The sequence below is a fragment of the Sorex fumeus genome, unplaced genomic scaffold (assembly GCF_029834395.1).
Source record: "Sorex fumeus unplaced genomic scaffold, SorFum_2.1 ptg000061l, whole genome shotgun sequence".
NCBI lineage: Eukaryota > Metazoa > Chordata > Mammalia > Eulipotyphla > Soricidae > Sorex > Sorex fumeus.
In genome coordinates, this window is record NW_026606118.1 from 43,985,399 (window position 1) to 44,107,294 (window position 121,896).

A 121,896-nucleotide genomic window follows, 5' to 3' on the forward strand; every position below is an offset into this window, starting at 1 on the left:
ATCTCGTAATAGCTGCAGTCCACAGTTCCTCCCTCCACTTGCCCTGGCCTGATGAACAGGGAGGAGGTGGATTGGGTGGGTCAACCAGGATGCGGAGATTTTGCTTCCAAACTCCCGCATGAGATGAGAACATTAGTCATGGAGCACTGTGAGTAATAAATAAGAGTCTAGAGTCTCTTGGGTGTTTACTTGTGAAAGGTGGTAGGCGACTGCAGTCATTTTTGAAGCTCCTTGATGGTTGAGTTTTAAATTTAATTTCTTTTACCCAGAATAATCATAACTCCAATCTGATCAGTGAACAAAGACCCAAGAATCTATTCAAACACTTGCAGTGATCTCTGGAATTCTGGTCCCCTTCCCTGGGTGCTGGCGCTTGAAGCAGGGCCTGGGGAATTAGAGTTGTTTGTTTCAAATTTGATTGGGGTGGCTAAGAGATGAAGAAATGACATCCACAGGGAATCATTTTTAGGAAACGGTACTTTTCGTTGTACAATGTTAAATAATAAAGAAAATCACAGAGGAGCAGGTCACTTAAATCCCCATCTTAATCTCTACCAAACCAACCCCACTTAATTTTTTTAAAAAATAGACAAATTATATGGTGGGCAGGAGGGGACCCTGAGACAGTGGTGGAGGGAAGTAGACTCTGGTGGAGGGGGTGGTGTTGGAATATTGTGTGCAAGAAACCCTATCATAAGCAGCCTTGTAAATCACAGTGCTTCCTATCAAAAAAATTTTCTTTTGGTTTTTGGGCCATACCCAGCAGTGCTCAGGACTTACTCCTGGCTCTGAACTCAGGGATCACTCCTGGTGGGCTTTGGGGATCATATGGGATACTGGGGATCAAACCTCGGTTGACTGCATGCAAGGCAAATGCCCTAACTGCGTACTAGTATTCTGGCCCAAACAAATTAAAATGGTTTAAATAGACAAAATTGCTGGAGTGATAGCACAGCGGGTAGGGCGTCTGCCTTGCACGCAGCCAACATGGCCGACCCGAGTTCGAGTTCGATTCCTCCGCCGAGTTCGATTCCTCCACCCCTCTTGGAGAGTCCGGCAAGCTACCGAGAGTATTCGATATGCCAGACACAGTAACAACAAAGTCTCCAATGGAGACGTTACTGGGCCCACTCGAGCAAATCGACGATCAACGGGAGGGCCTTTACTTTACTTTTACTTTAAATAGACAAAATAAATATGAACCATCAAAGGAAGCGAACTTTACAAGCTTCCAGGCAATATTCCAATAGGATCACATTTTTAAATGTGGGTATCAGGAATAAACCGAGTCCTTCTAATGAATGGAATCTAAATTTCTGCCAGAGTTCCGGAGAAAGGCACAGAAGGGATTAAGGTGCATCCTAATCATCACTTAGCTGAGGGGAAAGAGACCTACTAACAGGCAAGTCATCTGGACTGACCCCCTTGGACTGGGCAAGTCATGGGAAAGGCTTGGAAGCAGCTGCGGGGCGCTCGCTCCCCTCCTGGAAGAAAGTTTTCTCCTGGAAAGAATGAAAAATCCTTTCTCTGGCATGTCAGCAACACCATAGACTGTCACCCCATAGACTGTATTGAGGGCTTAAAGAACATAAAAGGCAGAGAGAGCATGATGCTCCTTGTTAATTTATTACTGTTCTCAACAATGACCCTTCCTTCCTTCCTTCCTTCCTTCCTTCCTTCCTTCCTTCCTTCCTTCCTTCCTTCCTTCCCTTCCCTTCCCTTCCCTTCCCCTCCCTTCTTTCTTTCTTTCTTTCTTTCTTTCTTTCTTTCTTTCTTTCTTTCTTTCTTTCTCCTTCCTTCCTTCCTTCCTTCCTTCCTTCCTTCCTTTCTTTCTTTCTTTCTCTTTCTTTCACTCTCTTCCTCTTTCTCTTTCACTCTTTCACTTTCTTCCTTTCTCTTTCACTCACTTTCTTTCCTTCTTTCTCTCTTTCTTTCTCCCTTTCTTCCTTCTATCCTTTCTTTCTTTCTTTCTTTCTCTCTTTCTTTCATCACCATGAGATACACAGTTACAAAATTGTTCATGATTGGGTTTCAGTCATAGAATATTCCAATACCCATCCCTTCACCAGAGTATATTTCTCATCATCAACATCCCTAGTTTCCCTCCCCCCACCACCCATATCCTCCATCCTTCACCCCAACCTGCCTCTATGACAGGCACCTTCCACCTCCTCTTTCTCTTCCTTCTTTCTCCTCTCTCTCTCTCTCCTCCCCCTCTCTCCTTCTGAGCTTTATGGTTTGCAATACAAACCATAGGTTATCATGTATCAATCTTTACCTGCTTTCAGCACTCAATTCTTGTCCAGAATGATCATTTTCAACTACCATTTTCATACCTTTTCTATCCCAAGAGCCTTCTCACCCAGCACATGAGGCAGACTTCCAACTCGGACCAATCCTCCTGGTCCTTGTTTCCACTGTCCTTGAGTATTAGTATCATACTATTGATTAAATATATATATATATATCCCACAAATGAGTGCAATCATCTATGTCTGTCCTTCGCCTTTGGACTCATTTCACTCAGCATCATACTCCCCATGTCATTCATTTATAAGAAAATTTCATGACTTTGTTTTTCCTGGTGGCTGCATAATATTCAACAATGATATTTTCTTTCGGTCACAACCCCATGTACTTGGGTAACTGTGCAGTGCTGGGGGTCAAACTGAGAGTCCCACAGGCACAAAAGCCCTTTAAACCATCTCCTTGACCCTTAATAATAACTATTAAAAAATTAAAGCATAGAAAATGAAGACCAAAGCAGAAAGGTGAGAAGAGAAATAAAAAACAAGAGGAAATAATTTAATTTTATTTTTGACCATTGATAGGAAAGAGAAAGCAATGAAACAGTTAGGAAAGAGGCATTTGAAAAGGAAGCAAAAGCTTCCAGGACCGGAGCCAAATCCAGAAGTTGTCTATGAATGAGGAACGCCAAGGAGATGGGTACACGAGATTAAGGAGAAAAAAAGGAAAGAAGACTGTGAAGCATTGCCGGGGTTGTGATGAAGAGTGGGTTGTCACTAGATGTATTCTTCCTATAAAGAATATAAAAAGAATTCCTTCTAAATTATCTCATTGAGCAGTATCTTGGGTCTGAACCACGTGTCAAAGATCTCATTAAGGTGATATAAGTAGCCATTGACTTATCAAAGCCTCATTAAGTATCTAATATGTGCTAGGTCTGAGATTCTTTGATTATTTTATTTAGCTACCCTTGGGTGTATTCAATAATTAATATATGTACCATTAAATGAATGCCTAGTGACATTTTGGAAATGGATTGTTGCACTTCCTTAGTGCTTTCTAATTTCTATTGAAATAAAGTCTAGAAATTATCCCCAAATGTAAGGTAAAGTTACTGTCTGATATTCAAAGCATATTAAGACATTAGCACCCTGAGTGATTTTTATTTTATTTATTACTTAAATTTTATATATTTTCTGCAGTGCTGGGAATGAACCCAGGTTTCAGGCATGAAAGCAAGTACTGTGCCATTAAGCCATATGGCAGCCACTAGATCCTTTTTCTCATATTGCCTCTAGCCCTGGCTTGGTAAGTTGCTAAAGCAAAACTTAACTTTCTAGGAATTAAAAAAAATAATCAAACAAGTGCAAAGGCACACACGTTCTAAGACTATGTCATACCCCAGTTCCATCTCTGACCTAAGCCAGATATTGAGGTAATATTAAGGTACTAGGTACTAAGGGAGCAGAGAAGGGGGGCGGGGAGGGAGGATGAGCACTGTCCATACAGGAGAAACGGTCAGTAATATGTGAAAGTGGCTCTAGAAAGTGAAACAAGAATGATGGTTTTACTTATCCAATGAAAGGGCAAGTATTATACAGTTGGCAAGAAAGGAAGAAAAGAAAACGCAAGCAGTTTATAACACAGCTGACCGTTCACTTGATCATCCCCCCTCGCCATGGGCAACTCGGCTTCCTTTGGATCTCCTGTCCCCTTGTTTGCTTTATAGTCCAACTCTTGCCCATGTTGCATTTTGTTCTTTAGCTGTCACTGTCACTGTCCTCCTGTTGTTCACAATTTGCTTGAGCGGGCCCAGTAACGTCTCCACTGTGACAATTGTTACTGCGTTTGGCATATTGAATACATCATGGGTAGCTTGCCAGGCTTTGCCATGCAGGCGAGACACTCTCGGTAGCTTGCCAGGCTCTCCAAGAGGGGTGGAGGAATCGAACTCGGGTCGGCCATGTTGGCTGCATGCAAGGCAAATGCCCTACCCACTGTGCGATCGCTCCAGCCCTTGTTCTTCAAAACTAAAATTATTGGTAGATGATGTCAAATAAAAAGCTGCGTTATCATTTCCCCAGAAGGATAGGGGGAACATTGGCAACCTGGAAAATCAGGTATTTAATCACTGGATTCATGAGTGATACCAGGAATTTAATCACTACTGATTACTGATCAGTGTTCAGAGAACAGCAATGAAAAGAGAAGAATGTCATCTCAGGACAGATTTCTGTCACAAGTTTAGAGCAAGATGGAATCTCATATCCCTTCATTTTCTATAGTAATAAGAAAAATGCCCAAGCCCTGTATTGGATGATTTACAAACTTAAGGACAAATCTCATATGAAAAATCAGGAAATCTGGCAGCAGTAATAAGAGTTCTTGGAGTCACATGATCTGAGTTTGAGAGAAACATCTGCCTTTATTATCTCTGTGACTTCCTCTAGTGTTTCCAGGCTTAGTTCTCCCTTCTGAATACACAACATATCCTAAGGTTAACTTGCTCAGCTCACATGTGAAATGTGCTTTTGAAAACCGTAAAGTAGTATGCTTCAGTGTGGTGACAGGTACAGAAGACAGGTGAAGATTAGGGCAGGGATGGGTGGACTGGCAGCGTTTGCTCCTGATTTCCACCTGTAGCTGTGTGAGCTCATCAGTGTATGGTGAGGTGGCATGCCCTGCAGTCACTCCTCCTAGCTGTGAACCTCGACTCTGCCCCAGGACAGTTGTATGAAGCTGATGTGGTACTGTTGATTCAGTTTTCTCGTCTGTAATAAGGACTCATAATAGAAGTTACATGGAAATATTATAGTCAGAATTAATAGGGTTGATAGATGTAGATTAGGAAGTAAATGCGGTTGCCTGAGGCATACGCCAAACCACGCTGGCAAATTAGCTCAAGAGTTTTTGAAGATAGGCGATTTTTTGTGGCTATCTCTCTCTTGGTGTTCCTCGCACATTCATGGAGGTGCTGAACCAGTCGATCGTATTCCTCGTCAATGTTGTCAACAATGGCATCTTCCCATGTTGCCGCAATAGTACCAAAGAGTTCCCAGTTGGTGGTCATTCTGGGAGTTCTCTTTTTGAACTTTGCAGCCCTTTCTCCCCGCTCTGTGAAGTAGAATTTTGCACGAAGGAGACGGTGGTCCGATCCCATTCGAAATTTTGGGACAACAGCGACATCAATCAGGCAAAACCGTCGATTGAATATGATGTGGTCTATTTCGTTGTGGAATCGTCCACCGGGAGACTCCCATGTCCATCGTTTAGATTCTGCCTTCTGGAACTGTGAGTTACCATGAATGGTCTTGGTCGACATGATGAACTCAGACAGTCTCTCACCCTGTTCGTTCCATTCTAGGCCATGGGTCCCGATGTGAAGTTCTTCAGCTGATCTTCTCGGTCCTATTTTGGCATTAAAATCACCCACAATGATCTTGTAGAAGGTGTGGTCTTCTTTATAGAACTTCTCTAGCTCCATGTAGAACTTCTCGATTTCTCTTTCATCATAATGAGATGTTGGTGCGTAGACAACGAAGATAGAAACTGCAGGCAGTGAGCCACATCTATTCAAATGTAAACGTCCGATTCGGGTTGTTAGGCATTTGAATGAATCAATGCTCTTGTCCAAGTTTGTCTTGACAAGGACACCGACGCCTCCAACACCTCTTTTATCGCATGTTCCGAGGAACAATTCTTCTCCAGTGTCGGACACTACTTCCACTACCCAGCCATCGCCACACTCCAGGACGCTTTCCGGACACATCATAAGACACTAAATACCCATCTTCCGGAATTGTCGTACCGTATTTGATAGGGTTCAAATATGGTAACACCTACAAGGGTGATTAGAGGTTGCCCCAAAAGCCTCTATCCCTCTCGGAAAGACTGGCAAGCTACCGAGAATGTTCCGCCCGCACGGAAGAGCCTGGCAAGCTATCCGCTGTGTATTCGATTTGCCAAAACCAGTAACTACAACTGGTCTCATTCACCTGATCCTGAAGGCTTCACCGACATGGCAGCACTGAGAAGGATGAGAAAGGAGAGGCCGACAAAATCTCAAGGTCGACATAGGCTGCCACAACGAAGGAAGACAAAAATGATCGTCTGTACTTTCAATGCACGTACTCTAGCATCAGATGCATCCATCGAGGACCTGATGGTACAAGCGCGAATGATCAAGTATGACATCATTGGTCTGACCGAGACAAAAAGGCACTTCTTTATTAAAGGAGAAAAATCATGTCTACTTCTTAAGGCTGTTTAGGGATCAATGAAATAATAGTTCAGCCTCTAGCACAAATGCCCAGGGCATAACAAACACAATCCCACTTCCACTGGCCCTGTGGTTTCCTTTCTATGGCAGTCCAAGTCAACTATGCTTCTTCCCTTCCCTTTCACTGACAGGCTGAGGAAGAAGCACCAAATCCATCCTTGTACCACACCGAAGCCTGGTGTACCAAGGATTTCTATGAAAGCATTATCCCTCCTAAGAGGAAGAGACCATTTCTGATTGATAATTTTCTCAATCCTTTACTCAATTGCCATGCGGCAAACACATGAAATGGTAAATATAAAATTGGCAGTTGAAAGTAGGTTGAATAAAAATTCTAAAGACCAAAAAGACTTTTTTCTTTTAATTTTTAATTTTTGATTGAATCACAGTGAGATACTCAATGACAAAGTTGTTTATTATTGGATTTCAGTCATATCATGTTCCAACACCCAATCCTTCACCAGTGTACATTTCCCACCACAAAATCTCCAGTCTCCATCCCACCCCCTGCCTCTATGGCAGATGATCTTCTTCTTCTTCTTCTTCTTCTTCTTCTTCTTCTTCTTCTTCTTCTTCTTCTTCTTCTTCTTCTTCTTCTTCTTCTTCTTCTTCTTCTTCTTCTCCATCCCACCCCCTGCCTCTATGGCAGATGATCTTCTTCTTCTTCTTCTTCTTCTTCTTCTTCTTCTTCTTCTTCTTCTTCTTCTTCTTCTTCTTCTTCTTCTTCTTCTTCTTCTTCTTCTTCTTCTTCTCCATCCCACCCCCTGCCTCTATGGCAGATGATCTTCTTCTTCTTCTTCTTCTTCTTCTTCTTCTTCTTCTTCTTCTTCTTCTTCTTCTTCTTCTTCCTCTTCCTCTTCCTCTTCCTCTTTCTCCTCCTCCTCCTCCTCCTCCCCCTCCCTCTCTCCCTCTTCCTCTTCCTCCTCTTCCTCTTGCTCTTCTTCCTCTTTTTCTTCCTCTTCCTCTTTCTCCTCTTCCTCTTCCTCTCCCTCTCCTTCTCCCTCTCCCTCTTTCTCTTCTTCCCCTTCCTCTTCTTCCTCTTTTTCTTCCTCTTCCTCTTCCTCTCTCTCCTTTTGGGCATTATGATTTGCAATTAGGTACACATGTGTACCTAGGTCGAGAAGTCAACATGACTAATGACCTGGCACCCGAGCTGCGCAGGAGGAAGAGAGCAGCTTGGAAGGCCTTCAAGAGCGTTAAGGACGAAGAACCTGCGGCTCCAGGCACATCTCTTTGATTCCACTGTTCTTCCTGCATTAACATATGCCTCAGAGACCTGGGCCCTATGCAAACAGGATGAGAAAGCTATTCAGGTCTCCCAAAGAAGAATTGAAAGAGCTGTGCTTGGAATATCACCTTTCACTCAAATGAGAGAAAGAATCCGGAGTTCTGACATCCGTCTACGATCAAGAATCAGGGACGCTGTCTCATTTGCCAAGGTGCCGAAAATCAGATGGGCTGGTCACGTAATGAGATTTAAAGACGACCGCTGGACTAGAGCTGTTACCGACTGGATTCCACGGGATGTCAAAAGACCGCGTGGCCGCCCACCTACCAGATGGTCAGACTTCTTCATCAAGATCATGAATGATCGGTTTGAGGCTCTTCATGTTCCTAGAGCGAACAGATGCCATTGGGCTACACTAGCACGCGACAGGGACAAATGGAGATGTTACTGGCACCCGTGGGAGCAAATCGATGACTAAGGGAAGTTAAGTGATTAAGTAACTTGCAATAAAGATACGGAAGGGTTATCATGTAGATCAAAAAAGATTTGTGAAACAAGACCCTAGTTTCACTTTAGTCCTTATCCAGAGGGCAGTTTCCCCTGAAGGACCTATCCTTCCCTTTGGCTGTCTCTAGGTCCTAGAATTCTATAAAGTTCTTCTCATTATCAGCCCTTTCTCAGATACCACTAAGATTGCAAGTTAGTGTTCTCTGTTATTGCAGTACACTGAGTACACTTGACTCGTAGGTGTGCCTCCTGGTCTTCAGGTGGGGGGATTGACAAGTGAGTACATGTGTGCTTTTGTTTTCAATTACATAATGCTCCAAGGCCAGTATATGAGAGATAGGAGTAGGTGTGAGGAAAACAAGTTTATTCATGTGACAGGAAACTGAGAAGATTGCAGACTTACTGCCCCTCCACATCTTACTCTGAGACTGGGATTTGGGGCTTAGATAGGAGATAAAAGGGTAATGGGGCCATGGGTAGTGAAGAGGGGTCCAGTCATCTGACTGGCATCAGTGGTTGAAGATAGTCTACTGTAAAAGTTCTGAAATAGCAACCTCTACCTTTGGGAAGCTTCATGTCACCCCTGAGTCGTTGTCTCGAGCTGAGGGTCATTGTTCTCTCCCACTCCCTGTCAGTGACAGACTCCTGTCTACATACAATCATGAAAACATCCCTTTGCATTAAGAAACAGACAAGGCAGGGGCCAAAGAGATAGTACAGGAATTAAGACATGTGTTTTTCCTGTGATATACCAGTTAGATCCCCGCATGACATATGGTGCCCTGAGCACTACCAGGAGTGAACTCTGAGCACAGAATGAGGAGTAAGCACTGCCAGGTGTGGTTCAAAAACACAAAGAGAAAACAAAAGAAGGCCAAAGCCAAGGAGAGTGAGAGGTTGCCAGAAGTATCTATGTGAGAGCAAGATGGGTTCTCTAAGCTTGCTCATTTATTGTTTTTCTACCTGGTATTTGGTTGGCTTGCTCTATTTTAGTTAGTTTTTTTTTTGAGGGGCAGGGGGTGAGGGGTGGGCAACAGTCAGCAGAGCTCAGTAGTTACTCATTGCTCTGCACTCAGGGATCACTCCTGACGGGGCTCAGTGGACCATATGTGATGACACAATTAAATCAGGGATTGGCCACATGTAAGGCAAGTGTTCTATCCACTTGTTCTATCTCATTTCAACCCGTTCTTAGCATTCTACTGGCCCAGGAGCTCTGGTTGCAGAACTCTGAAGAAAGAAGCCACAAATAAGAAAAGGTACAAGTTTTCTTGATTTTAGTTCTCTTGGAATATTTTCTGAGCAAGTGACAATTGTGACCAAAATTTTGGGTTTTGGGGGGCACAGGATGGGGATGGGATGGTGAGTGGGGATATTGGGCTATACCCAGCAGTGCTCAAGAGGATACTTGGAGCTCTGTGTTGGGGTACCTCCAGTAGGTGCTTGGAGGAACATGTGGTAAACCACAGACAAAAGTGTTTTTGTTTCAAAAATTAGGTGCATCCTTCTATAAACTTTCTCTCTAGTCCAACCTGGTCAAACAAGATGCGCAAGACAGTGGGGGATCTGTTGTCAAAGCCCCTGGCTTTAGCTTTTCCCCCATACTAATCCTATTCTATAGCTCCTTCTGTGCCTCATTTTCTAGTGTACTTAAAGGGAATTAAGAGCATTTGTTTCCCGAAGCCGATCACAGCATTCAAAAAGCTACAAGTCTTCAGGAACAAAAATTTTCTAAAGCCTCAGCCCACAATTCTCAATTATTGGGTTCTTGATCCTTATTTTGGAGAGTTTCAGGCCCATTGAGGATCAAAGGGCTGCTGAGTGAAAAATAAGCCAGCCCAGGGCTTGAGAGGTAGTGCAGTGGGTAGGGTGCTTACCTTGTATGTGGCCAACACAAGTTCCGGGAACCCTATATAGTCTCCTGAGTCTCACCGGAGTGATCCCTGAGCGCAGAGCCAGGAGTAAATCCCTGAGCATAACCAGATGTAACCCCAACCCCGCAAAAAATAAGCTGTTGTCTCATTGCTGTTCACCAATTTCTCTCTTAGTTCTGGAATGATGATCCATGAGAGCTTTCCAAGACAGAACTGAGTTTATTTTAATTTTAATTTTCCTTTAAAAACAGAAACAAATTGTGTAATTTTGCATTAATGAAAAATGCAATTCTCTTTGAATGATGATCATTTTAACTCGATGCAGTTTGCTTTTTGTTTTGTTTAGCTTTTTGACAGAAATGCAGGGATATTAGACCAGGGTCTTGCCTGCACCTCAGTTTTTGAGTAAATAAACAGTGAGATGGTAATTGAGAGCTGTATCAGCTAGGACACACCTGACACACGCATGGGGGCATTCTCAAAGGAGAGCACTGCATTGGGTTTTGGGGCGAGAACTTCCTATACAGTGAGCTAACTAACAGGGAGAAACTGTGTAAGGGGTCGTATGAGTGACATGACGGGGTGGTGCTAAAGTTGCACATGCGTATAAGGCCTGCATATTGCCACTTAATGCCTCTTTTGCAAACCACAACACCCAACAGGAGAGAGAGAACAAAGGGGAATGCCCTGCCACAAAGTCAGGGTGGGATGGGGGGATGGGGGGTGGGAGGGATACTGGGATCCGTGGTGGTAGGAAATGGGCACTGGTGGAGGGTTGGGTATTTGATGATTGTATAATTGAAACCCAAGCACAGAATTTGTAAGTCTACAACTGTACCTCATGGTGTCTCACTAATAAAAAAATAAATAAAAACAAAAAACAAACAAACACTATCCTCCAGTTGTTCATCGATTTGCTCAAGCGGGCCCAGTAATGTCTCCATTGTGAGACTTCTTGTTACTGTGTTTGGCATATTGAATACTCTCGGTAGCTTGCCAAGCTCTCCGAGACGGGCGAAGGAATCGAACCCGGCTCGGCCGGGCTGGCTGTGCGCAAGGCAAACACCCTACCGCTGTGCTATAAATAAAAAGTATGCAGCTAGGAGCTGTGTATACTAAGTATTTGGGGTTTCATTAGGAGAAAAGTGAGACAAGGTCTGGGTTCTATTTAACTGAGTGTGCTCCACCAACTTGTTTTCCAGTCTTTATCAGAAATTTGGTAACCCCAAGGCTATCTAGGTTGGGGGCTCAAGGCCCCTCTGTTTTCCCATAGACATAAAAGGTCTTTTTGTTACTGTTTTTGATCCACACCTCTGATGCCCAGGAATAACATCTGGGTCTGTGATCAGGAATCACTTCTGGCAGTCTTTGGGGGACCATGTGGGATGCCAGGAACCAAAACTGGATTGGCTATGTGCAAGGCCAGCACCCCATCCACTGTACCATCTCTTCAGCCATTTTTGTTTCTTATAGTAGATGCATCCTCACCTTCCCATCCACAAGATAATAATCATATAATCAACAGGAGTTTGCTCAGTAACCACAGACTTTACTTGTTTCTCCTGGTCGTAATAGAGAAAATGAGCTTGAAGGAACTCTGGGGAAGTTTCTTTACCACCCTAAATTAGGGCTGACGCCTGGCTTGGATATGTAGGCCATGCAGTCTACCAACTGTTGCTGAATATTCTCGATGTTCTCACGACCTCGCACATGCCTTCAGAAGAGGTAGCGACACCTTCTTAACAGATCTGGTGTTGATTTATTGGCTCATGCAACCCAAGAAGTTCCTAGAGCTGGGGAAGTGTGCCCTGCTTCTGACAATGGCCTCCCCTCTAATTTTTTTTTTTTTTTGCTTTTTGGGTCACACCTGGCGATGCACAGGGGTAATTCCTGGCTTTGCACTCAGGAATTACTCCTGATTACTTGGGGGAGGGAACCATATGGGATGCTGGGAATCAAACCCGGGTTGGCTGCGTGCAAGGTAAACATCCTACCTACTGTACTATTGCTCCAGCCCCCTCCCCTCTAAATCTTAAACTTGACAACGTGTGTTCTGTGGTGACAAAGCCTAAGTCCAAAGTTGGGACAATAATGGCAGACCCATATCACACACTCTGTTTTACCCTCTGCAGCTCTTCTTTGATCTCTGAGATCAGCAAATTAGTCAACTATCACCCCGTGGATTTGTCCTTTCCTTGATCCTTTTTATTATGTACCTTTCAGAAGTGGTCTAGCCAAGCCCCCTAAAAAGATTCCCAGCTTATGTCCCCATTTCAAAAGCCCAGCAGGCTGAGCCCCCTGGTTGCTAAGCTAAACAGCTGTGCCTGGGAGGGTCTAGACGCCAACCATGGCTTCATTCTGCCCCACAGTTCCTAGAAGTGGCCTAGCACTCCTGTTATACCAATTTCATATTAATTTGGCCCAGCAACACATACGTTCTTAACTGCGACCTCCTAAAATCCTAGAATTATCACACTACTCTCTTCCTGGAATAGACTTGCAAAGTTTTATTATTTTTATATGATTGGCTAAGAACATGTGATTTTATTACAAATTATTACAGATATTTTTTGTCCTTTCTAGTGATTGACTTAGTAAAACAATTTATATATAATTTACTTTCCCCCCCAGATTAGATACATGTCTCCTGCTCGTCCCTTCCCAGGATTAATCTGTAGCAGGCAGAATTTTCCCAACTGATGCACCCAGATGAAGTGTCCTCTGAGAATGCTAGACAGGTATATCTCTGGAGGTCTCCACTGTGTCAACCTGACTGAAAGAGAAAGCCTCAGTTTACCCTTGCCAGCTTCTGCTAGCAGTCCACTTTTGGCTGACCCATCCGACATTTTTGACTCCCTGCAAATGCTTGAGCTTTTTCTTATAAACAAGGAGCTAACAATTGTCCATCATAGACTTCTGTCCCAGGGCTTAGGCTCACAAGGAATTCCCTGCATTCTCTGTGATACTTTGTAGATTGATAAGAAATGCAAAGGACCATAAGGCTGGAGCAATAGTATAGCGGGTATATGCCTTGCACACAGCTGACCCGGGTTCGATTCCCAGCATCCCATATGACCTACTGAGCACTGCCAGGAGTAATTTCTGAGTGCAAAGCCAGGAGTGATCCCCGTGCAATGCAGGATGTGACCCAAAAGGGAAAAGGAAAAAAAAGAAAGAAAAGAAATGCAAAGGACCTTTAAAAAGGCCTACACAAAACCCTACTTTTAACTTAGTTCTACACTAAGTTCCTCCCACTTGGGGAGCTCCTTTTCTTTTCTCTTCTACTTCCCAATAAAATTTTCTACTTTCCAACTCTGAGTTTGAGAATCTTTATTTAATATTTTCATTCTTGAAAATATTGAAGAACCTGGGAATTGCGAATGAACTCAGAGACTAGCCGCCATCACTTCTGCCTCCCCCGCATCATGACCAGGGGATTCTCTTTGAATAAACTGACTTTACTCTCCCTGAATGGTCTCGCTCCTGGTACATTCATTTACCACCCCATGGCCTGAACCTAGTAGGGTCTAGGTTTGAGCCCCTCCTCCAAACCCTTCACTTTCCAGGTTAAAAGCTAACTGGACTTAAAAATATGCCTGTCAAGGCTGGAGCAATAGCACAGCGGGTAGGGCATTTGCCTCGCATGCAGCCAACCCAGGTTTGATTCCCAGCATCCCATATGGTCCCCTGAGCACCGCCAGGGGTGATTCCTGAGTGCAGAGCCAGGAGTAACCCCTGTGCATCGCTAGGTGTGACCCAAAAAGAATAATATATGCCTGTCAAGAGGGCAGGCTGGTGGGGTGGGAGGAGGATGGCGTGGGATGAAACCTGGGAACATTGGAGGAGGGAAGCTGATCCTGGTGGTAGGATTGGTGCTGAAACATTGTATTTCTTTTCAGAGATTATCTTTTGACTGGGAATCTGGGTGGCAGTGATGTAGGCAAGTAGATAGGGAAAGGCCCTTTGCAATGGAAGAAGAGTTCTAGGAATGACCCAACTTGTGGATATAGAAAACAAAGGCCTGATAAGACCATCTGCAGACCCTCAGGATATAGGTCTCCCCATGAAATTCCTCTTTTTGGACCTCCCTGGTAACCTCCTTAGCAACGGACTTTTACCTGGAAAGAGGCCTCACGTGGGGACAGGCTGGAGAAACCCTATAAAGGCCACCTTGAACAAAGGAAGTGTGCGCATATGCTGCTGGAGTCCATGTGCTGCTTGCGCCCACGTGGCTGAGCACATGTGGTGCCCGAGCACATGTGTCGCCCGCATCTCCCCTCTTGAGATGTGTACTTTCATGCTTTCGTGTCTAACTTTACTCTCTCACTCTCTCTCCCTCCCTCCATACCTAAAAATCCTCCAAATAAAATCTATTTGTTTCACTGCTTGTCTACTCCTGAAATTCCTTTCTGCAAGGCGAGACAAGAACCCAGCAACCCTGGGTCCCGAGTGGCAGAGGCGGGTGGGGAGAAAGTGACCATCTTTCTCCTTCCCGCTTCACATAAGTCACCCGTGGGGCCCACCGACATCAGCAGGAAAGAGTTTACAAACCTTTCCTTCTCTCACTAACCCTGAGTTGCCTCCACTGTCCTCAAAACTTATTTTTGTTTTTGGCTGATATTTAAGGTGATTTGGCCCAGATTGTAAAACAAGTTTACACCTTGGAGGACAGAGAAGATGGTTTTCTGATTATTTGAGTCAGCCAGGCCAGGGATTTAAAAGAAACCTTCCACATGGGCCAGAGGGAAGAAGAATCATTAAGGCACTTGCTTGGCCTCTGTCTGAACCCCCCCCCCTCCTTGTTCCATCATGGCACTCCATATAGTCCCCCAAGCACAGCCAGTGTGACTCCTAAGCACAGAGGCAGGGGTAAGCCCTGAGCATAGCTGGGTGTGACCCCCAAACAGCAATGTCAACAACAGCAAATGAGAACCAAGAATCTTTCACTGTCAGTGGTAACGAGTCCAGCCTGAGCGTCCTGCCAACTGCATTCCACACTGCATGAGCTTGAAGCGACTTCACAGAGCAACAAGAAGGACCAGAGCCAATGTCCACCTAAACAGAAAAATTTTATGCTCTTAATGTGCTCTTCCTCACCCCTAGAATGGTTGATCCCTCCGGAAAACAGAGCTCCTGCAAAAGAATGCATTTTCTGGTTCAGCCAGGAAGCTAGAAATTAGCATTAAGAGAAGCTCATCAAAGACAAATGCTTTGATAACTTAAATGGTTACTTTAATGCAAATTTATCTATTGAGACTGGCTTCCTGCTCCAAGTGGAAATAAGTTGGAACCCCACTTGGGCGGTAGGAGGGCCCTGTGAAAGAAAGGCGCTCATCAGAACTCCCTCTGTACTGATTCCACTACTTTATGGAAAACTGAAGCTCTTTCTGAAAGCTTTGATATTTCATTTTAGTCTGTCTCAGGGATGGAGGGATGCAGGGCCAGCGCCCTGCGGTACATCTGGTCTTTGTGTTTGTCCGAGAAAGTATTCAAGGACAAGATGAGAGATCTTTTAGTAGGACTGTCAAAGTGTTTTGTAGTTCGTCCTTTTTCTTTCCCTAGAAATTTTAGAAGGACTCTCTAGGGTTAGATAAAGCGTAAACAGACTGGCCTGAGACTTACAGTTTGGAGAGTGTGACAAGTTTTCTCTGGGAGAAGCTGGCCCATCGCATTTCATTGGTTCTGACTGGGCCAAAGCAGAAGTTTAAGAACATTTTTGCACTGATTTAGACCCCGACAGTGCCAGCCAGTGGTGAAAGTAGAACTTTCTAGACCTCTAGCTTTCTCTTCATCACAATCCTATAACACAAACCCACAATGATGATGCTCCACCATTTCCAGCATGTGCGATGTATGTTCATTGTGTTCCTCAATTGCACATGTTGACAGTTCTCTCTGATTAATATGTATGCATTTTATGAAAAATGTCTGCAACATAAATATGTTGTTGAATCACTGTCTCTGCTGGGTGTAAAAGAAGTACCTGGACTTCATCTCCTTCCAGCCCTGGTGGGTATCCTTTCCTATCTCAGATGTAAAACAGTAAAGCTTCAAAGTAAGATACCAGTAAAACATGCTGTCCTTTTCTATGTAGTTGTTCCTTCACTTTTTTGAGGAGACTAGAATTCACTTGAGACATGGGTGCAGGTGCTCTTGAGGGAGAGAGTCACACACTGGATTTTGGAATGAGGGTTTCCTAATCACTTGATCGCTTGATCTCTTGACATTCTGTTACTCATCGATTTGCTTGAGAGGGTGCCAGTAATGTCTCCATTCGTCCGTGTTGCGTGCCAGTGTAGCCCTTGGCCTCTGCATGTTCCAGGAACATGAAGAGCCTCAAACCGATCATTCAAGGTCTTGACGAAGAAGTCTGACCATGTTGTAGGTGGGCAGCCACGCGATCTTTTGAGGTCCCGTGGAATCCAGTCGGTAATGGCTCTAGTCCAGCAGTCATCTCCAAATCTCATTATGTGCCCAGCCCATCTGACTTTAGACTCCTTAGCAAATGAGACAGCATCTCTGATTCTTGATCGTCAATGGAGGTCGGAACTCCGGATTCTTTTTCTCACTTGAGTGAAGCATTATACTCCAAGCATAGCTCTTTTGATTCCTCTCTGAGAGACCCGAATAGCGTTCTCATCCTGTTTTCATTGGACCCAGGTCTCTGAGGCATATGCTAATGCAGGAAGAACAGTGGAATCGAAGAGATGTGTCTGGAATCAGAGGTTTTTCATCCTCTTAGCTATTTTTTCGACGCTCTTGAAGGCGTTCCAAGCTGCTCTCTTCCTTCTGCGCAACTCAGGTGCCAGGTCATTTGTCATGTTGACTTCTCGACCTAGGTAAACATAACTGTTGCATTTGGAGATGTTCATTCCATTGAGAGCGAATGGAACATCAGGAACAAGACCATTTCTCATAAACATTGTCTTCATGAGATTCAACTGTAGTACGACCTTTCCACACTCACGGTCGAAGTCGGCCAGTATTTGTGCTGCTTGGCTAATGTTTGGTGTTATTAGAATGATGTCATCAGTGAAACGGAGGTTGGTGTAGTTGCCAACTGTCTATCTTCACTCCCATTCCTTCCCATTCCAGTCATCTCATGACATTCTCGAAGGTGGCACTGAAAAATTTCGGTGAAATGGTATCACCCTGCCGAACCCTTCTCTTGACATGGATAATCACTTTCTTGTAGAATGGTGAGATCCTGGTAGTGAATCCGTTATACAGCTCACGGAAGATCCTGATGTATTGAGCTTGAACACTGTTTGGCTAGGGCTTTGATGACCACTTCAGTCTCAACAGAATCAAAGGCCTTCTTTAAATCAATGAACTTAGACAGAATGGCATCTTGAACTCCCGAGAAACCTCAATGAGCTTGGTTATCGTATGGATATGATTGATAGTGCTGAATCCTTTTCGGAACCCAGCTTGCTTGCATGGTTGTCCTTCATCTAGTGTTCTGCCAATCCTATTCATGATGACTCGAGTGAACAGCTTGTAGACGACAGACAACAGGCAGATCGGGCAATAGTTGCCAATGTCGTGGATGTCTCCCTTCTTGTAGAGTAGTACAGTTCTGCTGGTTTTCCATTGGGACAGAACCTTGCATTCAGAGAGATAGAGTGTGAAGAGCCAAGCCAGTGTATTGATGAGTACTGACGGCAGATTCTTCAGGTGTTCGGGTCTGACCTTGTCTGCGTCGGGTGCTGTTCGCTTCTTTACTGATTACGAAATGGCGTGTCAGATTTCGGAGGGTTTCCTAATGAGTGACATAATTAATAGGATGATTATGCATGAGGGATTGGGCATAAACAGTACAATTGGGGTGTTGCATAAATTATGTACAAAGGAGTCAGAGCAATAGTTACAGTGAGAAAGGTGTTTGCCTTGCATGCAGCTGATCCGAGTTCAATCCCTGGCATTCCATTAGCATCCCATATGGTTCTCCAGCCTTGCCAAGAGTGAAGAAGCAGGAGTAAGCACTGAGAACTGCTGAGTATGGCCCAATTTCCCTCTCCCCTCAAAAAACAAACCCAAAATAAAGTTGTGCATAAGGATGGGATGTTTGCTTATACATCATATATGTCATTAGCATCTAATTATGCTAATGCATGGGGTGAACACTAACATTTCACCATCTCCACAAGGCAGTGGTCAATTGCATTTGAGGTCAAACTGCATCAGAGTGTGGACTGGAGTGTTTCAGAGTGATCCCCAGTTTCCATCAGGAGGAAGGAATTGTTCTTTCCAGGAAAAGAAAAGTCAGTCTCAATGTCAACCCAGGTTTTCCAGTCTGCTGCTTCCCCTCACAGAAAAGAATTCCAGAATGAGACTAAGAGTAAAGTAAAATAGCTTCAACAGAGAGTAAAAGAAGGAAGAGAGAGGGAGTGGGGAAGAGAGTAACCGGAATTTGGGAAAGAACTTGAGCTTCTCCAGGGGGAAGACAACTGAAAATACCCCATAAAGTGAAGAAAAAGACTTACACATCCCAGATTAAGATGCTGCTAATTCCAGAACAGGGATGCACTCAGCTTTGCATAGGTTTTAGATCCATTAAACCAGCTTTCATAGGTTTCATAGCTTTGCATAGGTTTTTATACCTATAAAACCAGCTTTGCCTAGGTTTTATAGCTTTGCATAGGTTTTTATACCTACATAACCAGCTTTGCATTAGTTTTATACTTATAAAATCATTGCATTGGCTTTATAGCTTAGAGTTTTCTATGTAGTCTATTACTGCGGCACTGTCCATGGGGGGAAAGTTTTGAATTTTGGGTGGTCTTCTCCCAGTGCTCACAATCTTTTTTTGTCCTGGGGCAACTCCTTTCTTAAGCGGGCCCCATCTTTTTTTGGTGGTACCAGCACCAATTAGAGTCTGATCAGGCCTCAGTTTCTGCATCTCCAAAAGGAGTCTGGCCTTCATCCCTATGTGCTCGTTAAGGGCTGGTGACAGGGCAGTTTCTCTAGTGCTTCTGAGAAACCCATTGTCAGCAGGTCCTCTTAATACCTGCCTACTTCTAAAGGGATCGGAGAGATAGTTGGGGCAGGGCAGGGGTGGGGATCCGCCAGGGATAAATACAGCACTTGCTCTGCACAAGGCCAACTGGTTCCGATTCTTGACACTACATCTAGTTGCCTATGTCCTGCCAGAAGCGATGCCTGAGCACAGATTCAGGAACAAATCCTGAGCACTGGCAGGTGTGGCCACCAAACAAAACAAAATGAAAGAGCACAGGACAATCAATCTTTCACAGGCTACTTGCTTATTCCTAAGGAAGTTAATGCTTTAGTTATTGCTAGCTGAAATTTGTCTTTGCTTTTCCCCCCTCTTTTTTCTCTAGAAAATTTTATCCTCTCACACTTCTGGAAGGAGTAAGCACTAACTAGCCCTAACTGCTTTCAATTTGGCCTTGCCCTAACTATGTGAGGGACCACAAGAGATCTTACCTGGTGGACCCTGAATCCCACGAATGCTTGACTCCTCTCATAGGTCAGACTGCCAGGTAGACTTTTGCTCAAATAAATTCTCAAAAAAAAAAAAACCACCTATGTCTCATTTTATCTCTTAAATAGAGAATCTGGATGAAGATTTCTACTTTTTTTCCTTTTGGACATCCTTAACATTTTTAACCATTTCTGCCCAGACAAATTTTCTGCTTTCTAATTCAGTTCTTTAGGTCAGCTTTAAAACTCAAAAGGAGATTTAGAAACAAACAACAAAAAACCCTTTCTGGAACAGAGGGAAGGGCTTGGAGATAAAGTCCAAGAGAATCTACATTTGGGCACTATTCTTCATCACTGTCCTCGAGAGCCTCAACCCTGAGGAAGGAGAAAGAACCTGGGCAGAGTGAAGTCAGACCTCACCGTGAGCTGCCATTGACTCTCTCACATGAGGTCCTCCTCTGGCAAAATGCCACAGAAGATAGCAACAATAGAGAACTAGGAATGAAACTAAGTTCTACCCCAACACTGAGTGCATACAGATTTTCTTGCATGCACAGATCTTGGAGCACAGAGGAGGGTCCCGGAAGGTGGTGCTGTGATCATGTGTATATTTCTAGGAGGACTATGCAAGGGTGCACAGGAACTTTTCTGATGCCCTGCTAGGTTTTTCTCAGGCTGGTTGATCAATCCAATAAACATCAAGAGAGACTAGTAGGAGAAAAGAACAGCTTTAATTATATGACATGGGTGAATCCATTTGGATGTCAACTCTTATGAAAATCTATGTAAATGAAGTTCTAATGCAAATGCAGTAAAACTCTAATCCTGAACTATGGAATGGGGTAGGACCATGGGGCTTCAAGGAGAGAAGTCTGTAATGATGCTTGCCCTGTCACATAGGTAGGCTTATCCAGTGAAGGTGATTTCTAGAAATAACCCTAAATCTAGTTTCATCCTAGGCAGTTAATGGAATAATAAGAGGTTTGTCTTTTTAAAAAAATTTAATTGAGATTCCACAGTTTACAATACTATTAATAATGGTTACTTATGCTCACAATTCCAGCACCACACTGGTCGCCAGGATACTCAACTCTTCCACAAGGACTTCAACCCCTTTCCCTCTCACCACCCCCAATTAATGTTGCCTTTGGCCCTTCATTGCTACCTTGATCCATTTCCCTAAATTTCATGTGAGAGAGGTCACTCTGTATCTCTCCCTTTCCTTCTTAATGATTTCACCCAGAATGCTACCCTCTTGTTCCATCCATTTTGCTGTGAATGCATGGTTTTCCCTTTCTTATTGCTGCATAGTATTCCATTCGGCCTATATACCACAACTTCTTGATCTATTCATCTGTAGTTGGACATTTGGGTTGTTTCAATATCTTGACTATTGTACTAAGTGCAGTGGCAAACATAGAAGTGCATAAATCCCTTTGGGATTTTTTGTTTGTTTGTTGCAAATATCCTTTTGAATCAATGCTTTTGTTTTGGGGGAGGATAGATCTCCATATTCCTTTCCATAGAGGTTGAACCAGATGGCAATCCCATCAATAGTGGATGAGGATTTCTTTCACACCACAACTCAGCAAGCACTATTTCCAGACTTTTTTGTATATGCCATTATCTCAAGCGTGAGATGATAAGAAAAATGGAACAAGGAAGGCTGGTAGATGAGCTTACATGGCAGCAGTAGTGAGACACTTCTGGAATTAGAGGGAAGTGAGGAGAGGTAGCCTAGCCCAACTCCAAGAATGAAGCCTGTTGGCCTTCTGTATATCTTCTTTGGGAAATTGTCTATTCTGCTCCTTGCTCCATTTATGGTAGAGTCACTGAATTTCTTTTGTTTGGTGAGTTTATTGAGTGTTTTGTAAATCTTGGATTACCAACCCTTTATCAGAAGTATTATGTGGAAAAAGTTTTCTCCTTATAGAATATAGGGTATCTTCTTTTAAAGGGTTGTCTTAAGTCTTCAGGGCCTTAATGAACCTTAGCTCAAATTACCTCACATGCCAAAGTGCCACATCTTCAGAAAACCTCTTCTGAACATCCTAATTAGGTCTTTCCTTCAGCGATAACAGTTTGTAAACCACTTTCAAAGCAATAATTTCATTTGATTCTGTTCTACAAAGCCTCATGTGCAGAAGAATTACTTGCTGAGCTACCAGACTCCAACTTGCTAAAGGGAATACAGAAAGTCAAATTTAGCAAATTTTGTGGACAGCCTAATTTATGCTTTTTCTGTCTCTCAAACAGATGTAATAATAAGTTTATGTTCTTTTACTGATTGCACTAAGGAGGGGTTTGCAAGGGCCCAAGAGTTTCCCAGAATACTCCTAGGCTCCCCAGAATGGGAGAGATCAGGAAAAGTTTGGAGAGCAGAATGAGTAAGACTCCTATATCCAATTCAGAAAATTTTCTACTTTGTGTTTTGATTTACTCAATGCAATGCCATATAAAGGAAGGATCTACAAGGCTGGGAAGGAAATCATTGGTATTTCTAAGAAAGGAGAAGGGGGGAAAGGCAGAACTGTGTCTTACTAATTTTTGAACTCTCAGCTTCTAGTCCTTAGATGCTCAGTGGCTGCTTTTAGACAAAATTGTTGGAGGGGTAAAGTGGGAGCTTGATCATTTTTGTTGTTGAACCTTGGGCCAGGGGACAATGCATAGAATAGAAATGAATGTCAAATGAAAATTATCAGATTAACACCTTTTGAAAAATATTTGCAAAATTCAATTAATTAATACTATGCTAGATTGGTCATGTGATGCCAAGTGAAAATGGGGAATTTTTCCTCTCTCTCCATCGTAGCAATATGGTCTTTTAAAAAAAATTGACCGATAAGGTCTTATTTTTATACCCATAAATGGAGTGTAAGAAGAGAGGGAGTTTTTGGTCAGGAAGGGGAGCTGGAAGACCCTCTTTGGAGTAACTGCAGCTGTCACAAACGGGGAAAACTGGGGGAGACCAGGACTAATTTGAGGATCTAGGCAGGTTGGGATCTTTTATTGACACAAGTTGTCTGTCTTTCCTTCTTTTTCTTAAAAAAATTGAATAATGGCAAATTAAAAAATCACAAAAATATTACTATACTGTTGTAACACCAATCCTGTCTACCCTCCACCAATCCCCCCCACCCACACACACACATACACGTTTTCCTCCCGATATCCCCTCTCCAGCCTGTAGCAGGCCCTTTTCCCTCCCCCACTGTCCTAGTGTTCCCTTCCCCAACTCTTCCCCTTCATCCTGGCTTCAGTGCCTACCTTCCTACTGAAGACCAGTTCTGCTGCTTTTCTTTTTTATTGCTACTGGGCATTTGATATTTCCCTACGAGGTTTCTTTCTATCCCTCATATGAGAGACCATTCTGAGTCTGTTTCTCTCTGGCTGATTTCATTCAACACAATCCTCTCTAGATCCCATCTACACTGCAGCAAATTGCATGACCTCATCTTTTCTTAAGATTGCATAGTATTCCGTTGTGTATATGTACCATAGTTTCTTTATCCTGCCATCTATTCGTGAGCATTTGGTTCCATAGTTTGGCTATTGTAGAGTGCTGCAGTGAATGTACGAGTGCAGATGCCTTTTCTGATTCGACACAAGCCATCTTTATATTTACTGTTTTCTGCTTATTGGAAGTGGAAGCCCCCATCTCTAGAGCACTGTCATAATGGCAGGGAGATGGCTGGTTAAGGCATTCAGCCCCATTCCCTGTGCTTCTAAGCTTCCAGGGGGAAACTCCTCCCTCACAAACTGAACCTGTAATATGTCTGTGCCTGCCTGCTTTCCACGGAGTTGGGCCAGCTAAAGGCTGGTGTGGAAGAACCAGAGAACCAGGTAACACACCAGCCTATCTTATTTGAACACCTTTCTACGCCAGTTTTGGACTGTGGTAATTATACCTTTGGTAGTGAAACTGGCTTTCAAGAAACAGAGCCGAGAGCCAGAGAAAGTTCAGCAGGCTGAGAGTACGCTGAATTTGACCAGACCCACTCTCCTGAGCAATGCTGGTTGTGGTCCAAAATTAAAACCAAAAATAAAAAAAAATTGAGAGCTCATTTCACCCTTTATTTATTTATTTTTAAATTTTTATTAGTGAAACACCATGAGGTACAGTTGTAGACTTACGAATTTTTGTGCTTGGGTTTCAGTTATACAATGATCGGATACCCATCCCTCCACCAGTGCCCATTCTCCACACCCACTGATCCCAGTACCCTCCCACCCCCCAGCCCCCATCCCACCCTTGGTTTCACCCTTTAAAGCCAGTAACCTCTTCTGAGTAGGGATGGTTGTTCTAATCTTATCCACACAGCTTCAGATGAGGACAGTTGAACTTCTGGTTTTGGGGCTGGAGCAATAGCACAGTGGGTAGGGCGTTTGCCTTGCATGCAGCCAACCCAGGTTCGATTCCCAGTATCCCATATGGTCCCCCGAGCACTGCCAGGAATACTTTCTCAGTGCAGAGCCAAGAGGAACACCTGTGCATGCTGGGGGTGACCCAAAAAGCAAAAAAAAAAAAAGAAGAAAAGAAAAGAAAGAAAGAAAGAAAGAAAGAAAGAAAGAAAGAAAGAAAGAAAGAAAAAAAAAGAAACCTCTGGTTTAGATTTGTAGCTAAGATGGCAAGCCGGCCAATGAGGAGATTTATTCATGAGCCTACAATCACTGTTTGTGGTCTATAACTGGACAGGCAATTTTGCTTTGAGGAAGTGAGTTTGCCATCTTCCAACCTGCCAGCCTGCTGCTGGCAAAGCTTCTGGCACCCTCTTCTGTCCTGGGCTATACATCGGCTCTGGACCTCTGTTCTGATGGCAACTTTTTCCCCTAGATCTGGTCAGCCCCAAAGCTCTACCCGGCCCCCACGAGCACCAGCACCAGGCATTTACCTCACAGTTGTAACTCTGCTTGGCAGCCTCTTGTTTTTGCTTTGTTGTGCTTTGGGGAAGCCATACCCACTGATGCTCCAAGTTACTTCCTCTTGCCTCTGCATTCAAGAATCAATAATCACTCCTGAAACGTACACTGGTGGAAGGATGGGTGTCTCACATTATATGACTGAAACTCATGAAAGCTTTGTAACTGTATCTCACGGTGATTAAAAAAAATCATTTCTGGTGTTGCTTGGGAGACTATTGGATTACTATCCTAAGCATTTTAGGTTAACAGTGGGTTGTCCTTTCTTTTCCTGCAGGGAGCTTAGGTTAATTGAATTGTACCCGCCACAGTGCTCCCAGGCACACCCAAGTCCATCAGGGCACTCCCAATCCTGTGTTTATCTTTAACCTTTCCTTTGGATTCTTCTTTCCTTATTAGTCACAAATATCTCCAAATCAGACATGGTAACTTGTAAAGTCTAACCTTTTGATGACTCTAAATTTTGTCTATTTAAGTGAAATATTGTTTTTCTCTTTCCTTTATGTCCTTTGCATAGTTTTATTTCAGTTTTTTAACACAGGAAGACAGTTAATGATATGCTTTTGTAACATGGGAGTTAATTGACTCCAAATAATATTTACTCCTGGGCGTCTATTATATTTACTTGACTGAAGCCTCAGTTGCCTTTAGATTGACCTTAGTTCTTAACACCCCAAAAGGTGGGTCCTACCAAGGGACTTGGATGGACCCAGGGCAAGCCATCAGCTACCCTGGCTTTGAGAAGGACAACCTAAGCACCATAAGAATTATGATAAATTAAGAGTCATGGAACAAACTCCGTCATGACCCCCAAATAAGTAACCGAATAAGGACCCTATTGGGATTAGCAAAAACTAACCTGGCCTGAAGACTGTAGTCTGGGATATATAGTGATAAATCCCCAGGAAAAGCCACCCTTTACGTTTAATCTAGGGTATAGATAAAAGCCTTTATCTCTTACTGTGTTCATATAAAATGACTGGAAATATTATTAAGAAGTAGATTTAATATGATTGTTTAAATGGACTACCAGCTAAGGAAAGGACAAAGCAGTAAGCCCTTAGATGGAATTCTACCCTTGGGCGGATCTCCTAGTAGGAATCTAGAGTGCTGGGGTCCCTAGGATGGTCCTTGGGTGGATCTCCTAGAAGAACTTCCCCTGAAGGAAGGGCTTTACATCTGTTCATTGTTTATATTAATGTTGAGCCACACTGATGTGTAATTGCTACCCCCCAACCTTCACGATTTCTCTATCATTAACACAGAGAGATTTAACAAATGGCCGCTGATTATTAACCAACCACTAGTTACCAGTGTATGGCCTCTGTTCCTTCGTCCACTAGCCGAGGGGACAGTCATTGGCCCCAAATGCACTAGGAGACCCCTGGTCACTGTGGGACAGTGACTCTGACAATGACAGGGGACCATATGAAATGCTAGGGATCGAACCTGGGTCAGCTACAAGCCAGGCAAGTGCTCAAACCACTGTGCTATCTTTCTTGGCATCCTCTTACAGAGCCTCTGCTTCCTAGTTGGACTTCCGGTTCCTGGGTCTAAGACTCAGTCCCTTTGGCCTAGGAATAGTAGAACTTCATGCAGTGGATCCTCCCTGGGTTCACCCCATCTTCCCTGGTTTCAGCTCCCCAGAAATATCCCTGTAACCAGACTGAATATAAATTTTTCCCACTTGGCTTGTTGCTCGAGATCTGCGCTGTTGACCGGTCTCAATATGAAACTCAAAGGCTGACCCAGCTGCATTCTTAGCTCATTTCTTCACTTGCTTCTTATTCTCTGACCAAGAATGTGAGTTTAGACTCTCCTTTCTAGAACTGATGCAAGCACCCCCTAACCACCCACCAGGCTCGGCAGAGGGGAGGCTGCCCTGAGAGTGTCTCTTCACAGGCTTCCCTGATCCCAGTTTTCAAGGCTGGGAGGCCACCAGGAGACCTTCTTGAGTGGGAATGAGTTCGTCTGCTTCCTTTGCTTCTCTCAAATATTTGCCAAAAAATGATCTTGGAACCAGAAACTTTTGGGTTTTCCTAAGCAAACCCAGAAGAGCCCATAGTTCAATCCAGAGATGCTTCATGCCGTAGGTCCTCTCATCTCGCTCCTCCCTCCTTTCAGTCAGCTCAACCAAGACCATCTCTCACAATCACCTTGAATCTACATCTCACTGGAAGAAACACGAATGTGTGCTTAATTGGGGCTCTGCCAAGACAATTTTCATTTAGAAAAATTGTGCCAAACTGTTTATCTTTTGATCACAGGATCACTATCCACCCAAGTCTTGATCATCAAGGAATGTGACATTGCTCAGAGATAGAAGTGATTTCTCTGGTTGGAAATATTTCTTATGTAATATTGTTATATATTTATCAGATGTGATCTCAGAATTAAAGTTAATGCTGAGAAATGTTTTTAATGCCAAAATGGCCCTGAGGATGTTTGGTGCAAAAAACATGTTAAATTCTCAATGCCAAACTTCATATGGTTTTAATAAAAATAAATGGCAAGGACAGTGGTGCATGACTAGTGTGAAGAAAGAAGGGCCCATTACACACAGAACAGAGCTGAATGACCTGGGGCATGAAATGAGATTAAATAGAGATATACCCAGCTGGCATTGGGGAAACGCAGGGGGAACAAGGTTGGATGAATCGCAACTTTAGAGATCGGAGGTGGCAGAAATAATTCAAATCCTCAAGCTAAGAGAATTTATTAATTCAGATAACTGAGAAAGAAGAGTGACAGAAATGGCCTCAGGCACAACTGAATTCAAGAAACAAAGCAAAGGCATTAGTAGCCTCCAACTCTTATCAGTCTCTTTTGTGCTGGTCATGTTCTCTCTCTCTACAGATACTCTGAGCACCAGCACAAAAGAAAGTCAGCACAGAAAACATCAGCACAGCTAACATCAGCTTTTAAAATTTTTATTTAATATTCTTTTGGGGGGTCACACCTGGCGATGCTCAGGGGTCACTCCTGGCTCTGCACTCAGGAATTACCCCTGGCGGTGCTCAGGGACCATAGGGCTGCTGGGAATCGAACCCGGGTTGGCCGCATGCAAGGCAAACACCCTACCCACTGTACTATCACTCCATCCCCCACTAACATCAGCTTTAAGCCTTGAAAGATGGATTGACATGCGAGGGACCAGGGGTTGGAGATTTAGTAGATAAATTATGAGAGGTGGGTCTGGGTGTTGTGTTCATTTATTGAGTTAATCGCTGTTGCTAAAGATAGAATGATAGAAATTGTCTGGGTCTGAACCATAAGCTGATACACTGGGCAAGGGAATCTGATCCCATAATTCAGCCCTGCCCCCATTCCACTTAGCTAGAGAGAGTGGGAAGTAGCTGTCCAGTGGCATGTTCTCGAAAGGTCTCGTAACTCCTTGGCCAAAAGGCAAAGGCAGATGCATGTGGAAACTGCAGTTGCTGAGGACAAGGAAACAAGATAGACCTGACTGGGGCAGTTTATGCAGAAAGTCCCTAGAATCTCAAGCTGTGGGCTTTGATATAATTGCCCTCTTCAGCTGCCGTCTTGGGGAAAGGGGCAGATAGGGAGTTGGTTTTCTGAATCCTTTGGCAAATGTACGAGGTCACCCTGCAGACAGGGGTCCAACCCAAGTAACCGCGGAGAATCCAGATCTCTAAATCAAAGACGAGGTGAGTTTCTCGAGCTTCAGGGCTGAAATGGAGGGTGAGGTGGGGTGGGCTACGGGATGCAGCTGGGATGTGGATATAGAGATTTGTGGATCGGGTTGAAGCTCAACTACCCAGGAAGAACAGACCTGGCACTTCTGTTTCCAGCCTCTCCTTTCCTTACACCTCTCAGTGGGATACTGATACCCTCACCCACCCTCCAACCCTGCATCCTGGGAGTGGCAGGGAAGCCACCACAAGAAGAGCAATATAGCACTGTCCTCCCATTGTTCATCGATTTGCTCGAGCGGGCACCAGTAACATCTCCATTTTGAGACTTGTTGTTACTGTTTTTGGTATATTGGATACGCTATGGTAGCTTGCCAGGCTCTGATGTGCAGGAGGGATATTCTCAGTAGCTTGCCGGGCTCTCCAAGAGGGACAGAGGAATCGAACTCAGGTTGGCTGAGTGCAAGGCAAACGCCCGACCTGCTGTGCTATCGCAACAAGAAGAGCAAATAATAGAATTTATAACCACCAGGTAGAGGGTCACGTGTTGAGCGCTCAAAGTACATCCTTTGAAAGTACCCATGCTATCAGAGACTCACTCTTTCGGATCAGGCCCCAGGACCCCTGCCTGCAAGTCCCCATCAGCGGTCACCAGGGCTCTTCCTTTCAGCACCAGCACCTCCTTTTCCCCAGAACTGAGGCCTGATTTAAAGCAGCTTTTTTCTTTAGGAAGAAAGAGGTTAGGTCAAAGGTTTTATGAACATTTGACAGACCCTGGGTGGGGACTCCCCCAGCTGGCTTTGGGAAGCCCAGAAAGGGCTTTGCACCTCCCAGGAGGTCCTTGGGACCCTCAGACAGCACACAGAAGGCACGTTTTCCCTCACTGCCCCCCGCAGCGCCACCAAGGACAGTGTAGACAGCTTAGCTTGGAAAATACCTAAGAGGGTTTTCAAATTAGGTAACAAGCCCTACAGACCTGAAGTATGTGTGTGTGTGTGTGTGTGTGTGTGTGTGTGTGTGTGTGTGTGTGTGTGTGTAAGTGCGTGAGTACAGGGAGGAGGGAGATATATGGCACCAATACAAGACTTTTGCTGGTAATTATTAAAATATTCTGTTCATTTCAGCAGCCAGAGAAATTGTACAGTGTGTAGGGCAATTGCTTTACACACAGCAGACCCGAGTTCAATCCCCAGCATCCCATACGGTCCCCTGAGCCCCACCAGGAGTAATTCCTAAGCACAGAGCCAGGAGTAGTCTCTGAGCATTGCTAGGTGTGTCCCAAAAACAAAAAAAAATTTTAAAAATTACATTATATATAGGTCTGGAGTGATAGCACAGTGGGTAGGGCGTTTGTCTTGCACGTGGCCAACCCGGGTTGATTCCTCTGTCCCTCTTGAAGAGCCTGGCAAGCTCCCCGTGGTGTATTTGATATGCTAAAAACAGCAACAACAAGTCTCACAATGGAGACGTTACTGGTGCCCGCTCAAGCAAATTGATGAATCCTGAGCTCCTGTCAGCCTGTTTGGTACAGAGGTTTCTGGCCCTGAAACACAAGCCAGCATCCAAGGCAACACCTTACGCCAATTCTCTGCAACCTTCAGTTATAATGAGACTATTCCATCAATACGAGGATGAAGGACTATGTAGTCTAACCTATAGTGATAATAGAAGAGCATCAAACCTAACGAAGTGACAAGAATTCACTCCAACAGATGGACAGAGTCACAATGTAAGTCAGCTTCCAGAGGACAGCAAGGGCCAAGCATGTTGACGGGAATGAGAACAGAAGGAGAACTTCAAAGGAGATATGAGCAAGGTCCAAATGGGAATCAGAGAACCAGAGAAGTCAGCTGTTAAATGAAAAGCAGAAAGTCGAAGGATGAAAACAAAACAAAACAAAACAAAAAACAGGAAGGACACAGCTGAATGCTTCAGTGAACTGAAAGAATAGTGCAAAGTAACCAAAACGATTAACAAGAAAAAAGGACTCTTATTTAAAAAAATTTCCCCACTCCTTCCTCCCAGTATCCCTCTCTGCACAACCAAAAAACAACAACTAAAAATGTCTAAATGCCCACCTACACCCCAGTGTTCTGACTGAACTCTCTTGGGGCCCCTGTGTAGGATTTTCTTTCCTTTGTTGTCGTCGTGATGCTCAGGGTCACAAACTGGGTTGGGTGCTTGCACGTTCTTGGTTGTGTGCCCAAGTGGCTCGGGTAAGGGGGGAGGGAGGGAGAGAGCATCCACCTTTCTGCTCGACCTGCCTTGCTACAAGAGAAATACCTGTGTCAAGAATGGAATTCGACCTTCTTTGCTACAAGAGAAATACCTGTGTCAAGAATGGAATTCGGGACCTGGTGGGTGCAACACATGGACGCTCGGAGCTCTCTCCAACCCAGAAGGTGTGTTTCTTACCCTCATCGCTATGGACAGTTGAGACAGCCTGACTGTGGCGGGCTGACCTGTGCACTCCAGGGTGTTCAGCAGCATCTCTGGTCTTGACCCACTGGGTGCCAGTAGCAACACCTCCAGCAGATACAACTAAACATGTCTCCAGATACAGCCCAATGGCCCCTCAGGAAGGTGAAATTTACCCCCAGTTGAGAACCCCAGGGAAAAAGGCCAACACCAAAAAGCAATTAACAGAGGCTGATTCCTCAAAAGGAAAAGGCAAGTCGGGTTGGGGGTGGCCATGCAGGGGACAGCATCCTCTCCTGGAGAAATGCACCTTCCTCAGAAGGAGACCACATGGGCAAGACTCTGGAGGAACCCCCACAGAGGGCATATTTCAGAACATTCTTAGTACCTGCTGTGAGCACATCTGGGTGCAGTGGGCTGTCCTCCTGGTGGCTGTCCCCATGCCTGACCCACCCCCTGTCAGGGAGAAGCCTTTGCCCTCTAGGGCCCCTTTGGTTGGGCCAGCATCCCTGTCCTAGCAAAGTCAGGGTTCTCTTCACCCACCTCTGAGTTCTAGCAGGAGAAACACCTGGTTCACAGAGGAAGGGGTAGGGGACAGCAGGAAGGACAGGAAGAGAAAGGAAGGAGGAAGTGGCCCTCTAGGGATGCGAAGCCTCGTGTGATCACAGGCTGCCCTTGGGTCTCTGAAGGAGTAGAGCTGGCTGCGAACCACCACCCTCTCACTCTGGGAATGTCCTTGCCCGGCGGAGGACAGTGTCCAGGGCCTGTGCAGGAGGCAACTCAACCATGTCTCAGCCTCAGTCCCCCAGCAAGACCGCCACATGCGGTTTCACCCATTGTGGTTGTGAAGCAGACAGGTGGGAGTCTAGTGTGAGCTCTGAACAGAGAAATGCCCCAAGGACGTGCATCCAGCCCTGCTGTTCCCCCCACCCCCAGCCCCATTGAGGGATCTGTCCTGAAAGCCAGTTTGCCTTTGCCTAGACTGAAAGTGAGCCTGACTTGGTGGAGGCAGAGGAGGACAGAAAAGCACCCTTCCCTGGATAAAGATTAGCTCCCAGTGCTCGAGAGAAGCATGTGACTTAAGGAGAGAATAATGTCCCCTTAAGCAGCCAGATAGATGAGCGTTAAGGAGAGAGAAGCAACTCACTGAGTGCTGAGCACTGTATCACACAGAAGGTTAACTGTTGGCCTCCAAGGGCTTCCCCCATAGGCCCAGAAAAAAGTCTAGGGCCGGGGCTGGAGCGATAGCAGGTAGGGCATTTGCCTTGCACGCGGCTGACCTGAGTTCGATTCCCAGCATCCCATATGGTCCCCTGAGCACCGCCGGGAGTAATTCCTGAGTGCAAAGCCAGGAGTAACCCCTGTGCATTGTTGGGTGTGACCCCCAAAAAAAGAAAAAAAAAGAAAAGTCTAGAGCCTAAGCCAGTTGGATGCCCCAGAAGGTCCAAGGGCCCCACTGTCTCAGCATCTTTATAAGAGAAACTCAGACAAACACCTACTCCGCAAGTGAGTGTGAGACCAAAGGGATGAATCTATGAGATGTCCAGAAAGCAAGGGCAGTGGGTGGAGACCTTGCCTTGCACACGGCCAACTCCAGTTCCATCCCCAGAACTCATATGTTCCCCCTGAGAGATCCCTGAGCACAGAGCCAGAAGTAATCCCTGAGCACTGTGGAGAGTGACTGAAACAAACCAAAAAACAATCTTCAAGAAAGATGGACCCTGAAGCTTGCTGAGAATGTCAACTGCTGTGGCCCAGTCCCAGCTGCTCTGCTTATGACTCTCGTGGCAAAGTCAAGCCTGTGTGGTAGGAGTTGCCGTGTTTAATTAACAATCAGAAAATAAGATGAGAGATCCTAACCCTGGGCAGAAAAGGATGCAAACAGTTTACAAACAGGCCTGGGCCTCCTCCCGACCAGACGGCCCTATCCTAGGAATGACAGGATGGGTGTTGCTTTGAGGGAAAGCCACCCAGGGTTATGCCAACCCTCTCCCAACTGAACAAAAGACTCCTGTGGGCTCCTTGCCAACCCCCAAGCCAGCCTGGCCCCCTGGGAGCAACTGGGGGCAAGAGCTGAGCCTGGTCTGCGCACCAGCCAGGGCAAATGAGCCAGAACCCAGCTTCCCCTTGTCCCTCCTGTTAGATATGATCATAAACAAGGCCTTGACAGCTCTCTGCACCACACGCTGAGAGGCAGCTTGCCAAGATGGTTGCAGCAAGTACGGGAAGCCCCAGCCACCCCACACGGGGATTGCAGCATCCCACGGCTGAGACCAACACTGGAGCACGAATCTGTACGTGGGTGTGAATCTACAGAGGAGTTGGTTGTGCCTTGGCCCATGGGAAACTGAAGTTATGGTACTAAATTCCTAGGCTTCAAGTAGCTTTGTGGCTTCAGCCCTTGCTCCCCTGAGTTTCTCTTGCCATCAGATGACAAAACTTACTCAAGAGCCTGTAGTGAGAGAAGTGGAGAGAGGCCCCGAGATCTGTATTAACCAGTGTTTTTCTTTCTTCAAGTTATAATTTATTTATTTTATTTATTTTTTGATTTCTATTAGTGAAACACCATGAGGTACAGTTGTAGACTTACAATTTTTTGTGCTTGGGTTTCAATTGTTATAATTTATTTTTAAACTACAGTTTGGGTAATGTGGTTACAATGGCATTCACGGTTGCGATATTTTGCGATATGTTCATATACCACGATATGTTCATGGTACAAAGTTAAGCATCCCTGTCCACCACTGCCCCACGCCTGACCACCAAGGTGCTCCTGATCCTCCACCACTGTCCCCATGTCATCTCTAGTCTACCTCACAATACTCAGCACCGCCACCCTGGTTTCCCCTCACCCCTAGCACTGCTTGGCAATTTCAGTTCTGTAATTCAAGGCCAAGAGATTGTCAACATTCAGTGCGGTCCCTTCCCTTGTCTTCTTTTGCTATATACTATGGATAAGAAACATCATCCAGGATTTGTTCTCTAACTTATTTCACTGGTCCCATCCAAGTTGCAGCAAACTGCAAAGTTTTGTCTTTTTCACAGCAGTGTAATATTCCATCAGGTATCTTCAACCACAGCTGCTTCATCCATTAGCCAATCTATCATTTCTACTCTTATATATCACTTGTATGGATTTCTGACTGTGAGGAAGTCCCCCCGCCTCCCCATGACTGACCAGATCCTAGAGCTGGTAAGCAGCTGGTAGGCACCATGTGCCTTTCATACCCAAACCAACTGATGCAGAGCTGTGCTCCAGGCACTTCTCCCTCAGCAACTCAAACACTTTCTTTCTGCCCTGATCACCACAGGACCATGTAGCAAACAACTTCTATATCCCAGAGCCCCCCGCAGAGGTCCAGACATGCCAATTATTAGCCTCTTTGCTCTGCCTTACTCATCCCTTCCATAAGAACTACATTAAAGGTTCTTGCCTTGGCTGTCTCTGCCTCATGTGGCCCCTTGTGGTCTGGTATGCACCTTCCTCTGGGAACTGTGAGTGTAGCCATGTTTCCAATGACAGCCATCTCCTGGTCTGTCTGCCTCACTCAACCTGTAGAATAAAGACACCTGCATTTTAAAGCTACACTGCAGGGTATTGAAGTGATAATACAGTGGGTAGGGTGCTTGCCTTGCAGGCAGGTTTGATCCGTAGCCTTCCATATGGTCCCTCAAGGATCTCCAGGAGTGACTCTTTTTTTTTTAATAATTTATTTGCCAAACACAGTAACAGTTACCAAACTTTGATATTAGCATAAGAAAATACTGGAATTGCTGTGCAAACACAAAAAGGATGGCAGCAATCTATTTCTCCCACCTCCCACGTTCAGTAGTTTCCCCCACTCCAGGGAGGTGGATGGCGATGGGCAGGAGAAGGAAGGAAACCTTATGTCCAGGAAGGTTGATCTTAGTTGCAGTTTATTACACGGAAGAGATGTATGTCATGGAGGCCCCAGGATCTCTCAAGCAAGTGCTCCCCTGTTCTCTCAGACCCTCTAGTAGAGAGCCCCGAAATCTCCTCATATAGATCATGGTATCTCTAAAGTGTGCAATACAGTGATGTCATCAAAGTAGTTACAGAAAGAACATTGAGGCAGCAAAACATACATTGTTTCTTTACATCTGCAGGCCTGTAATTTTGGTCTCCAGAATGGCTAGAGCTGGGAATCTACATCCCAAAGATCAGGCCTGGCTAGCACCTAAGATCTGCATATCTAAGACCTGCTAGGTTTCTGTGAGAAAAGGGAAACTGCCTCTTACAAATTTTTTCATAAAAGTTAGCTGAGGCTTGTAAGATAAGTTCTTGTTTTCTCTAAACTCTTATTTCACTTCAGTTTTAGGCTCTAATTCCGAAGCTCTTCCTGGACAGTAAAGATTCTTAAATTCCAAAGAATTACAACTGTTAATAACCATTAATGTTCTTCCAATAAGAAATTTAGATTGAGAATTCTGCTTTCTCTGTAGGTAACTTTCTGATAAGAAATCTTCGTTTAAACCTTGTCTAGCAAATTCCAGAAACAACTACACTTCTTAAATCCCTAAGTTGCATATCACTCACTGACTTCTCTAGAATTCCTACTTCTGATTTCAACCTGGTTCCAGCACAACCTGTTCCACACAGACAGACAGACAGACAGATACTCTCTGGCAGATACTCAGCGGGCAAGATACTCTCGGTAGCTTGCCGGGCTCTCCGAGAGGGGCGGAGGAATCGAACTCAGGTCGGCCATGTTGGCTGCGTGCAAGGCAAACACCCTACCGCTGTGCTATCGCTCCAGTCTCCTGCCCCCGTGCCTGATTGTCCTCGCTCGCCGGAACCCCTTGGAGGGGAGCGGGTTGAGCTTTCCTCCCTACCCCGACCAGGGCTCCGGCAGCCAAAGAACTCCAGGACCAGCCACCACCATGCTGAGACCACTCTCCGCACCCATGAAGGTACTGGCAGAGGGACAAAGTCACGCGGGTTCCGGGGCCGAGATCTCCAAGCCTACTCGGATTTGGGCCGAGCATCCTCCACCCAGATCCTCCAAATTCCAGTAGGCGGGGGTCACACCCACCAACTGGCCCCCTGGCGCCGTGTAATCCCATCAATGGCCAAGACTCAGAGACTATAAAAACCAACTCCCAGAACCGCGCGGCCACGAATCTTATTATGACATCTTATTATCTCATTCCTACGTTGGACAAACTGGCAGGTTACCGAATGTAGCCTGCCCACACGGCAGAGTCTGGCAAACTCCCCGTGGCGTACCCAATATGCCAAATACCAGTAACAATGATGGGTCTCATTCTCCTAAAGAGCCTTGAATATAATATAATATAATCTCAGGGCTAGGATGAAGGAGACGTTACTGGGGTCTGCTCGAGGCAATCGACGAATAACAGGATGATTTGTGATTTGATTTGTGAATAATTTATTTATTTATTGAATCACTGTGGGAAAAGTTACAAAGCTTTCAGGTTTAGGTCTCAGTCATGCAAATATCAAACACCTTTCCCTTTACCAATACTTATTTTTTACCACGAAGAACCCCAATAAAACCCCACCCTCCACCCCTCCCAATGCCTGCGAGGCAGATGAATTCTAGTTAACACTCTATCTGCTTTGATTAGATTCATTGTTTCAATAAAAGATGCACCACTATTATTTAGAGTTTACCCCCGCCCAAAATCAGACATGCTGAAAAAACATTGTGAAATGATTTGCTTTCTACAGCTGGGTTCAAGAATTAAATGTTGGTTTTAGATTTCCGCTATTTTACTTATTAACCCTGAAAGTATTTCTACTGAAAGTCAGATAATTAAGAGATTGGTTTCTGTGCTCTGGAGTCGTGGCCTTGCCAGAGAGCCGCTTGTGGGGGGCAACTGGTGACCTCGGTAGGGCGTGAAGGATGGACCGGAACGCTCCCCTTCCCATGAGGTTTTAGTCGCCCCCACACCCCAGGCTCATACCTGCTGTCCACAAGGCTCCCATGTGGCCGCCATCTTTCTTTCCAGAGGGAGGAGGGCGGAAGGGAGCAACACCCTTTCCCCTCCGGGCAGACATGATGGCCTGGATTAACGCATAGTCCGTTCACTTTTCTGCTCCAAGCTGCTGGGTTCTTCATTAAGTCCTTGTGCTTCTGGGGCTGTGGCCGTGCTGGAGAGCCGCTCGTGGGGGGGAGCAACTGGTGACCTCGGTAGGGCGTGAAGGACGGACCAGAACGCCCCCCTTCCCATGAGGTTTTAGTCGCCCCCCACACCCCCGGCTCATACCTGCTGTCCACAAGGCTCCCATGCGGCCGCCATCTTTCTTTCCAGAGAGGAGAGGGCGAATGGGGCAACACCCTTTCCCCCAGGAGTGACTCTTGAATGCAGACCCAGGAGTAAGCTTTAAGCATTACTGTATGTAGCCCCTAAACAAACAAACAAAATAAATAAATAAATAAATAAATAAATGAAATAATAAAACGACACTGCAGAGAGAAGAGGGCTCAGAGAACCAGTTTGCCCAGCCGGATATCCCCACAGAACACGGCCACCAGAGTAAGTCCAGGAAAAACCAGCAGAACCTTCCAGCCTTGGGAACCAGGAGGCAAAACTCATCATTGCTTTGAGCCTGGAGGTCACTTGTTAGTTACGGCAGCAGCTGGTCCAAGCACCACCACGATTCCTCTGGCAGCTCTGTGTTTTGTTTCCTCCCTATATTCTCCAACCCCTGTGACACAGAGTTGACTGTGGTCATAACCTCCCTCTACAGTTTCATAAAGGTCCGAAGGCAGCAATGTGGCTGTCCTCGGGCCCCCGGAACCCAGAGAAGAGAAGGCTGTTCAATCAATGCGTGCAACCGGAGGGCAAATGAGAGAGGGAACTCCTGTGTCTGGGGTCCTCACACTCTGCCATGCTCAAGGCTGCTCTGCAAACAGCCCTGCCCCCACCTCTTTTCCCTGTCTAGCTCTCTCTTCCTCTCTCTCCATTTCTCTCTCCCTCTCTGCCTCCCTCTGCTTCTCTCCCTCCTCTCTTCCTCTCTTTGCCTGTCTCTGTCTCTATCTCTCTCTGCCTCTCTTTGCCTCTCCCTCCCTCTCTCTCTCCCTCTCTCTTTGACTCTCTCTCTCTCTCTCTGACTCTCTCTCTCTCTAAAGCAGCAACTTTGGTGTCACCTACACACAGTGGTAGGGCGTTTGCCTTGCATGCAGCCAACATGGCTGACCCGAGTTCGATTCCTCCGCCCCTCTCGGAGAGCCCGGCAAGCTACCGAGAGTATCTCGCCCGCACAGCAGAGCCTGGCAAGCTCCCCGTGACGTATTCGATATGCCAAACACAGTAACAACAAAGTCTCCAATGGAGACGTTACTGGGCCCGCTCGAGCAAATCGATGAACAACGGGAGGATGGTGACAGTGACAGGGACAGTGACACCTTTCTTGGGATCCAGTTGAACACATCTTGTGTCTCCAAAGCAGTGCTCCAGTCTGCATGTCTCACGTCTTCCCAGGAAATGAGTCTGTATAGAATGGCCGCTTTGGCCATAGAGTCAAGGGTGAGGAGGATTGCTCCATATTTGGAAGCCTGCTTCATGTGCTGGGACAATTGGGATAGAAAAGGAACCAGTAAGTCAGTGATGGTTGGAGGGATTGCTTGGGATGGGAGATGTGTGCTGAAAGTAGACAAAGGACCAAATATGATGGCCTCTCAATATCTGTATTGCAAACCGTAATGCCCAAAAGTAGAGCGGGTAAGAAAGGAAGTGCCTGCCACAGAGGCAGGGGGTCGGATGGGGGATGTGGGAGGGATACTGGGGACATTGGTGGTGGGAAATGTACACTGGTGGAGAGATGGGTGTTTGATCATTGTATGACTGAAACTCAATCATGAAACTCTATAACTGCATCTCACAGTGATTCAATTGAAAAACAAAATTAAATTAAAAAAATGGCCTCCTCTAGCCGCACATGCTAGGGGAAAAGGTAGTTCAGATAGAGAAGGGAGCACCAAATAAAGAGTGTTGGGAGGATTTTCCCAGGATGGGAGATGCATGCTAAAAGTAGACTATAGGCTGAACATGATTGCCACTCAATGCCTCTTTTGAAAACCACACGACCCAAAAGAGAGAGAACAAAAGGGAATACCCTGCCACAGAGGCAGGGTGGGATGGGGAGGATGGGGGTGGGTGGGAGGGATACTGGGATCATTGGTGGTGGAGAATGGACACTGGTGGAGGGATGAGTACTCAATCATTGTATAACTGAAACCCAAGCACAAAAATTTGTAAGTCTACAACTGTAGCTCATGGTGTTTCACTAATAAAAAATTTTTAAAAAATGGCCTCCTTGGGCATCATTTGGTTGCACTTTAAAACAATCTCCTGAAGGGCCAGAAAGCACAGCAGGCATTTGCCTTGCATGTGGCCATCCAAGTTTTAATCCCCAGCAAACATATGATTCCCCCAAGCCCCACCAGGAATGATCCTCGAGCACAGAGCTAGGAGTAAATTCTGAGCACAGTCAGGTGTGTTCCAAAACCAAACTAATAAGCAGAAAAACCTCTCCATGATCATCTTGTTCTTTCTCCATATTTCCTCTCAGGGAAACCCCTACTCATTCCATGTACCTTGTGTGAACCTCTCTGCCATCCCCAGGCTGATTAGGGGCTGTTCCTCGTGCCCCAATCCTGAGTTCTTCCTAAGCTTCATGCCGTCTGTGTGTCTGCCTCTTACTCTGGCTTCTCAGGCCTGGATGGCAGCCCTGGGGACCCGCCCAGCCCGGGTGCATGTTTGCCTGTAAATAGTGGTATGGAACGCGACCAAGAAAGCAGAAGAAATTGCTTGGAAGCTCTCATGTCCCATCATCACAGACGTGATTCTGAGAAGGAAAGTTGGTTGATGGAAAACACACTCTCAGGCCGAATCTCTGACATTCAGTACAGACCCATGCCCCAGAACCAAGCTGCTGAAAGGGCTGTGCACCCCTTCCTCCTGCCGACCCAGGCCTGTGAGTTCCCACACCAAATTAAGACAGAGATGAGCAGGCAGACTCCGTTCCCAGGGCTCGGCGTGGGTTCTTGCCACAGGTGATCTTGCTAACGCTTCACAAGGCATCCAGTTGAAGTCCTCTCTGCTCTCTCCTCGAGGGCTCTCTTCCCCTGAACGGTGAGCCCAGGGTCCACAGAATTCTAAGGATAGACATGAAATCTTAAAATCAAAAAGCCATTGGCTTTCACCTGTGGTATTTTGAAATTTACCAGTGGTTGGTTTCATCTCTCTCTTTTTTTAATTGTATGGCAAGCTGAGACGGCAGGGGTCCCCCAAGCGGAGCCCTTTGACAGAGGCGCCTCTCAGAAGGACTGTAATTAGACTATCAGCCGCTGCTGCTCTGTGCCAGTGACAGTGGATGCTTAGCAAGCAAGCCGTTCCCTGGTGAGCAGGTCCTGCAAGCTTCTTTCTCTGATTTGGCAGCTGTGTTGCAGGGGCAGCTTAAAATAACCCAAATCCGGGCCAGGCTGCACCCTAACTTGGAAGCTGGACCCACAGGGCTTCAGACCCCCCCCCCGGGGGGGCAGTTTTATCCCACCCACTCCCATTCCCACCCCCCGGAGAATCCGCAGTCATTCTGGAGCAGGGCCTCTTGGGGTTTGCTGATGAACAGAACCCTCCAGAAGATCGGGATAGCAAGGGTACACACGGCAGGGTCCTGTTGGCATTCTCCCCCTGGAAAAGGTGGTGGTCACAGGATGAATATCAACGTCTCTCCAAACACAGTACTGCCTGCTCTCTAAAGGAGACCAACAAAGCCTCCCTCCTCCCCCGCCCAGGGCCAGCTCATGCAGGGGTTGGGGGAGGGGGGTGTCTGTGGGACCTGGTAGCAAGGGAGGGACCTGAAGTGTTCGCAGGAGGACTGGGACAGGGAGAGAATGCCAGGGGCTGTCAGCCAACTGCCACGTGCAAGCACACTGAGAGAGAGGGACAGGCAAAGCTGACATCTGCCAGAGAGTAATCAGCTGCCACCGAGCACAGGGCCCCTGCTCAGAGTGCCAACGGGGTCGAGCTGTTCCCAGATGTCCTTGTGCTTAACACAAGCTCTTGACACAAAAGGGGAGCAAGGCAGGCATTGGACACGCTGGGGAGGAGCACTCACCTGGCCACCAAGGTCAGCTCTGCCCAAAGCCAACGACCCCAGCCATGGGCACTTGAAGTTAACACAGGCTGTATCAGATCCTTGCAGACTATCTGAGAGGGTCACATTCAGCCCACTTCACGGGCAAAGAAAGCGATGCACAACCAGGCAAAAGGATTGTTCCCCCTAGGGGGAGGACGCTGGCAGACAAAGGTTATATTTGTCATATTACAAATGCCGGGGCAGGCGGACTCCTCTGGGATCTCTCAAGGTGCGCACATAGCATCCACCTCAGGGCAGTGAGCACCAGAAGAAGGAGCGTTGCTACGGGTCCCCTGAAGGTTTGCAGGGCTCAATCCCATATCTCCTACTTAGCTTACCGGGCAAGGGAGGGGTGGTGAGGGAGTGAATGACACCACTGACTTTCAGGTACAGCAGAGGAGCCCGTGAACAGTCTGTTCTCCCCAATGGCCACCTGGCCTCTTGCAGTCAGTATTTGGAATCATGGTGGGATGATTTCCATGCAGGGGCTTCACAGAAGTGCAAGAAGAAGGTGCTAGAAAGAGAGTAAAGGGAGGCTTGTCTTGTAGTCGGCCAACTCCGGCTTGATCTCTGTTACCACATGTGGTCCCCTGAGTACTGGTAGGATGATCCCTGAGCAAAGAACCAGGAGTAAGCCCTAAGCACCACCCAGTGTGACCCAAAACACCTCCCATGGGGGAAAAAAAGTATAAGAGGGACACTGTCACTGTCACTGTCCTCCCGTTGTTCATCGATTTGCTCGAGCGGGCCCAGTAACATCTCCATTGGAGACGTTGTTGTTACTGTGTTTGGCATATCGAATACGTCCCAGGGAGCTTGCCAGGCTCTGCCATGTGGGCAAGATACTCTCGGTAGCTTGCCGGGCTCTGCGAGAGGGTCAGAGGAATCGAACTCGGGTCGGCCATGTTGGCTGTGTGCAAGGCAAACGCCCTACCACTGTGCTATCACTCCAGCCCAAGAGGGACACTATGTGTTGGAAATGTGATACTCAAAATGCTTCCAAGTGCCATCCATTTTAGCAATGGGGTAGGGGGCTCGGCAGTAAGGACACCAGATGAGAGACCCTCTTTAGAAGGCAGCGAGTGTTACAGCCTAACTGAGTTGCCAAACAATGAACCACAGAGCATGGAAACTTAGAGCCGTGCCCGCTCCAAAGCACGCCCAGCTCCGTCAGAGGCCCAGCCCTCAACTTCCAAAGCAGAATCCACAGTGCCACAGGAGCGAGACGAAGGCTAAGCTACACTGGGAGAACAACACTTGGACTCTGGAACTGAGTCCTGGTCACTGCTCTGGCTGGCTGTGACTTGGGGTTGTGACTTAACTTCTCTGCTTAGAGATAGAGTCAAGCTTTGTAGGGACCAAAAACTCATCCCGTTGGGTATATCCTCTTATAGAGAAAAAAAGACCATAAAATTAGAAATATAAAATCATATGGGAGGGGCTGGAGAGATAGCACAGTGGGTAGGGCATTTGCCTTGTATGCAGCGGACCTGGGTTTGATTCCCAGCATCCCATATGGTCCCCTGAGCACCGCCAGGAGTAACCCCTGAGTGCAAAGCCAGGAGTAACCCCTGTGCATCACCGAGTATGACCCAAAAAGCAAAAAAAAAAAAAATCATATAGGAAAGGAATGATTTCAAATGCAAAGGACTTTACAGTAAATCACAGATTAAAGAGCTGACAAATACTGCTAGTATGGACAACTCAGAAGCATAAATTAACGTCTTCATTAATAAGCACAGTTCTGTAATACTGTTCGCCCATATTTAAGAGCTCTGATTACCTCTTCATGTGATAATTTTGTAAAAAGATTTTTTTAATTACAACCTGACTCAGTCTTTCCTAGGGTGTGATGGATAGGGATGTGTCCAACTCTCACAGAATACATGAAGACTCTGCCTCACACATTCAGACTCATTCTGGATAGCAGAGCATTGGTGTTCTGAAAATGCAGGAAGTAGGATGAATTCTGTCTCTTGAGGTGACTGCAAAACAAAAGAATGCAACGTGTTTATCACTGTAGACACTGTATTATCAAGGGTCTTCCTAACAGCGAGACCATGAGAGCTAACAGTTCCGCTAACGATTTTACTCCTCCCAATTTAACAGCTTGGGAGAATTCTCCGAATAGTGGCTTCCAGTTCCATAGGCATCTCCTCTCCCACTATCTCCCTCCATATGTCAAAAAAAAAAAAAACTGAAGTAGAACGTGGGAGCTGACAAGCATCTGTCAATCTCTGGTCAACCAGCATCTGAACACTAGTGTGTGTGTCATGAATCAGGCCCTGGAGCCCAGCAGGTCCTCAGCCACCCAGCATCCTTGCCTTGTATTCATAAACAGGCGTCTGCCCACCCATTGCTTTTCCAACTGTCAACTCACTGGACTGATGCTACATGTCAGTCTTAATGGACACAGGTGCTTCCAAAGCCACACGGGAATTCAGGGGCCTTAAGTGGCCACAAGCAGGAGAGGCAGTGCCCTCCCAGCCCGGCGGGTTTCTAATTCAGTCTCCAGAGTCCTGGCTCATAATGGTTCCCTGGAATCCATTCCAGGTCTTAGGGGCACAAGGCAATCTTCTGAGGTCAAGCATCATGGGGCTGGGGACGGCCATGCCATGTGACTTCTGGCTTCAAGGCAGTGTCTTGCCACCGCGAACCCCCTGGACATGTCCCTAAGCCATTGGGGAGCCTGTACAGCCCACCTAGGCTCACTGCAAACCCACTTGGGGCAGTCACTCTGCACGGAGGCGAGTCTCTTGCAAGCCTTCAGAACACAAGGGGCCTGGGCCCAGGGAGAGAACAGCATGATGCCTTGCACGTGTGCCTGCTTTGCATGCTACCAATCTGGGTTTGGTCCCTGGCACCCTATATGTTCCCCAAGCACCGACAGGAGTGATCCTTGAGTTCAGAGCCAGCAATAAGCTCTGAAAACCGCTGAATGTGATCCCCAAACAAATAAACAAACAAATAAATATAACTTCACAGGCCTGAACATTTCCCTCCCACAAATATATGAGTTCAAAGTATATGAGTCTAAATATACAGTTTTGGTTTTTTTTTTTGGGGGGGGGGGTCACACCTGGTGATGCACAGGAGTTTATTCCTGGCTCTGCACTCAGGAATTACTTCTGGCGGTGCTCAGGGGACCATATGGGATGCTGGGAATTGAACCCAGGTTAGCCACGTGCAAGGCAAACGCCCTATCCACTATGTTATCACTCCAGCCCCACAAGTCTTAATTTTGGAGAGAGGGATAGTTATTTAGGCCACATCTTGGGCTACTTCCAGCTCTGTGATGGGAGGGTCACTGTTGGTGGAGTTCAGGGGACCTTGTGATGAGTAAGAGCCCAGAACTATTTGGGTCCCCTCTGTTTCTTTCTCACAATGCTCTCCAAGAAACACTGACCCCTGGAGAGTACAGATCAATGTGGGGGGAGGGGGAGAGTAGGCAGCATCCCAGGTAACTCCCACAGTCCCTCAACACATGTAGAAGTCATTGCTAGGAAAGCTGTCAGAGCTGCAGTTCAGGGAAATCCCAGAGCTCTTCCTGAGGTTTCTAGATGGTTGAACACCATGGGAGAGTAGTTTGTCCACAAATGGCACTTTGCTTTGAGCTCATCTAGGAGAAAACAGAATGGGCTTTGGTCTATGACTTCCGGAAGTGGCTGGTTCAGAGTCTGGGGAGAACGTGCCACTCATGTCCTATGACTGCTCACACAGCCACTGACGTCAAACCAGTTTAGTCCCTGATCGTTCTGGATAGATATTTTTTAATTAGGGGGAGAGGGATAATTATTTAGATCATAACTGGCAGTGTTCAGGGCCACTCCCAGTTCTGTCCTGGGGAATAAGTGCCGATGGTGGGGCCCAGGGAACCCTACGGGTACTGGGGAGGGAATTCAGATCAGGCACAGGCAAGACAAGCACCTTGTATTATCGCTCCAGCCCTTACCAAATAAATCCTATGATCTTCTATCAGCAGGATTGGTTCCTTTTTTCCAGAGACTCAGAAGGAAGATCCATTTTCTTACTTTTTTCCAAGGCTACCCACATTCCTTGGCTTGTGACCCCTCCTGCTATGTTCAGGCTCATCACTGCACTCTGTGTCCTTTACCCATCCTCCTGCCCTCCTCCCGGCAGCCCTGGGGATGCCATGGACCCACGTGTCTGTCCAAGAAAACTGCTCCATCTCAACTCTGCCACTATTCACATCTGGAAAGTCTCTTTTGCATTGGGACGGGGCATTTGGGACAGACACTCTTCTCTCTCCCAGCATGCATGGAGTTGGAGGGAAAAGAAGGGGTGTTTTTCTTTTATCATTGATCACGCTCAACAATGGTCCACCCCGTCACATGGAGCTGCCCTTGTGATTCTCTTGGCTAAGCGGAAGAATAATCCTTTGACAAGACTCTCAGGTTTGACTCTCACGCCTGACCCTGCCTCAGACCCCCCTCCCCCTGTCCTTGGCAGATGCCTTGCATGCAAGTCACCTGCTGGAACTTCTCGGAGTGAGGATGTGAGTGGGTCCAGAGGAGCTGAGCTGCAGCTCTGACGTTCTCATCTCCCACAGCCTCCCAGCCCAGAAACAACGGAACGGGTGGTGAGCTAAAGCCAGGAAAATCAGAACTGGGTTCGCTGTGCTAGAACTACATGAAGGGATTGGAAAGGTGGCCCCAATAGGTGAGGTGTACACCCCAGTGCTCAGCCTTCTCAGCTCGTTCTGGGAGGCCAAAAAAATCCTGTGAGACAAACTACACCAAAGTTGCCTGGTTTGGGGGGCCCGTGGCAGGGGGAGGGGGAGGAATAAAGAGAAAATGAAAGGTCAGGAGACAGCTCCCAGATGAGCCCCTGCTCTGTCACGCAGCGGCCTGGGTCCCATTCCTGCCACTGATGGTGCCCCAAGCACAGGGCTGGGAGACACCCTCAAGCAGTGCCAGGTGGGGCCAACCCCCCAAAATAGAAAAAAGGAGGAAGGAAAGGAGGAAGGGAAAGGGAGAGTAAAGAAAGAAAAAGTATGGAAGTGAAAGAAGAGGAAAGAGGGAGTAGGAGAGATAGTACAGCAGGTGAGAACAGCCGGCCCAAGCCCATCCCTGGAACCAGACAGTTCCTTGAACCTCATCAGAAGCTATCCCTGAGCACAGTCCTAAGTACACCTGGGTGTGCCCCTTCAAAGACAGGGGAGGGAAGGGGAGAGGAAGGGAGGAGAGGAGAGGAGAGAAGAGGAGAGGAGAGGAGAGGAGAGGAGAGGAGAGGAGAGGAGAGGAGAGGAGAGGAGAGGAGAGGAGAGGAGAGGAGGGGAGAGGAGAGGAGAGGAGAGGAGGGAGAGGAAGGGAGGAAAGAGGGAAGAGGGGAGGGGAGGGGAGGGAAGAGGGAAGAGGGAAGAGAGGAGGGGAGAGGAAGGGAGGGGAAGGGAGATTTTAGCCTTAACTCTGGCCCATCAAACAGGAAGGAAAAAATAGAAGTTCCACAGAGCCTGTGTTCCTCCCGCCAACAGTCTGCTCCCTGCAGGCACCATCAAATGCATGTTCTTCTGGGCCAAACCCCAAGACATCTCTAATGAAAGTGCAGCGCCTCTCCGTATGTGTGTGTGTGTGTGTGTGTGTCTGTGGGGGGGGGGGGTGATATTGGGCCCCCAAAGCTGAGTCATCGGTTAGAGCACAGCTAGATTTGTTCTATTTTAATCAAACTCTAGTACATTCGTTAGAAAACCAGATCTGAGGTGACGTCATTCAGCCCTGGCGGGAAGGGCAAGGCAGAGACTCAGGAGAGATGGGAGAGAATGTCAGATTCCTAAATGTAATGCGAGAGGTTACACTGAGACAAGACCCAGGCTTCCGACTCCTGTTGCAAGGACGCATTCCCCAGAGCCCACGTTGCTTTTTCCTGCTCTTCTTCACTGATGCAGTCCATGCACTTCCTGGGTTCTGACTGGGTTCTGACCACTGGGTTCTGACCACGTGACATTTGGGCCTTCCTTCCTCAGAGTCAGGACCCCAGACTGGTCAGAACCCTGCCCACCGCCCTCCTGAGGGAAGTCTTCGTGCCTGTGTCCTCTCTGTCCCCTTGACCAATGCCCTGCATGCCAAGTACAGTGCTCTGACAGTGATGTCGCTCCTTCCTGCTGGCAATCCCCCCCACCCCCGGTAGGAGTTCAGGTCTGCCCAGCCTGTGCCCCTGCATCACAATCCCGGAAAGTAAAAAGGACTGTTGTCACCTTTCCAGATAGATAAGAAAATGGAGACCCCAGATCACATTGTGTGATTTTTAAGAAATTACAATGAAATTGTAATTAAGAAAATTGGGCAACCAGTTATGCTTAGCCAATGTCTGTGGTTGGGGTGGGGGTAGCCCGATGCCTGTAAGTGATATCGCTGTTTGGAGGAGTCAGGAGGTCGTGTTGGGTTTTAACCCAGAATCTGCAGGGATACATTATTGGCCATTGGGGTTTTTTTGGAGGGGGGGGGGAGGGAATGTGGCCTGTTGTGCTTGGTGTTAGCTCATTGTCTGGCAGGTGCGGGGTGGAACCACTGTCTCCTTGTTCTTTTTTGGGGGGAGCGGTTCATATCTGGCGATACACAGGGTTTACTCTGGCTCTGCATTTAGGCATTACTACTGGCGGTGCTCAGGGGACCATATGGGATGCTAGGAATCGAACCCAGGTCGACCGTGTGCAGGGCAAATGCCCTACCTGCTGTGTTATTGCTCCAGCCCTGCCCCTGTGTTCTTAAGCGCTGCCACTTTCACACTCAGGACAGTCTCTCCTTGGGATCATGGGAGCCATGTGGGGCCTCCATCCACCATAAGGACACTGCTGGGGACAGACTTTTGCCCAGAGGCAGAATGGTGGCCTGGCAACCCAAGGCAAATACATGAGTCTTAGAATTAGACATTTTGGAGCCACTGAAAATCACAGGAAACTTAAAAACATCCCCACTATTTTTTTTCCTTTTTGGGTCACACATGGCGATGCTCAGGTGTTACTCCTAGCTTTGCACTCAGGAATCACTCCTGGCGGTGCTTGGGGGACCATATGGGATGCTGGGAATCGAACCTGGGTTGGCCGCCTGCAAGGCAAACGCCCTACCCGCTGTGCTATTGCTCCAGCCCCGTACCCACATTTTTAAGGTTCAAATCTTAAAAAAAATCTAAGCTTACAAGATGGTCTGATGCCCCAACACACGCAATAGCAGAGCGTGTATAATAACATCATTCAACAGCACACTCAGGGCTCGGTCCAGCTCAGTTCTAGTATGAGGAGCCTGAGGGGCAGCTACAAAGGGCCGCAAAGCACCAGAATCCCTGCAAGAGCCAGAGAGGCCCAGGCTGAGCTTCAGCCTCCCACACTCCCCTCCCATGCTGCCCTCGCGTGTGTCCTCTTGGGCTGCCTTTTTATGTGAATTTCCAGATGCAGCCAAAGTGATCCATAGATCCCTGGTTACAGACGAGGAGCTGGTTTTGGTCAGAGAGACACCTGGTGGCCCTTGGGCTGAAACACACCATCCTGGTTACAGAGGATGCCTGTGCTCAGCACCCCGAGGGATGGAGGAAGCCCAGCTCAGGAGAAGAGACCTGCTCTGGCAGGGCCAATGGAGCAGGACACTCGTGACCAGAACCAGAGCTGTCGCCTGGATGATCAGTTCCTGGTCCCCAATCCGTTGATGGGGCACGGTGATGCAGAGCTTGGTTCCACCGTGGGGACCCAGAACTCCCACACAGATGGGGTGCTCATACACTGAATGGGGTCTGTCCTCTGAGCTGACAAGCATGACTCCCTCTGTGGTCCACTTCCAAAAGACATCCCTCCATGAAATCATGCTTCTGGGGTTTCCTTTAAGGGGAGTCAGATGCGGGGGAATTGTGGCCGCCTTCTTCCCTTTATTTCGGTGTTTAAATTTCTGCTTGAAGCAATCATTCTGCTTGCAGGGAAGCCGTAATAGCAGCCCTTTCCCAAATTTTCTTTTTGTTTTTGGGCCACACTTCACGGTGCTCAGAGTTCTGTGCTCAGAGATCACTCCTGGTGAGGCTCAGGGGACCAGAGGTGGTCCTGATGCTTTACCCTGTGTGGTGGGCTGGGTGCCAGGCAAGAGGGCACCCAGCCCTGCTTTTATCCCTATACTATCTATCTCCGAAGCCCCAGTCTTTCCTAAAAAAAAGTTCAATCACCGTCAATTCTTGTTTTCATCATAATCCTTGGATGATTTTACACGTTTATCCATCTTCTTGAATAAGGAAGCTTGGGATTTGGTAGCATTATTTAACATTCTCATATTCTATCCTGTAATCTCAATCATCATTGTCTTCACACAAAAGCCAACTGCAGACAAGCAGGTGTCTCCCTCTGAAATGAACCCAAACAGTAGTGTGTGTCCTGCCAAAGCTGAGCTTGAAAATGGAGTGGAGTGGTTTCATTCCGACCAGTCCTACTGTCCTCTCCAGTCCCAAGTCAGCTCTCCCACCTATCAAGGTAAGCTCAAAAGGGAAACTAAGACTCAGCACAAATGATTGCCAGAGTATTTCTTTGTATATGCAATTTTCCTTTAAAAAAAAAACAGGGCGGGGCTGGAGCAACAGCACAGCGGGTAGGGCGTTTGCCTTGCACGTAGCCCACCCAGGTTTGATTCCCAGCATCCCATATGGTCCCCTGAGCACTGCCAGGAGTAATTCCTGAGTGTAGAGTCAGGAGTAACCCCTGTGCATCACCGGGTGTCACCCAAAAGGAAAAAGGGGCTGGAGTGATAGTACAGCAGGTAGGGTGCTTGCCTTGCACATGGCCAAACTGGGTTCGATACCTGGCAACCCACATAGTCCCCGAACACCAGGAGTGATTCCTTAGTGCAGAATCAGGAGTAAGGCCCGAGCATTGTCGGGTGTGACCCCAAAACCAAAACTAACCAACAAACAAAAAACCCCAACAAAATATATAGTTAAGGAATAGAATGCAAATAAAACTTGGTTTCTGACTCAAGAATTTCATATGCATGAAAGAACTTACCTACTGAGATGATAGTAATTTTTTTCATCAATCTCATGGCATTTTTAAAAGCAGAAACAAAAACAGACACTCTAATTGAAATAATCTTTATTTTTAATTAACCTGTTTGGCTGAATCTGATCTATGCTTGATTTTCTGAAAATAAAGATCACGTTTATTAATCATTGCTCCTTGGTCAATTTGCAGAATCAGTTAGGGATTTTTTCTATGGTATGTCAGTTCCCAGGTGCTAATTGTAAAAATTAAAACTACAATTTTATATTCGTGTAAGTGATCACAAATCTTTACTAGGTCCAAAGATAGGAAACATTACATGTGGAACTACATGTGGAGAATTTGCTCCTGTGTGAAGTTTAGTAAGAATTCATTAGGGCCAGTGTGAAGTTTAGGAAGCATTCATTGCCTTGCATGCAACCAACCCAGGTTCAATCCCCAGCATCCCATATGGTGCCCTGAGCACTGCCAGGAGTGACCCCTGAGCATTGCCAGGTATGGCCCCTCTCAAAAAAAAAAGAAGCATTTATTTTCTAAGGAAGTGGCATCCCTTTCCTAGAATGCTGTCAGTCCTTCCATTCAGAACGGCACATGTGGACCAGAGCAATAATACAGCAGGTAGGACATTTGCCTTGCATGTCACCAAGCCAGATTTGATTTTTGACACCACAAATGATCCCCTGACCACTGCAAGGAGTGATCCCTGAACATAGAGCCAGAATTCAGCCCTGAATGCCACCAGGTATGGCCCTAGCCAAACCAAAAAAACAAATAAATAGAATGGGACATGGATGCAGGAAACTCCCACCCAGGCATCCAGGAAATTAGGCCTGGTCAGCACGAAGCTGGATTGTCCTCCAGAAGGCTGGAAGCACAGCAGACCCTGTGATCACACAGGAAGAGTTTGAATCAGGATGTGATGGGTGTGTGTGTGGGGGGGGGGGTGGGGAATGGAACCTCAAAGCTTGTTAAACGGGGACTCCAAGTGATAGTATAGAGGATAAGGCTTTTTTACCTTACATGTGGCCAACCCGGGTTCAATCCCCAGAACTGCGTGTGGTCCTCTGGACTTTGCCAGGAGTGATTCCTGAATGCAGAGCCAGAAGTAAGCTCTGAGCACCACTGGGTGTGGCCCCAAACCCTCTCCCAGACAAAACAAAATACCATCTTGTTAAAGGGTCCTATCACCGGTGCATCTGTGTGTACAATTTGAGTTCTAATGTGACAGTGTCAGTGATGACTTCCCAAGGTCTAGTTCCTTTTCTCTGGGGGAGGGCACTTACCAGTGAGTGCTCAGGAACCTAGGGCCCCATCAAGCCAGCAGTTCCACGCAAGGTCCAGAGGGTATGCTACTGCTCGGACCCTGTGCTGGCCATTACCTGGGCCGCTCCTGTGATGCAGGGGTCTCCAGGGACACACCTGGCAATGCTCGGGACCACATAGTATCAGGAATTGAACCCAGTTTTGTGTATCATCCAGGCCCCTAGCCTTCTCTGTTCTTTTTTGGGGGGCAGGATGGACCATACCTAGTAGGGCTTACTCCTGCCTCTGCTTTCGGGAATCACTTCTGGCGGTGCTGGGGGTGGGGTGGGGTTGTATGGGAGGCATATGGAGTGTCAAGGATCCAACCAGGGTTGACCCCATGTAAAGCAAGTGCCTTACCCCTGTACTATGTCTCTGGCCATCCTATTTCCCTTTTATGGGAAGTGGTAACCCCATGTCCCACTTCCCTTACAGAACCTCTATAATTACCAACAATACCATCTTTCACTCTACAAAGCCCCCCCCCCCCTCTATGGGCCAGAGAGGTAGTACAGCAAATAAGGCATTTGTCTTGCAGGCAGCCAGTCTGGGTTTGATCCCCAGCATCCCATATGTTCCCCCCCCACACACACACACACCGCCAGGAGTAATCTCTGAGTACTGCCAGGTGTCCTCCGACCCCCGAAAAAGTGCCTGAGTCTTAGTGGTAGATTACAATCATCCTCACCTTTAACTGCAGCTCACTTGGCCCCACACTATTCCCCCAGGGTGCCCACAAAGCCTTCCCAGCAGAGTCCAGACTTTCACCCCATTTCTTTTGGGACCAAAGACACCAAAACAGCCCTCTGGATCCAACGTGCACAGGGCTGAGAAGATTTCTCAAAGGCTGGAGCACATGCCTCGTATGTGTTGGGCCTTGAGTCTGATCCTTGGCCCTGGGTGCAGGACTCCCGCCCCCCATCCACTCTCTCAGAGACCCTGGGAGTCCTAGTGCCATTTGGCATGAGTGAGGCCACATGCCGGGCTGGAGACCTGAACCATGAGGTGTTGGGCTGAGCATCACTGAGAGTGGTCCTTAGGCCCCTGAGCACAATTCTGGAGGCTGTTCCTCAAATCATCAAGAAAGGTAAAATGAAATCTGAATGTGTGTGTTTGGAAGGTGTCAATTTTCCGACTCAAGCACAGATGCTGGTGGTAGACCCGTAGGTCCTTTGCAGAGGGAGACACTTCAAGGGGGCTCTGCCCTCAGTGCTCCCCAATCAGACCCCTGTGGCAGGCCTGGTCCTCAGGAGAGGCTCGCAAGGGGATGAGGGCTGGTGGCATCCTGTCCCTTCCGCTATCCCCAAGAGGTCAAGCAGAGCAAGTACCTGGTCCTTGTGCTAACCACGGCTTAGACCCTCCCATGGGGAGGCAGAAAGGTTGGTTTCCAGACAAGTAAACAGGTGACTCTTCCCAAGTCACCAGAGACATCTTCTGCAGCAGGAACTGTTCTTATCTGACTTCTCTTCACCACCACCACCCTTTGGAATATCTAAAAGGCTATTTTTTGTACAACTATATATTTTCAGGTCAATATAAACATGATGCTTATGGTTCTAAAAGTTCTCTTTTTAAAAAAAAATCAATACAATTAGATTCTTTAAACAATGATTAGCCAAGTGAGGAGACAAGGAACATTCCTTGAGTACAACGAATGAAGAATGAAGGGAAGACGCAAGAGGAGACAGACTCGAAATGGCTGGGAAGGAAGAGGGAAAACATTCAAACAGCAAACGCTACTGTGAGGCCCAGAACAGACAAGTCCCAGCAAAAAACACACCATAGGCAGTGCCTGGAAAGCAGCCAGCCCAGCCCAGGGAAAGGTCAGGGACCCCCGGCAGCCCACCCCCCGGCAGGGACATCTGTTCCCCTAGGAATAAGGTCACTTTGCTTGTTTATTCTTAACCAGCAAACGGATGCTCCCGGTGGCAGTAGTTAGAGCCCTGGGGTGTCCAGCCTGGTCCAGCACGTGCCCTGGCCATGAGGCCCTGGCGGGAAGTTACACATCTCAGTTCTCTTGTAAGACACAAAATGCAACAGCCACTTTGCTGGTTTGTTGGGCGGCAAAGAGGGACCCTAGGAAGAAGTGTTTATCTGGTACCCAAAAGGAGCTGCCATTCAATAACTACAACGATGATGGTCTGAGTGTGCGTAGGACCGATTCCAAGCACATACACCATCACCAACCAGATTCCCCCTTGGGTTCTGGTGGTCACCCCTCTCCGCTAAGGCACCAGCTGGTCATGCACAGGAGTCTGCCCTCTTCTCTTCCCAAGGGTCACTGTGTACCCTGCACTCCAGTAGGTAACCCAAGGCAGCAGGTCATGGGGGAAGCATCTGGAAGCGTGCAAGGAGGCGTCTGCATGTCCCATGCCTCCTCCTCTGGAAAGCTGCTCCGAGCACCAAGCACCAGGCGCAGAGCAGGCTGCATTCTGGACTCAAGTCTCAAGCTCTGAGACAAAAACCTACAGCTAAACAGCCCGAGGCAGCCATCGTGTTCCACGGAGGAGGTATGTGAGGAAGCAAAGAAGCCGCCTCTGCCTGAGAGAAAGTACAGCCAGCTCTCTGGCTGGGACCAGACAGCTGACAGGCACAAGAATGTGCACACACATGCAGGAGTTCACACACAGGAGCACACACGAGTGCATACCCAGGCAGACACAGAAGCACACATGCACACACATGCACACACATGGGCAGGTGCACAGATGAGCAAACACAAAAACACACATAAGCAGCACAGGAGATCACATACACAGGAGCACGCACATGCATACATGAGCAGATGCACAGGAGCACACACAAACACATGAACCTACATGAATATGTGCACATATGATCCCATGCGTACATGAACACACACACATACACGCGCGTGCGCACACACACACGAGTGCACTTGAGGAAGCGCTTCACAACAGCAGCGGGGACCGTGAGGGATCAGCCCTGGCCCTCGAAGATGACAGAGGATTCTCAGTGTGAAGAAATGAGAAGAAAAGCGACCGCGACAATGAAAAACCAACAGGGCGGCTTGAGGTAAGCTGTGGTCTCAGGAGCATGAGGTGCTGGGCGCCGGGGGGTAGGCCGGGCTTCAGGCTCTGCGGTGCCCTGTGCAGAGGCTGGTTCCAAGGGCATTGTCCTCCTCCGGCAGGCTCCCCGCGAGCCCCTGAGCTTTGGAGGGGGCTGGCTGAGAACATCTGGCCAATCCCCCCGGGGGGGGGGTGGGGCGCGGGCTGGACAGGGGTCCTGCGGCTGGCACCGTGGCCCGCGTGGTTAGAGCATCACCCCCCAGAGGGCCTGGTGGGCTCTCAGATGCACTGCTCCTCGTCCCTGTCGTTCAGGAGTAAGGACCACTTGTCCCCGGCGTCGTCGGCCCCGTTGCTGTGCCTGGACAGCTTGTCGGCCTTGAGGGAGGACAGCGACACCTGGCTGATGTAGCTGACCTGGTCCCAGGCCGTGGCCCTGGGGGAGTCCCGCCGCCGGTCATCCAGGCCGACGTGCACGCTGACCTGGGACGCGCTCAGTGGCCGCATGCGTCCGTGGGCCTGGGCCTCGTACCGCTCCTGGTCAGGCTTCCTGTAGCTGCAGAGCGAAAGTCCAGAGTCATTCCGAATTCTGGACACATGGACAGCTTCAGGGGGTACCTGGGGACGAGTTTTAAGTCCTCGAGGGAAAGATGACTCTGAAGCCTGGTGGGCTTCCCAGGAAAGGTTACTAAACTCCTAGGACTCAGGCAAGGTTTGGCTGATGCAGCAACTTTCTATTCCAATGCCTGGTGCAGAGGCAGCGGGTCAGTTAATTTTGAAAAGATGAATAAATGATTATTTATTAATGGGGGGGGCGATTCTTCCCAAGCGGTGTTCACAAGGTCCAGGTCCAGCATGCAGTGGGGACCTTGGCACTGATTGCACAGGCCACTTGCCATCGGGGCTCGGAGCAGCTCAGTACGGGGTCAACAGACTCCTCAGGCACAACGGGGCAAGCTGAGGTGGGAAGTGGCACCTCCCTACAGGAGCATCCAGACAGGGCCCTCTGGGGTGTAGGAGATTCAACCGGGCTGGGGAAAGTTACAAAGCTAAAAAGTACAAATCCTGGTGCTACTTGCCCAGCCAGACTAAGGTTCAAAGCTGGAGCGAGTGCTGAGGCTGGGTTCTGTGAAGGCCACTGCAGAAATGCTCAGGGGGTGTCAGCACTGCACTTGGTCATGTTCCGGGGTCCCAGCAGTGCTGAGATGGAACCCAATCAGGTGCAGGCTGGGCCTATAGTTATCTCCCTATAGTATCTCTATAGTATCTTGGCTCTGTAGTATATAGTATTTCCCTATAGTATCTCCCTGATCCATGAGGGGAAAAAAAACACAAAACAACTGTTTTTTTTCTTTTGGTTTTTGGGGCCTACTCAGCTGTGCTCAGGGCTTACTTCTAATTCCCCACTCAGGGATCACTCCTGGAAGGGCTTGAAAGATCACATATGGGGGTGTTGGGGATTAGACCCAGGTTAGCTCCGTGCAAGGCATGAGCCAATCTGCTTGCTGTACTATCACTCTGGACTCCAACATTTTTTTTTTGCTTTTTGGGTCACACCCGGTGTTGCACAGGGGTGACTCCTGGCTCTGCACTCAGGAATTACTCCTGGCAGTGCTCAGGGAACCATATGGGATGCTGGGAATCGAACCCGGGTCGGCAACGTGCAAGGCAAACGCCCTACCCACTGTGCTATCGCTCCAGACCCTCCAACATTTTTTTAAGAGGAAAACTGCCACTGAGATTCCATGCCTGTATATTCACCTCAACAAACACAGGACAGAAGAACTGGCCTGGCCTTGCCTGTGAGGATGGGGAGGGTTATTTGCATGTGGATTACTTGCATGTGGTGCTGATAAACCGTGTCATATAGATGCACGCACTTATTTCTACTTGGGACGTTCCTTCAGCCTGGGCCTTGGTTGACAGCCCCGAGACACCCCCTGAGTGTGACACACGCCTCCTTGAGACCCACAGCTATGCCCCAAGTGCAGAGGGGAGAGGACCCTGTGGGGGAACTCACCATTTGAGCTGCAGTGATGAGAGGACCACGGACACGGAGGAGGCCGCCATGGCCGCCGAGCCCATCCACGGCTGCAGCACGATGCCCACGGGCATGAAGACACCTGGCAAGGTGGGGACAGTGGCACTCACAGCCAGCCCCGGGGCCCCCCGAGAAGCCCCCCGGGGAGCTCAGGACTACAGGTGGGTGGTGAGAGTCACAGATCATCCCCAAGCTGGACAGGAGGGACGCTACAGGGAAGGGGGGTGCACTGGTGACATCAGAAGGGGCCAAGGGAAAAGGGAATCCCAGAGACCCCAGGAAGTGGTGCCAGGTGTGTGTGTTGGGGGGTCAGATGCTAGAGGGAAGGGGCAGAAATAGAGCTTCTGGCTGAGGCACGCAGGTACCCGTGAGCACGCAATGGGAACTGCGCTCCGGTTGCACAGGCCGCCTACACTCAGGGCTCGGAGCAGCTCAGCAGAGGGGCCTGGAGACCTGCTGGCACAGTGGGCCAAACTGAGGAGGGAGGTGGCATCTCTGAAGGAGCCCGTCCCTGAAGGAGCATCTAGAGAGTGCTCCATCAGGTGCAGGAGATTCAACGGTGCTGGAGGGAGAACCATCTCTGACCAGTGTCATTACTGTGCATCTGGGGGTAACCTGGCCAGGATCAATTTTTCTTTTCTTTTTCTTTTTTTTTGGGAGGGGGGTGGTTCATACAGGCTGTGCTCACGACTTACTCCTGACTCTGTGCTGGGGAATCTCTCCCGATGGTGCCTGGGGGATCAAACCTGGGTTGACCCCATGCAAAACGTGTAACTTCCCCACTGCACTGTGTGGTCCTGGGAACGATTTCTCAGCTAAGTTTCTGAAACATCCTTTGCGGTGCCTGGCAGGTAGCAGGAACCCTGCAACTGGCAATCATGGCTCTTTCCCAGACTGTGGGTCTGGCACGTGGTTCTTTATTCCACAGGGAATAAAGAGCTGGAACCTCGGCTAGCCCCCGAGGGAGAACAAGCATGGACGGCCACGTGGCTGCTTCGTTCGTTCTCAGAGACGTGGGGAACATAAAATGGACTCATTTCAAAATGCTGGTGGCCAGCAGGCCGGTGGCCCCTGTTTGGAGGGGCCCCTACCTGCCGCAATGGGGATCCCCACCAGGTTGTAGATGAGCGCCAGCACCAGGTTGAGGCGGATCCTCCAGACAGTCCTCTTGGAGAGGTGAATGCTGGCCACCACATCCAGCAGGTCGTTCTGCAGGAGAGGCAGGTGGGGTGTGTGGGGAGTGGTTGGGTCCTACCTTCCAACACCTCCCCACCTTCCCAGCATGGGTGGGACACGGCCCAACTCACTCTGATGAGGACCACGTCGGCTGCCTCGATGGCGACATCAGTGCCTGTCCCGATGGCGATGCCCACATCAGCCCGGGCCAGCGCTGGCGAGTCATTGACCCCGTCGCCCACCATGGCCACTCTCCTGCCTGTACTCTGCAGTTCCTGCACCTTGGCCACTTTGTGAGAAGGCAGCACCTCTGCAAAGACCTTGTTGATGCCAACCTAAGGGGCCACAAGAGCAGCAGAGACTTGTGAGCATGTGTACAGAGCCCAGTGAGGCCCCAGGTGGACCGTCCTCCGGGGTCAGTTTGCTGCCTGCACCCCACCTTCCAAACTCTCGTTTCTGTAGGCTGTCCAGTGACTTTTTTCCAAAACCACCACCAAGACCATCACTCGCCTGCTGAGTCTCCAATGGACGCCAATTCCATTATCTATTTCAAAAACAGCACTGTCGTTTCCGAGCTCCCTGAGAACTGGACTCGCTCCCATGCCCAAGGGCGTCGCGCAGGTCTTTGCAGACTCTGCACTGTCGCTGTTCTCATCAACCCCTGCCTTTCTGGAACTGTGCCAGCAAGGAAGGTCCGCCTCCCTTCCCCCAGCTCTCATTCCCTTTTCCATCTGACCACTCCTGCCTCAAGCTCCCTCTGGCCCAGGAGGAGTCGGCTGTGTCCTGGGCACCCCTCGAGGGAAGCAGGAAGTACATGCTCTGAGTGCGGTCCCCAGTCATGGGACCATCGACCTCTCCACGGTGCCCTCCTCGTCCTGGGAGCATGGTCATCACTTAAACGCGTGTAGTTGGGGGCCAGGAAGAGGGTCCTTGGCAAGCGCAGTATTATCAAGGTGGGGCCTGGAAATAAAAGGACCGCGGCTTTCCTTATAAAAGCGTTTCCCTTTCAAGAGCAAACAGCTCTATACAGACGTTGGTGGCGGGGAATGGAGGTGGGAGAGGTTATACTTTTGAGGAATTTGCATCGGAGGATTGCCTGACTGGAATGGCAGGTAGGTCAGCAGCGAGGCCACTCCCCGCCCCAATGCACAAACACAGGAAGGCTCTGCAGGGCTGGTGAGGTGGGTCGAGCTAGCGAAACAGTCCTTAAACAGGAAAAAAAAAAACCCACCCAGAACCTTCTTGTTTATTCAGCACTCAATAAGTCTTTTTTTTGTAGTCATTTGAACTCACCTGTCTAATTTAAAAATTAAAAAAATGAAAACAATTAAGCATATCAATGTATTTTCAAAGAAAAAATGATGAATAGTATTTTCAATTAATAATTTTGATAAAAATACAGTGACTCTAAATGTTATTTAAAAATATTTAGATTTGTGATTTATATTGTGTTTCCTAAAATAGCAGAGTGATTTGCTATCATTTCAAAAGACATTTTCTTGGACACACGTAACCTGTTTTACATTTATTTTTGTTTCCTTTCTTATTTTTTTTATTTTTACTTTGCTTTATATTTAAAAAATAATTTTTTTTTTGCTTTTTGGGTCACACCTGGAGACGCACAGGGGTTATTCCTGGCTCTGCACTCAGGAATCACCCCTGGCAGTGCTCAGGGGACCATATGGGATGCTGGGAATTGAACCTGGGTTGGCCGTGCGCAAGGCAAACGCCCTACCCGTTGTGCTATTGCTCCAGCCCCTATTTTTTTAAATTTTAAAAAGTTTTATTAATGAAACACCATGAGGTACAGGTGCAGACTTACAAATTTTTGTGCCTTGATGCTTGGGTTTTATTTCCTCTGCAAGACCTGGGGACTAGGGGAAGGAGGTCCTGGCACAAAGTGGGGTCTCTGCAGTGGCAGCAGCGGCCTCTAGGGGCGCTGCACCGCTGGGGGCCAGACCAGCGAGGGCAGCAGCGGCCTCGAGGGGGCGCTGCACCACTGGGGCCGGAGCGGCTGGGAGCGAGGCTAGGAAGCGCACCCAGCAAGTGCTGCAAGGATGCTGCGTGCTGCCTTTGGGTTGGGGTTCTCAGGCTCCTGCGAGCTCACCCCACGGGCGCACCTGGGTGGCAATGGCTCTGGCCGTCTTCCGGTTGTCGCCGGTGATGAGGACCACGTCCACGCCCATGCTCTTCAGCGTGTGCACGGCCAGCGCCGCCTCCTGCTTCACGGCATCAGCGATGGCGATCATGCCGCAGAGCACACCTGCAGCGAACAGCCGGAGGTGAGCGAGGTGAGCGTCCCGCGGGGCTGGGAAGCGGCTTCCCACGGGCAAGTCACGTGCCGGGGAGCAGCCGCCAACACGCCGAGTAATCTGGCGTGGACTGTGTCCTCTGAGAATCACACTGACTGGGGATGGGACTCTCAGAGGCCCTGGGTTGGCTCCCCAATCCCACAAGTCAGTAAGAGCAACAACCTATACCTAGATGCATACAAAATTCCTGAAGACACACACACACACACACACACACACACACACACACACATCCTCATTTTTAAGGTCTAAAAGGAACATACAAATGTCAACAGTGGCTCTCTGAGACACAGTATAAAGCGCGATACAATTTTTTTCTTTGTAACTATTGGGACTTTCTAAGTTTTCTGCAAAGAATATTATAATTTTTACAAGGTCCTATTTTGTAATAATTTAATAGACACTTGCTATTAAAATAGCAAGAGGGTTAGGATGTGTGCTTTGCCTGTACACAATTTTAGGTTGACTCCTGGTATCCAATGGAACCTCTAAGCATTGCCTGGTGCAGCCCTGGGGGCGCTGGAGCACCACTGGATACCACCCTAGTGGTCCCTAGCGTGGTGGGGCTTGAGAAATATGCATTTAATCCAATAGTCTGGCAGGCCAAGAACCCCTGAGAGAGGCCTCCAGATCCTCTGATCACTGCTCTGGGCACCCTGACCCCACTAAACAAAAAAAAATCAGAAACAAAATAAATGAGCACTGTAGCACTGTCCTCCCGTTGTTCATCCATTTGCTTGAGCGGGCCCAGTAATGTCTCCATTGTGAGACTTGTTGCTGCTGTGTTTGGCATATTGAATATGTCATGGGTAGCTTGCCAGGCTTTGCCGTACGGGTGAGATACTCTCCGTAGCTTGCCGGGTTCTCTGAGACGGGTGGAGGAATCGAATCCGGGTCTACTGGGTCAGCCTCATGCAAGGCAAATGCCCTACCTGCTGTGCTCCAGCCCAAAATGAGAAAAACAAATATTGCTTAAGAAGTGACAAACAGGGCTGGAGCGATAGCACAGCGGGTAGGGCATTTGCCTTGCACACAGCCAACCCAGGTTCGATTCCCAGCATCCCATATGGTCCCCTGTGCACCGCCAGGGGTAATTCCTGAGCACAGAGCCAGAAGTAACCCCTGTGCACCGCCAGGTGTGACCCAAAAAGGAAAAAAAAAAGAAGTGACAAACACTAAAACTGGTAGAATGCAAATTTTCTTGGTCTCTTCCTAAAAATCCGTTTTTGTAGGAAATCTTCAGACCCCATAGTAGGACTTATTTTCCAGGACTGAGATGTGCGAGAACAGAACATGGAGGGGTAGGACTCCTGCAGCAGAGCAGCCAGGCAGACGGTTTCTGCTCTGAGAGGCCAAGGGGAAGCAAATTCACTGGGATTGGGAGAAGGGTTGGTGGCAGGTGCAGGAAACGAGAGAGGAGAAGGGGCCAGAGCCACAGTACAGCGGACGGGTGCTTGTCTTGCATGCAGCTGACCAGGGTTTGATTTCTGGGCCCCTGAGCCCACCAGGAGTGATCCCTGAGTACAGAGCCTAGAGTAATCTCTGAGCATGCCAGGTGTGGTCCGAAAAACAAAAACAAAACTAGCAAACAGGACAAGTTGACAGGAGCATTCAAAACATAACAAGGTGGAGGATTATTTCCCAGAGGCACAGTTTTACTGCTGCGGGCAGACACTCACGGTAAACCAAGTGAGAAACTCCCCAAGCTGGGATGGAAAGCCTGAGATAATCTGAGTCCGGAGCCACAAACGGGCAGCTCTGTGCATGAGCAGCTCCACACAGGGGCCGAGCGGTGGGGTTGCTCATGGCTTACAGCCATTTGTAATCGTGCGTCTTGGAAAGGGACCTGTTGGTCTGTCTGCGGTGGTGAGTGAGGGGAACTGTCCACAGGGACAGGTGCAAACAGTGATGGTGTGGATGAAATTCAATTCCTGGGGGCAGGGTGTCAGAACAGAGCTGGCCTTGGGACAGCGATGGAGAGACAGGGAACGTGGCCTCCGGCTGGAGAGATAAATGAAAACAGCTTTTAGGAACACAGAATTAAAATGAGAAGAAAAAAAAAAATATATATATATATATTTCTAGAGGGGCCTCCCCACACTGTTTGGAGAAGACTCAGCCTGGCTATGAGCTTCTGACAGTTCTGTGGCCGGGCCAGCAATGTGGTACTGCTCCAGTTCTGAGGCGCTGGGAGCACCTCCAGTGAAGCCCAATGAACCCCTAGGGCTATACCTAGAGCAGCCCTGGGAGTGGGGTTTGGGGTGCAGGGATCACACGTGCAAAGCATGTGCTCCACGGCTCTGAGCTAAGTCTGCAGTCACAAGAAGACATTCAACAAAAGAGGAATCTATGTGTCTCACATCTCCGAGAACCCTCACTTCGGGAATGGGACAGGTTGGGCCGCACCTGGCAGTACTCAGGGGCTGTGTTCGGGAGTCACTCTTGGACGTGCTCAGGGGGCCATAGAGGGTGCTGGGGATCAAACCCAGGTTGGCCATGTGCGAGGCTAGAGTCTTCACATCTGAACTATCTCGCCAAACCCTCTTTGTTGCAATTGTTTTGGGGTTACACCTGGCAAAGCTCAGAGACATCTCTTGGTGCTGTTCGAAGAAATGTGTAATGCTGGGGAACGATCCCAGGTGCGCTGTGTGCAAGGAAAGCGCCCTCCTTGTGGCGCTATCTCTGCAGCTACAGCCCTCGTCTCCCATAGAGAAGGGAGGTGAGCAGAGAGGTACCGTCAATCGCCACCAGGATGGCTGTCTGGCCCTTCATCTCATGGTCTGTCATCGCGTCGCTGACGTCGCGGGAGATCGTCAGGCCATTGCGCCTCATCCATTCACGGTTTCCAATCAGCACAGAAAAGAGGTGGGGGGCCGCGTCTGTTCAAAGAACTTGGGGTTATTCCCAGGCAGCCCCATTTCACCAGGAGAGAGAACGAGAAGTCACACAGCCCTTTTCACAGCAGAACAGCCACGGACTCACCCGAACAGCCACCACAGTAACACCCACTCTGTCTCTGAGACCTGACTTAAGGATGACAGATGGCCGAGTGCCTGTGGGCGAATTTGTGGGTGAGGAGCTGGAGCGATAGTACAGTGGGTTAGGGGTTTGTCTTGCCCACAGCAGGCCCGGGTTTGATCCCTGCTATTCCATATGGTCCCCCAAGCACTGCCAGGACTAATTTCTGAGTGCAGAGCCAGGAGCAACCCCTGGGCATTGCCAGGTATGCCTCCCCCTCCCCCCAAAAAGAATACGTGGGTGAATAACACCAGGCAGGGGAAGGTGCTCGTGCTATAGGTGTGGACATCCTTCCTTCTGGGAAACATTCCCTCCCCCTCTGTGCCCTGACAATGCTTGCTCCTTCTCTACCAGGGTTGACACAGTCAGGAATCAGTCAGATCCAGCAGCAATAATGGATTACTTAGACCCATCAGGAAACCAGCCAGAGGCCAAGCTTCTCCTGAGAGGCAGGTACGTCTCACCTGCCCTTCTGCATGAGCCACTAACTCAGGTGTGTCTCACAGACCAGGTGACAGGTCCTGGCACCACATACCAGCTCACACCAGGGTTCTAAATTGATGATTTTGCTTTTACTCAAGATCCACCTACTCAAGAAAATATACTAGAGCCGGGCCATTTGGGTAGGGACTGTGCCCAGGCCTTTCTGCTGATGCTGGCAAACTAGCTTTGGAACAGGCAAAGCTGTTGTCCCACCCCCCCCCTCCCCCCACCACCAGAGCCACTTCTTGGCTTAGGAAGACCCTTCCCATCTGCTTTCCTTGACTGAGTCCAGCTCTGTAAACAGGACTCGACCCGCCACATGTGTTCTTCCTTGATCAGAAGAACAAAGGGAGAAAGTCCCTTTTCTTGTGTGTCTGCGGCACAGGAAAAGCAAGGCCCACTGGAGATAGAAGAATAAGTAGAGGAAGAGGAGAAGGAAGAGGAGGAAGAGGAGGAGGAGGAGGAGGGAGAGGGAGAGGGAGAAGGAGGAGGAGGAGGAGGAGAAGAAGAAGACACTAAAGACCAAGAAAGCAGGCAAGCAGTGCTCTGGCTTTTGGTCCATCTGTCTGCCATGAATGTCAAAATTGAGGTGAAGGTACAGAAGATCATTCCCCAGTGAGAACGCAGGTCTAGAATGCATCTGATCTGGGTTTGGCTCCTGGGACCACATGGCCCAGAGCATCACCTGGTGTGGCCCTGGAGGCACTGTGGGACCAGCAGCATCATATTCCCAAGCCTGCATGCAGTCACCAGCCCAGCCCGCTGAGAACTGCCGATGGGGCCACGATCTCCTGAGCATCATCCTGGACTCCTCCCCACAGCAACGGAGCTGGAGCTCGGCACAGTGAGAGCCAGAGCTGCTTTCTCAGGAGGCGGGCCTGTCAGCACCACCCCCGGGGCCTCCCTGGCACCCCGCCACCAGATCCAGCCCAGCCCAGCCCCCGCAAGCCACACAGGCCAGGGTACCTGTTTCTGCGGGAGCACTGCCAGGCCCGTTCAGGGAAGCCGCCCGCTCACTCTGCGGGGGCTCGCTCCGGCCCAGGATGCCCTCCACGCTGCCCACTTTGCAGCTGATTCCACAGCCCGGCACGGCTTGGAAGTCTGTGCAGTATCCAAGGGTGTCTGTCCCTAGCTCCTGAGGAAGGAAACAGAAGAGAGAGCCGAGGTGAGAGTGGGACGAGGGGGGTGGGGGCTGGGATGGAGAAGGGGCAGAGCAGTCAGGAATGCAGAGGAGAGCAGTCAGGAAGAGCGAGACCCATCAGGAACCGAGAAAGTCTTCTCGGACTCAGAATGCTGGGCAAGATTCAACAGCCCAGATTCTCTCTTTTCTGGTGGAGGGCCTGTTGGGTCACACTGCTGGTGCTCAGGGCTTACTCCTGGCTCTACACTCAGGGATCACTCCTAGCGGACTTGAGGGGCTATATGAGACGCTGGGGATTGAACTCAGGGCCAGACATGGGCAATGCAAACATCCTACCCACTGTATGATGGCTCCACCGACAAGCCCTCTCGTGGGTTACTCTGCACATGAATGCCTGGCCATCTAGAATGGAGATAGGGATCATCAGCTAATGGAAGTGAAGATGGGGTGTGAAAGTGTCAAAAAGAAGGAAGTCACTGGCTGAGAGCCCTACCAGGAGCCTACGGAGCTGTGCTGCTCGCTCAGCAATACAGGAGTTCCTCGGACCATGGCTGGTGGTATCTGGGGTCCTCGCCCCACTGGTAGCTCCTTGGGGGGCATGCAGGGCCAGGAACAAAGTCAGAGTGTCACACACCCAAGGTGTGCTCCAGCTCTTGGCGCTCCCTAATCCCCCAAAGACAAGGATGGGACAGTCCACGGTAGCAGGGCTGTCCTGAGCTCCGAGTTGGTCTACAGACACAACAAGAGTGAACAGAGCAGGAAGGAAGGATCGTTTGGGGGACGGTCATTCTTCCTGAGCAATCATGCCCTATGTGAGTGAGCTATGACATGGCTGTGAGACCCTAAACTAAAAACAAGACAGGAAATGGGATTTCTCCCCTGACCCGCAAGCTGTCGACTCGGTTTTGGGGCTCCCATGTGCCCCTCCAAATGACTGACAGCCGCACTTGCTCAGGCACATTCTCGGGGGTGTGGAGGAGCCGTCACTCTACAGTGCAACTCCACACACCCACATCTCCATGAGGGCAGAGACGGAGGAGACCCGAGGCCGGACCTCACTCAAGCCTGCCCCAGTGGGTGCCACATCCAGGCATCAGTCCCCCATGGCACATGTTGCTGCGTTAACATTCAGACTGAGAACAGAACTGGAAAGACCCTTGCATCAGGTGAGATAATTGTTCGTGCAGGGGCAGCCTGGGCCCCGAGTTCACTTCCACTGGCTCCTCTCTGTCTCAGATACCGCATCCTCCTTCCTCCCAAGCCCCCTCATCCCTGCAAACTTTGCATTAAGGGCACACAGAGGCCTGGGTTGCTACTCTCTGATGGGTCTGTGGTCCCACAGACAAGTGCCCAGCAAACGCTCAGGAAAAGACTGTCCCTCTACAGTGCACCTCTGCATACCCAGGGCTCTGCCCCGGCAAGTCTTATCTCCAGCTGCCCGAGGACCTGCTAAGTGGTTTGCAAGTCCAGACAAGCCCAGGCATCCATGAAGGCAGCTGATGTAGGTGCCAGGAGAAGTGGGAGGAGGAGAGCAAGAGGAGGAGCACCCAGAGGGGAGGCGGCTTCCACCCCCACAGCAAGGGACCAGCGAGGGCTGGGGCCTGGTACATACCTCTTTGCAGTACTTGGTGACTGCCACGCCCAAGGGGTGCTCACTGCTGGCTTCCGCTGTCCCCACCACAGCCAGAACCTTCCTGAGGGGCAGTGTGGCCATGTCCACCAGCAGGAGGACCCGCATGACTTTGGGGACTCCGTAGGTGATGGTGCCGGTTTTGTCAAACATCACGGTCTTGATCTGTCAAAACACCCACATCTCCATGAGGGCAGAGATGGAGGAGACCCAAGGCCAGGACCTCACACAAGCCTGCCCTAGTGGGCTCCACACCCAGGCATCATGCCCCAACACAGCCCTCTATGATCCAGCTGTTATTTCCTCTCTGCTCTGCCAGACCACTGACATCAACATCCTCACCACCATCACCCGTGCTGTAGCTTAACCTTGAGGGGGTCTGAGCCCAGAACTCCTGCCCCATGGCCAGAGGGGACAGTAGCCACCGCAGAGCCTCCCGGGCCATAATGAGGGGTGGGTGGCTCCTCAAGGAGGCCGGGTGTCGGCACTCTCCGAGGGGATGCATCTCCCTGGCCACTGCTAGTACCCAACTCCAGGACCCCGGCAAATGAGGTTCTCACCCCAGCTGCAAGGAAGCACGGGCATCTGGGTACAAACTCCCGGAGCTGACTGTCACCAGTGCTCCTGCAGGCCCCAGCCATCAGCCACAGTCACACTCAGTGCCCGTGCATTTTCTAAACCCCTCCTTCTGAAGGCTCACCATGCCTGCACCCCACACTTCCCGAAACCCTACAGGGCAGCCTGCTGTCTGCACAGACAGGTGGCAGAGCTCTGTCTCCTTTTGCAAAAAGCTGATTTGGCTTGTTTGTGCTCCTGAGTGAGGGCCTCTGCAGTCACTGAGTCATCTGCCTGGCCTTAGCCCTTCACCTCTGGCCAGGGTGCTCCCACCTTCCTCCCTGCAGCCTCGTCCCCTGTCCGTCTCTCGTTGGCTCTCTCTCTCTCTTCTCTCCCTCTCCCTCATTTATGGAGCCAGCAAAAGGCTGCTGTGTGCTTTCAGTGTGCCACTGTGTTCGAGACTGGGGACAGAACAGTGAGGAGCACAGCCAGACTCTGACCGTGCAGACTCAGGGTGGCCAGCACCCCACCGTAACTTCCTTCCCAGCTCTCCGGTCTGGCCACGCCCCTCATTCAACTGTGAGGTCTCATGTGAGCCTTCCCTTTCCTTCCCTCACCCATAAGCTGTCCTCGCAGCCTCACTTGTCTCCCACTGTCCCCAATGACTTGCTGAGAGTTGAGCCCTGGACCGCCCCCAGCCCTGATATGGCTAGTGGTAAACACACAAAGGAAAGCTGGGAGGCTGCGGGCACCTGAAGAACCTTCGTATGCCCTGATGCTCACTGCTCCGTTCCCCAAGGCCCTGCCAACCTCCTGGGTGCAGAGATGGTTACCTCGCCTCCTCCTGCTGCACTTCACGGCTAAAATGGGAATAATCAACCCTCACTGTAAAGAGTTGTACATACGTACGCAGTGCAGTGTTTAATTCTGTAACCGTCAACCCTCAGCAGAGACAGTCTGAGCTTCTGAGGCAGCTCTCACCCCCGGTCTGGCCCCTGGAGGACTTACCTGCACTGTGCCCAGGCCCCGTCTGGTTCTTCTCTTAAGCTGGGGTTTAAACAGATGCACCTTGTGCTTGTCTTTGAGCCACTCCGACCTGCTGCTCAGGCTCTCCTGGAGCAGTGCTCGGGAGTTTCTCCCAGAGGTGCTGGGATGGAACCCGGGCTGCCTCGTGCAAAGCAGGCACTCCGACCCTCTGAGTCATCTCCCCAGCCCCTACACAGGAACTAGTTTTGTTTTGTTTGATTTGGGGCCCACACTTCACAATGCTCAGGGCTTACTTCGGACTCTGTGCTCCAAGATCACTCGTGGTGGGGCTCAGGGGACAAAAGGGAGTGCCAGGATCGAGCCCAGGTGTAAGCATGCAAGGCCAGCATTATACCATCTATACCATCTGTACCATCTCTCTGACCTCTAGGCACTAGTATTTATTTTTGTTCGCTTTGGAGCCATACCCGTGGTGCCCAGGGCTTACTCCTGGTTCTGTGCTCAGGGATCACTCTTGGTGGGGTTCGGGGTTCAAATCTGTGTGGGCAGGTTGCAAGGCAAGCGCCCTACCCACTGTACTATCTCTCCAGCCCTTGGATACTCGGTTTCAAGAGGAAGGCGCCTAGCTGTGTGCTCAGAGGTGACCAGATCCTGGGGCAGGCAAGGCCACATGCTTGAGTTGCTTGTGCCACAGGCCCACCTGACCACAGACCCCGTTTCCACTAGGACTAAGCTAACAGCAACCTCCAGGCAGCATAAAACCCTGAAACCATCCCCGCGATGCGGTACCAACCTTGTGGGCCATCTCCAGAGGCTTGCCCCCCTTGATGAGGATGCCGTTCTGCGCAGCCACACCCGTGCCCACCATGACCGCTGTGGGTGTGGCCAGGCCCAGCGAGCAGGGGCAGGCAATGCACAGCACCGTGATGGACGTCTGGAACGCGAAGCGGATGATCACCTCAGCCTGGGACAGGTGCTTGCTTGGGGTCTAGAGCGTGGGAAAGGGAAGAGAATAGGTGAGAAGTCGGCGAGAGTTCCAGGAGGAGCTGCCCAGAATCCTGGCCATCCAAGATCAGCTCAGGGGCAGCGGTTGACCCCAAGGGGGTATCGGGAGGAGTAGAGCTGGGAGACACTGCCCTGTCCTGTGCTGGAGTCTCCCTGGGTTCCCCTCTCTGATCCCACAAAACTCCCCATCAGAGAAAGGCACGGTGAGAGTAGAGAGCTAGGAAAATCCCTGACAGCCTGGCTCAGATATCAATTTCCTAACTTCCTTCCCTCCCTCCCTCCCTCTCCCTTTCTCTCTCTCCCTCCCTCCATCCCTCCTCCCTTCCTCTCTCCCTCCTTCCCTCCCTCCCTCCCTCTCTCTCTCCCCCTCCTTCTCTATCTATCTCTCTCTCCTAACACACAACTAAAGGGAGAGGATGATTCCCATCTCACATACACCTCATGCATACAAATACACATAGTACAGCACCGTGCAGAGAAAAGATGACTAAGAAATCATAACTATCACGTTATCGTCATTTTTTAAAACAATATTTTTTGGTGATTATTATGAAAGCAAAAAAACTGATAGGGCTCTGCTGAATCTACCCTGAGGTGACCATCCCACAGGCATATTTATCACAGTGGGATATTTTTGGCTTGTTTGGTTGTTAAATGGTAACAGCCTGGAAAGGACTCAGGAGCTTTTGTCGTGGGTGTGGTGTGCATGGTGGAGCATTATGCAATTGATGCAACTGTTGAAATGAAAAGCTCTCTGCTTCCTGACATGCAACTATAGGAGCAATTTGCTCGAGCGGGCCCAGTAACGTCTCCATTGGAGACTTTGTTGTTACTGTGTCTGGCATATCGAATACTCTCGGTAGCTTGCCGGGCTCTCCGAGAGGGGCGGAGGAATCGAACTCGGGTCCGCCATGTTGGCCGCTTATAAGGCGAACGCCCTACCCGCTGTGCTATCGCTCCAGCCCATAGGAGCAATACTGCTGAATAAAAAAAGCAAGCACAAAATGGCATGTGCTATGATCTCAATAGTAACGAGTGATCTGCTTCTGGTTGAATAAAGCCTGCCTTCCTTCTTTCCTTCCTTCCTTCCTTCCTTCCTTCCTTCCTTCCTTCCTTCCTTCCTTCCTTTTCTTGGCTTTCTGGGTCACACGCGGCAATGCTCAGGGGTTATTCTTTTCTCTGCACTCAGGAATTACTCCTGGTGGTATTCAGGGGAACATACGGGATGCTGGGGATTGAACCTGGGTCATCCGGGTGCAAGGCAAGTGCCTTACCAGCTGTACTATCTCTCTGGCCCCTGAATAAAGCTTTCTACCTATATGGGAAAGATGTCCAACAAAGGAGTAATGCAAATATTCTAGGAAAAGCCCTGGAATTATCTTTATTTTCTTTTATTTTTCACAACTGTTCTGTCAGCCCCAAAGATACAAGATATGGATATACCTTCGAGTTACTCAGTTGCATGTGTTGGTATTACTATAATTTGCATTCTGGCATCTTAAATTATCATGGGTTATTTTTCAAAATGGCCAGTATCTCTGGACACAAAGATTAAGATGAGGATCCTAAAATAAGATGCATAATTAAAGGGTCATTTCCTTTTCACAGAAGAGGCTGGATTTTGGCAGAGGGAGAGACTTGTTTAAGACACAGTGTGATACTCTGAGATAAAAACGGAACAATTTGAGAAAAAATAACCCAGTAATTCTTGTCAACATAGTACCTGCCTTTCTGATAGAACTGGGTATATTTCTCAAAGTGGGCACAAATACTATTCCTACAAATAATTTTATATGGCACAGTGATAACAGGAGCTTAAGGACATGCAGTACCTCGTTCTCCAGCATCCTCCCTGATAGTGCAGAGAAAAACAAACAAAAAAGCCAAAGTAAGATAGAAAGGCAGAAAAGAGCAAAAAGTCATACATTCCAGCTAGTGCTGGTGCTGTTTCCCAGACATGCAGTGCCGTCCTGCGGTCCCACACTCGCAGACCCTTTCAGGCCACCACGTCCAGGGACACACAGTGACCAAGAGCGTCATCTTGAGCTGTCAGAAAGGGTTGAAGGGACTCTGATACTTCTCTTTGAATTCTTTTTTATTTGTCTGTTTTTGAGCCACATACTTTTTGTTTTTGAGACTGCAGTGCTCAGAGATCACTCCTGACTGTACGGGGTGCCGGGAATAAAACCAGGGTCAGGCATGTGTAAGGCAAGTGCCTTGCCCGCTGTACTATCTCTTCAGCCAGGTGGTTTTCATTTTACTTTTTAAAATATGGTAGAACGTTGGGGGCCAGAGCAATAATAGGGCACTTGTCTTGCATGCACCTGACTTTGTTTCAAGCCCTGGCATCCCATATGGTCCTCTGAGCCAGTCAGAAATGACCCCTGAGCATAGTGCCAATTTTTTTTAAATAAGGTGGAATATTATTATGCTCAGAGACAGTTCTCAACGACAACTAGAAGAGGTCACTAGCCCTTCATGGATACAAAAAAAATTTTGCATTTCCCACGGTTTTTATAGATTGGGTTAAACTGTAATTTCTTTGTTTTTCCTTTATTTTTCTCAGAGTTGGGGGTCTTCCAATGCTCAAGGGCCTTCCCAGCTGATGGTAGTTCTGAGCCAAGCAAACTGGTGGTTCAGTGCCAAAGCCCAAGGATGTGGTGCTGCTTAACAATTATTTCTTAAGAGATTATTCTAAATCCACTTTTTAAACCACAAAATACACGTTTAACGTTCATACAGAGTGTTTAAGAAATACTTAATTATGAAGACGTTATTAGCATTGCTTGTGAAGTGGTGAAGTTGCAGGTGTGTAAATCTGTTAAATATTATCATGCCATTAACATCATAAAATAACCTGTCTTCTTTGCATAGCTCGTAACCTCAAGAAAGACAGTACCAGGTGATGTTGAAGTTTTCAGCACTGACACTGAGAGGTTTGGCAACTGAGCATCAGTGAAGGTCGCTCAGAAGTGAAGGTCCCCTTTGATAAACATCTGCCTACACACATACAGTCACTTTCTCTCCCCGGCTATGATTTTGCTGCTGTAAAAACAAAACAAACCCATATTAAAGGATAAAGGGTAACCAAAGCCCAGTGAATCTAACACAGGAAAGAAAAGGAAGGTTAATGGCAACCGATTATTTAAAATACAATAATCATAGTGCCCAAGGCATTCAACTTACAGGAAAGTATTTCTGAACAACACCAAAATCGATAAAACCGATTATTATCCATACCACCAACGTCAAAGTCGAAATGATGATGATAAATGGAACAAAGTAGCCACTAAAGCGGTCAGCCAGTTGCTGAATGGGCGCCTGTGGAAATGAAACACCAAGAGTGTGGGGGATTACAGTCTTTGAAGACATCAAACTCTGCAGGTCTAGACAGGACAAGAAAGTCTCACCTCCCCCATTAAACACATATGGTCGGTCTTTATTCCACAAAATCTGCCTGCTTGCTTGGGTTCATTTCTAAAATGAAGAAGGCGCAGTTACACTGCGCTTTAAAAATTTCTTAATTAGGCTTGGGAGATAGTACAGTGGGTAGGGCACTTGCCTTACACACGACTAACCTGGGTTCACTCCCCAGCACCTGAAATGGTCCCTTGACCACCGCCAGGAATGATCCCAAACACAGAGCCAGGAGTAATCCCTGAGCATCACCAGGTGTGGCCCCCAAACAAAAAAATAAGATAAGAATCTCTTTGGGCTGGAGTGATAGCACAGCGTGTAGGGAGTTTGCCTTGCACGAGGCCAGCCAGAGTTCAATTCCTCCATCCCTCCTGGAGAGCTCAGCAAGCTACTGAGAGTATCCTGTCCACACAGCAGAGCCTGGCAAGCTCCCCATGGCATATTTGATATGCCAAAAAACACAGTAACAACAAGTCTCACAATGGAGATGTTACTGGTGCCCGCTCGAGCAAGTCGATGAACAAAGGGAGGACAGTGAGTGCTACAGTGCAAGAATTTCTTTATTACCTTTGACATCTGAGCTTCTTCCACCAGTTTCACTATCTGGGCCAACGTTGTGTCGTTGCCCACATGCGTGGCATTAATGAGCACGGAGCCATGGGCGTTGATGGACCCAGCAATCACGGTGCTGCCAGGTTTCTTCGTGACAGGCATGGCTTCTCCTAGAAGAGATGAGAGATCAACCACCCTGCGTGGTATCCCGGCTGGCACTCAGGGGACCTGGCAGTGGCTGGGACACCCCCACCCGATGCCCAGAGGAAAGGAGAACCAAGCCCCCTAACCTGTAATGAGTGACTCGTCAGCCATGGTATTGCCTTCTAGGACTTTCCCATCCACGGGGAACTTGCCCCCTGGGACAACCTTGATGACATCTCCCCGCTGCACCAGTTCCATAGGCACTTGTTCCTCCCTGCAAGAAAAGTCACTTGGGTCACCCCCAGCCCCTCAGAAACTTTGCTTTATGCTCCGTCTCCCAGCTTAGGGTCCGGACTAACTGCCACCTGCTCAGAGACTTTGGTGCTCAGCATGGACTGAGTCCAGAGCAACCAGGCAGCTTTTTGCTAAGTGCCCCTTTGAAGTATTGGGGATATGGCTATAAATGGGAATGCAAAGTCCCAGTCCTCATGGAGAAAAATTTGCAGAGAAGGCCGACAATAAACCTAGTGCCAGGTACTCATAAGGGTAGTAATGGAACCAGAACCGGAGGGGACTGGAGAAATAGTACAGCGGGAAGGGTGCTTGCCTTGTATGTGGCTGGCCTGGGTTCAACCCCTAGCATCCATATGGTCTCTTGAGCATTGCCAGGAGTGATCCCCAAGTATAGAGCCAGGAGTAACCCCAGAGCATTGCTGGACATGGCCCCCAAACAAACAAAACAAAAGAAAACCTAACAGGAGGCCAAGCCCAGGGAACTTCCTGAGGCACTATGAAGTTGAACTGAGACCTGGGTGACAACATAAGGGGGAAGAAAACTCCAGAAAGCGGCTAAGGTGCAGGGCCAGAGCGAGGCAGGCTGGAAGGTGCCCGCGAGAAACAGGAGTCAGTGAAGCCCAGAGTCCTCGTCCTGTGGGATCTCGCAGATGTGGCTGTGGCTGTCGGCTCTGAGCAGGAAAGTAAAACAGTCGGGTCCATATCTCAAGCCATGACCTCGGTTCTGGCATGAGTGTGGGTTGCAAAAGGAGGGAGAGCAAAGTCAGCTGGATGGTGGGGGCAGCGGGGAGGGACAGCTGGGGGTTCTTTTCAGGTCGTCGAAAAGCTGTACACTGAATGCACTTGATGCACTGAATGCGTCAAGCAAGGAATCAAAGATGAGCTTTCAGTGCTCAGATGGAGCAGGCGGGTGTGAGGGGAAATCGCTAAGAGCCCATCTGAGTGTGACTGGCTCCCCTGCCCGCTACAGGCACAGGCGCCATTGAGTAGGGCAGACACATCCCCTGACCATGGTCCTGCCTCAGGCATGGACACATATGGCCTGGGTCAGATGCAGGGCAAGGGGGCGGCAGCCCCATCTTTGCAGTGGCCATCCTATTCCTGGGGCCGACCCAGTTGAGTCGTGCCAAGGGCTTAGCATGGCACCTTGCAGACAGGAAGTGCCTAGTGAATGTGGGTGACGCTTACCAACAGATGGGGTGTCTCCCTGTACACAGGCCTGTGGTGGGGTCTGTGCCAGGGGAGGGTGATGAGCTAAACCCGCTTCCTCTCAGGAGGCTCCAGCCCAGCAGCTGGATATAGGCTTGGTGCTGTCCAGTTCAGCGAGGCCATGACAAACAGAGAGGCTGCAAGGGAGGGAGCCTTCTCAAGGGGGCACGGAGTCCCAGTGCTGGGACAGACTCCAAAAACTAGCACGGAGATGCCTGGAGAACATCCTCTGCTGTTTGAAGTACATTATGGATGGCTACAACTAGCACCCCTCCCCCCCACAGGTGTCCACTGGCTACAGAAGCCTCATCCAAGGCCTGCAGGAAGCACTGGTGCCCTGGCAGCTCCTCTCCCAGAACAGGACCATCCTCCCAAGGTCCCCTGATTGCAGACCCCAGGGTGCAGGAGGAGGGCCTCCCTAAGAAATGTTGAGGAATTCTAATCTCGGCTTAATCCAACTCTGAGTGTCCCTTTGATCTGACTTCACTGTGTCCTTCCCGTTCTAACTGGCTTAATTGACAGTAAAGAGTCAATTCAGGGTGAGCAAGGTGGTGAATTCAGCAGTATTCCCCACCCCCAACCCAGGCTAAGACCACCCCGAATGGCCTTAGTGGAAATACACCTTAGAGGACAGAACAAATCTCCAAACTGTTACTACAACTTTAAGGGTTTCTGCCATGTGCCTTTACTTCATCTCACCCATTTCTCTGCTCTCCCACAAAGTGAAAAGACAAAGGGAAACCATGTGATAGAAGTGACAGGAGAGAGCGGGACTGGCCTTTTCCACGAGGCACACATGGGCAATTTCCTTAGTTCTTCCCGCTGTCCCGTCCAGTCCCTTGCAGGTGTCTGAGCACCTGCCACGCTCAGGTTCCAGGGAACTGGAGGTGGCTGAGCACTCGGACTCTGAGTGCTGAGGAGTGACAACCAACCAGGCCCAGGGGACAGGAGAGGCTATGGGACATCTGCAGCACAAGGAGGAGGAGAAATGGGGAGGTGGAAAGGTGTCCAGGGTGTAGGTCAATGGACACGGGCCCAGGTGGGGCAGCCTTTTTCTGAGGGTGCCAATGGGAGGTCTGAGGTCTGGGATAAATAACAAGAACAGAATGATCTCAGGAGCACATGCAGCTTGTATATTCATTGCAGCACTGTTTAGAATAGCCAGAATCTGGAAAGAACTCGCGTGCCCGAGAACAGACTACTGGTTAAAGAAACTTTGGTACACCTACACAATGGAATACTATGCAGCTGTTAGAAAAGAGGTCACGGTCACAGTCCTCCCGTTGTTCATCGATTTGCTCGAGCGGGCCCAGTAACGTCTCCATCATGAGACTTCTTGTTACTGTGTTTTGGCATATCGAATACATCACGGGTAGCTTGCCAGGCTCTGCCGTGCGGGCGAGATACTCTCGGTAGCTTGCCGGGCTCTCTGAGAGGGGCGGAGGAATCGAACTCGGGTCGGCCATGTTGGCCGCTTGTAAGGCAAACGCCCTACCAAGGAAGTCATGAAATTTGCTTATAAGGTGTATGGACATGGGGAGTATCATGCTGAGTGAAATGAGTCAGAAAGAGAGGGACAGACATAGGAATGACTGCACTCATTTGTGGAATAGAAAATAACATAAGATGAGGCTAACACCCAAGGACAATAGAAACAAGGGCCAGGAAAAATTGCTCCATGGTTGGAAGCCTGTCTCATGTGCTGGGGGAAAAGGCAGTTGGGATAGAGAAAGGACCACTAAGTCAATGATGGTTGGTGGAATCGTTCGGATGGGAGATGTGTGCTGAAAGTAGACTAAGAACCAACCATGATGGCCTCTCAGTATCTGTATTGCAAACATTAATGCCCAAAATTAGAGAGAGATTAAGAGGGAAGGTGGCTGCCATAGAGGCAGGGGGTGGGGTGGGGTGGGGTGGGGGGGATGGAGGTGGTGGAAGGGATACTGGGGACATTGGTGGTGGAAAATGTACGCTGGTGGAGGGATGGGTGTACAATCATTGTATGACTGAAACCCAACCATGAAAGCTTTGTAACTGCATCTCACAATGATTCAATTAAAAAAACTTTGGTCACGGTTGGTCACGGTCCTCCTGTTGTTCTTTGATTTGCTCGAGCGGGCCCAGTAACGTCTCCATCATGAGACTTGTTGTTACTGTGTTTGGCATATCGAGTATGTCACGGGTAGCTTGCCAGGCTCTGCCGTGCAGGCAAGATACTCTCGATAGCTTGCCGGGCTCTCCGAGAGGGGCGGAGGAATCGAACTCGGGTCGGCCATGTTGGCCGCTTGTAAGGCAAACGCTTTACCCGCTGTGCTATTGCTCCTAAAAAGAAAAGAAAGAAAAGAGCAGGTGTGTAATATGCAGTGATGAGCACAGACTTTCTCTCCTCAGGACAAGCGGGATTCAACATTGATGGAGGTGTGTGTGTGTCGGGGGGGGGGGGGGGGGGGAGGAGAGGAGTGACGCTCACAGGCTAAAGAGGAAAGTGGTGAAAGACCAGAGAGTTCCAGAATATAAAGAAGGCCTATAAATAACACAGCCTAGGGACTATTATTACCAAGAAAAAAAAAAAGAGGCTGGCCAAGAAAATGCAAGAGCCGGCCCAGTAACATCTCCATTGTGAGACTTGTTACTGTGTTTGGAACATCGAATACATCACGGGTAGCTTGCCAGGCTTTGCTGTGCAGGTGAGATACTCTCGGTAGCTTGCCGGGCTCTCCAAAAGGGGCGGAGGGATCGAACCCCGGGTCAGTCGGGCCAGCAGCTTGCAAGGCAAACGCCCTACTGCTGTGCTATCGCTCCAGCCCAGCCTTAACATATACAAAGAAAAAGTCTGTATTATTAACTACGCTCCAGCATATGTAGGAGTTCAAAACATGGAAGATGCACACTTAGACTCTGACAACAGACCCAAGCTTCACAGGGCAGTGGGAGGGGACAGAGGGGAAGGCACCCAGGGAGAAGCGGGGAAGGAGAAATGCATGCCTAAGGCACACAGCATTCAGGCTGCTGCAGGACCAGGATGCGGCTCAGCGGGGCATAGGGAAGCACTCGCCTCGCACGTATGAGGCCCCAGGTTCAATCCCAACTGCAAACAAAGAAAATGATATACGACCTCAATAATTATAAAGGAAATGAAATAATCCAGAGACAGTGCTAAAAGAGTGAAGGGTGTGACATAATTTAATGTTACATGCCTGAAGCATTACTATACAAGACATAAGCCACATGGTCACAAAGAAAAGAACAAATAAGTATTCTCTTTGTTTCAAGGAAATATATATATATATATATATCTTTAAAAAAAAAAAGGCAGAGAGATCCTGGGACCAACATTCCAGGTTGTTTCTTAGCCCCACTGCTTCCTACCTATGGGCCAGCTGCTGAACCTGAGCTTTCCTGGCTGGAGCAATAGCACAGTGAACCTGGCCTGGCTGAGCCAGGTTCGATTCCTCCGCCCCTCTCGGAGAGCCCGGCAAGCTACCAAGAGTATCTCGCCCACCCAGCAAAGCCTGGCAAGCTCCCCGTGATGTATTCAATATGCCAAACACAGTAACAACAGGTCTCACAATGGAGACGTTACTGGGCCCGCTCGAGCAAATCAATGAACAACGGGAGGACAGTGCTACAGTGCAAAATGAGAGTGAAAATAGTCCCTTGCTCAGAAAGGTTTTTTTTTTTGTTTTGGTTCAATGAACTACATAAAGATGATAGCGTTTCTGGCAGACAGTAACAGCTATGTTTAATTTTCAATCAATGCTGTGAAAACTATGATAACTGTTCATGACCTGTCAGCACGAAACACGTGTTTATTCCTGGACAGGCTGAAACTCAGCTCCTCAGCCTGTCTGAAGGGAAGGCACAGCTCTGAGGCCACATCCTGTGTGAAGCTAAACCCTGAAAGACTCATCTGAGTTTCCCTGTGTCGCAGGACAGACCTGCACCGCCCTGAGCAGCGGCTTCTCTTTCAGCACTAAACGCCGTGTTTGCCGAACAGGACTGAGGGGCGGGATGACACTGTCTATGCCAGCCCCAGGGAGGCCTGGAGCGACATCACAGACACGGTGGCTGTTTGCTGCGCCTCACAGGCAGATGCTAACGGATCGAGAGCTTCTGAGGAAGATCCCTCACCTGATGATGGAGTTGTCCTCACCCAGGGTCACGACTGTGGCTTCTGTGGCTTGAAGAGACATGAGTTTGGCAAGGGCCTCGGAGGTTTTGCTCTAGGAGAGAACCAGAGTGTTAGACAGGAGCCTGCAGAGGGCAGCTCGCCTGAGGTGAGGTGGGGGTGGGGGAGGGTTGGTGCTCACTGACCGGCCATGCATGGCCACAACACCGCCACACAGAAAGTCTAAATGCCACCAAGTTCATCAATCCACATTTCAGAGGGACAAAACAATCCGTCTATTCAGGGACTATTTTCTTTCAGGTTCAACCGAATTTCGTTAGGATCTGAGTTTTCTTTCTTTCTTTTTCCATTCCCTCTTCCCCGACCCTCCCCTTTGCTGTTATTAATGTTCTTCAGAGACTGGGGGCTGCGGCACTTCTGAGGGCTCCCCTGCGGGCTATGGGACTCACAGAACCTGTTCTGGTGGCCGCAGTCTGTAGCATGCTCACCAGGGGTCGCTGTGGTGCCCACACATGGGCTTGCCGTGGGTTTACTCCCTGGCCATGACACCCGCACAGCTGTCATGGTGTGTGTGCTCGCCAGAGTTTGCAACCCTACTTAAACACACATGCCTGCAAGGCAGCCAGAAACTGCCTGCGGTGCCAGGAATCGCAGGCACCAGACACTAGGTCAGGCAGGCACCCTACGCCAGGGCTGCCCCAGCCCTTCCACCTGCAACCCCTTTTCTCCCAAGACTGCAACACGGTCCAGTGCTGCGAGGAGCACATTCCAATCACACGATGGGTCTGGGGTTAATTTTATGGCTTCTGCCATGATAGGCTTTCACCGTTGCCAGATTACCCACACCTCTCCATTCAGTTACTTGAGCCACAGTTTACAAAATGGGGCTCTAAGCTGCAGCCCCATTCCCCTGCCGCCCCAGCCCCCAGCCCAGTTCTGTTCTTTTCTAAAACATGCAGAGCCCAGTGTAAAAGTGGCTGGAGCCTAAGTCAGGAAAATAGATTTCTAGACTTCGAAGCGTTGTGTTTTGCTAAGTGCTAAAGAAACCATGTCAACTCTGACCTGAAACCCGCGTTTCTTCCCATGGCATCACGCACCCAACAAAGGCTTAACTAATTAGCCAGATTAGCTGGGATTTCAGAAGTAGCAAGCCATTTGGAGATTAGCATTCAGAGCACCTGATTACACTTAGGTTTCACCTTTCTCTAAGTCTTCCAGTCTGCGGACCAGTGCCAGTGTGCTGGTGTCCCCAGGCTGACCGCCAGGGCCCTGGCTGGTGTGTGAGCCAGGATTCTCCGGGCAGTGTTCAGATGAGGGGGGACCTAACATCACTGAAGGAGCAGCCCCTTCCCACACCAAAGCTGCCCTTACCTTGGCCACGTGCTCCAGCCATCGTCCCAGGGCGATGAAGACAAAGAGCATGGGGGGCGTGTCGAAGAAGGTCACGGGGCTCCTCTCAGCCTTCTCAGCCATGGCCACCACCAGGATGACCAGGGAGTAGAGATAGGCAATGCTCGTGGCCAGCACGATGAGCACGTCCATGTTGGCCGCCCTGTGCTTCAGAGATTTGTAGGCCTGAACATAGAAGTACCAGCCACCCAGGAACTGCAAAACAGGAAGCAGAGAGGCCGGTGGTAGAAGGCACAGTGTTTAAGGAGAACTGGGGGCCAGATACCACCACCCCACCCACGGGGCTGGCAAATACGACAGGACAGGTTCATGCACTCTTGTTTTTGTCCTCTTTCACTGGTATTTTCTAAAGTGCCTCCAGAATCTGAGGACTCCTGGGAATAGGAATGCAGGATCAAGGGCATGGGAGACTTTCAAAACCCACAGTGCACAATTCCAGTGCCCAGCAACTGGACAATTGGTGAAATGAAAGAAGGTTCTTTTAAAACACAGTGGTCAGGGCTGGAGTGATAGCGCAGCGGGTAGGGTAGTGTTTGCCTTTCATGCAGCCGACCCAGGTTCGATTCCCAGCATCCCATATGGTCCCCTGAGCACTGCCAGGAGCGATTCCTGAGTGCAAAACCAGGAGTAATCCCTGAGCATTGCTGGGTGTGACCCTCCCCCTCCAAAAAAAACCCCACAGTGGTCAATATATACAGTTCCAGAGAACATGGTAGATCTAGGAAACCCTGGAGTGAAAGACACCCAAGAGACATGGTGAGTGACAAAGGCAGCAGTAAATTAGGATAGCTAGTCTGACCCCATTTCAGCTCAAGAGATATTACATGAGCACACACACACACAAACACACAGACTACTGCAAAGTCCATGTGTATTTTGTATGCACAGATAAGGAACAGGGGAAAGGCACACACATATCCAACAAGTCCTGCTGCGGAACTAGTCGCAGGGAATGAAAGCAGTATGGAGACAGAGTGTGATTAGTGACAAGAAGATCCTCAACTTGTATGCTCAGTGCTGCTTAAATGGTTCGCTGTGAATGTACACTCCATTTGTGATGAAAAAGAAAAGACAGGGAAAAAAAATTAAGCCTGCACATATTACCCTAGATAATCGTAAACATTTTGAATATTTGTTTAGGGGCCATGCCTGGTGGTACACAGGGCTTACTCCTGCTCAGAGATCACTCCTAGTGAGGTTCAAGAGGTCATATATGGTGCCGGGGATTGAACCCAACTCAGTCACGTTAAAAAAAAATCCCTATCCACCATTCTATCTCTCTGGCCCCTTTCTGAAACATTCTAATTTAGTATTCTAAATACTAGGAGCGCTCCCCACCTTTCCAAATATCTGGTGGGCCTGCCCACAAGAGATACATCACTAGTTCCTAATTTTGAAGCTGCTGAAGCCTGTCTGAAATTGCCCTCTCCTTAGGATACTTACACTTCTCTGCCACTTGAGCCCATATGTGAAAGAAAGCCTGACAGCCGGGGTGCTCCAGCTACTGTCTCTAACAACAAGGGTCAATGGAGCGGACTATCTGCCCACTAGATAGTCCACTCATCAATGCTACAATTACGTGCAGCTATGCAGCTTCTGTGAGACCAGGTCCTCCCCAGCCCCCTGGACTAGAGGGCAGCACCCTGCTCTGCTGATCACAGACAGAAGGTGGAAGGGGAGGAAGAGCCAAAGGAATAGTACAAGAGAAGGCAATGGCCTTGTATGGGATCAATCCAGGTTTGGATCCTGGCACCACATACAGTCCCCTGAGTTCCATCAGGAGTGATCACTGAACACAGAGTCAGGAATTGCCCCCAAACAAACAAAAACAAAAAAAAAGGAGGAGGAGAAGGAGGAAAAGAAGAAGGAAGAGGAAGAGAAGAAGGAGGAAAAAGCTCAGAAAGTACAGAGAGCACAGGCTTCGCATACAAGAGAATCAGCTTCCATATCACACATCACACACACACACACACACACACACACACAGATACAGAGAGAGAGAGAGAGAGAGAGAGAGAGAGAGAGAGAGAGAGAGGGAGAGAGAGAGAGAGAAGGGAAAAAGCAGCCTCCTGCTGGGGTGGGTCAGAAAAGGCACACACCAACCACCCCTTCAAGCAAGCTGGAGGGTTGCATGTCACTGACCACACCCAGGCGTGACTCACAGAGCCATGCCCCTCTCCTCTGGATACGCACCTGCACAAAGGTACACAAGATGAAGAAGATGAGATTTAGAATGGACAGTCCAGGAACTATGTTGTGGTCCAGAACCATGGACTCATGGGGCTTGTGGCTGGGGATCAGCATGAAGATCATCAGGCCCATCACGGGGATGCCAAACACCAGGCTGCACAGGAAAGACTTTCTCCACCTGGGAAGCAAAGCAGCAACGTGGCACGTAAGACATAGCCGGACAGGGTGCCGGCCAGTTCCATCCTCTGGACTTGGTTTAAGAAGTACCTTTACTACATGGAAAGTATCATGCTAAGCGAAATGAGTCAGAAAGAGAGGGAGAGACATAGAAAGATTGCATTCATCTGGGGAACATAAAGTAACAAAATAGGAGACTAACACCCAAGAATAGCCAAGATAAGTACCAGGAGGTTCACTCCATAACTTGGAGGCCAACTAGGGGGAAAGGCAGCTAAGGGGAAAGGCAGCTCAGATAGAGAAGGGAATACCAAATAGAGTGTTGGGAGGATCCGCCCAGGATGAGAGATGCATATAGACTATAGACTGAACATGATTGTCACTCAATGCCTCTTTTGCAAACCACAGCACCCAAAAGGAGAGAGAGAACAAAAGGGAATGTCCTGCCACAGAGGCAGGGTGGGATGGGGGGGTGGGGGATGGGAGGGCTACTGGGATCATTGGTAGTGGTGAATGGGCACTAGTGGAGGGATGGGTACTCGATCATTGTATAACTGAAACCCAAGCACAAAAATCTGTAAGTCTCCAACTATACCTCATGGTGTTTCACTAATAAAATTTTTTAAAAAATGAATAAATAAAATTTTAAAAAAAGAAGTACCTTTGTCACTGGCCTGAGGCAGACCACCAGTGGCCACTGAATCAAAGCAGAGCTCTTGCTCAAACTCCAGCTGTCTGAGGAACCTCACCGAACGCTATCTGAGAAAGATGCATACCCAGCCCTGCCTGTCCATGCATGGCTAATGTTCTACCTCCCAGCTAAGAGCTGAAAACCTGGTCCCAGAGAGGTTTAATATCCTCCTTCTATGGCTGGATATGCGATCTTACACAGACTCCCCACCAACAGGATAAAAAGAAAAAAAATAAAGCAACATTTTACTAGTACAAATAGACTTGGATTTAAGATTACTGAAAGGTCAAGACCAAGTCAGTGAGAAGAACAAAGGTATTTTGGAAGTAAAGCTTTCATTTGCTTGTGGACCACACCTGGCAGTGCTCAGGGGTTTGGTTCAGAGTTCAAGGTCACTCCTAATGGGACTCAGAGGACCTTGTAGGGTGCCGGGGATCCAACCAGGTTAGGGGCATGCAAGAAACATAAGTACCTTAGCACTATACTTCTCTCCAACCAGAAGCAAAGCTCTCAAACCAGTTTGAAATTTGAGGACACAGGGGGCCAAGACAGCTGCAAACTCATCAATGTCCACATTCATGAAATTCCAACCCAAGCGGCTGTCGAAACTCCCCGGGGACTTAACTGCCCATATGTGCAAGATCTAAGTCTCACACTCTGGCTGATGCCCAAACTGCCACACCAGCTCTCCCGGCCACTCCCTGCTGCGCGAGGACACCCGCCCATCAGAGCAAACCACACAAACCTGAGCCCTTCGCCCGCTCCTGCAGCCTGGCAACTTCCATTCATTCTGTGAGGCCCTTTATCCCCTGCGTCTCAGTTTCCAAGCACTCCCAGGACCCACTTGAATCAATGCTCGCTCATTCTTTCCCAGCCACAGAATAGGCCCTTCCTCAGTAGAGGGAGATTTTGCTCGGTGCCCTGCATACAACAGCAGCTTAAGTCTGGGAATGAATAAGTGACAGCTGACACAATGAACAAACCCCGATCTCCAGACTCTCACTTGGCACGACTCCCGTCCTCATACCCTAGTTCTAGAACCTAAATATAGTGTTAAATGTATTGTCAATGAAAACACACCCAATTTCAGTGCCGTGCAATCTGTGTGTTAGCCACCAGTGAACAATGAACATAGAAAATAGGAGACTACATAGTTTACTGCTTAAAGTTTCTGAAAAAAAATTTTTTTAAAAATTTAAGATGGGCACTGGTGGAGGGATGGGTATTTGATCATTGTATAATTGAAACGCAAGCACAAAATTTGTAAGTCTACAACTGTACCTCATGGTGTCGCACTAATAAAAATTAAAAAAAAAATTTAAGATTCAGCCACTCAGTCACACTTGCTGCACTGAAAGTGTTTCGTCCATAACTGTGGTGGTCATACCAGGTGTGGGACTGCAGGTCACTGCTGTCCTCAAGGATGTTCTACTTGGCAGCACAGATTCTCAGCTGTTTCCCAAAGTGAACAATCCTGGAACCATCCAGATGGGTAGTAGGAGCTTTGGGTGCAACTGAGGGACACTTCCTGTTTGTTCATTTAAGGGTATCCAGGAGGACACCTGAGTTTTTGTTTTTTATTAAAGGGCTAGAGGGGACAGAGAGATAGTACAACTGGTAGGGCATTTGCCTTGCATGTGGCTGACCTGGAATTCCATCCCTGGGACCCTATGTGGTTCCCTAAGTGCAGTGCCAGTAGTGATCCCTGAGCGCAGAGCCAGGAGTAAGCCTTGAGCACTGCCAGTGGTCCCCTCTACATACACACACATACACACATACACACACACACACCAGTTGAAAAGTGGAAGAGAACCACATAATCAGGGGACCTCTGTTTTGGGGACTTGGTATTAGGGGGTAAAGGCAACTGATCCAAATGTGAGGACGCTCCGTGGGGCAAAATGAGAAGGCAAGTGGGGAAGGTCCTGGGGGCGGGAGACACGTGGCCTAGAGCTTCCGCTGATCTTTCTGTTCTACCTACTGCTTTATTTCCATCTTGTGGTCCAAGTGATGCGCACCGGGGCTTCTCTGGGCTGGGGCAGCACGAAAGCCGATCTCCTTGCAGTCGGGAAGAGAGGGGTAAGAGACAAGGCAGGCGCCCGGTTAGAACAGGCTTTGGCAGAAAGCACGCATCACTTTAGAAATCAGGACCTTCATCTCGAAGAACCTGGGAAAGCCGTGAGGGCTGCTCCTGTCACTTCTTTCCCCAAATCACCTACAAATCCAGTCGGAGGCCTAGCGCCATTGGTTCCTGAAGACTGTCTGTACCCTAAGGCAAACCTCAGAGAAAAGGCATCTTTGCTCCTGTGTCAGCAAAGGCAGGAGGCATTGGGGAATAACTTTACAAACTCCAAAGCTGGTGCAATACGATCTCAGAATTTTTGAGTTACGAAATTGCAGGCCCTAGAGATAAAGAATCTAGTCAAGGATGTTCCCTTCTCAAGGAGAGAGAGAACACAGGGGATTGCCCTGCCACAGAGGCAGGGGGGGATGGGGGGATGGGGGTGGGGGGGACGTTATCCATGGTGGTGGAAAATGGGCACTGGTGGAGGGATAGGTATCTGATCATTGTATAATTGAAACCTAAGCACAAAAATTGTAAATCTACAACTGTACCTCATGGTGTTTCACTAATAAAAAAAATAAAAAATAAAATAAAATAAAATCAAAATTGTGGAAGGCATAAGTATAATAAATTGCTCGATAAGGTAAAGGTAAAGGCCCTCCCGTTGATCGTCGATTTGCTCCAGCGGGCCCAGTAACGTCTCCATTGGAGACTTTGTAGAAAAAAAAAAAAAAAAAAAAAAGGATGTTCCCTTCTCTATCTGAGCTCCCTTTTCCCCTAGCATGTGTGGTTGGCCTCCAAGCCATGGAGTAAAATTACTGGTACTAATCTCGGCCATTCTTGGGTGTTAGTCTCCTATTTTGTTACTTTATGTTCCCCAGATGAATGCAATCTTTCTATGTCTATCCCTTTCTTTCTGAGTCTAAATGGGCACTGGTGGAGAGATGGGTATTTGTATAATTAAAACCCAAGCACAAAAATTTGTAAGTCTACAACTGTACCTCATGATGTCTCACTAATAAAAATTTTAAAAAAATAAAAAAATAAGAATCTAGTCAAGGAGAGTCACAGCATTGGCAGGAGAAGTTATGGGGCTCCGATCTTTGATCTCCATACTACCCTCCTGACCTCCCAAGGCATCCTCCTGCTGAACAGGACTCTGCCTCCACCACAAACTTCATCAGATCATCTGAATCCTTTTGTGACCATAAATAGGAAAGGAAAGACATCAGGAAATATCCTACTAGTTGGGACAATATATGGAGGAGGCACCAGAACTCTCATGTTGGGAACATTTACAAAAAATGATACAAGTTATTATGGTGCGAGAAAGGGTTTCTCAGAGACTAATGACAAATCTTATGCAACTAATACCTACTGATTATATTATGAAACGACGCCCTGGAGATGCAAGAGAGAAGGTCAGACCTGGGTAATATTCCTAGAACAAGGACACACTGGTGGCTGAACTGAGTTTAGCAACATTTGTCAGAGTGCTGCAAGACCATGTGTGTGCACTTATACACACGTTGAAAAGAAAATTAAGAACATTAAATCTGCTACAAATAATTATACTGGAAAAGTGCAGAATAATTATTCACAACATAACACTCCTTTAATCTACAGATACTTGATACAGACATAAATAATACTTTAAGAATCATAAACAGGTAATTTCATGCCAGGTACTAAATAAGGTATCTTAGTGATACCAATTTTTCCTTATAAATTGCTGAAATTAAAATAATGTCTTTTCTCATTAACAAATTCCCTCAGATTATCTAATAATCTCACCTCCACAGTTGATTTAAGATGACTCACACCGTTCCTGGGGAGACAGGGCAGATGGAGGAAATCAAAGAATTTGGGGTGACCTTTCTTTCTTTCTTTCTTTCTTTCTTTCTTTCTTTTTCACTCTTTTGCTTTGCTAAATCATTTTCTCTACAATGTATATTGCTTAAAAGTTTGCATAAAAGACTTTGCATAAAAGACTCACCTCGATAATTTTGACAATATCGCGTGGACCAATTATTTCAGGATCAAACTTGACATGGGCTTTGCTGGTGGCGAGAGCAACGGAGGCGTACGTGATGCCCTTTGTCCTTGTGAGCTTGGACTCGATGTTGTGAACACAGGAAGCACAGGTCATCCCTGTGACCTACAGCAAAGGGTGAAAACGAGCCCTATCGCCAAGGATCCGGGAACAACCTCTGTGTGTGTACAGGGGTCACCCCAAACAATCCCCCAGTGGCTCTGAGAAAAATAAACAGTGGTTCTCCCCCCAACTCAGATGCAAAACATGCAGCCAACTGCTAAGCAGAGGGCAAAGGATGAAGGCTGGACTTCCTGCTCTGGTGGTGAGTTGCTGCAAGCCACTCTGCACTGGCACTTGGTAAGAATGCAAGCAACTTCTCTACCTCATGCGGGGAAGGAGGCCACACTCTTTGTGCACTGTATTCCCAGGGCCATCGGGCAGCTGGTCTGGAGCTGCAGCAAGTTCTCCCTGTCCATCAGGCTTCTGCCCGCTTGAGAAGCAGAAATGTTCATGTCTCCTGATCCAAAGGGGAAAAGGATTTGGAACATGGACAGTGGAGGAGATGGCATGTGAGACTGTCACAGAGCGGGGGAAGGTGTTGACGGGTTGAACTAAGGCAGTCACTGAAGCGGGGAGCCTGGGAAAAGACAAAAGGCAGCAGAGCCTGAGGGGCTCGGGAGAGACAGTCAGGCTTAGATGGGTACAGGACTCCCAAGGAAAAGGGAGAGGATGGAAACCTGATATACTAGTTAGATCCACATGACTAGAACATTCAGCTTCAATGTGTCTTTGCATCCAAGAGAGATGACAGGGGTTAAGGTGTTTGCCTTGCATGTGGCCAACTCTGGTTCCAGCCCCTAAACAACATGGTCCCCAGAGCATGGCTGGGTGCACTCCTGGAAGCCCAGACCACTTCTGGGATGACCTGGGTAATCCTAAACCTCCTCCTCCACTGCCTCTTCACACTGAGCTGTCAGCCCAGGGGGCCAAGAGTCAACTGGGAGAATCACTGAGCGACTGTTGGCATCAGAATGCCAGAGTCACAGCTGCATTCTGGAATCTACTGGCTAGTCCAGAATCAAGTATCAGAAAAAATGGGAGAGTCCCCGCCGGGAATGAGGGAGGAAGGAGAGGGGAGCTCATCTATCCTCAGAATGCAGTCACCAAAGTGGGGTTTCAGGGCTGGAGCGATAGCACAGTGGGTAGTGCATTTGCCTTGCACTCAACATGGCTGACCCAGGTTCGATTCCCAGCATCCTATATGGTCCCCCAAGCACCGCCAGGAATAATTCCTGAGTGCATGTGCCAGGAGTAACCCCTGAGCATCGCCGGGTGTGACCCAAAAAGAAAAAAAGGAAAAAAAACCAAAGTGGGGTCTCAAGGGAAAGGGTGAAGTGGGGAGGACCATCACACAGATGTGGGGCTTACCTATCAACTGGTGGCTATGCAGGCAGAACTGTAGAAAGCCCCAGAAATATTTCCACAGTGCCTCTAAGCTTTTGTTTTACTTTTATGCTCATGTTAATAATAATAAAAAACATTGATCACCACTCAAAATGCCAACCCCTGCCCCAGGAACTGGCCTGCTCAAACAGTGCTACAGACAGTTTTGGTCTGAGAATCTGCAGTGACCTCCAAATCTACCTGCCTGCCTCTCTCTAAGAGGTCATAATTACTGCTGGGGGTATTTAGAACCAACCATGTAAAGAAGCATTTCTGCAAAGGTCAGAGAGAGCACAGGGCTTAAGGCACCTGCATGTGGCTGACCCTGGTTCATTTCCTGGCAACATGTATGTTTCCCCTGAGACCCAGCAGGAGTAATCCCTGAGTACAGAGGTAAGAGTACATGTAAATGGAAAGTATCATGTTAAGTGAAATGAGTCAGAAAGAGAGGGACAGACATAGAAAGATTGCATTCATCTGGGGAACATAAAGTAACAAAATAGGAGACTAACACCCAAGAAGAGACGAGATAAGTACCAGGAGGTTCATTCCATTGCTTGGAGGCCAGCCACACATGCTAGGGGAGAAGGGAGCTCAGATAGAGAAGGGAACACCAAATAAATGGTGTTGGGAGGATCCTCCCAGGATGGGAGAAGCATGCTGAAAGTAGACTATAAACCAAACATGATTGCCACTCATTGCCTCTTTTGCAAACCACAGCACCCAAAAGAAGAGAGAGAACAAAAGGGAATGCCCTGCCACAGAGGCAGAGTGGGGTGGGAGGGATGGGGGGTGGGAGGGATACTGGGATCCGTGGTGGTGGGAAATGGGCACTGGTGGAGGGATGGGTATTTGATCATTGTATAATTGAAACCCAAGCACAAAAATTTGTAAGTCTACAACTATATCTCATGGTGTCTCACTAATAAAAATTTTTAAAAAAGAGTACATGTAGACCTGAAAACAGACAAAAAGACAGAAACTTCCGTGCAACAACAGGACCAGAGTTCAAGTCCATCCAGTGAAAGTCGCTCCACCCTGTCACATCATGAGACACATCTGGCTGTGAGAAAGGGAGTTGGAAGTGACCCAGGCACACTGTCCCTGTAACGGTTATCTGGTAGACCAGATAACCCACTCTTCTGAACATCAGCGTGCAGAGTACTTAATGCAGACAGACAAGGCCTACCTAAAGTGTCTGAACACACAAGAACAATGATTGGTGCTACTTAGCTTTCAAAAGGAAAGGACACATGTGAGCCTCGGAGATGGCTTTAGGGCCAGCACACATGTTCTGCATGTATGCAGGAGCCCCAGATCCGATCCAACAAGGCACCAGTCCCCTGAGTGTCCCCACTCAAAAGGACACCTTTAATAAAAAAATTTAAAATGTCACAGTTCTGCATAGTACTCCATTGTGTAGATGTACCAAAGTTTCTTTAACCAGTCATCTGTTCTTGGGTACTCGGGTTTTTTTTTTTTTCCAGATTTTGGCTATTGTGAATAGTGCAGCAATGAACATAGAAATGCAGATGTCATTTTGACTGTACTTTTTTGCCTCTCTGGGATATATTCTCAGGAGTGGTAGGCAATTCAGATAGAGATGGGAGCACCAAGGAAAGGATGTTGGGAGGATCCTCCCAGGATGAGAGCTGCATGCTGAAAGTGGACAATAGACGGAACATGATTGCCACTCAATGCCTCTTTTGCAAACCACAGCACCCAAAAGGAGAGAGAGAACAAAAGGGAATGCCCTGCCACAGGGGTGGGGTGGGATGGCGGGGCGGGGTGGAGGGTGGGAGGGATGCTGGGAGCATTGGAGGTGGGGAATGGGCACTGGTGGAGGGATGGGTACTCAATTATTGTATAATTGAAACCCAAGCACAAAAACTTGTAAGTCTACAACTTACAAGTGGTGTTTCACTAATAAAAATTAAAAAAATAAAATAGTCACAGTTCTTATGTACCACCCAGCAGAGGTCGGCTGGTCGGGTATCACCACCCCTCCCCCAGCCCCCACCCCTAACCCAACCTCAAGGGGCCCTGCCCCTAAAGTGGGCTGCTTTCCAGTGGAAATACAAAACTTTTACACTTTGCTCCTCAACCCATACGGAAGTTGGTCTAGAACAAAGAATTTGCTGCACAAACACCACCATTTATCAGAGCTTAAAGTGCCATTGGTGTCCTCAGAACCTTCCCTCAAACATTTACCTAGCGCTAATGAGGGTGCCCAAACAAAGAGGCTCCATTGCCTCAGGAAAGGAGAAAGGCTCAATTACTTGTGGGCCTCTTTAAGTTTCCTTTTATTTGCACAAAAACAGCTTCGTGCAAAAGTGCTTGTGGACACAGCATTTGAAATACTAGCTGTCTCCAGTGATCTGTTGACATGTGTAGCTGGCAACAGCGGACAGGCAGGAACAATGCTCTCCCCACACCTGACCACCATGCTCCTGGCCTGCGGCGGAGACTGAGCACCTGGGAACACTCTGCTCACCAGTCTCCTTCCCAAGATCCCAACAACTACCCACAAGACCCTTCTATCCCCGAATGCACTGGCTGTCCCTCTCCCCCACTCTGACCGTCAGGCACCCTTGACACTTATTTTCCTCTGGTTTGATGGGATATGTTCCTTCAAGCCATTCTGAGCACTGTTCTGAGCACTGTCCTCCCATTGTTCATCGATTTGCTTGAGTGGGCCCAGTAACGTCTCCATTGTGAGACTTGTTGTTACTGTATTTGGCATATCAAATATATCACAGGGAACTTGCCAGGCTTTGCCATGCAGGTGAGATACTCTCGGTAGCTTGCCAGGCTCTCCGAGAGGGGCGGAGGAATCGAACCCGGCTCAGCCGGGCCGGCCACGCACAAGGCAAACTCCCTATCGCTGTGCTATCAGTTCCCTCAATCCCCTCCTCAGGACAGCTGCTATTTTTCCCTGGGCTCCTTCCAACCTCCTCTCGACTTGCCTCTACCCCTCTGGCCCCAACACCCGAACCCCACCTAGCAGGAGCCACTCCCGAGACTTCCTTGCATAACTGACAATCCTACATAACACAAGTTGCTTTCAGAGAGAAGCAAACAAACAAAACCCTCAACAGCGGCCATGTGTGAGATGGCCAGTCGCAGCAGAGGCTGAGGTACAGCACAGCCACAGATCACCCGGAGGCCTTTGTGACCTGCCTCAGCCACAGACCGCCTGAGCCCTGTGTGACCCTGCCTCAGCCCCCACGTAGGTCCCCATACTCACGATGAGCTCAAGGTCTCCATCCGAGCCTGTGTAGTCTTCCATGACTGATGCCTCATAGCCCAAGTCCTGGATGAGTTGAGCGATTTCCAGGGGCTGGATGACTTCCGGGTTATACTTCACTTCTGCCTTCCCAGCCATCAAGGCCACCAGCACAGAAAGAATCCCTGCAAGCAGCAGGTCACAGCTATGACTCTCTGGGCAAGGCCCTTGGGATGCCATGTTCAAAAGAACCTACCCTGAAGCCTTGTGAAGTGGTTCTCGGAGCTGGCTGCACTGCAGGAGACTCTGACAAGCCCAATTAACCAAACCAGTGACATCAGTCACTCAGTCCACGTGCCAGGCATCTGTTTCTAAAGCTCCCGGGGTGATTCTGATGCCCAGCCAAGGGGAAGAACCACTGTTCTAGCACAGGGCTGATCACCTGGCAAGGGCCTAAGAGCCACTTGGCTCACAACCTGTTAGACAGTAGCCACTGATTCAAGGGCGTCCTGGGTTTCTGTAGTGCACCCAACCCCCAGGCCATGCCCAGGTCCGTGGTTCACTTTGAGGTTGAGAACCCACTACGAGGCGCATATCTCAAAGCAAGGCAGGAAGTCTGCACTTCCAGGTACTCCAGGTGATGAAGTGCTTTTATCTCCAGATGTTTTCATGCGAAGAGGGGAGGAAAAGTTCCCAAAGTCGTTTTCCTTCCTCTTTAATTTCTGATGATATTCAGGAGTGATAAATCCCACAAATAAATCACATTGCTAACTTTGTTGTATTTGTCTAAGGGAAGGGGAAACTCATTCAGATCAAAGATGACGTGCTTTAGGAAGGATGCCATAAGGGAACCCAACAGGAATTGGATCAGGAATAGAACAGAGACATGGTGAGATTCCGGGTTCCAGAGCCCACAGATGACCAGGAAACCTCCACAACTCCCCCCTCTGAGAACAGTTGTTCGAGAGCTTCAGGAAGCTAAAAGTATAGTGGCCTCGAAGCTGGAGAAACTTATGATCCTAATGTAGTGTGGGTATTTGGGGCCAGGGAGTCTGAGCAGAAAGACATCTGAACCAGAAGGGTAAGAAAACAGAGGGACTCCAGTGCACAGCTGGATCATGGTGAACATATCTCCACATATAAGAGTGAGCCATGGTCAGGAGGTCTGGGGCCCTGTCGACCATTCTCAGCCAACTGGGCCATCAGTTCAGTGCAAAGGGATACCAGGGCCACCTCAGTGGTACTGGGGACCTTCAGAGCCACACCTGACAGTGTCAGGGACTTCTAGGGCTGCATCTGGGGATCCCTAGGGGACCAGATGATGCTGGGAATCAAACCTTGGTGCAGAGCATGGTAGGCATGTTCCCTGAATGTTGCAGTGTCTCAAGGCAGGATTGTTTTGCTGCACTTTAGTGCTTAAGAGACAATACTGACAGAATGATCTCTCCCGTGTGTGGAATATAAAAGTCCATAATATGGAATGTGCCAGGATCCTTACATGGAATTTCTAACTTGGAAAGACATCTCAAATGAACAACACTTCTCATGCAACAGAATAGAATTGTCCGAGAACATCAGACAAACAACTATATTATCCTCTCACGTGCTGGCATGGGGTTATCTTATTTACTGACAAGTACACTCAACAGTGACAGGAGGGTGCACACAGTGCTCCGTCCTGTGACTACAGTGTCTCCACAGTCTACACCATGGTCCAACCCTCCTGTACCTGTGGGCCAACACTTGTCCTGCACACCTGCACACAGTTCTGACCACTGTGGTACAGCCCTGATTTTCAATCTTTCTGCGCCTGTGAATTGACACTAGTCCATGGACCAACAATTGCAGACCAATGGTCTACACCAGTGTTTCCCAAACTGGTGAGAATACTCCCTGGGAAAACACTGGAACGATAGGGGGTGCTTTTTTTTGTTTGTTCACTTAAAGAAAGTAGATTTCCAGTGGAATGCTGAGAGCCTTTTTTTCTGAAAAGGAGTGTGTTGGGACAAAGACATCTGGGAACCTCTGGTCTACGTGCTATGTGTCCACTAAACCCAGAGGTCACTGCTTACCAACTTCCTTCTGCAGGTTCCTCTCTATGTTAGACACACAGGAAGCACAGGTCATGCCAGTGATCTTCAGAAAGCACTTCTGCGATGCCGCTGTTGCAGGGGCTTGTGGGGACTTGGGCAAGTGGCCAAGGCTGTGAGGCTTCGGGGGCGCTCCAGCTTGGGGAGCTGCTTCCGGCAGAGACATGGGTGTGCCAGCTACAGTTCGCACCGTTGACTTTCCTGCACTGTGGTCCCCAACTTGGTGGCTGGAAGAGTTGTCTAGGAGAAAAAAACGTCACCATCCCAATTAGAAGACTGAATAACAGTTTTTACACCAGGAGTGCTGAGGGTTAAGTGTTCAGATGAGAGCCTAGGAGAGGGAGCCAGCACTTCAAGAATGGGATGTTCTGGGCAGATGAATGTGTTCATGACATTGTAATCAGAGCTTACTGGGCCCTTTGCCAAGCATTTTTTATGTACGACCCTCTCCTCTTTCATCCTTAAAATAGCTCCATGTTGTAAAGGCTACCATCAGCATCCCCGTTTAGAGATTCAGAAATGACTTACAGGAGATTCGTTTGTTCCAAGTCCCTCAGACAGGAAACATCAGAGCTAGTTAAACCAGGTCTATTTAACTCTAGCCTCTGACCTCTGATAGCTTACTCCAGCTAGCCATGTGCTTCCACCCCATGGGAATCCAAATGACCCAAACAACTTTATAGAGCAGCCTTTCTCATGCTATAGACGTTTGTATGTGTATATAGGTGTGTGTGTATATATATGTATGTGTGCATATGTATAAATGTGTGTACTTCTTGTTACTGTGTTTGGCATATTGAATATTCTCGGTAGCTTGCCAGGCTCTCCGAGAGGGGCGGAGGAATTGAACCCAGCTCGGCCGGGTTGGCTGCGCGCAAGCCAAACACTCTACCGCTGTGCTATGTGTATACATATATATTATATACATATACATATATACATATATATAATACATATGAGACATGAGTCCTCTGTCAGTTGGACAGAGACAATCATTAGTTGGTGACTTTGCTTTGTGCTTCCCTCTTTGTATAATTGGTGCCTCAGTTGGTTTGTCTTTTTTGCAAGCTCTTTCTGGGAGCCAGGAAGATGGCCCAAAGCCATCTGCTCATAGGCTTTGCATGCAAGAGACTTGGGTTTGATTCCCACTCTGACCACCTTAGCAGGAGGCATGGGAATTCCCCCCTCACCCTAAAAATACCTCCTAAAGATTTTCCTCAGTGATTCATCATTGGTTTCCATTATTATAGAACTCCAGTTTCACAGCTAGATATGCACATGATTGTCACTTCCTCCCCCTCTCCCCCCTCCCCCCCACACACATAACTTGTCCCAGTGCCGTCTACCGTCTACCTACTTACTCCTCTCACACACATCACCTGTCCCTCTGGTGACTGCCATAATTTCCTACCAAGTCCAGAACTTTAGCTGTTGTGGGGTTTTGTCACTTCATTTTTTCATAATCTTTCTATGAGTGAGACCATCTGGCAACTGTTTTTCACCTCCTTACTTTGCTGAATACAATAATCTTGAGTCCTAAAGGTGCACCCATTTTGTTCCTCAAAGCACAAATTCATCTTTTTAAATGGCTGTGCAGTATTCCATTGACTAGTTCCACCACAGCTTCTTTATCCAGTCATCTCTAGATGGACATTTAGGTCAACTCTACATTTTGGTTCTAGTGGGTAATGTTGCTATGAACTCGGAGGTATAAAAATCCTTTCAAATGAGTGTTTTCATATCCTTGGACTAAAATTACTAAGATCTTAATGGCTGGGTCACATGGGATTTCCATTTTTATTTATCTTCTTAGTAGCCACCCTTAATGATGCTCAGGAGGATGGGGGAGGGCTCGGGGGGGGGGGGGGTGGCAGACACTCAACACACTGCAGTGAACCTGACTGCTGGGGACTCAGTCCAGCGCAGCCTACCAGGGCAATGTCCAGCTGTGCTCAGGGGCCATGCAGTGCCAGGGGTCAAACCCAGGCTTTGCATAAGGTAACTAAAGGTTCTGCTACTGGAGCTATACCCCAGCCCCAGAATATTTTTATTTCTTTAAGGAATCTCCTTGTCATTTCCACAGAGATCGCACCACTGCTGTGGTGTGCAAGGCAATTGGCCTACCCGTTGTCCCATCTCTCTGGCCTGTCTCCAATTTTTAAAACATGGGCTAATGTGATGTGATATCTCGTTGTTTTTGCCCCTCCATTCCCTAATAGTAAGTGATATTGAAAGCTTTTTTATGTGTCTATGGGTCATCTGTAAGTTTTCCTTGGAGAATAAAGGACTTTGTCTATTTTTTGATTGGGATATTTGCTTACTTATTAGTTGTGTGAATTTTTTGTATATTCTGGGCAGCAGACCTTGTCAGATGTAGGATGTGCAAATATCTTATTTCATCTGCTAGATTACCTTTTCATTTTTGTGGTAATATTCCGTGCTGCATAGAATTTTCTACTCTATGTAGTTCACTTTGTTTATTCTTGTGTTTGACTCCTTTACCCCTTGGATTGTATTCACCACTACATCTCTGATGAGGAGGTAATGGAGTGGATCACCTACTTTATTCGAAGTCTTTCTTTTTGTTTTGGGGACTTCTAAATGCTCAGTGGGCCTAGAAGCCCAGCCCAGGGAGTCCCAGCCAAGCAAGCCTGTGGTTCAGTGCAAGGGTCAGAGGAAGTGGTGCCACTGGTGCTACTCGGGCCCTATGGTCACTGGTCAACATTTTCAGTATCACTGATGTCACCACCACCCCCGTCCCACAACACACACAGTGTCTGGGCCTTCCAGAACCTAGACCTCATCAACAGAGACCAGTCACTCACCTACAGAACACATTTACTCTCCTGATCTTGGTCATCACTGAAATTAACTACTATAACTCTTAGATTTTTGTAGTAGATTTGTAGTAGGCAACAAATCATAGAGGGAAATATATAGATGATATAGATATAGATATAGATATAGATATAGATATAGATATAGATATAGATATAGATACATCTCGGAGAGCCCAGCAAGCTACCGAGAGTATTCCGCCCACACAGCATAGCCTGGCAAGCTACCAGTGGTGTATTCGATATGCCAAAAACAGTAACAATAACAAGTCTCATTTTCCTGACCCTGAAAGTGCCTCCAATCATTGGGAAAGATGAGCAAACTAAAATCTCAGGGCTGGGATGAATGGAAACATTACTGGCACCCGCTCGAGTAAACAGATGAACAACGGGATGACAGTGATACAGTGATACCCCTTAGATTTTAAATTCACAAAATCGATGTTGTGGTCACAAAGTCTTGTCTGCCTCCTACATCCTTCAACCCAACTGTACCAGTTCAATCTCACCCCATGTCCCCAACCCGGTACTAGTCTTCTATTACTAGCCTTCCTAATCAAATAATGCTGTCAACAATTTTAGCAAGGGGCCATGGAGATAATTCAGGATGGTAACTCAAGGCCCCCAGATCAATCCATGGTACCATATGCCTTTCCCCCATCCAGCACCATAAGAAGCATCACACATCTAGGCCTAAGCAACTAACCATCAGGCCTGGCACCACAGGCTGAAAATCACTGAGTGGTCCCAGACTCCTGCTCAGGGTCACCGAGAAGGTGACAAGTAAAGTAAGTAAAAAGTAAAGGCCCTCCCGTTGATCATCGATTTGCTCAAGCGGGCCCAGTAACGTCTCCATTGGAGACTTTGTTGTTACTGTGTCTGGCATATCGAATACGTCACGGGGAGCTTGCCAGGCTCTGCCGTGCGGGCGAGATACTCTCGGTAGCTTGCCGGGCTCTCCGAGAGGGACGGAGGAATCGAACTCGGGTCGGCCATGTTGGCTGCGTGCAAGGCAGACGCCCTACCGCTGTGCTATAAATTAAAAGTTTTAACAGTATTTTGTCCTTTAGGGAATATTTTATTCAGTATAATAATACTAAACATGTATTTATTTGGAATATATATATGTATTTGGGCTGGAGCGATAGCACAGCGGGTAAGGCATTTGCCTTGCATGCGGCCGACTTGAGTTCTATTCCTCTGCCCCTCTCAGAAAGCCCGGAAAACTACTGAGAGTATCTTGCCCGCACAGCAAAGCCTGGCAAGCTCCCCATGGCGTATTCAATATGCCAAAAACAGTGACAACAAGTCTCACAATTTGTTGTGAGACATTACTGGTGCTTGCTCGAGCAAACTAATGAACAACGGGAGAACAGTGCTACAGTGTTAAATATGTATTTGATTTTCCTCCAACTTCTGGCATAGGATTGCAAAATCCCTTGAAATGTCCTCTGGTGAGAGTGCTGGAAGTGCCTTTCTTTCAATGCAGTGACTTACTGGACTGCATCTATGGACAGGCTGACAGCCAGTGAGTGTGACCAGAGGCATGAACTTTCAGCCTCCCCATCTACTCTCCGATCCTACGAGAGGAGAAGGGCTGGAAACTGAGTTGACTCACCTAGGGTCAGTGACTTCATCACACCTGTGTGCCGAGCTCCCATCAGATCCCTCAAGGAGGAGGTGTGGAGAGACCGGGTTGGTGAGCCATGGCACAGAGCAAGAGGGTCCCCCCCAAGAATGCAGGCTCCACCGCTTCCCCACTTGGCCGTTCTGGTTAGACCCTTTGCAATAACCCAGCATCGTTAGCAAAACGGTTCCCAGAGTTCCATGAGCCGCTCCAGACATCAGGCTCAGAGAGGTACTACAGAAGCTACGGCACTTGCCTCAGCCAAACTTGTTTGAATCCCTGGCACCCTGTAAGCTCCCCTGAACCTCCTAGGAGTGATTCCTGAGCGCAGAGCCAGAAGTAAGCCCCGAGCACTGCTGGGAGTGGCCCCCAAACCTCTTCCAAATCAGTCACATTCCTTCCCTACACCTTGTTGCCTTTATTCTAAACCACCTTGGGTAACAGGTCTCTGTGGCCTGCGTGGCTGTGAATGAGGAGTGGCCCGGGCCAGTGCTGACCTGCATCTGTGCCCTTCCCAGTGACCAGCACGCGGAGCCTTCGTGCCACGCACCTGCCCATTCATCAGAAACATACTCCCTCTGCCAGCCATCGGGCAGCGCAGAGCAGCCTCCTACACCATCTGGGAGGGTGGACACTGAACAAGGACTGAGGCACTTGCCTTGCCTGTTGGCAACCTTGGTTTCATCCTGGCACTACCAATGATTCCGCCCAGGCTCTGATGGGGGCACTGAGGAGTGAGAATAGCCCATGCACACTTCCAGGTGTGCCCCCCAACCCAAAATCCACCCCACGCCCCGCCCCATCTCAAGGTATTTTTGCTGTCAAAGAACTGACTGAAACCTACCGCTCCCCTCTCACCTAATCTTAATGCCTCAATGGATCGTCCCCATCTGTACCCACCGTCCTTTCCCACTGGGGCTGAGCCCTGCACACTACTTTTTTTAGGCTTTCATGACAACTGATTTCGGGTTAGATTGGCACAACGGAAGCAACGAGTGAGAAATGGAAGCACGGGAAGGAGGAAGACAGAGAGTCGCCCCCTCTTGACTACTAGACCCCGACTCTTATCCCACCAGACCCTCCAGCCCCTTCTCCTCAGCCCCTGCAGCCTGGGAGCAAGCAGTGGCTTGTAAAATGCAGTCCCCATTTGGGAACGAGGAGATGGCACAGTAGGGAAGGTGCTTTCTTTGCACCTGGCTTCCCTCCCTAGCACCCCATAAGGCCTCCCAAGCCCCTCCAGGAGTGATCCCTGAGCGCAGAGCTAGGAGTAAGCCCTGAGCACCACTGGGTGTGGCTCAAAAAAAATTGTCACCCTTTGAGCTCCCTGCGGCCCTGCCTGTCACCACTCAGGGGTTCTTCCATTTCCTTCACAGACCCCACCATGAGACAAGTGCTCACTCGAGTCCTGTACAGCACTGGGCATTACAGAAGCCCCGTCAAATACAAACAGTGCTCTTTAGCATCTAAGAGGCTAGAAAAAGTAGTTCCCAGCACTAAACCTGGTTAAATACAAGAAGTCCAGACAGCTAAACCTGAATTTCAGAAACGCAACCCATCATGTTTCAGTACAATATGTCCCAGGATAGCATGAGGATATACTTACACCAGAACACTGCTCTGTTTATCAGAAAGTTCAGGCAAACCGACTAAAACATTATTCGTCGTTTATCTGAACAATATTTATCAAACCCAGGCATTTGGTATTAGGGACTTTTTTTAAATTTTTATTTTTATTAGTGAAACACCATGAGGTACAGTTGTAGACTTACAAATTTTTGTGCTTCGGTTTCAGTTATACAATGATCAAGTACCCATCCCTCCACCAGTGCCCATTTTCCATCACCATGGATCACAGTATCCCTCCCACCCCCCATCCCCCCCATCCCCCCTGCCTCTGTGGCAGGGCATTCCCTTTTGTTCTCTCTCTCCTTTTGGGTGCTGTGGTTTGCAAAAGAGGCACTGAGTGGCGGATTAGGGACTTTAATGCAAAGTTTCTTTTTATTGCAATAACTTGACCGTTAGTTAAAATATTTTATACCTCAAATAAATAAAGGCCGACTTTAGGCCAATATTTCTCAACCTTTTTCTAACTGGGGCCACTTCCTGCCCTTGTTTACTTCCTATGACCAGACAGTACCCCCTCCCCTTGTCCTACTTGTTGGTCCCCTAATCCAGTGCTCTGGCCCCTCTGAAATTCTTTACATGAATTTCACCAGTAGCCCCCATTGGAATATCTTGGGGTCCATGAGAAACGGCTCTCTAGACTGTTTCTTTTCCCTACTGTGGAAACATACTGCCCTATTGTGAGTTTTCTGTTTGAAAAAGAAAGTCCTTCCTGAAACTAGGTGCAAAAGACAGAGCGTGGAATGGTACCAGGCCATTCCGCATGACTTACCGCTCCCTGCAGCAGTGTGGTGAGGGACGTCTCTCCGGAGCCCACTCTCCAGAGCCACACCGCCTCAGTGCCACAGGAAAAGTGCAACGGGGAATCCCAGCTACTGCAGTTGGCCACGGAGAAGGGCGTGAGCTGGGCCCAGGAGCCCCAACAGCACTGGGCAGCTGCTGTCAGCACCGGGGAGGCTGCCCACACCCATCTACCCTGCACACCAACCGAGGCTGGATCTTGGGGTCTAAACAGCGAAAGCACAAACACCCACAGAGCTGTCCCTCCTTATCACCCAGCCCTGCCCTGCCCTCCCTGCCTGGCCTCCCAGAGTCTGCCCCAGCCCCACCAGCTCCTCCCCACACGCCCGGCTCCCACCTCACCTGGCCCTGCAGCTCCTGCCCAGGCTGCCAAGGACCTTCTCCCAAATCAGCCTCTTCAACCTCCTTCAACTCCCGCCTGCCTTTATTCCCAGAACTCCACCCTCGTCTCGCCTCAGCAGCCTCCTTTTCCCTCAACCAGTGTCTCCTCCCTCTCTCCCCCTTCCTCTCCCCCTTTCTCCCTCTTCCCCCCCACTAGCTCTCACTCCAGTCTGCAGACTCACCCCCATTCACCCCCAGAATTCAGGGGTCTCACTGTCGCCCAGAATATGTCTCAGCTTGGGCTGCATCCCAGGCCCCAACACACACACACACACACACACACACACACACACACACACACACACACACTCCAGTGACACTGACCTCGACATTAGTCTCATGCTCGCCCTCTACTTCCGCCCTCTCCCCACTCCACACACCCACCTGCCCCTGTTATATCTCACAGTGCACCTGATGCCATGGGTCCCCTGAACATCATAGGCTCTAGTCTGTTTCCTTTGGACTAAAATCACCAAGGAGACCTCCATTTCCGCCCCCCCCCCATAAGCAAGTCTCATAGGAGGGGTTCGCCCCTAGTCCAGCACTGCCCCTCCCCCGCCCCTATCTCATCACCCTCTCTTTGCTGCTTCTCAGAAACTAGGGGTTCCCAGCCCCTCTCCCTGCCTCACTCCCACTCACCATCCTAAGCCCCCAAAGTTGGTTCATGTGCTCCTGGAGGGGGCTCACCCAGTCCCATCTCCTACCCCTACCACAGGCTCCTGCTTGCTCCCTCTTTCTCCCAAATCTCCTCTGGGATGTTTTCTCAATGACAGGAAGGTTCCCTGAACACTCCAGTGACATGCTAATTGAGAGCCTTGCCTTAATTTCCCCCTTCAACAGGCCAGTTCCAGGTGGCCAGCCTGCAAGCCCTGCAGGTGCCAGGGGTGGGGGTGGGGGCATCTCAGTTTAAGCGAGCAAGTCCCACTGGAGAGAGAACGACTTGATTCTTAAAAGAACTCAGAATCTGGGTTCCTAGTGGCAGAGCAACCCCAAAACCAAGAAGTGTGACTTCTTGCAGCCCAGTGAGAGGCGAAATCTAAACATTTGGGAAAAATTGGATCCTAACACACTGAAGATAGCAGGGAAAGGAGGAAAGAGACTGCAGAGCGGGTAGGGCATTTGCCTTGCCTGAAGCTGACATGGCTTCAATCCTTGGCATCCTATATGGTGTCCTGAGCACTGCCAGGAGTAATTCCTGAGTGCAGAGCCAGGAGTAACCTTTGAGTATCTCCAGGCATAGCCCTCAAACAAACAAACAAACAAACAAACAAACAAAAAAAGACAGGAGGGAAATTTGCCTAATGCAATGGCCATCAGTACCATGAAAGGAAGTAAGTGTGACCCACTCATCGGAGCGAGGGCAAACTGTCAAACAGACACAAAGGAAAGGCGACTGAGCCACGGTGCACTTGGCATGCAGCGACTACCCACCAGGAATGACAGAAGCCTCGAATCCCATGTCTTCTACAGCAGCTCGGAGCTCCTCAGGGTTAATCACAAAGGGATCGTGGAGAATTGTTCCAGTTCCCTCAACCAGGGAGACCAGGATTTGCCGCACCCCTTTCTTCTGCGAGATCACGCCTTCAATGGTCTGGACACAGGACGTACAAGTCATGCCAACAATGGCAAGCCTTGTGGTACAGCACACATCCTGCCCTGGCAGGTGCTGGGGAGGTGCTAGGGAGCGGCCCAGAGATCCACCGTCTGTCCTGCTCCCCTCAGGAAGAGAAACTTGAAAGTTCCCAGGTGGCAGCGCCTCGATGGCCCTCTGCAGGGCCTCTGGGGAGACACGGGCAGGGTCATACTGCACTTGGGCAGCTCTATTCTCCAAGGACACGTGGATACTCTGGACCCCCGGGAGCCGGCCTATGTTCTCCTCGATGTTCAGGACGCAAGACTTACAGTGCATGCCCTCCACTCTCAGCTCCAGAGGGACCAAGGGAGTCCTTGGGTTCCCCAGGGTCTCTGTGTTACTGGGATTCTGGTTGGCAGAAGCTACAGGTGTCTTGGAATTGTTGTCCCTTAACCGCTGGATAGCAGTGGGTCCTAGGCTCAAAGGAGTCCCTTTGTTCTTGATCACAGCTTCAAAGCCCATGTCATTGACATGGTCCCGGAGGTCCTGGGGCCGGATGAAGTAAGGCTGGTAGGTGATGACGGCCTCACGGTTGCTGAGTGAGACCTTGATCCTCACCACACCTTGCAGCTTCCCAATTTTGCCTTCGATGGAGCTGACGCAGGACTGGCAGGTCATGCCCTCCACCCGAAGCTTGACCACGGCCTCCAGTGCCGGCTCCGACCTCGAAGGCCAGGAGGCAGCCTTGGCCTCCATGGGTCGGGCCTCAAAGCCCATGTCCTCGATGTGACGGCAGATCTGTTGCAGGCTCAGGACTGAAGGCAAGTACTCCACCGTGGCGCTGCCTCGTTCCAGGGAGACCCTGATGCTCACAATGCCCTGCAGGTGGCCGATCCTGCCCTCGATGGACTGAACACATGACAGGCAGGTCATGCCCTGGATGCTGATGGCGCCAGTGGTGGTCGGGGGAGGACAGGCATCTTCCAGGCCGTCTTCGTAGCCAATGTTGTCGAAGGCGAAATTCTGCTTCATTGCTGGCTCCCAGGCCCGGGCTGGTACTGAGAGGTTAGAGAGGACCTAAAAGGAAAAGATGCCACAAGTTTTTATACTCACAGCTCAGAATTTTCTTCATTTTATTGAGTGGGTGGGGGTAAGGGAGCTGTACCCAGTGGTGCTTAGGGTTGATGCCTGAATCTGCACTCAGGTCTCACTCCCAGAGGTGCTTGGGGGAACCGTATGGGATACCTAGGACTGAATCAGAGTTGGTCACGTGTAAAGCAATTACTGAGGGCTCTTTGCTACCACTCAGGCCCAGAACTCAATATTTTCACAAATACCTCAGCCTGTCTGATGCAGAAAAAAAAAAAAACCAGAAAACAAGACCATGGTGTTGAAAGCCTGAGAGTAGCATGAAACACAGGTTGGGGAAAGCGATAAAGAGGGCTGGATGTGTTCCTTCTCGACAAAATGGGGGCTGGAAGGGTTCCTTCCACTGCTGGGGTTCTTGGGCTCAGCTCTGCATTCTAGCTAAGACCTTGAGGCCATAGGCCTGCCTGAATGAAACACTTTTCTTCCTCCTCAGGGTGGGAGGCTCGGAGTTTTCTGCAGGAAAGGAGGAGGGCGTGATGGAGCTCCCATGCACACAGCAAACACAGGGAACCCCACCGCAGGGGCACACACAGTGGTCTCCAGTGGAGGGACAGACATCCCAAGAGAGCCTCTTCCCATGCCAGCGGATACCTGGAACTCAGTCCTGGCAACTCAAACACTGGGGCTCCTGCTGCAATGTAAAGGTCAGGAGCGGACACCACCTGATGCCGCTTCTTCACGTGGGCTGTCTACTCCATTCTCTCAACAGGCATTACAGCCTGGTACCCACCCAGGCCACGTGCTGCAAAGGCCCACCTCCAGGTCCTGGCATCAACAAGGTCTGCTGGGTATCAGGGGAAATAACTATGCGTGAGCAAGACGATAGGCAGCAATGGGCGAGGGTCGCAAGGTAGGCTGGAGGAACAGGAAGTGAAGTTTAAGAAGAAACTTCTCTGTTCTGCCTCCACCAAGTGTCACTGCCCCCCTAGGTGTTCAGAACAGCCGAGGCCATTACCTACATTGCAGGTGCTCTGCCCAATTAAGTGAGTATCATTCATTCATTCATTCATTCATCATCCTGTTATTCGTCGATTGCCTCGAGCAGGCCCCAGTAACGTCTCTTTCATCCTAGCCCTGAGATTATATTCAAGGCTCTTTAGGAGAATGAGACCCATCATTGTTACTGGTATTTGGCATATTTGGTACGCCACGGGGAGTTTGCCAGACTCTGCCCTGTGGGCAGGCTACATTCGATAGCCTGCAAGTTTGTCCAAAGTAGGAATGAGATAATAAGATGTCATAAAAAGATGTCCTGATAAGATGTCGCGCGGCCGCGAATGAGGTTCCGGGAGCTGGATTTTATAGTCTCTGAGTCTTGGCCATTGATGGGATTAGTGAGTATCATATATATGCATATATGCCTGACTGGGAATACCTGTAAAGGTGATCAGAGGCTTCCCCCAAAGCCTCCATCCCTTTTGGAGAGCCCGGCAAGCTACTAAGAGCATCCCACCTGCACAGCAGAGCCTGGCAAGCTACCTGTGGCGTACTCGATATGCCAAAAACAGTAACAATGATGATACTCATTCCCCTGTCCCTGAAAGAGCCCCCATTATGTCATCGGGCTACATTAGCACATGAGAGGGACGAATGGAGACATTACTAGCACCCACTCGAACAAATTGATGAATAGAGGGGTGATAGTGATAGTGATTCTTTTATATTTCAAAAAGTTGTTCAGATCTTCATAAATGATACATGATCTATTTTCTTTAAATGCATGCCACTGTACATGTATACATACCAGCTTATCTTCAAGTAAATCTCAACAATGCACACCAACCTCCTCTATGCCTCTATCTATGCAATAGATCACTAAGTTCAGTTTTTGAGTAGCTTAACAAGGTGAACCTTGAACTAACTTTTTATTTTGGGCGTATTTGGGGATGTCATACTCAGTGCTCAGAGGTTACTCCTGATTCTGCACTTCAGGTATAACTCCTGGTGGTGCTCAGGAGACCATATGGGATGCCAGAGCTTGAACCCCGGTCAGCTACGAGCAAGGCATATACCCTACTCACTGTGCTATTGCTCTGGTCCCTGGAACAACTTTTAAAACAGGCTATGGGGGCCTGGAGAGACTTCAAAGGGCTGGAGAGAGAACACTGCGGCTGCCAAAGTCCAGCCGGTGGCCCTGATGACCCTCGCACCACAGAACTCAAACCCAATTCAAACCCACCATGGGCCTGAATATAGCTGGGAGTGGCACTGGGCCCCACACTGCTTGGGAAGCTCCCAAGTAAATAAATAACAAAGAAATAAAACTGACTATACAAATGTTCATTTGTAGTCACAAAGAAAATGATTGGTTGGTTTGAAATGAAAAATTATTTTAAAATGTTTTCATAGACAATCACTCTAAAGGCCAGAGAGATGGCCCTGGGAATAAAAAAGGCTGCTTCCTGACCACAACACCCAAAAGGAGAGAGAGAACAAAAGGGAATGCCTTGCCACAGAGGCAGGGTGGGATGGGGGGATGGGTGTGGGAGGGATACTGGGATCCATGGTGGTGGAAAATGGGCACTGGTGGAGGGATGGGTATTTGATCATTGTATAATTGAAACCCAAGCACAAAAAATTGTAAATCTACAACTGTACCTCATGGTAAAAGGTAAAAGGTAAAGGCCCTCCCGTTGATCGTCGATTTGCTCGAGCGGGCCCAGTAACGTCTCCATTGCAGACTTTGTTGTTACTGTGTCTGGCATATCGAATACTCTCGGTAGCTTGCCAGGCTCTCCGAGAGGGACGGAGGAATCGAACTCGGGTCGGCCATGTTGGCTGCGTGCAAGGCAGACGCCCTACCCGCTGTGCTATAGCTCCAGAGCCTATTGGACTGAGAGGCACACGCTTGCAGTGACAACACACGCAGGGCCTTGAGGGATGGGGGCTCGAACCGGTCCTTCTCCCTGCCCCGATGAGACCCCGAGTTGCTGCCAACAAACAGTTCCTCCGGCTCCTGAATGGCCATGATCCCAGAGGCCACAAACCAATCCCAGAACCCAGTGGCTTCTGGCAGAAATCCCTCTGAACTTCATTACTAAAACATCAGAAATCCAAAATTTTATGGCTGCTATTGCGGCCCCGCAACATCATATACTCTTCACTATCAGCAATAGAAAACAAATGATCTAATGATGCTTTTTTGGCAGGTCTGAATGTTGGGGGGAAATTCCAAATAATAATGGTAGGTCTTCTGTCGAAAAATTGAATGTAATCAAAGTAGAGAGAGTAGAGTGGAAATCATCTGCCACACTGGCAGGGGGAGGGGTCGGATGGAGGGTATACTGGGGTTCTTGGTGGTGGAAAATGTGCAGTGGTGAAGGGATGGGTGTTTGATCATTGTATGACCGAAACTTAAACCTGAAAGCTTTGTAACTTCTCACGGTGATTCAATTAAAAAAATTAAATTAAATAAAAATAGAAATAAAGTAGAAGGCAACCAATCTTAGAGGGAAATATATTTTTACAGATATTATATATACATATACACACAAGGCTCAAACTTTAACAATATGTTCCATGTTAGTAATCTCTTATAGAAGGGCTTAATGGCCCCTGAGTGAAATACAACAATCGTCACACACTTTCCTCTAAGGAAACTTTTCTGAAGCATTTTTAGCAGTTTATTCATAACAAACAATAGAAAATAAATTATTTCGGGTCTGCTTTGGGGCAGGGGTTAGGGTTCAGAATGAAAACATCCGAAATATGGTGATGGAAAGGTGGTGTGATTGTTGTTCTAATATTAAATGCAATCGAATATTGTGAACTACCTTATAAAAAATTAAATTAAATTTAAAAAGTTAAGTGGGAGGGTGTGTGAGGCAAATATGTACTGAGTCAGACTGATAACCAATACACAGAGCAATGAAAAAGATGGTATATATGGTGTACACAGCACTTAGGTTATCAACTGCTGCAGAGCAGACCAAAACTAGTGGCTTGTAAGAAGAGCTCACAGTTTTACAGCTGGGACAGGGCTCAGCAGGGAAAGCTCCTCTGATAGATGCAGCATCTTCTGGGGTGGTCTGAATGGGACTGGAGGGGCCACTTCCAGTAGATGGGTCATTCATCACTGGGCTGCCAAGATGCTGCTGGCATCTTGCTGGCTGTTGGCAGGGATATTAGTTTTCTTGCATGTAGCCTCTCCACATGGCTGGATTGGGTACCTCACAGTGGTGGCCTCTGGGTTCTGAGAAGAGTGTCATAATCGTAAACATTCCCACAGAACCAGCCCCAACCTCCCACACTTCTCAAACTCCTTCCTGCAACTCACTTGCTGCTATTGCTGAATCTATAACCATCACCTTAATCACAGGGCCCAGTCACAGGGCCAAGCGCACTGAATACAAATCTATCAGAGGTTGCTAGCAATATTTGTGAGGGTTTAGAATATCCTACACACAGCTGCTTACATGGGCAAGGATTACCTCAAGAAGAATACATAAGAAACTGGCGCAGAATTGAGAAAACTGGGCAGCAAAAGGTGGCTGAGTCAGGGGAATGGGAAGGCGTTATCTTCGTTCTACAACTTACTGTACAATGTGCACGAGATACTTCATTTAAAAATTAAAATAATGGGGCGAATGACACCTGAAGGATGGAGTATGTGCTCTGTGTGCAGGAGGCTGGGGTCAGTTCCTGGCACTACACAGTCTCCTGAGCTACTGGGAGTAACTCCTGAGCACAGTCAAGTGTGACCCAAATCCTATCCCCCCCAAATGAAAATAAAAGACATGAGAACAAAGGGGATTCAGATGAGTGAAGAGACTATAATTGGTATTAATTAAATACTTGTTCAGCTGCATAGGATAAAAGTAAAACTAAGTGATATTCAATGACATGCACTGTAATATCCTAATAAGCAGAAATTTCCTCCGATGATAAGAGCTCTTAGTCTGTTGAAAAACTAAATCCCTCATGATTTACTGCCAAGCACATTCTTCTGTGGTCCCAGCTCTAGCTGTAACTCATCAAACTTCAAGTCACAGTGCTGGTTCTTAATCCCTGCATTATTGGTTCATGCTTCTGCAAAAAAAGGTTTGCAGAAGTATTAGAAACCATTTAATTGTAGCACACAACAACTCAGATGTATTTCAGACAAGCAGGTTTCTACAGCTTGGACAAATAGTTATAGAAGACAAAGTTCTGCAACCAGAGCACTTATTGGTTTAGAACAATGGTTTCAAGCCACTGGTCCCAGGTGTGAAAGGTTGAACAACAATAGTTTGGAAAACAACTTCATAATTTCAGCTGCCATTTTTCTAACTTGTTTTTGCTTGGGGGCTATCCCTATAGGTTCCAGAGGCTACTCTAAGCTTGGACTGGGAGATGGGTAGGCATTTGGTGCCAGGGATTGAATCGGGAATAGAATGCAAGCTCCAATCCTTTGAGCTATCTCCCTCGTCCTTTAAAAGTAAGCACATGGTATAAGTGTGTGTGTGTGTGTGTGTACACATATGTGTGGATATGTTCATGTGTGTGTGCAATCATGTTTGCCTTCAATCTAATTCTTTTTGGGGGGAGGTGTTGGGGCCACACAGCAGTGCTCAGGGGTTACTCCTGTCTCTGCATTCAGAAATTAATCCTGGTGGTGCTCAGGGGACCAGGTGAGGTGCTGGAGATTAGACCCAGGTCAGCCACGTGCAAGACAAATGCCCTGCCTGCTGTACTATCTCTCAAGCCTCAAATCTCATTCTTAAATTAAGACAATTGTTAGGGGTGGGAGCTTCTAATGAGTTCATCAATGTTTGTTAGACATCAGACCCTGTCTGTCCAAGGGAGAACTTGCAGAGTCCCGAGTCTGATATCAGTTTCGCTGAATATGTACTCTTTGAGAACAAAAATACTGGTATATTTTCTGCAGGTTCAATATTAAATTGGAGAAGAGCTCTTGCTAACTTCTGAATCTTTAATACACTATGACTATGGTAGGCATCTGGATTAGAAAGGGCCAAAACCACACAAGCCACAAAGGGAAATATAAAAACATACTTCTCTTTTCTACCTCTCCAACCTCCTACGTCACATAAAATTTGATGAGTATCAGAGCCTTTTAAAGAAAAGCCAGGGGGGTATGGTGCCACCAGCAGGTCAATCTGTACCTGGGAGGCGAATGTATCAGCACCCTGGTGGTGCCTTCAGACTTCTAGATACCCCAAAATTGCTGCTGTGCCTTTGGCCAGACCCCAGAAACTTGGGACAAAGTTTACCAAGAAAGTAAACAACCAAAAATTAGGTATGTGGGAGACACACCCACAAACTACCTCTGGCTCAGCTATATAATTGGAGGCATGGCCTCTCTGGTTACTGATCAAACTGCTTAACGGCCATGATCCCAGAGACTCAGAAACAAATTGCAAAACCCAGCGGCTTTGGGCAGAAATGTGTCCCTGCAGTAGGTTACTGGTGCCGGGCCACCCCAGGTGGCAATAGGTTTCGTGCCTTGGCCTGTTTCCCCTGGCGGCCAGGTGCCGTCATCCTCCAGAGGCGACTGGATAGTCAGGTTTGGGCCCACAGTGATGAGACACGTGGGGCCTCATGGGATGGGGGTAGAGCTGGCCCTTTCCTCCCCGTTCCCAACGAGACCCTGAGTCGCCGCCCATGAACGGCCTCTCTGGCTCCTGATCAAGCTGCTTAATGGACATGATCCCAGAGACTCAGAAACAAATCTCGAAACCCAGCAGATTTTTGGCAGAAATGTGTCTGGACCTTTTTTTTAAAAATTTATTTACTGAATCACCATAAGAACAGTTACAAAGCTTTCAGGTTTAAGTCTCATTCATACAATGATCAAACACCTATCCCTTCACCAGTGCATATTTTCCACCACCAAGAACCCCAAAATACCTCCCATGCCAGCCCTCCTCGTGCCTGTGAGGCAGATGATTTCCACTTAACTCTCTCTCTACTTTGATTACATTCATTATTTCAACAAAAGATGCACCATTATTATTTGGAATTTTTCCCCAACAATCAAACCTGCTGAAAAGGCATCATGAAATAATTTGTTTTCTATTGCTGGCTATGAAGACCATACATGATTGCCACTCAATGCCTCTTTTGCAAACCACAACACCCAAAAAGAGAGAGAGAACAAAGGGGAATGCAATGCCAAGTGCCCGGACCATTTTAATTTAAGTGTTAAAATTTCGGAATTTCAAAATCACGCGGTCACTACTGCAGCCATGTGACATCATATGTTATTCATAACCTGCAATAGAAAACAAATTGTCTACTGTTGCCTTTTCAGCAGATGTGAGTGTTGGGGTAAAATCCCAAATAATAATGGTGGGTCTGCTGTCAAATATTGAATGGAATCAAAGTAGAGAGAGAGTAATGTGGAAATCATCTGCCCCACATGTAGGGGGACAATGTGGGATGGGGGTATACTGGGGTTTTTGGTGTTGGAGAATGGGCACTGGTGAAGGTATGGGTGTTTCATTGTATGACTGAGACTTAAACCCGAAAGCTTTGTAACTGCTCTCACGGTGATTCAATAAATAAAATTATATATAAAAAATCAACACAAAAGAAAAGAAGAAAGGAAAGGAAAGGAAAGGAAAGGAAAGGAAAGGAAAGGAAAGGAAAGGAAAGGAAAGGAAAGCCAGCTAGTACAGCAGACAGGGCACTTTCTTCATATGCAGCCATCCTTGGTTCAATCCCATCACCACATATGATCCCCTGAGCACCACCAAGAGTGACTCCTGAGAACAGAGTCAGGAGTAAGCCTTGAGCACTGCCAGGTATGGTCCCAAAACAAAACACAACAGAAAGAGATGTTAAAGAACATCAACTGTTCATTCTACTAAGATGGGCCCTGGAGAGGAAAAAAGGTCTTGAGACTGGCAAGTCAAGTAAGAAGAAATCTGAAAAGCAGTGATGAGCCAGGGAGACAGCTCAAAGGAGTGAAGCACATCTCCAGCACTGTGTGTCCCCACAACAAGCTGGGAGTGGCCCTGGTGGCCCCAGCACTACCACAAAAGCAGAGGCCTGGTCACTGAACTGCCAGATCTGCACTACTGGCTATGCGTGCCTGAGTGGCCCCCTGGACACCACTGAGAAACCGGAAGGGGGAAAAAAAAAAGAAAAACAATGACAGGTTTGGATGAAAGCTTTCAAATTCAAACTGGAATAAAAAAGCCCATAAATGATAGTTTTTAAAATGCCTAAGGTGAAACTGGAGTGATAGCACAGCAGGTAGGGTGTTTGCCTTGGCAGGCGGCCAACCCGAGTTCAATCCCCAGCATCCCATATGGTCCCCCAAGCACCACCAGGAGTAATTCCTGAGTGCAGAGCCAGGAGTAAACCCTGTGCATCACCAGGTGTGACCCAAAAAGCAAAAAAAAAAAGGCTAAGGTGACAAATCAGAGAGTAACCCTACCATATGTACAACCAAACATTCACCAGTTACTTTTTTTGGTCTGTTTTGGGGGCCACACTCAGCAGTGGTAAGGGTTTATTCCTGGCTCTGCACTCAGGAATTACTCCTGGCAGGGCTTAGAAGATCATGCACGGTGCCAGAGATAGAACTCAGGTTGGCCACGTGCAAGGTAATTGCGTACAGTACTATTGTTCTAGCAATAGCCCACCAGCTGCTTTTGGGGGGAGTGGGTGGAGGGCATGGGGAGGACTTCCAAGCAATTCTCAAGGGGCCCCAGGGGCTAATCCCCACAGTACTTAGTCAACCCAATGTCTAGGCCTAAAGATTTAGATGTTGGGGCCCAGAGGCAGTAGGGATTATCAGGGGGGGCACCCTGGCAATGCTCGGGATCTCAAGGTTATTGCCAGCAGTGTTGGCAATAGGGATGGGGTGGCATGCACTGAGTCCTTCCACATGCAAAGCATGTGACCCTGACCCTTCGGCCCCCTCACCAACCACTTCAAACATCATTGTTACTCTGGGTCACTATCAGCCATAAGTAGAGTACCATTAGCCCACTTATTCAGAGAGTTTTGTTGGGGTTTTTTAATTTGTATGTTTATTTGGTTGGTTGGTTGGTTGGTTGGTTGGTTGGTTGGTTGGTTTGGGGCCTACACCTGGCAATACTCAAGGATTACTACTGGCCCTGCAGTCAGGAACCACTCCTGGAGCTGCTCAGGGGACCATATGGAATTCTGGGGACCAAACCCAGGTCAGCTGCATGCAAACAAGTATGCTACAAACTGTGCTATCTCTCCAGCCACCTACTTACTTATTTTTGAAACTTATTATATTTTGAAGAGTGTTTAATATCCTTGACTTGTGAGACCATAGTGTTAACATATACATGAAAATGTTCCAGTCCATACAACTCTATATATCTGAACTTTCATGGAAATAAAATACAAAACAAACAAACAAACAAAAAGCAGTCTGGAACGACAGGAAAGGGGTGAAGGTAATTACCCTGTATTCTACTGACCTTGGTTCAAGTCTCTGGCACCACAGATAATCCCCTGAACCCCGCCAGGAATTACTCCTGAGCACAGATAGAAATAGGCCCCAAACACTGCCAGGAGGAGTCCAAAAACAAAGGAAAAAGGAGGAAAAGCCCTAACATTTCATATATACAGACTCTGTGCTATTTTATGAGGATAGCACATCATATCCCTAATGTTCAAGGTAACTCTATAATAAAGGTATTTTGTGTTTTCCTACCTGCTCAATAGAAAGAGGGTGAGTGGGGTCCGAAGGGAGGCCAGGAGAGGCTGAGAAGCCTGACCTCTGGCCTGACTCTGTTACTTCCAGCCACATTTGGCACATCGAGAGAACATGCAGAAGTATAAACTGTATGAACTGTAGAACATCAGCGCTTACTCTTTACGCCCATATTCCTCTACAGAATATACTGGCAGCAACCACTCTTTTTTTTTCTTTTTGGGTCACACCTGGCGATAGACAGGGGTTACTCCTGGCTCGGCACTCAGGAATTACTCCTGGCGGTGCTCAGGGAACCATATGGGATGCTGGGAATCAAACCCGGGTCAGCTGCGTGCAAGGCAAATGCCCCAACCGCTGTTATTGCTCCAGCCCTGGCAGCAACCACTCTTAGGTAAAAAAAGGCAAAAAAGGCAAAATATTGCAAGAGACCAGGGTTACTGAGCTGTGCGGGGTCTCCTGGCTACGGGGTAAATGAGTAACTCCTGGCTCTAGTTCCACAGCCTTATCTGAAACTTCACTGGATATCAGAGTCCTGTCATATATGGAGCTCTGGTCAAGAGACAAAAATATCTATGAGAACAATACTCAAAGACGGTAGAAATGACAGCCAGGAGGACCGATCCATGATAGAAGCTTGCCATAAGTTGTGGGGGAGGGCATTTAGGACAGAGAAGGGACCACTATGACAATGACAATGACAATTGGAAATGATTACTCTGGACAAGAACCAAGTGTTAAAATTAAAAGGAGATAAAGCAATATGCATGAAACCCTTTCAGCGACAGTATTATGAACCACAGTACCCAAACGTAAAATAAGAGAGGGGTGGTGGGGGGAGGGGAGAGAGAGAAAAGAAAAGTATCTGCATAGAGGCAGGCTGAGGATGGGGCGAGAGGAAAACTGGGGACATTGGTGATGGGAAATGCACAATGATGAGGGGATGAGTGTTGGAACAATGTATGACTGAAACCCAATCATGAACAGCTTTCTAACTGTGTATCTTATGGTAATTCAATTAAGAGAGAGAGAGAGAGAGAGAGAGAGAGCACTCCAAGCAAGAACCTCCCCAAGCCGCCCCATATGGAGATTGTCCCGCTCTAAACTGGATTCAATTTATGAGGAAACAGGTTTATTGGTTTACTTACCCTTGTGTTTGTAGTAAGACTGAGTCTATCTTTGCGTGAATTATGAAATTATGACTTTTGACTATGCTCTATTTTTAAATTTCTTTACATTTAAGTTAAAAATTAACCACTACATTTTTTGGAGTCCCCAGGCAGTGTTCAGGGGGCCAGAGGTGGGGGCTGTCCTGGTGACACTCTATCAGCTAATTGAGTCTGCTGGTTAATGTCTTTGTTGGCAATCAGTAAGAATACAGAAAAATTATACCTAAAAAAATTAATTATTCCATCCTTTTGGAAAGACAGGATGGCTGGAGCAGTAGCATTGCGGGTAAGGCCTTGTATGCAGTCGACATGGCCGACCCACGTTTGATTCCTCCGCCCCTCTCGGACAGTCCGGCAAGCTACCGAGAGTATCTCACCCACATGTCAAAGCCTGGCAAGCTCTCCGTGACGTATTCAATATGCCAAGAACAGTAACAACAAGTCTCACAATTTGTTGTGAGATGTTACTGGTGCCTACTTGAGCAAATCGATGAACAACGGGAGGACAGTGCTACAGTGCTTTGGAAAGAAAAAATTTAAGGTGAGAGCTAGAGCTTGGATCACTGATTCTCTCTCTATAATATGTATATAATATATATGGGCTGGAGTGATAGCACAGCAGGTAGGGTGTTTGCCTTGCACGTGGCCGACTCGGGTTCAATTCCTTCGTCTCTCTCAGAGTGCCTGGCAAGCTACTGAGAGTATCCCGCCCACATGCCACAGCCCGGCAAGCCCCTTGTGGCATTTCAATACGCCAAAAACAATAACAACAAGTCTCACAATGGAGACGTTACTGGTGCCCACTCAAGCAAATTGATGAACAACGGGAAGACAGCACTACTGTGCAATATATATAAATATATTTAATATATTATATTATATTTCTATTATATAATAAATATATAATAAATATATACTTATTTATTATATATTTATTATACATTTATATTATATAAATATATATAAACATATATAGCCTTTTGGCTAAGATCAAGTATAGTATATATATTATAATTCTCTATAATTTCAGCTGGAACAAGCAATTCTCACCCTCTCCCACCCATCCTCCCACATGCAGAACACAAACCAGGAAGGGGTGGGGAAACTGAGGACCAGGTACCTGTTCCAGTTGGTGGTTCTGGATCTGGGAGGAGACCATGGCCCCAGAGCAGAAGCCTGGACCTCTGTGAAAGCAGAGCCAGCACACCAGGCCACCTGGCCCACCCTGTACCCTTGGCTGGCTAGCAAGCTCCCCTCCATACCCATCCCTCCTCCATAACTAACTACCTCAGAACCTAACTTGGCTCAATCCGGCCTGCTGTTTCTGAGCTCGCTGAGTGAGATTCTAATGTGCCAGGGGAGTGGGTTACTAGATTCCAGATTTTTTTTGTTTAGGTTTAGTTTGGGTTGGGGGCCACACCCATTGGTGCTCAGGGCTTAGTCCTGGCTGAGCTAAGGGATACACCTGGTGGTGCCAGGGCTCATGCCAGGGTTGGCTGTATGCAAGCAAGAGTCCCGCATACTGTGCTATCTCTCTAGTGCCCTAGACTTCAGGTCTTTTTCCCTTAGACTTCAAAGAAAGACATATCCCCTCTGCTGCCTAAAAGGAAGAAATTTACAGCTTGTCAACATCATGGCTTTATTCTAAATGGTACAGCATGCTCTCCACATTACATAAGAAATGTAAAATAGAAGCACACAAATCTATTTACCATAAACAATTCTGAAACTTTTCCCATCATAACAGCTACCTGCTGCTTTTGTGAATAATGCAATCCCTGCAAACTCACTTTCCATTCACTATAAATATCTAAACTATTTTCCCTTTAAATTAAATAATATGCCCATGTTCTAGTGGAAAAGAAAGGGGCTTGCCTCACAGAGCCCTGAAATTACAAATCATCTGACTTGTCAACCTCAGCTTTGTGTAGCTCTTAAAGATGATAAGATGATGTGATGTGAACCAGGTACCTGCCACCCAATAAACACTAATTAAGTTACTCAAGAATATCCAGGGTCTGGGGCTGGAACAATAGCACAGCGGTAGGGTGTTTGCCTTGCATGTGGCCTACAAGGGTTCGATTCCCAGCATCCCATATGGTCCCCTGAGCACCGCCAGGAGTAATTTCTGAGTGCAAAGACAGGAGTAACCCCTGTGCATGGCCGGGTGTGACCCAAAAAAAGAATATCCAGGGTCAGAAAGAGAACTTGATAAAAGGAAAACCAAACTTTATACGCAGTTAAGTAAATATATTGTTAACAGTTTGGTTTTAGTTTTTTTTTTTAGTACCATAAACTAAGGTAAAGATAGCAGAGCAGGTAGGGCGTTTGCCTTACAAGCGGCCAATATGGCCGACCCGAGTTCGATTCCTCCGCCCCTCTCGGAGAGCCCGGCAAGCTACCGAGAGTATTCGATATGCCAGACACAGTAACCATAAACTAGGGACTTCAAATTTACCCCATTTTAGCACTACTGACTTTATTTCCTAAAAAATAATTCCAAATGTTTCTAAGAGTAGGACTTGTGATTAAAACAATGAAATAGGTGTGTATATGTATGCACATGTGTACATATACATACATGCACATATATGCATATAAATATCGACAAAATATTAAGTTAAAAAATGTAAGGTAGAGAGAGAGAATACTGGGGCTGAGGTTCATGCGTTGCATGCTCATTCTATAAAATAAATTCAAGGTGCAGCAAGAAGACTCTAGAAAAGTAAAATTCTATAAATTCTATTTTATTAAACACAGGTTTGGGCTGGAGAGATAGTACAGCGGGTAGGGTAGGGCGTTTGCCTGCACGCAGCCAACATGGCCGACCCAAGTTTGATTCTTCCGCCCCTCTCAGTGAGCGTGGCAAGCTACCGAGAATAACTCATCTGCACGGCAAAGCCTGGCAAACTACCCATGACGTATTCGATATGCCAAACACAGTAACAAGTCTCACAATGTTACTGGGCCCGCTTGAGCAAATCGATGAACAATGGGAGGATAGTGACAGTGAAACACAGGTTCAATACTGGGTACCAATGGTCCCTTAGCATCACTAAGTGCAGCCCTAGTGGGGCTCTGAGTACAGCTGGAGAGGCTTGGGTGCAAAGAATTACCAGAGGAACCCGTAGGCCCCCTAAGCACTGCCTAAGAAGCCCCAAATATTTACATGTCACTGTCCTGGTCACTGTCCTCCAGTTGTTCATCAATTTTCTCGAGCGGGCCCAGTAACGTCTCCATTGGAGACTTTGTTGTTACTGTGTTTGGCATATCGAATGTGTCACGGGGAGCTTGCCAGCCTCTGCCATGCGGGCGAGATACTCTCGGTTGCTTGCCGGGCTCTCCGAGAGTGCTGAGGAATCAAACTCGGGTCGGCCATGTTGGCTGCGTGCAAGGCAAATGCCCTACCGCTGTGCTATCGCTCCAGCCCATTTACATGTATATTATTACAATTACAAAAATGAAACAAATATTACATGTATGTATAAACTGATCCTACAAGTAAAAATACTCCTGTATACATGCATACACACTCATATCACATGTCTGTAGGGAAATGGCTGGAACACATGACTCTTTTCATTTTCTTCTTTAAACTTGTCTAGAGTCCTCTTGCTGCACCTTGAATTTATTTTATAGAATGAGCATGTATCAGCTAGCTGACCAGAGCTTTGGAAAAAATGAACTACGACTCAGGCAGATCAACTGGCTGACATCATCCTACCCGACACACCTCAGGGCTGGAAACAGCACCCAAAACCATCATTCAGGGAATCCCGTATTCATGCGGTCCCCAGCAGGCCCCCACAGTCCCGAGAGGCACCACTTCTCACTCCACAGGCAGGGAGGAATCACACACTCCAGGAGCCCCACACTCCCCGCTGGGCCTTCAGCCTGGGGCCTCAGCTCAGAGAGATGCTGGGGCTGCTCAAGGCAGGGGGTCCACAACCCAGCCCGGACCTGCAGAAGGACCTTCAGCTTGCTCCCCCAGTCAAAGGAGACTGGCCATAGAAATCACTAGAACACTTCAAGTTTCAATACTTGAGACATAGGATGGAGTCTATAAAGTCAGTAATTTGAACACTTCCTTTAAAGCCTCAAGCTTTATCTTCTAAAGTAATTCATAATTGATATCATATGTCAGTGTTTCTGAACCATTTTTTGACCTTGACCCCCTTCTGACCTTGTTTTTTCCTTGTGTACCACACCCCAAACTGTTCCAGTAGTTGGCCTGATGGCCCCCCATTTATGCACCTTTCATCTGTGGCCCTGGGAGCCCACAGGGCACCATGTGAACCCTAGGTGAGAGATGATGCCTTAAACAATAAAAATATAAGGTTGACTTTCCTGCAGAAAAGGTCAACATATGAAATGCCAGATTAAATACTCTGCCATTTTTACAGGAGTCCAAATCTTTTTAACATATGTTACTTTACTTAGTGGTTATATAGCTTAAAGAGACATGGACACGAAAAGTAAATAGATGCTTTGAAAATAAAGTAAATTTCATAGGTGATGTAGTTTGGAGGGTTGTAGCAATCCCCTTCCTTATACCTCCAATAAAAAAAAAAAATCTGTCACTTCAGTCTGACTCGAAATAAAAGAAAAGGACCCAAACTAAAAGCAAGTGATCAATGAATTTATACTACCTGCTGTTAAATGTGCCTGGGAAAAAACTTCTGCCAACTTAGTGCACCAAAATATTTGAAAATCAATACTTTAATGCAGAATTGTGCCCTCATTAAAAACCGGACAACAAATGCAAAATCCAGAGTCTCTCTGTTCAGTATCCACGTAACTTCAACATACAGACATCACTTGCATAGCAAAGAACTCATCTGCTAAATTTCTTTTAGGTTTGAGGACTTTTTAGCAGTTAAAACCAGAAGAAAATACCTGCTAGAGCAGGCAAAGTATATAATATTTTTTCCACCTATGGCAACGAAGAACACTCATGCAGCCCACCAACCTCACCACAGAACCGCTGCTAAAAGAAATTACTTTTTTTTTTTTTTGCTTTTTGGGTCACACCCAGCAATACATAGGGGTTACTCCTGTCTCTGCACTCAGGAGTTACTCCTGGCGGTGCTCAGGGGACCATATCGGATGCTGGGAATTGAACCCGGGTCAGCCGCGTACAAGGCAAATGCCCTACCCACTGTGCTATCTCTCCAGCCCCTAGAAGGAATTAATTTTACGAAACATTACCTGGCCTTACTTTGGAACCTGACCTGACCTGGAAGGTCAAGAAAACTTGCACTTTCTTAAAAGGAGCTACCTGGTATTCTGTTTGGCTTTCTTTCTCCCTTCCTTCCTCTCTCTCTCTCTCTCTCTCTGTCTCTGCTGTCTGTCTGTCTGTCTGTCTGTCTGTGTCTCTCTCTCTTTCAACATTTTAAAAATATTTATTTAGTTGGACCATAAAGATGAACACAATCAAGCACATGTTTTTAAAATAAAATCAAGTGGGAATTCTCTATTTTGATTTTAGTTGAATTTTGGAAAACTTGCTCCACCAAGGCTTACAAAAGAGCCCGAGAGAAATGAAGCAACAGAAACCAGGCAGGACGGACCATGAACTTAATCTCAGGAAACTTCCCAGGATTCCCGCTGGCTGCCCTACCCAGATCCACCAGCCCTGGCCCCTCATACGAAAGACCCGAGGGACCGAAACTTCCATTTCTAACCTGGGGCCAAGCCCCTGCCTTCCCCCTGCCCCCTTCTCCCCGGCCACACTGACCTGACTGGAGCTGGCTTCAGGGCTCCCATTCCAACCGTCCTGCGGGGACAGCGGCAGGACAGCAGCCCGGGTGCCGGGGCTCCTCCGGAACGACCACCGCTTGCAGACGGACAGGAGGGTGACCTGGGGGTCGCTCAGAGTCGCCAAGAAGGACTGCTGGGGGCTCTCAGCCGGCTGGCCCGCAGTCGGCTGCATCGCTATGTCCACAGCCCCACCTTCACCCGCCATGAGAGCAGTTCCCAGCAGGCAGGAAACGTTTCAGGAGTGTCCTCCAGATGGGGTGGGCAGGGGCAAAGCAAGCCTGCAGTCACTGCTCTGTGCTGAGTTGACCCAGGAGGGGCTGCCAGCCGAGTCTGGGGCTAGCCGGCAGCTCCGGGGACTTGGGCACACAGCACACGGCTGCGTATATATTTACTCTTGTTTATCTACATCCTCCCGACCAATTGGCACCCACTTACTCATGGCACGGCCCTGAGCGCTGAGAGTCTGTGTGCACGGCCGTGCGCACACCCACCGGGCACTGCCAGGACACTGGGCCAGCAGGGACGGGAGCCCAGCTCAGGAGCTGAGCCGCCTGCCTTCCCACAGCCCCCACCTGGAGGACAACGGGGACAAACGCCACTTCCTTCTAGGAGCCAACTCGGAGCGCTTTCTTGAAATGACTTCAGCTGCCTCGCTGGCCGTGGACAGGCCCCTTGCCTGGGCAACAACACGACCGGCATTTTCAAGAAGGTGGAAGGAAGCTCCGTGTCTCCCGCTCGATTTGCTCCCGCCGTGAATCGATGGCCTGACTTCAGGGACAACAGCCCACAAGAGACTCACTGGCCGGCACAGCACAGGTTTCATGGGCAGCAGAACGGCCAGGAGCCACGGCCCAAGCGAGCCGGGCCGTTCTGGGGCTCCGATGGTTACACAGAATAAACGCAAGGAGACTAACGGCTGCAGTAATCCCCACAGCTCAACCTTTCTTTCTCCCCACCCCATCCTCCCCGGCAGGAACAATTCCCACCGCTGCTAATCCTGGCAACTCTTCCTGGCACAAGTGTATGGGGGCCTCCACGGCCCTGTGGCCCAAGCGTGACTCCTTATCACTAAAAAAGTGGCCAAAGGAGAAGGGGCACCCCCTGGGAACTCAGACCCCCTCAGAACACAGTTTCCTGAGCTCAGAATCACTGAGGACTCTGCCACCCTGCCATGTCCTGCCTGCCCTAAGCACTGCTGCCCCTCAGATGGAGGGAGGGCCCCAGAGGCCACTAGGAACTGGACACAGGTCACTCACCTTTCATGGATTCTGTGGGACTTGGGCTCCTGAAAAGCACTCAGGGAAGCCAATTCCACAAGGTGGGTGGGGTGGCGTCTTACCCCCCCCCCCCCCATGTGCTCAGTCAGGAAGCTCCAGCACCCAAGACACCCAGGAGTGACCCAGGGCCAAGGGGCAGTGCAGGCCAAAGGCGCTGGCCCTGCACGCAGCCAGCCCAGGTTTGAGTCCCGGCACCCCATATGGTTTCTCAGTACTGCCAGGAGTGAACCCTGAGCACCGCCGGGTGTGGCTGAAAATTCAAATTGGCGAAGTCTCCAAAATGAAGGGCAAGTTGGAGGCCATGTGGCCAGCAGGGAGTCCGTGGGCAGGCTCTGGGCAGGCGCTTTCTCCTTGTTTTGTTCTGTTTGTGTTGTTTTGGGGTCATACTCAGCGATGCTCCGGGGTTACTCCTGGTTCGACACTCAGGGATCAATCCTGGAGGTGCTCAGAACCATATGGGATGGTGGGGATTGAACCTGGGTACGGTCGTGTACAAGGCAAGTGCTCACCTGCTGTACTATCGCTCCAGCCCACTCTGGCCCTGCCACTTTCTCATCGTGGACCCTGGGACCCTGATGGCTTCAAGGGGGCCTTAATGACTACCCAAAAGTCTATTGGGATTC

General features: G+C 48.4%; 1 protein-coding gene across 1 annotated transcript; it reads right to left on the reverse strand.

Annotated features, from left to right (window-relative positions):
* Positions 1-52,842: 52,842 nt before the first annotated feature.
* ATP7B (ATPase copper transporting beta) lies at positions 52,843-120,209 on the reverse strand. Its single transcript, XM_056126240.1, has 21 exons — positions 119,974-120,209; positions 102,137-103,355; positions 93,419-93,676; positions 91,368-91,531; positions 86,639-86,800; positions 84,559-84,635; positions 81,713-81,887; positions 79,481-79,714; positions 78,112-78,203; positions 72,624-72,751; positions 72,349-72,503; positions 71,551-71,685; positions 68,153-68,347; positions 65,800-65,982; positions 64,013-64,181; positions 62,281-62,424; positions 59,354-59,496; positions 57,365-57,568; positions 57,149-57,266; positions 56,037-56,139; positions 52,843-54,572 (listed from the first exon to the last, which is right to left on the reverse strand). Exons 1-21 carry the CDS (start codon positions 120,199-120,201, stop codon positions 54,299-54,301), a joined length of 4,560 nt encoding a protein of 1,519 aa, XP_055982215.1. The 5' UTR covers positions 120,202-120,209; the 3' UTR covers positions 52,843-54,298.
* Between the last annotated feature and the right edge of the window lie 1,687 nt (positions 120,210-121,896).

Bases quoted from the DNA above. Each gene is read 5' to 3' on its own strand.
- ATP7B (XM_056126240.1), bottom strand. From the start codon at position 120,201: ATGGCGGGTGAAGGTGGGGCTGTGGACATAGCGATGCAGCCGACTGCG. The intron at 91,532-93,418 runs GTAAGCAGTGAC...TGCTGCTTGCAG, and splicing joins GAACCTGCAGAAGGAAGTTG to GGATTCTTTCTGTGCTGGTG. The intron at 59,497-62,280 runs GTACCTCTCTGC...TGTTCGCTGCAG, and splicing joins CATCCTGGTGGCGATTGACG to GTGTGCTCTGCGGCATGATC.